This window comes from Liolophura sinensis, chromosome 1 (genome assembly GCF_032854445.1).
Source record: "Liolophura sinensis isolate JHLJ2023 chromosome 1, CUHK_Ljap_v2, whole genome shotgun sequence".
Classification (NCBI taxonomy): Eukaryota; Metazoa; Mollusca; class Polyplacophora; order Chitonida; family Chitonidae; genus Liolophura; species Liolophura sinensis.
The window spans coordinates 43,222,951-43,337,955 of record NC_088295.1 but is presented as its reverse complement, the minus strand read 5'-3'; the positions used below and the strand labels follow the sequence as shown (position 1 = coordinate 43,337,955).

General features: G+C 37.9%; 1 protein-coding gene across 6 annotated transcripts; it reads right to left on the bottom strand.

Annotated features, from left to right (window-relative positions):
- Positions 1-911: 911 nt before the first annotated feature.
- LOC135481790 (cell adhesion molecule-related/down-regulated by oncogenes-like) lies at positions 912-101,894 on the bottom strand. Of its 6 annotated transcripts, none has more exons than XM_064761496.1 (21): positions 101,798-101,894; positions 79,973-80,115; positions 63,749-63,819; positions 46,589-46,688; positions 28,969-29,091; positions 19,277-19,555; positions 18,875-19,018; positions 13,471-13,614; positions 12,855-13,022; positions 12,317-12,424; positions 9,776-9,931; positions 8,964-9,137; positions 8,453-8,590; positions 7,518-7,730; positions 6,922-7,100; positions 5,812-6,046; positions 5,022-5,291; positions 4,213-4,442; positions 3,622-3,739; positions 2,965-3,321; positions 912-2,625 (listed from the first exon to the last, which is right to left on the bottom strand). In XM_064761496.1, exons 5-21 carry the CDS (start codon positions 29,057-29,059, stop codon positions 2,435-2,437), a joined length of 3,195 nt encoding a protein of 1,064 aa, XP_064617566.1. In that variant the 5' UTR covers positions 29,060-29,091; positions 46,589-46,688; positions 63,749-63,819; positions 79,973-80,115; positions 101,798-101,894; the 3' UTR covers positions 912-2,434. The 6 variants fall into 6 exon arrangements, with proteins under 6 accessions (XP_064617566.1, XP_064617569.1, XP_064617570.1 ...); XM_064761499.1 differs by having other exon boundaries at positions 3,622-3,736; XM_064761500.1 differs by having other exon boundaries at positions 3,622-3,733.
- Between the last annotated feature and the right edge of the window lie 13,111 nt (positions 101,895-115,005).

Sequence of the window (115,005 nt, the reverse complement as noted above, 5' to 3'; positions counted from 1 at the left end):
TAGTTGTTTAAACTAAAAAGACACAAAGATCCCACAAATCCAAGGACTGGATTCAAACACGAATATGTTTTGAGTTGTACTAAAAAAAAAAAGGGAGGAAAACCACCAAATGTTCACTCTCAACTGGAAAGATTTGACTGGAGAAGTTCTCATGATGTTAAGGTTTATCAAGGTGCCAACAGTGAAGCAACCAGCAGGTAAGTATAGTTCAATGTGGTGAAAGTCAGCTGGGGAACATTCCTTTACAGTTCATCCAGCCAGAAAGAATTTCACATGACAGACTTAAAGTTGAAAACAATGTCGCTTGTATGTTCCTTGAGAAAAGACCAGCCAGTCTTGCAAAACCAGTTGGGAAGGGTTTTCTCAGGCTGGAGTCTGAGTGTGTGCTAGAAACACATTTTGATTTCACACATAACCAAAGTATTTCCTAAATAAACGTGAAATATAAAATATAAACTTGGTAAAGTTCATGTTATTATACATTATCTTTTAGAAGGAAATCTCTTTGACTTTCAGCCCTATAACTGTAAAAAGAAAAGAAATACAAGACAGAGTTGATTTATGGACGTTGAGGCTGGACAGTTTTATTGCAGTTCTGGAATTATGATAATAACAGCACCAAGTCTGGCTACAGAGCCTGGTACATCCATCCTTGGTCTCCCTAACAAAACCCTGACATTAGAGGGCAGTGCAGCGAGGATACTTAAATAGGAGCCACCAGTCCTGGGAACACATAAACATACATACATACAGACAGACAGACAGATTACACACTGATTGTGATAAACCACTTGTAAACATTTCCCTTCAGGTATGCTAATTATGTAGACAAGTAAAACAATAAATATGGCATATTCATAAGTATGAAATCCATGAATTCCACATCAACAGCCAGGCAGGTCACAAATAGATGTAGGCAGATGGAATTTGGTAACGTAACATTTTTTCTAATCTTTACCGAATCAGTTATGATTACATTGAGGTCAGAGTTTAAGAGATGCTGATCAGTTGATAAGGTTAATCCTTTCAGTTCTTTGGTAACAACTGTAATGTATAGGGACATTTTATGTCTAAGTTTTTCCCCAGATGTGACCAGTGGTCTGGGGATGTACATTTCTAACTTCTGGTCCATTAACATATGTACAACACAAATGGGCAAATTGTGAATTTCACATACTCACGATCCAAAAAAAAAAGAAAAAAAATCAAAATACTGATAACTGGATAAAAAAACTCCCCATATATGCATGCAGCAGACACATGTCTAGAAAACCTGTCTCGCTGTTTGTCGATGAGGAAATGTACGTACAATTAAATACAGTTATATAAACCTCATTTTTCTACCTGGGGCATTTTAAGCATGACATCCCATTTGTGGATTAAATGGGAGTTCCATTTGGCTTATTCACAAGTAAAACGTTTTGAATGACAATATGACTACTAGCACCAGACCCGTATTTTACTGCACCAGCCACAACATAACAAACCACGCAGGGTTTCATCATCCGTCCTTTATGCAAGACTGTCTGACTGGACTGTTTTCATGTCATTGGCAGGAAGACAGAAGGAAACAGTCAAATCAGTGACCACATGGACGGAGGTCTTGTCTCCTGGCTATTTTAATGCTTTATTAATCTTTCAGTTGAATTTTCACTTCACCTTCCTGCTGGAGTAGGCAGGAGACCTATTTGTACTCTATAACCAAGAGAGTTTCCAGGATATAATATAATATCATGCATTTTTAAAACACCTGGCAGTTTTCAGCAAAATGCCAATATATACAAAATGTTGATATATTTATATATAATATTTATACATATATCATATGTAAATGTCAAGAGTATCCACATTCAGCTTAAAAGTAAGTCCTTTGGCTGTTATTCTGATGACCACCAATGTAAGAATTGTGTCACAGATGTCTGTCTTGATATGATACATGCCTATTAGTATCGTGTATCACGTTGCAGAAATACTTCGGGGTCAAGACCGGATCCCAGCTCCTAGCTTCAGCCAGTCACAATCTCACATGATTATGTACACAAACAATGGCAGCATAAGCCCAGTCCACAGGCCTGCTTCAGCCAGTCTGTTTTCTGACCACACTGGCAGTCTTTTATCAGTACCTGCACAGAAAACACACATATTATGCCTTGTCCTGCATACCTCTGAACTGTTTGGTTACACACAGAATTGGGCACGGCATTTTTCTGAAAAATGCCCAAATTTCCCACATTGCAGACTATCACACTGGGTATGTAAAAGTTTCACGGATAAGCAATCTCCTTGGTTTATGGCTGCATAAAGCAATGCCCTATATGCGAGTTTTTCATGCGCTCTCTTTCCGCATGCTGGAGTCTGAGCAGACCTTTGATGAATCAGCAGGTAGTTTTAAATACAGAACATTATCACAGTGTCATAATGGGCACAGTGGTTATCACGTGTCATGAGAATTGTCTGTTAAGTGATGACTGGGTGAAGCATCTCTCTCCCCAACCCCATGGGGGCTAGGGCTTCTCTGCCTCTCCATCGCTGTCCCCTCCACGCAACTCTCCGCCATATCACCTAATGAGGAGGGCGGCCGATCTTTGGTCAGCTCAGGTATACTGGATGAATCCATTGTACCTTCTGAAATCCAAAACCATGGGTACAGGATTAAAAAATTATTATTAAGACCTAGAAAAAAACACATTGGAAAACTGTCTAGAAAAAAGTCACTGGCAAAGTATTTTAGAAAAAGAACTGCTTCATTCCTTTCTACACTTCAAATGAATTATTTTAAGCCATTGGTCAATTCAATGGATGGACACATTTATACATTCACAGGTGAAATCTTCCTCAAGAAATCAGAATACTCAGAATGCTTACATACCTACTGCCAACTTTTTCCCATCTTATCAATTCTACATTATTTGTAATTCATTCCACTCTTATGTTTTTATTTGTGTCTACTCTATGACTCCATACCATTACTACTGAGGTCGGTGTTTGTGGCCTGATCGCGAGTGCTGTGCTCCTGACACGACCGGTGTTTCCGTCGCCGCCGGTGATGATGATGATGGCTGCCATTGGAGCTAGACCCAGAGGTAGGTCGCTGCGGATTGGCCGAGGGCTGAAGGCTGTTCTCTGGTCGGGACTGGTTGAGGCGGGAATGAGAACAGCTGCAGCAGTGCGGCGGGTTGTCTGGGTTAGAGTGCATGGCCAAGCAGTGGCGGTAGTCAGGCAGTGAGCTTGTACTAGACTGGCTCTCATTGGAACCAGATACAGAAGATCTTTGCTCGTCATCATCTGCGCAAGAGTTGCCTCCCATGTATCTTGAGGGATCTGAAATATTAAATTATTTTTCACAATAGTTAACTTGTACATAAAGCAGTCTTAGCACACATGGACAAAAACACGACACTGGACAAGCATATCTCAAAAAATCTGTAAACTTATAATGCAGTGACGATGGTCCTCAACATTTAACTGGTGGTATGAAATTTTGAAACCCAAAAGCTTTATTATGTTTTCAACCTTTTATGTTCATTTTATACACAACTCATGACCTAATTTCCTCCTAAACTTAAACACGTAAAAAGTTAGGAAATGTTAAAATGAAATGTGTTGAAGAGCCTATCTCACCTGTTCCACCGTTCTGTAAAGAGACATTCTTATTGTTGCTTCTGATACTGTTACAGTTATTATCACTGACTGCTGGAGAGGCTGGCATCCCAGGCTGCTGCTGCTGTTGCTGCTGCTGCTGAGAAAGGACATACCAAACATAGCATAGTTAACGTGTTGCCTTGTACCCTCAAGCAACAGTCATCTACAGGAAAGTACAGAAACATAAAGCCTAAAGAACTGCTTTTGAGGTGAATCTGCTCTTAATTCACCACAATTTATAGCAGCAAGAAGTACAATGGAACCTTAATTGCATTTCTGGGCAATTCCCAGGGCAATGAATGGTTTAATGAGTACAGACATTATTCCAAGCAAATCTGTTAACTCTATTTTATGCATAAGAGTACCATCAAACATGGCAAATAAGTTTTCCATTAAGTGTATTTTTTTAGCTGTGACAAGCAGTTCTCTCCAACTCCAATTTTGACATTTTATCCTTTTAACATTCACTTTAAGAGGGGCATGATTGTAAGGCAACACCAACACTTCTGGATGTGGCAGGTCCTGCAATTTTTTGTCTAGTTTTTAAAGCTGATGAAAAAAGAGACTTACCATGGCAGGGTTCTCTGCCTTGTGAGACAACTCCATGTCTGACAGCGGGTTAACACTAATGTTCATCTTCTGCCTGTCGCCATGGTAATAATGGGAGTGGCCATTGGGCATGGTGCCGTTGATACCGTTTAGGGCAAATCCTCCATTCATGTATTTCTTCCCCATGGAATCTACATAAATACGATGAGCAGGGTCTTGGTATTTAATGTGGATATTGTCAGGGTGGGCTGCTGCAAACAGGTCAAACAGCATGGTTGCCTTTACCTTTACAATGAGAATATATCACAAATATCTACATGTTTCAGCCATGCTACTAGGGCTCTTATTGGTTTTTGTTTTTCCCTCATCTATCCTACTGTTTTGTTTAAAAGTGGACTTTCCCATATCTTAATGGAGCATCAATTGTTTCACTGATACATTAAAAAACTCCAATATCAGCTGAACTGTCATTCACACTGCATTGGGGCAAACTGTTACCAACAGCCTAACTTTAAACTTCCAGGAGAAATTCTTAAACTGAGAGGAAATGCATAAAGAATGCAGTCACTTGAAATTTTATTTAAATTTTTCAAATAATTAAATCATTTACTCCATTGCTGTTTACTGCCGTTCTCAAATATTTTTCATTTATATGCCCGCATTCAGATTTATCAGCAGAGCAAACCTGAGTGAGCAACAACCCTTTGCCTGGTGCATGACAAAACTCTTACTTATAGCTGAAGCTGAACCAACCAGATTAGAACATGTAATCTCATTGGTCAAGGGCCCGACAGTCACAGTGAGCCATGAATATTTAGTGAGCAACTCACCCATCATGGGTCTCTGTTGTCGTTGTTTAATCCCGCACATGACCATGAAGACAATGAGAGCCAGCATCAGCACGCCTAGGACAATGCCAAGAACCATGTACAGCATTTCACTGCTCGACTCGGTTGTGTTGCTCGGCTTGTAGTGAGGGGTAGTCTGCCTCGCCATCACATGGTCAGGAGCACCAGCCTGCACCGTCGTGGCATTAGTCACCCATTTTGGCACCGGCTGGGGTGCATGGGTCCCAATGGAAGGGAAGATGGGATCTAATTCTGCAAAAGATTTGATGAGAATCCGGTGCAATATTTCTGAAGATCTGACGAACCACAATAGAGGTGAGACACATTTCTTGAGAATCTCTTCAAAATCTTGATACAGCAAACAGTTGTCAAAACTGATCTGATTTCAATGTAGATGTAACTGGTCTTAGTAAAACTCTAAAACTCTAAACAACCATGGAAATCACAGGAGACACCATGTGGTCAGAAATTACTGAAGTTACTAAAGGGAAAGAACTCATGAAGTTCAAATACTTCTCTGAAAATTTCAGAAGAGACTCTGACCCGAAGGGCCTTCATTTTGTTTCTACTGTTGGAAAGTAGCCAGCTACAGGTACATGCCTGGCAGAAATTTACATAAAGTAGAACTGAAACCTTTATATCAAAGTATGCGGCTAACTGCTAAATGTTTTTTCAAAAACATAGCAGGCTGCAGGTAGCTGGTATCCACCTTCCACTGAGCTCCGTGGATCTGCTCATTCATATCACACACAGCTGGGCTCTGGTTACTCACCTTTGCCAAGTGTGGACTTCACTGCAGAGAAGCTGTATTTGCCCTCCCCAGCCTCATTAAAACCCTTGATACGAATGTCATAGTCAGTACCAGACTTGAGGTTCTTGATGACATAGTGCCTGACTCGTGGCTCGGGCAGCAGGAGGCGTGTGTAATCCTTGTCTTTCATATCAGTCTTGTAAGGTGCATACTCCAGGTAAAACCCGCTGATTGGAATTCCGTCCTCACTGGTGTACTGGTAACAGAATGTGGAACAACATTTTACAAGTTTTGCAATAGTATTACACCTTATAAAAACTTGCAAGTGGGAAGGTCTGGATGGTTGTGGGTTTCCCCCGGGCTCTGCCCAGTTTCCTCCCACCATAATGCTGGCCACCGTGGTATAAGTGAAATATTCTTGAGTACGGTGTAAAACACCAATCAATAAATAAATAAATATAAAAACTTTGACATCATGTGATTTTCAAGTTTTGAGCTCTGCGGCCTTAACATCGTCCTCTTACTGCAGGGCTGATTCAACCCACCATGTGAAACATGGACCCCGATGTACCACACTGGAAATTATCTAAAACAATTATCTTACATTATGTCACTTTATAGGTGCTTTCAGGCTGTGAAAGACACAATTGCTAATATCATAAAATAAGATGCTAAAGGATGCGCAATTATCCCATTAAAATGTTCCATAAAAAGACAACTTCCATCAGGACACCTATAGTTTGAAAACAGCCATATTTCATTTTTCTTATAATTAAACAACTTGCAATTGTATTGCCAAAAGCATAGTATTCTGAAAAATGCTTCAATTTGACCAAACCTGCGGATGGTCGTGGGTTTCCCCCAGGCTCTGCCCGGTTTCTACCCACCATAATGCTGGCCGCCGCGGTATAAGTGAAATATTCTTGAGTACAGCGTAAAACACCAATCAAATACATAAATCAATCAATTTGATTAAAAATAATATTATTAGGAATACTAAGTGTGCAAAATGAAGCGTTCGTCCTTCAGAGTTATGTTACTTGTGTATGTATGCTTGGAATTTATCCATGAAAATTCTGGATTACCGCAAGAGCTGTCCTTTGAGATTGGCGAGTCACCTGTTAGACCTACCTGCCAGGTGACTTGAAGGGAGTAGTTGTTGTCAACTTTATATGGCTTCACCTCTGCGATGACGGGCTTGGCAGGTGGTACCAGGTTTCCCTTCTCCATCGTGAAGCGTTTGGAGTTTGGTCCAAATCTGTTGTCCTGATTGGTGTACACTGCTGTGATACGGAATTTGTATGTGTGACCTACAAGGAGAACAGTCAATTTTACAACTTGAACAAGTACACCCTTCAACAAAGTGTATATTTGTAGATAGATAGGTAATAGTTACTTGCTTTTTAAAACATCCTGTAGCAATGTTTTATTTTAGCTGCAACCAGGAGCTCCTTGGTTATATTCTGATAAGCGCACGTTGCAGCATGTGACTGCATGCTATATTTTAAATCTGTCCATAAAATTTTATGGTATTACCACCAGTTACTACAATTATAACACATCATACCACAATTAACTATCCCATTTCAATAATCAAACATCAGTCTCAAAGACATTTTGCCGTATAAATATTTTTTCACAACATGGATATGAACGTCCCTTCACTTACAAATCATGACTTACGCAGATCATAAATATCACTCAAAAAATCCCTTGTTTGCAGTTACCTGGCTTCAAACTTCTGACTTTATACGTCCGATTCTTCTTGGGGATGTCCTCTTCAATGGTCTGCCAGTCGCCCTTCTGGGGTTTGAGTTCCTTGTACTGTATTCTGAAGAAGGTGATCTTAAGTCCATCATTGACCGGCACCGTCCAGTTGATCATCACGGTACTGTTGCCCAACTGGGTCACCTCTGGTTTGGAGGGAGGCACCATCTTTACTGTTATAGTGAAAAAAGGAACAAGTTAGCAGATTTTATACACCTGTTCGGCAACACCATCCTAAATTAAGATCAACTGCCCTACTGCCCTCATTGAGATGATGATATTTACATCGCCATCTTGCTTCTCCTAATAAAGTTCCCACTGATGATGCTACTCACATCATATGCATAATAAATTCTCAAATTTGAATTGCATGACCCTGCATTGGATTGGTTTAGACCTGTATGCACAGACAACAAATCAAATGAAATGGATGTTCTGCTTTCTATTATTGTTCGTTCCTTTCCATCTACAGTATACTGTATATTTGTTTTTATGAGCTTGGATATTGCCATTGGATATTGCTAAAAGGTGTAGAAACATCTTGCACAGATGGCTACAAAAAAGAGTGCAAGTTTCAATCCATACCTGAATCTCACCTGAAGACACTCAGGGGTCACCAGTTAACCACAATGACATATACCCTTTTAAATGCACTACGGACTCTAAAACTTAATGAGATATAAAACTGGAGTTATCGGTTACCTGTCATGCTGTAACCTCATGATTAAGCCAAGAAGATAAGATACATAGAAACCTAGCCAAACTTTCAAATGGACTCAATAATACTTTCAGAATTCTGGCTTTTTTCTTATATCCTTTAATGTTAATATAAATGTCTGTGTTCGTCCCACATTGTTTTCTAACTGTCCTGTGACAAAATACTTTAAACAGGTACCTTTGCCCTCTCTGACTTTTGTCCCTCGATCTCTATTTGGTTTCCTGCCCTTCTTCTTCTTGCGATGTTTCTTCTTTTTCTTATGCCTGTGGCCACCAGCTCCCACACGCCTCCTGGAACCCCGGGACTTGGTTTTCTCTGCATGTAATTAATGGTATAGAAACCGTAGCAGTTTAGGACAAAAATTAACATTATAAAATTTCACTTTTTCTCAGCAACAATGTTCCCATGTCTTCTTGAGAATAGTTCATCAGAAGCATTTACATACTGGTATAATGATAATAATATACACAAGAGACTATTAGAGGACCATAATAAGATTCAAGGGGCATAACTCTGTGATGTACAATCAAAGAAAACAGCGATGAGGAGCTTTATTTAACAAACATAATTCTATATAGCAATGTACTGGGAAATCTTACAAGTCAACCTTCTTTGACTTGGCAAAAGTAACACAACAAAGCACCTGCAACATAAGCTGTATTCTATACTATTACAGTTCAATTCTCACCTGATCTGTTCCTCTTGGGTTGTCCCCCCTGACCTGTCAGTCCAGTGCGCTTCACCACAGCTGGTCTCACCTCTAGCCTGGCCACAGCAGATACCATACCAGACTTGCCAATAGCCACACACTGATACAGACCAGCATCAGACAACTCCAACTGCTCAATGTTCACCTTTGCACCTTGAACGCAGAGTTTGAGGAAGATGAATATTCTGAGATGTTAGTATGAACAGTGTTGTAACTGGTGTGACCTGGCGGATACATGGCTACATTACTTTAACAGGGGAAATAGAATTTTTCATTATTTTTTCTACATCTGACCTAAAATTTTGTCCATGCCCCGTCATCGCAGAGGTTAAGCCATATAAAACTGACAAAGTTACTCATTTTGAGAGTTCTATTCATCTCAGAACAGTGTTTTTACCGTTGTAAGTAAAATTCTAAACAAGAAAATGCACATCTGCTAGGGTGAATTTTCTGAGCATTGTGCTTAATTAATGTGTAACAATTTTACAGGAGAAACATGTTTATGAAAATTTCCTTGATGTAAAAGAAAAAATGTTCTCAAAATGTAATCTATTTGTTTATCTGATAGGTGCTTTACACTGTACTCAAAAATATTTCCATTATGACATTTGCCAGCATTGTGGTTGGAGGAAACTGGGCCGAGCCTGGGGGAAACAAAGCATAACATAAATATTCCTATGATTTGGCTACATTTTGTGACTAAAGTTAAACACTGCCCTTTGAGCTAGAAAAAACTTTGCAACATATTGTGTGACTAAAGATGACATGGAGCCCAAGGCTTCTGATCTTACCGTTGATTAGGGCAGGGGCAAGATCCTGGGAGTTGTGGAACCACTTGATGGCAGGCTTAACCTTGTTATACAGTGACTGCACCCGACACTCTATGGTCACAGCCTCACCTTCCTCCTTCACAATGTTGGGGTTAAGGATGTGCACCACAGGTGGAACTGAAGCACAAGTACACATTACATCTGTGTTAACGCAGTGACTATGATACAAGTATATATTTCTTTGATTGGAGTTCACCATTAATATTTTTTTTTTTTTAATTTTCATTTATATGAGGTGGGTCCGGTTTATGGGTGGCAAAAAAAACAGTATGCCCTCAGTAAGCCAATAGACACCTGACAATCCTCCTGAGTAAACACCACAGCGCAAGCAGTTAGAGCTGATTGAGGCGACCACGTGGTTTAACCATCTGAACTTCCGAGTAAGCTTATAGAGGCTCAGAGATAACTCCTAGTGTATTACTCAATGTGTTTGTACATGTATGGATAATATAGTTTCAAGCTTGACAGATAAAATGATCAATCCAGTGAATATCATTATTAATGTGTTGTGGAGGTGTATTAGTAATACTTGAAGTCATGGTATTTTTACCTGTTAAATTCATGCTATAAGCTCAACACTGGTGTAAGTGCACTGATCTGTGCTCTCAAGCCATGACAAAGACCTACATTTGCAAGCGTGTGCATGGTCTGCTCATGGCAAAAGAAAAGGCCTAAATATCAAGGTAAAAAAGTCTTTTTTTTTCTTACACTGCTAGTGTATTATGTATATGTATATAAACAATTTATTACAAACATAAATATGCAGGGAAAAAGTCACACAGTTTTCTTCAGTGCTTTGTACATGTATATACATATACAGAAAAGTAAGTACGGCACTGGAGGTTAAGCAAGCCCATTTCATACTGTTTTATCCCAGGGAGCACCTAAGCCGGTTACGGTCACAATGGTTCGTGCTGTAGCTGTTTATGTGACCAGTATCACTGTAGCTCCTATTCACTTATGGCATATAGGCACGCACAATGTATGTACATGTGTTTAAGTAGATTTGGGTCAGCCACTTTTGGCCTTCTAATCTCCTCAACCATCTCAGAGGCTCAAATTTCTGCGCTTTTAATCTTTCCCGGTTTTATCAGTTAATATTTTCTTGACAACTACAGTGGGACATCAACATTCAGACACCTTCTGTATTAAGATAGACGGCCTTTAAAAAGTAGCGCCTGCTGTTTCGTCTCAGTCTGAGCTAGGTATTACTGTCCCAGGCCACTGGAGAGTCACTGATACATGTATAGGCTGAGAAACTTTGAGCCTGTATCGGTCTCTCTCTGACTCTAGCAGAATAGGATCGGCTCAGCTTTCTGCCTGACAGGGTCACAGTTGAGCTGGGGTAACACAAGCCCCTGCAAATTTTACAGGATCTCTTGTCATTTGTGGCTGTCATCACCCCTCTGTCTACACCCATAGGGGGTCAGAGGTCAGGGGTCAGAGCCCCAGTCACAGTCAAGGCTGGTCCAATATACAGTTACCCCAGCCAGGTTCACTTTCTTCACATCAACATGTACAGCAAAATCAGTCCTACAACTACCCATTGCATGTTGGTGTGGTCTGAATCTGAATTTCCTTCACCGGCATATATTTCTCGGCCAAAATTTGATCTGATCAATAAAGATGATCTCTTCCCCTATCTATATCATAGTCAACCAAGAAACTTCAAATGTGGATGTAGAAACATGCAATAAATGCTCCCGACAAACTCAACCACAATGCCATAGGCACAACTTCAATAAAAAATTATAGACAGAACAGCTGAGCTCTTGATGGACCAATATCTGTACTCACAGAAATAAGATTTACATTGTAAACAAGGGGCAAGTTGTGTTATGTAAAACGATTAACATAAATCTTTACATGTACAAAACATGTACAAAACTTTCATTTTCTTCAGCTGAAAATTTCAGATAAAACTACCAACGCGACAACAGGTGAATGCTTCAGTTCATCTTAATCAACTGAGTTATCACTTTCATGCTTTCTGAAGCAGCCACTTCACAACCCATTACAGCCACAAGAGTTATCTCCCTTGATGCATGTTACCTCACTACATTGTTTCTAAGGATTTGCATAAGTGGGAAAGCCATGCATGATCTCCTCAAGATTTTGAACTTTAAACATATTAATACTCTGAGACAGTGTTAAGTGTGATTGTAAGGTAAAGCCAGTTAACAAAAACATTTTCACCGAGTTTACTGTATTTCACCTGGAGTATGATATGTAAAAATTCACTAGAGAAGCACATTAAAGTCTCAAAAAAATACTTTGAATGCCAAGAATTAGGTTTTTCTAATAAAAAAATTAAACAACGTTGAAAACTCTTTAAGTGGCTCTATATGGTGGATGAATCAATCACAATTAAGCTAGATGTATTACTTGAAAAATGCTTGAAAAATTTTAGGTGATATACAGTAAACAAGGTACACGCAGTTCTGTAAAATCAAAACACCTCAACATCTGAATGTAAGCACTGCAGGCCAAATCACAACATACCTTGTACATCAAGGGTGAAGATTTTCTGCACACTCTGGCTAGAGGAGTTCACAGAGCATATGTATGTCCCTGCATCCCGCACATCCACGTTTTGAATCAGCAAATTGCCTGAAAAAATAAATGCGGTCCATATTTTAAAACAACTTAACACTTATTTTCATTACGTGATGATAAGAGTTACACAGGGCAAAGGTAACATTCCTTATGTATATATTTCTTACAATGGGAAGACTGTTCCTGTGCTTTGATACTCAGAGACTGTACCTTAATGTTTAAAGCTGTCCATTTCAATAAGTGTTTAAACGCAAAAAAGTTATTGTATGTGTAGCTATTTAACCATTTCATAGGTGTTTTACCACAATACCATGCACATTTACCTGGCAACAGTTCTATATTACATTAGGTGCCAATTTACTGAGTACAACAGACCAAGGCAATGTAACTGTAGTTTGCGTCCTGCATTCACCTGTTTCGTATCTGTACCACACACAAAGCTGTACTGACATCTACAAGTCTGACAAAAGGTCAGCATACTTACCTAATATTTTCTTTGACCTACTGCTGATCACTCCCCCATATCTGTTCCAGTGTAGACTAGGCGTAGGGTTGCCAGATGCTGAACATTCGAAGAGAGCATCGGAGCCGACAGCAACAGTCAGGTTGGTCTGGCCTGTCTGTATTGAGGGTGCTAGCGGCATAGTGGGTGCTATGCAACAAAAAACATACAGTAGGTATTGGTGTGCAATAATGTATAACATTGCTCACTGACAACTCGATAACTTTCAACACCCTCTGTAAAGAAGTAAAGTGACATAAGTACAGTGTAAGCTCTTGAAATTCATTTGACATAACACAGGATGAACATGCACAAAAACTAGGAAATCATTGGAGCAGTTCTTGCCAATGAGAATCATGGAATATATTAAATATGTAAAACTTGTGCATAGATCATCATCTGTGTGTGTTTCAAACTTGATCCTGGGTTCCACAAAGTAAACCAGCACATACAATTTTATGAAAATCTGGCAATATTTAGTGGAGTTATTGCAAGGAAACAAAAGCATTACAGAAAGACAGACGAACAGACTAAAAATTAACATCCTTTGCTTTTCATCACAGCTTGGGATAATAAGACAGTGACATCTTGTACGTACCATTAACCTTGAGGTGGACCCTGTACGGTGATGTCCTGTTACGACCACTCACTGTGTTTACTGCCACACACCTGTACACTCCCTCGTCAGACATCGTCACCGAGGCGATGTTTAGGTTGCCCGACGACAGGATTCTATGGCGCTCTGAAAATACACAACAACAACAATTTATGTATTTATTTGACTGATTGGAGATTTACACCATATTCAAAAATATTTCGCTTACATGACATCTGCCAGCATTATGGTGGAAGGAAACCAAGCAGAGCCCGGGGGACACTCGAGGCCATCCGCAACTTGATGGCAGATCTTAGAACAAGTGTCTTTAAGCTACCTTCAGCTTTAACCTCTCGAGAAACTGAAAGACAAAAAATTCCATGCTGAGAATGATTAGTATTGGCTCCTGAACAAGAGGAATAATTTAAGTTTTCACCACACATGTATTGAAGAGACTGAATTGCAAATTTTCCTTCAGTTTAAAACTGTTTTTGTTTCAGTGATTTTGTCGTTGAATGATGTTTTTGCATTGCATACATGAATGTTACATTGTATGATAAAGTGATGGTGTTAAATGTTGTAAAAGTCCAGAATGGAACATAAAGCACCACATAAAACTATTAACAAAAATATTACCCATACTCCATTGCAGTGCAGTTTTATGATTTACAAGCACAACAATTCATACTTTCTTTCACCTAGATGACAGGAAAAATAGATATGTTAGTCAAGACTTAGTCAAATCCAGATAACTAAGCCCAAGACTAATGCAGCCAACTGCTCAGAAACACTGTTCACAACTGATGGCTATTTTCTTGCGTAACATTCTTGTAAGAGGCTGTTCCTTATGTGCTTCCCTCAGTAAACATCTGTCACTGCTTACAATCCCTGCTGCTTAACAGTAAAAGCTTTTTCATGGAAAACAAATGTTCCTACACAACAGTCAGTGGAATTCTCAACTGTCCTATATCATTTTAAGTAGGTTTAACCAGTGCAGTCATCATTGTCCAACTACATTTTCATTTCACAATGATCAAAAACAGAATATATTCTGTAATTTATTACTTACACCTGGCTGCATGGTTATGTTTTTTTTTTGTTGTTTTTGGTTTTTGTTTTTTTTTAAGTCACAGTTGTAACTTTTTGTCACACTTGATGAAAACTTTGTTGTGGTCTCATTTTTGATGCATACACGTACACACACTCTGCATTATGTACTTCTGCCCATAGACTCATTTTCTTGATTACCAACTATTAACTGGTTTTCAATTTAATAGGAATGAAAAAATACATATACATGAAGTTATAATCCACATACATGTAGCAGGAACTGATTAACGGTAATAACCACAGAATATTACATTGTTTATACTGAAAAGACAAGAAAATATTTAGACCACAAAGAAAAAAAAAAGACACTGCTGGTTACCATATGTACACATGACAAAAACATGGCACAGGTTCTGCTCACATTCCACAGTCCATCTTATACCCTGAAAACCGCATTTAATTTCCTAAGAGCACGCTTTGAGAGACTGATGTATATAAGTTATCTTCAACATTTAACTTTGAATGATTTCCACATTTTTGACATAAATCATCATTTGACAGAATGAAATATTCTTCTTGAACGAATGAAATGTCAAGCTCACTCAGCAATGCACTGTCAAACCAATTCAGCAGTTCTCGGTTTTTTATCCACTGATATCTCCTCTGATTTTTATAGCAAAAGTCACATTTTGTTTTGATGTTAGTGGTGCGGCAATTAACATTTCATACAAAAAGCTTCAGTTACTCATTGCTGACATGCTTAAAAGTACATCCAAGGACTACAGTCTTTGGATACTTTACATTCTATGAGCCATGTAGCAGTGGCTTGAGCAAAGCAAGGAAATGATGGTAAGAGCCTACACTGCTGATAAATATTTGTTGATTTTTTTTTTCTCCTGCTCTTGGCTCCCTTTCTCCTCTGAAAAAGCTCAGCTGTCAGGTTCAATCCTTTGGGTTGGCACTGCAGAGAATCTCTGCTGTACCGGGCCATGAATGTCATCTTCTCCAAACAGGATATTGCTATCACTGCGGAAATTTTACACCAGTCGCTCGATCCAGACAGAGATCCTGTCAACCTTATCAACTTTTATTAGCATCACTTAAAAGATCATTCAATCAGTCTGACCCCAGTCACTACATATTTATTTAATGCATAAAAAATGTAACTTGGCTTCAAGCATATCCCTAGAAGCTGGTATTCAGCACGTAGGCTTGGGGCTTCTTAAACGACTTTTAACTACCTGGAACATGGCAACTATACACTAGAATACACAACCCAGAACCAAAGCCAGGCCCACACCCCTCTGATCAATGTTCTCCAGACTCTGGGTTCTAATGAAATGGTGGAACCCTCAAGCATTTCTCTCCCCCTTGGTTTGTATTCCAAAACAGCCATGTGGTTTTCGTCCCCTTTTAAAGAGAGGCTGTTGATTTACTAGGGTACTTAAAAGAGTGCAGTAAAACCCATGCTGAACTCCCAATATTTTCCATCAAGTAACAATCAAATTATTTCACTGTTATGACACAGAAGAGGGAAAGAAGCATTTCTGAAAAGGTCTAAAGGCAGAATAGTCCATCTGGCCTATATCCAGCCTGTCACAACAATCCATTCAAAACTTCTGAACAAAATCTTGGATAAAAGCTCACAGAGAGAATGACATGGAAAGCCTAAGAAAACACTATCTGTTTTCCAGCCCAGGAATGTCTTCATTTTAAAGTTGACAGACAAGGCTGGGCTAAGATTTAGACTTCGACCAGCTAAGGGCAGTCAGGATCTGTGAGATTCCACCAGGATGGGGCAGCAGGGGAAAGGGGATAAGGGGCCTCTCAATGGAAGGCAGAGCTTGACAGACATTTGCCAGATGGGAGAGCATTTGGTGATGGTGGCACCAGAGCCCAAGATGTCATGTATAGCCAGTCACAGTACATGGCACATCCAGGACAGCCACCACCACCCCACCCCCACCAGGCTACTTCCAACTATTTATTATGACAGTAAACAAGGCTTTACTCAGCCCCCTTGCTTCCTCTACCCTACTGGAGGCTCATGACACATGGTGTCCCACTCTTGGGCAACAACACCATGCAGACAAAAAAACTAAACAATCACACTGAGATTCTCTCATTATGATTTATATATCAACAAATATCAACACCACAGTGGTCTTCTTTCCACTGGAAATAATCTATCTTCCAGTCTAACTTCATTGTTTATACATACACACAACTCTATATAGGACATGTTCATGTTTTATTCTTGTCTGGGCAGAGGGAATGAGGGTCTTGTCTCTTAGGCGGTGTACGGTGTACGTAGGGGGCACTGCCTCACTGGACTATGACAAACTGTTAAGATTGTTCTTCTTGTTTTGCCAAGGTTAAGCATTCATTCCAGCCACGTCAACCCAAGTCAAATTATTAACTGAAAAATCTGGCATCATTCACTAAATGTATATCCACCAATGCCAAAGATAAAACTTCATTCAGATTATTCCTGACACTGATTACTATGGACATATCATCAATTTTACAAATTCTCTAATATCCCCTGTCATTTGCTTGTATCTATCTGAATTACTGATTACTTATCATGGAATGAAATCTGTAAATGGTGTCATCAGCTAATTGGCACTCAAATCGCACTCTCTTGATACATCATTTTCACATTGGCAATGGCCTTAAACAAACACAAATTCATGATAGCCAAGAAATCATGGAAAAAATAAGTCGATGTTTTCTTGAATTTGATCGCCATGATATGGCTGAGATATTACCCATGTGGCGTTAAGCCATAATTGGTCATTCTTGTACTTGAACGGCCTTTGTTAAAAGATAGGATATAAAAAATTCTCAAGATTCGTACATTGCCAGTGAAATAAAATCTTCTTACATACAAAAGGGGACGTTTTCAAGTTGGCTTGTACACTGAAAATGACCAGACTTTTGAGAAAGAAAACCATCATGGTTGTTTGAAGTTCACAATTGTATGGAAATGATAATTTGATTAGTCTTGACTGCGAATGCTTCAAGATAACCTGACAAAGCTTACCAGGTGTGAATAATCCAGTTTGAAAAATGACAATACCCTTAATACCCTACGTTCATCCTTATCTACATCAGAATGTTCACTTTTTACCCTCCTTGAAAATTTACAAGTGTATCTCACACTGCAACCTTATCCACAAATCTTCCATCTACATACGTTCACATGTGCCTTTGGTTACTAGGGGACATAAAAAAAGTTGACTTCTTGGTTTATTAGCACCACAGAGAATGGGAGTATCTTTGGGAAAAATCTCAGAAGCTGGGCCAAAGTCATGAATTCCAGCCAGTAAGTAGGACTTGGTGTTGTGAGACAGGCTCAGAAATATGTCAGTTTTGTCAGAGTAAGAGCTGCTAGGGACGGCTGTAAAATACCAGCCTGGCAATCAAGACTGCGCCACAAGACCGATAAAACCTAACTAATGGAACAGACTGTTGATATGTAATAATTGATATGGATGGTTATTGTCAAGAGGTGTTGGTAATTGGAGGTAAACAGGATGGCTGAGCGGAGGGATAGGCATGTCACTGATAAGGGGGAGCTCAGGCTTTAACACACCCACCCCTACCCCCTACATTCTGATGTATGTAAAGGGGAGACACTGTTCTTCATTACAGAGTTGGTGGGAAGTCAGTTTCACATAAGCCAACTTAATTTGACTGCATCCATAATGCATTTAGAATGTATGTAATTAGGCAGCTGAAGAGGCACTGATCAAACATTCTTGTCAAACAGCCTTACTTGAAATAGGGTACTTTAAGATCTAGGGCGAAACCTTTATTAACATATAAGCAACATAAAAAAAGAATAATGGCAGTAGGAATTCTATGCCTTCAGGATTCAAATCATCTCTGTCCTAAACTTTAATGAAAAAAGTTGTCCAACAAAATGTTCAAAACAATAGCTTGTAGCACTGAATGGTGATTTGCATGTTGCCTAATTGATCATTTTGATTCATATACAGTTTAAAAATATATGTAAACACTGAACTTCAGTTGAGACTATAAAACATTTTTCTCATCAATATAAAACTATTTTATCTGAAAGAATCTAGCTTTCATTTCTGTGACAAATTATTAAGGAAAGAGTAACTTATGGTTTGTATCACCAGTGATTAAGTAGACAAACTGTAATGTCCAAGAGGATTGTTGGTAAATGTTACAATCTACAATCAAGTAGATTGTCAGTAAATTTTGCAAGGGCTTGAGTCACTGAATATGCTTTATGATGAAAGTATTGCATAATGCAAGAGTTATTTTGTAACAAGGTACGACATTTTACTTGTATTTACATCTGAAAATGTTGTCTTCTACTTACCATCTTCAGGTACAAAGCCACTTTTGAAGGCAAACATGATTTTTGCCTTTGGGTTACTCTTTGGAGGCAGGCACGGCAAAACTGCTGTGTTGCCAACGGTTACATTGACATGCACATCTGCTCCACTTGTGAACTCCCCAAGAGCTAAAAGGCAAACAACACAGCTGTCATTTTACAAATATTTCATAAACGCACAACTATCCATAGGGTTTTTACTGGAAAGTTATGTAACATTTTTCATTCTTCCATTAATTATGAGACATTTTTGAATTTCATAATGACAGGCTAATAAATTTCTACCTTAAGTCAGTCAAATTATGAAGGCTCACACATCAAAGAAAAAAGCGCGAGTAAAATGTGAAAAATGTTGAAGGGGAAAGGCAACAAAATCAATCAACTTACATGGAGCAGACAGCATTGCCGGGCTGCTTCGTATCTGACCGACTGACGTCACAGCTATGCAGTAATACAGCCCCTCATGACGTGACTTTTTAAACGCGTTTATTTGCATGGAATCTTGGTTAATGATGATTCCGCCAACAGGGTCTGTAGCCAGGACCTTCCCTTTGTGTAACCATCGGATGGTCGCTGTTGAGGGCGTCACTTTACATCGCAAGACAACGCTGTCCAGGCCTTTGACAACAACAGAGCTAGGCTCCTCCACAAACGATGGCACCAGTTCTGAAACAAACAACATCAGATTTTCAAATCTTTAGTCATGAACATTATGCCAACTGGCAGAATGAAGTTCACCCCACATTTTATGTTATACTAAATAGGTTAAGCATATTGGCTAACACCGTCTGACCCTGCAACAGACGGCAGTTTCTGGCACGACGAATAAAATGATCTTATCAGCTAATATGCACTTTATCCTGAAATCAAAATGACAAATTCTACATCCTGAGTTTCAAGTCATTAAACAAAAACATAAGACTTACTCACCGGTGAGTTTGGTTGTTTTTGGAAGTTTAGGTTATGCTGTAAAATGGTTTTTATGTGGTTTTATAACTAAAAACGTCTGCAGGAGTTTGTTGCAAGATACTACAATACAGTTATAAACAAGTCTAAAAGTTTCCTAATACAGAGAGAATTCATATTATAAAATCTAAAGTAAATACATGTTCTCTGCAGGTTTTCTTCTAATATTTCATTTTTTTTTTCTAGAAACTATGGCTTTGTACCTACAGTTAACAATAGGTACATGGTTGCATTGGAAAGAACACACCTCCTTATTGCAGGAGCTAATGGAATTTGACAATCTCATTCACTCAAAGATCTGAATAGTACTCTTACATCGCACCTTTTCTTAAGGCTTCAATTTTTCCCCTTGATCTGAATGTGTGAGGGCTTGTAACTCTTATTAAGTGACATGTATAGTCGAGAATTGTGCTAAAAGATTACAGGTAACTTCTTCGAGAAAGTTCTACAGATTAACTGGATGAAAAGTTCACTGTAACACGGGTTTGGTATAGAGAGGGTGTGGTCCATTATTCCAACCATAAGTAAATGAGGACTTAAAGATTGCACCTTAAAGCCCTAACATCTGAATGCCCTATTCATGTAGCTACCCTGCTGAGATATGGAACCAGTATCAAACAGTTCCTTAATGGTATGTTTCCTCAGGTTCAGTCAGACATTAAGCTGGACGCCCAGCAATAATTATGTAGCTCAACGACTAGCTCTGGGTCGGGTCTGTAATACCAGTGTCTATTAACAATTTGCAGGTATTCTCCACCACAACCAAACCATTGTAGCCAGTGAGCTCACCTTTTCAGCCTGTAGACACTCATCACATTAACTACACAACAAAACCCGAGGTATATTCTCACTCCATAAATTAGCCCTGGTGCGTAACCTTGGCAGGAGTGCTTTGTGCTGGAGCGCCGCCTGAGTTAAAGCGGACCTGGTGAAATCACCACGGAGCCACTTGGGGCGATGTTAGACTAGTGTATAAAGGAGAATGGGGAAATGTAAAGGAACAGTTCCACATGACTGGTTCAGGTAAAAAGACCCCTCTCTAAACACGGCCATTTTTCTATGGAGACTACCAGCAGCTCCACAGTATGCTTCAGCCTCTAAGCCCAATCGCTGTTCACCTACCCACCTGTTCTGACAGTCAGTTTGTTACCAGCCTGACACTTCTACTCTGCCCTATTACCTTACCCCCACAGCCCACAGATCCTCACACACACACTCCTATAAACCCATATTGTACCCTAAGTCTTCTAATATCTACCACACCACCTAGACAAACCATCTGACTGTTTGAAGGTAGAAATTAATCAACGGAAATTTGCATGAAAGTAGTGCTCAATGCTTCACTTTTTCAGCGATAAAAAAACTCACATCATATAGGATATCTGTACACATGAAGTTCATTTTTTCCCTCTTTTTTGCCATCAATCAAATTTCTAATCTTTCCTAAAGAGGGGTTATCAAATCCTAATCAGACAGTTACACCTCTAACGTTCAAATCGAAGAAAAAATATTGGTCTTAAAAGCCATATCTTAGGTTTGAAAATGTTATTTAAAACTTTTTTTATGTTTTAAAAATTTACCACATACAACATGGGGTATATCCTTCACAATACAGCCCTGATAACAGTCTACATTCACCATACGGCCCTGATGACACAGTGACATGTGCATGGATACACATGGCAACAATGGACACACAAAACATTTTTCAAGTTTCATTGCAAAATCGCACGCAATTTACAATCAACAGGCATGGCTGAAAATTAGAGGCCAAAGACACCTGATAGAAAGAATCCTTAAAGCGGGCCTTCATACCCTCTAATCCAGAATACCTGCACCAGACAGATTAGGATTAGGTATACATGTAGAATGTGAACTTTTGACTTTCTACACAACGACACAAAACAGGATCAATGCATTGTTCATATACATGGTTTACAAGCCTTTCATTGTGCAGAAGCTGTTATTGCTACCTTCAATGTAGCATACATCATTACAACTTATGTTCTCATGAATTTAGAACACTCACAAGTATTAAAAAACTTAACACTACAGTAAATATGACCTTCTCTCTGTGACTATCTGTGCTTTGTGTTCCACATCAACATCAACCACATGCCAAAGACAGTTGAGCCCTCGATCATTCATTTATTCAAACAATGAGATGAGAAGACAATCCAGAAATGAATCGCACAAAACTTCTCCATGACTGCTTTAACACCCAGAAAACTTATTATTCTTTTCAAAATCGAAATATTTGGGGGCAGGGTTGCCTGCACTCTAGTTGGTTTGTTCTTACCGATAACGCTCATGTTGTCATGTAGGTGACTAAGATGTCCATTAAGAGTTGGACGTCATTGTGCATAACATGTACTTAACTATATTAGCATGACGAGTTCAACACCAGGCATAGGAGAAATACTTGTACATGTAGGCTGCTGATACCAATAAGGTGGATTTACTAGTAAAAACTATTACCAAGACAATTCAGGACAAGTATTTTCACACTCCAACTCCAAAGCTCAACACAAATCATATTTCACATCATCAACAGCTTCGTTTGGTCCTGTAAACCTTTTGTTTTGGCAGATAAATCATGAAATTCATTATGGATGCTGGAATATAATAAATGTATTCAGGATGCTTATTTGTGTTTATCTACATACACGTATGATTTATAAGCCCTCCTCTTTGATGTAATCCGGCTCTCTTAAACCTCCAGACAACAGACAGCGTCTGCTTTTTGTGCATCTTTAACAGTTACAAGAAAATTTTTAGCTACAGAGAGTTCAGGATGCCGAGGCCCTCACCAATTCATCTTGAAACTTGAGTTTTATTCTTCCTCTGCTTGTCAGACGGCCTATTTGAGTGTCGTGAGATGAAAGCTACTCTTATAAAGTATGTACAGATGTAAGTTTGGAACAAGACTAGGTAAAAGCTCTCCCATGATTGATAAGCTCAGAGGAACTCTGGCCTGGAGACAATGGCCACATCTAACAAACAACAATGACAGGAGCTCTTAGCCTGACACTGAAGTGACAGCAGGCTACAAAAACACACCATCCACATCATCGCCTCAGGACATTATGCAAGAGGCTGGTGGGAGTTGTATCTAGTCACTTGCTTAGAACACTTTTCTTGGCCTGCATTAAAAAGCATCCAGAACGCAGCCAGCAAGGTAGCATTAGTAATGATACTGGAAAAATCATGATCAACCCAGACAAGAATGTGCATGTTTTTAATCCCAAGGCAACCAATGTATGTATATATTTGCAAATATGCCAATTCAAAGGTGTGAAGACAGTTTCCCTCAAGGATCTTGCTCAGAGAGTAGACAATTAGAAAAAGTCTGTACTTTCTCAGTTTTTAATACAAAGGCAATCATGTGTAGAGTGCTGCAAAACACTACTATTCCCCAGGTGTAAAGAAACTATCCCTTAAGGATGCTTCTCAATGAGTGGACAAGCATTTGTCACTAGGTTTTTAGGTAAAGAAAAAGTTTGTACTTGTGCGGGTAAAAAAGTCTGGATGCACTGTAGAACCCCCTAGATCCTGTAGCGCCGGCATTTAGTCTGTGCACATGGCAGGAAAAGATAACCACTCCTTTAACCCTACTTAATCTGTATGTTACACTTAAGCTCTCCAGACAGAGATGACAAAAATTAACACAGGCTACTCCAAAAGTGACAGGGACTGGTGGAGAAAGTGCAACGCTTATCTCGCTACAAATAAACAAACCCAGCCAGTGACACCAAACTGAAACAAATGGCTAATTATCTGTGAAGGTAATCTACCCACTCCCAAGATAAAATTAATACTTTCTATCATACTCTTATTTTTCTCCCGCTGGAATTAAGTAGGGGGAGAAGGTTGGTCCTGCCAGTTATCATTAGAGCCGAGACCCCCAAACTTACCCCCACCCCACCCACTTAAATACAACTTCTTCAACTAAAGTTCACTGAAACCAACTCAAACATCATATTTCTCCTCCATAATTCTTCAATTATCAGTGACCGACTGACCCTGGGACTCTAAGCTGAAGCACATTGTTGGTTGATACCCTGTGCCAGTCAGACTCCAACAAACTTCTAGGCTGGCCCAGCTGGGTCCCCATGGCGATCACAACTCTAACAGCACTCATGAGCTGCCCTTAAGGCCAGCAACTTGGGGCTGTCTGAACTTACTACACACACATCTCAAAACTATATGATTTTCAGTCAGTTTCCCCAGCATATGGAGTTCATCAACTGACAACACGCTTCCATCAATGTTTACGACTACAGAAAACACTATTGTCTGACCCATGTCTCTTAAACAATTATGTTTGATAAAATTTCACACCAAATGCAAAAATGCTTTCCAGATTTTCTAACCTGTATAATATATTAAAACCTACTTTTACACTTAAATTTTAATGCAAGCCCATCTCTAGAACAATTTTAGTTCCACAGAACCTTGCTCCCAAACTATTCAAACTGTTTTAAAACAAATACGTACATTGAACAAAAATATGATGGTTTACAAATGAAGTTTTCATACAAATGTCTTAAACACTCCCAGAATGCATCATTTGGGTTCCATTTTATAACATTTCTTTATGCACGTCACAATGTCACTGTTGTAGTTTGTGATCAGAGGCATTTTTTTTTTCCTAGGCATTTCTTAGCCTATTCAAAATAAAGTAAAGGATATTCCAGTTGGAGTTGATATTTCTCAAAAACATGCTTGGGTATATATGAAACACTCATTTATACAGAATATCCTCCACTATTTTAACAGTATACAATATAAATAAATAAACTCTCATTTCTAATGTATAAAATGTCAAGAAGTGGTTGACATGCTGGAAGTGAGGTGTCAAGTCTCCCTCATTCAGCCAACTATGACAGTCTGGCAGCTCTCAATTGTCAATCTTGACAGGTCATTGATCTTTCTAAATTTTTATCATTTTAACATGTGAATAAAGGATCATTTATTAGTTATTGGACACACTGTTTCAGAGAACATTAGCTGATTTTGAACAGTAACCAAGCTACAATGTAAATATAAACTAGCACTAGCATGTCTAAGGATGTTTTACACTCAATTTTCATTCAATAAATGACTGTGTGTCAGTACATACAGCACTTTTTCAGACTTTTAGAAATGGCAAAATGATACAGAAGGTAAGAATTTTCATCACCATTAAGTTTCAACCACTAAAATCCATGTAACACAACATCTCCACAGTGGCACTTTTTTCTTCCAAATAGCTGTATGTGAAAAGTCAGCAGCCAGATGAGTTTAGGAGGATTGTTTTTCACACCGGCATCAAACAGTATATAAACTGATTGAGCACTGTTTTTGGTGTTTATGTATAGAAACAATCTGGAAGCCGCAAAAAGTGTGGTGAGATTTGATACAGCAGAACATACGTATTAGGTCTATTCTTACTGCAATATAAGGTCCAATTCTGTAGTTTGTGCCACCAAAACGTTGTAAACCAGCAATTTTCAAAACTATTTCCCAACAAGTTGTTCAGTCAGAAAGCTGTATTGTACTAGTTCTATTTGCTCCATGACAAATTCAAAATGAAGTGGTGTATCTACTTTGGTGGTGTCACGGTTCTTCGCCAAAATGAGCTCAGCCAAGAAAAGCTATTGTTCCCATGATTTGGCAATAAAATTCTATTCCAAAGATGTCATTAAATCTAACAAGGAGACAATATTGATCCTCTTTTTATTTTGTTTTGTTGGGTAACAGTTGGATAATCACTGGGTGAAAAAAGTTAAGAACACTAATAATGCTGTCTTTGAGATATTCCCTTATTTTCTTGTCAGCTGAGATAAAAAATTACGATAATCAAAGTCTTCACTTTATAACCACTATATTTATACTAGGGATACAACTGACATTAATGTGCAGAACAACTTAAGTAATATGGTACATGTCATTTATCTCATTATACTCTAATGAGCACGTTTCTTTGTGTTGTTTTACTGTCATCACTTCAGCTCTGTTGAATGGGAAGCATGGATGGCTAGTTATTTTAATAATGGTAATATAAAACTTTCCTCATTGGTCATTAAATTCTGGCTGCCTCAAAAAAGAAAAGATGGTTGACTTGGTCAGTAGGGCTTATGCTAATGATGGCCAGCTTGGTGAATGACATGGGTTGGACAGCCTGTGAGTGATGTCTGTGTACTGAGTTGACTGACAGGGCACTGGAGGGTTCAGTGCTTTATATCAGGATGCTGGGCCATGCTCTATGGACTCTAAACAGCACAGACACACTGTTCCAACTAGCTTCCTTCCTGGACTTAATCAAAACCAATCTGCTGTTTCAGTCTTCCAAACTTGACTGCCAGCTGACCTCTAGCCTTCATTACAAGACAGAGGTAGTTGCCTTTGCTACATTTATGACCCCTCTGCGTCCCTGGACCCTGTGCACTTTGCTCCCAATGCATCTTAAGGTCCACCAGACAGCCCGTTTATATGCAGACAACTTGAACCATCAAAAACCCTTGTAAAAGCGACTCTCTACAAGTGAAGTGTGCACCGCTGTCAGGGATTTGTTTAACAGCACCGCACTGCAGTCACGTAAACACTGACATGACAAGTCTGAAAGGGAAAGGTTTTCGGAAGCAGTTGCTTCCAGTCCTGATAAAATACTGGCTTGCGCCTGACCACTTCTTCATGTACATGTATATGGCAACAAAGGTTCAAAGTGTTACACTGAATGTCCACACATCTGCAATAAGACCATAATGCAAATTAACTTGGGTAAAACTCAACTAAACATGGTAAACTTCGATTAAGGGTCCAAGAACACACACACTCAAAAACTAGGCAAGTGGACCAAATGCAACATTTCCTCTCCAGTATCATCAGTCAGGGAAAAAGTAATAAAGATCAGCCCTATGGGCATGTAATAAAGATCAACCCTATGGGCATGTAATAAAGATCAACCCTAAGGGCATGTAATAAAGATCAACCCTAAGGGCATGTAATAAAAATCAGCTTTAAGGGCATGTAATAAAGATCAGCCCTAAGGGCATGTAATAAAGATCAGCCCTAAGGGCATGTAATAAAGATCAGCCCTAAGGGCATGTAATGAAGATCAGCCCTAAGGGCATGTAATGAAGATCAGCCCTAAGGGCATGTTATAAAACTACACTAAAACCTAGTTATAGAAAGAAGCTTGGTCCATAAACACCAGATGACTGTCACGTGCCAGTGGTATTCCACCATTTCTGAAAAAACTCCCTGGAACCTAAGGCCTGCTTTTTGTTCACTCTTGAACAAATCTGGTTAACCATGATCTGATGTTGAAAACACAAGGGGCAGCAATCATAATCCCAGAATGACACTGAGAAACCCTTTACCATGCAATCCTTCACACCATCTGTGTCCATTTGTCGATACCATCAGAAAATAATCTGCATCACTAAACACTAACAACGGTAATAGATTGGAATTCTAATACAAGTATAATATCAACTGACAGTTCTTTCTGGCCAACAAATCTGATCCAATACTCAAAATATTACCTCCTCCTGAGGCAAAAATCTGGGAAATGCTGAGTGTATCAAATGCATTTTCAAGTCTTAGAGTTAAAAGAAGTCTATGATTACACATAATTTTCACCAACTAATCACCCACAACAGAAGGGACAATGCTAAACCCAAAGCATACAACAGAAGGGTGATAAGTTCACATGAAACATTCCATGAAATGATAGATGACAACATTGCACTGCACACTAACTATGCGTTTTCAACAACAACAAAGTTGGTTAAAACTTACTATTTATACATAATGTATATCTTTCTCTTTTAAACCATGAAGTTCTCTTAAATCTATTGCCTGGCCACAGAACTTAGATTCAGCTTCTGTGTTCTCTTTCTTCTTCTTCTTCAAATGCTGACCTGCTGCATGTTCTGAGACCATCAATCAGAGCAGGATAATCTAATTATGCTTTTTTTCCCATACAAAGTCCAGAGGTCAGCCAATCTTACCAAATCAGTTGCCTCCATGGCACAAATTTTCAGATAAATACATCTCTTGCATCTAAGTTTTCATGCTTCTAAAATAATTCTACAGATACGTATGTGGCTGCCTAGGAAGGATGTTGAAGCAAATATTTCAAACTGCGTTTTACGATATGCATACATGCAGCCTTCTCCAGGCTAGCCTATCTTGAAGACAAACAGTAGCCAGTTGTTGATGTCCCTCATACCTACCACCAGCTATCACTATGGAATTTGTCTGCATGGCATCTTCCAGCTCCAGACCAAATTAACTAAAGCCTTTTTTCTGCTGTACTTCTTACTACTGACAACACATCTTTGTGACCTCTGACGGCCTTATCCCCGCTTTGACAGAAATACACGCCCTAAAAACAGGAGCGCACTGCAATTTCGGTGAAATCACAAAGCATTGCTGATTTTCTGCCATCCGTTGGCTGTCACTTGTGAAATGTGTTTTTGCTTAAAAAAGATGGCATATCAACAAAAGACTTCCTTATACAAAAAACTTCTAGACACAAGTGAAAAAATGAAGACACATATTCAATTGGAACGATGACAGAACCAATCCACCAACATAGTTTGGCGGAAATATACATAACTAGGTGCACCCATTCAAATCAGTCCGTACAGCAAGGACATCTCATGTGCAACTGTTCGAGGTAAAGCTTCCTAAAACTGACAATTACATCTCATTTGTTTCCACCTTGAAATATTAAAATGAATGACATTTGCAAACAAGAGTTCTAGAAACTTAGGATATGCCCTTCATGGCAGAGTAAATATCAAACAATGCCATCTGGCCTAATGTTGATGATCAAAATACACAAGATCATCTTATTTTAAACTTTTATGTGCAACAGTTCTTCAAAAACAGTGTAGAAAACAGAACACAATAAAGGTGATAATTTTAAAATTTAACTTTTAATATGATATAATTTAATTTTGAAAAGCTTCTGATCTGAGGGTAGATATAAAAAGTGAAGAAATAATCAGAAACACAGTGCTAATGCCAAAAAGTTTACAGGCTGACAGGCACAGGGATCAACAACACCAAGTCATATAATATGGCCCATAATACCAGCGTATAAAGAGCTCAAAACTCACCTGAGGTGATGACATGGCAGGCAGTGAGGAGAAGCCACAACCCCAGCATCCTGTCTGGCCTGGTAACCTGGTGGAACCTTCCAACTGCCATTATACTATTGTGTTACCATCTCACAAGGATACCTAGAACATAAACCAAACAGAAAATATTTATTCATTTATCTGATTGGTCTTTTATGTCGCACTTATGCAGCGACAAAATCAGGTAGAGCCGGGGGGGGGAACCCATGACCATCCACGGGTGCAGGAAGACTTTCTTACATATGGCCAAACATAAACTTTACAAGAAAATTTTACTGAAAAAAAAAGTCAGCTTTGTTAGAAGCAGGATAATCAACTGTAAGATTAAATATATTTCTGTTACACCAACAATTTGCTTATTTGAATTTAGGCATTGGAACAGACATTTGCAGACTGTCACCCAGCTGGTCCATAACTATGAGACTAATTAGCAACACAAAGCTCAACACAAACCACCAAAGAAAAAAACGATGTATATTAAGTAAGAAAAAAAGACGATTTCATGGAAAGAGATACAGAATAATTTATAATGGCCACCAAGGCATAAATTATAAAGAGTGGACAGACTCCATAGCTAAATCAGTACATGCTTACATAATAAAATGAAATAAAATAATGATCACATCATTTATTCACACATTTGATAATACAAAATTATTCAGGACTATTAATGGTCATTAGATAAAAAATTTGACAGCTCTGAACAGTACACACTCCAAATGACCATAAATTTCGTCCATAATTAACTTGTTCACTTTTCCTTAATCTAACAGTTCCATTAAATTTATAACGATATTTTGAGGTTTGCTCAAAACATATTCTACTGGAAAATTGTAAGTCTGAGCACCAAAAATAATATTTTGTGACATTTAAGTGCCTCTAAACATGCACTTTTGTGGTCGAAATTTTAGCTCATTTAGGGTAATTCATTGTACAAATCCTTAAATCTGTACAAAAATGCATACATACACTTATGCAGTTCTATTTAGCCAGTGAAATCATCAGTAATTGCATGCTAGTTGATGAATTAATGAATGATTATGGCTTAATACCACTTGAGCAATATTGCATACACGTCATGGTGAAATGTCGATAGATTAAACTGTTAGATAGATATCTATTTGTTAGTGTAGTGAAAAAGATGAATACATGATGGATGGCAGATACATTCAGAGTGAGATTGAGCAAACCATCTGTTACGCATGCCTAGAAACACTTCACGCCAATGCAAGCACATCATTACTTACAGCTTACTTTCAACAATCTTTTTATGTCCACCCCCTCCCCCCCCCAAAAAAAATCAGTTGTACAATCAAAAAACCTCAGCACCTAGACAGTGGCATCCAAAAATTTCAAAGAAAAAAAAAATCTAGGTTTTTAAGTTATCATCCATCCACATAAGTTAATTAAGACACTTAGCAATTCTGTACTCAGTTGTAATTTAACTATTAAGAAGAGAGACTCTTCAGTAATGACAACAATACCAGGTGTTAATTTACTGTGTTAGTGTCTATACCATACACATACACCAAAAACTTACCCTATAATAGGTAAGCAAAAAAAAAAAAAAAAAAAACCATCCTGTACATCCACACAATGTAATACCTGTTATTAGAACGAGGCTAATCCCATAATAATTGAAAACACAAAAAATGAGCAGGGAGATGTAAAAAGATAACTACAGGTGTGTAACATACAACTCATTCATTCAGCTGTGAGAGTACTTGATGACACAGCAAAAATAATTTAATCGCACGGTTAAGTATGTGTGTACGCGCACGAAACCACTCATTTTTCTGATTACCTAACACTGATTGTCATCCGAGAGAAAGAGAGAAAATTAATTATCACGGGTTATAAAATAAATTGATGAAATTTAAATATGAAAACAATGTATATTCATGACAATTACAACCAATGATATATGTTTAAATCACACGCGACATACATTCCAACCTTATTAAAAATGTTGATGTGCTGACTTTCAAAATATAATTCCCGTCCACCCATGTCAAGAGGTCAAAATTCGGAAAATAAATGTCAACAATTTTATGAAGCCTCAGGACATAATACATTCATGAGGGATGATAGCATACATGCACACGCCTATCTGTTATACATAAATCTGACAATTTCAAGAGCTTACCAAACTCCTAAAGCAACTTGCAAACTTCTTATGCTTTCATCATAGGTTAAGCAAAGATACTTCTTGCACACAAGCGTTTCATAGGATAATCTCAAAACCTCACTTTATGATGGAGACGTGCATTTAGTTTTCTCACGTTTCAGGCACAAATTTGAGACTAAATTGTATGCCACTTGAGCAAGACATATAATGAATGACCAATGTTGTGCTGCAGGCACTATATAACTATGTTTACCTCTATATACTCACATGTGCACACATGAAGCCTATAAGTGTATAAATGATGGCATTTCTGTTGCCCGGCATCCCTATGTAAACTCTATTCTCCACCATACAGTGATAGCCAGCCGCATTATAAAAGGGAAGCAGAATAGCTAGAATACAGCCCTGCTAGGAGACTTAATCATCAACACCAAACACACCTCTGCCCTGACAGACTCTGTTGTTCAACAAACTATAGCAACAGTAGTCTAACCCCTTCTTCTGACTCAAAAAACAAACAGATGTATTAAAGACAGATGTATGTATAATACACAGTGATTATCTGGGGCACTCGTGGTATGCTCACATATCACCGTACATCCAGCACCTAGAGATGTTCAGCACCTAATAGACTGGCCCTGTTCAGAATAACTTCACACGTACTGCCTTAGCCAGAACCAGAGAGATTTTTTACTGAGAACTATCCTGATACCAGGAACAGGCAAGGTTGGCTAATCTCATCTTTGGTCTACAGTAATAAGACAAAAGCACTGCTGAACAACTAACAACTGCTTTATAATTAAGTCATGTCATCATCTCTCAAGGACTGAAGCCACACAAGAGCAAGAAATTATGTGGGTGAAGCGCATTTACATTTTACAAATGTCTTTATTCACCTGTCAAAATTACTTAACTTTTGCAAAAAGCAGGCTGGCACTTTAAAGCAAAACAATACATGAGAGCCATTAAAAGTTAAAGTTACTAAAAAGTTTTAAATTACATGTGAATGTATGGATTTCTAAGTACAATTTTCCCCTCCTGATGTATTTTACCTCTGCCTCGATTTCTTAATTGACCTAACCGCCTTACTTCACTTCAGTAAATGCAAGTCAGTAACTTAAGATATTTGTAATTCAGCATTCTTGTGAAAGTTAATTCTGTCTGGTTTCCTTGTGATATCCTTAGACAAAACAGTCTGTCACCTCCCATTACCATCCAGGTTAGGAATTTTAAACAACCCAGCCCATCAGAAGTTGATTTGAGGTGGGTCTAAGTGACTTTGGCAATTCTGACCCAAACCTCTGGGGGAAAAAATGAAGCAAAAGTCTTTAACAAAAGTAATAAGAATGTCACAGTAACTGAGGTGGAAAGAAACGCATGTGCACGAGCCTTTTACTTGACTGAGTAAAACTGTCAAGTCAAGCAGAAAGAATTCTCTTATACTTGTGTATAGGTTTTCATGAAGCAAACAACAGAGCTTATAATGACAGATACTTCATACAGTTAATGGTCCATTTCTAGTATCACTAAATGTAGAAAAGACTGATTCATCCAATAGAATGCATGTTCATGTAGCTGTCCACAGGTAAGCCATGTACACATATAGACAGTAGAATTTAGCATTATACAAATACTATCTCAAACAACATTCAGGAACTTAGGTTTTGGAAGATTTAAAATGAAACAGAGAACACCATACCCTTCCATTACTATAAAAAAATAATTTAAAAAACTGTTAAATAAATATGTCCATAGATAAATGGAAATACAATGTGACAGTGGGTAATCAGGAGTACTTAACCAAACAGTTAACAGATACATCCTAAAGAGACACCTTTTTGCTACACCATTAACACTCTCAAGCTGCACAGCTGCCAAAGCAAGCTCCCACAATATGGATGGTGCTGTAAAAATCTGCACATAAAACAGTCCAGTTTTTATCAGTACCTATCGGTAGTTATGAAGAACACGTCACATTTAATTCAGGAGCCTCTTTCGTCAAAAATATCAGCTTCAGCTTGTCCAAAATGATTAATCTGCCCAGATTGTCCCAGACAGAGCAAATTTAGCACTTAGCTCATGAATGAGTCATTTTCAGAATTTAAGGTGATGATATTACACCGTTCCGGATATAAAAGGTGATAGCATTTCACCATTTCCAATAATATCTTCTCACACAGAGAGTGAGAAGCCCCTTTTTGTCATTATTTTTTATGGTATCCGCAATCTACAAGGCCTTCACGTTGACAGGAATTGTCTGGCAAAAGTTCTCTGTATGTATACCTTCATTTGATAATAATGAGAAATGGATTAAAATCAACTATTTTTACACAAAATTCTGTATGTAGGTTTGGCCAATCACAGAGCATCATACAGACAACAAAATATACTAAACTCTTAAAACTCATCAAAATGTTCACATTTTTCATTGCTATCTTTTGCAGTCTGTAACATCTAAATTCTATGATCTCCTTTGATCGGATACCTATCATCCTAAAACCTTTTGAATCACTGGTGAACAGCCTCTGGTATTTCTGGTATTAAGACAAATCACACAGTCCATCAAAACGCCCCATTATGTAACGATAAAGAGGTTTTGTAAAATGGAGACCTTGAACACCTCAGAGTTTTGATGAGACACCCAGTAAGGGAAATAAGATCACAACTATCAACATTGCCCCCAAGTCCTGACTGAAGTCTCAAAGCCATAGATGAAACAGTGCTGAAATGAGGGAATGCATTGACAGACATATGTCAACTGTTGACTTCTACGCCCAATCTCTAGCAGCCTCAACCTCAACCCTGGATACATGAACAAGTACATGAAATACAGCTTTCCCCAGAGTGCGTTACACACATGCTCCAATTCGCCATGTAGAACGCTGTTGGAATTTTAACTGGAGTCTTTCACAAACAGAACAGAGGATGTGAATGGTTTTGAGGTTTCTGACACAAGGCGTTGGGGCCCAGATGACATGGGGTGAACGCCTTGGACATATTATCAACATATTGACCAAACTACCACGTGTGTTCACTATCACAAGAGATACTTTTGGAGAAAGAAAAACAGTCAACATGGAAGGAACACAGGTTGGATTTTCACCACGTAATATGGACAAATTTCTTGAAACATTCTGGTAGATACATAGATGAAAATGAAATTTCACTTCAAAAAGTTTAAAAATTTCTGCACAGTCACAACTGTTTGCCTGAACACAGATTTTTCATTCTGACAAATACTGTGTTAAAGATGAAGTTTTTCTTCACAACTACCTGAATGTTCCTAAATATTAAATTGGACACAAATTAATACAACAAAATATAAAACCACAATTGCTCCTAGAAAAAAAAAACAATATACCCTCAGGGTCAACTTATACATACACATGTATAGTACTGCCACATAACTATCCATATTGTCCACATCCAACATACTTACAGATCTGTGTACATCTTGCTCTGTTCACACACATCCCATAACCTTTACAAACACACGGAACCTATAAGCTGTGAACTAACAGGAGAGATGAAATGGGTTGATAAAACTTCCTCATCAGCTCGGTTGAATACCTCTGTCAGAAGCCCTTATTTGTTCTCCCCTCAAGCTGACATCAGTCTGATGAAGACTGACAGCAAGTCTGTTCTCCGTTACAATCCAACTTATAAATCTCATTCTTTTTGTAACTTCCACTCCCTTCTATACTGAGAGAAAAAAAAAATAGGTTGTCCAATACATACTTATACAGGATGTCCGATACCCTAAGTGATGTCGCTCCTAGATTAACAAATAATCTGAACCACAAGGTTTTACCGAAGAGACACATAAACCAACAATATCCATGCCAGGCTATGGGTGTATGGAACAAGACCATAGGTGTTGCTAGAAGCAGGCAGGCAAGCCATCAACCTTTCTACTGGATAACAAGTTTTTCTGAACGTTTTTCGGCAAATGAAGTAATAAGGCCAAACCCAGAAAGGCTTCCTAACAAAAGGCAAGCCAACAACAAACATCCTAGGTAATCAATATTTCAAGTATAAGTCTTACCAGAGGCTTACCAAAGGTTAGGCCAACAGCCCCTATGTCTTTTCTACTCTGCTGGTATAAGAAACCAAAGTTTTGCCAGAAGAAAACCGAACATCACATGAGATACAAGATGCCTGCTCTGGAATTCCTGTCTGGTCAAGCTCATTTAGTATTCCACAGTGGCTGTTTTACAGACAGAATGGATGTTTCCGTTTGATATTACAAGTAACCCTTTTGATTCCTTTGACCAGTGGTCAACTCAAACCAATCATCAGTATGTAGTAGATAAGGGAATGTCATCAGATTACCTGAACAATGTACACTTACCAAAACCAGTGAACCATGGCTAGGTTAGTCACACAGGTTCAGAATGGTATCCACAGTATCCAAACACTATAGCGTCCTCACCCAGCACATGTGCATGCGTGTGTACAACTGTTGTTGAACATGAGGACTAACATGAAAAAAAGCTTGCTCTTGCGTTGGAGCGCCCAACAAGCTCAGGCCGCTTAATGGAGTCAAACACTGCAGAGGTTAAGGCAAATGGTAACCCCCTGCCAGCCGAGAGAAACAAAATACCACGTTCTTCCCTATTATCTGCTCAGGCCTAAATGAGGGCCTTTTCTGCTCTTGTTTGAATGGTGTGTCTTGCTGTATCCTTGGTCTTGAACTTTAGAATGCATACCCCTCATAGAAACATCCCCCTTATAAACACCCTTAGGTTTTTTTCTTGGAAATTTTTTTTTTTTTTTTTTTTTGAAAAGCCTACGACATCCTAGTGATATCTTAACAGAATCAGACAAATGTTATTCTGTTACTATAGAAACCCAATCAGTGGCATCTTGGTGAAGTTCTCCTCTTGCGAATGTGTCACCAGCGTTGACTCGGGCCTCATGTGAACTCACCCAGACATATAGGGTCTCCGTTAACTTCAGCTGTTTCAAACCATCTCCAGCCAATAGCCCCCCAAAAAACGACAGTGATTAATGAACAACACCACCACCGCATATACAAGCTATTCTATGCCCAACAACAGACTATGTCACAAATCATTAAAGCAGAACAGCTACTGGTCACCCTTGATTAGTCCAACAAAAACACCTTCTAAAACGAGCTCTTTTTTTTTCTCACAGGGAAACAGATAAAAACTCTGCCGTCACCTTGACGACCTTATGTGGCAACAAACAGAAAATGGTTAAATATACGCACATCTGGCGTGATGTCTTCAGTACAGAACTTTAGTCAAACTTCAAAAACTACATGCAGCAACAAATTTGCAACAGAGTATCCAGTGACAGCACCAGGGCCCTAAATTTCTTAACCTGTCATTTTCAATCAAAATGCTTCCTCGCAGAGTGCCAAGGAACATTTGGCTGGTGGCCTCTACTCCTATAAAGAAGGATGCAGTGACGGTTTCACCTAGCCCCTATCCCATAATCTTAGCGGCACGGAAACAAGGCGCCACAAACAACTAAAACTGTGTTTCCCTAAAGTTTTCACATGCCAGTGCCGATGAAAGCCATGACACAAATTAAAACACTTTCCAAAAATAAAAAAGTTTCACAACATGCACTGAGCTATGCCACCATGAAAGACAGCCCTGAAAAGATTGCAATACTGCACGTTTTTCAATTTTTACATGCTCACAAAGGTAATATGCTTTGTATTTTCTCTTTACATTTTTTCTCAAATCTGTTAACATCTAAACCAAGACAAATTACACCAAACACAAATCCAATATTTTGTACTGTTAGAAAAATTCTTTCAGTTCTCTCAATACAAATGTATTCCAAATCTGGTATGTGGGATAATACATTCATATAAAACACATCCAACACATACAACTCTGTATTTCTAACATTTCTAAGCAGAAAGTCCGTAACCCAAAAAAACATTAAGTTCACACTTTCTGTACAACATGTTTCAGAAGAGAACCAATAGAGAAGAATCATCACCAACTCATGCAAAAGGCTGTAAAGTGGTTAGTCGCATGCCAAATAATAAACAAATAATAAACATGGAACAGGATTTATCCACAAAAGTAACCCCACTGTTGTGTGGGATAATAAACAAGATGAGGGGTTTTTTGTAGCAGCTGCAGTTGGTCTTGTGTTTCTCATAAGGCCCACAGGGAAAAGATGTGGAAAATGTGAACAAAACGAAAACTATATATGAAAGCAATGGTTGCATCAACAAGTATTCACACATTCGAACAATTACAGACTTGATTTGCAGAGACTGACTCAACATTATTGACAGCTTCCAGATTTGTGTTCCTGTAAATCACACAAGTGGTCCCTTAATACCTTTGAGGTTGGGTTGGGAAGGTGGGGGAGGGCTCAACCCTCTGAGCACAAGTGGCTGGTGTAAACTGAATGCTCCCTTATTTACCTCTGCAGCCCCACTGCCTCTTGGAGAGGCCTTTTTCTTGAGGACATGTCTGTAACCAGTTATTACACAGAGGTTTACATGTTCCTCTACCTGCTGGATAAACTGTATACAGATTGCATTACAGGAACATCCTACAGAATAAACCATTAATAAGTTGATGTTTCTATTCACTGTGCACATGTTTGTTTGGAGAGAGGCAAATCTGGGAGGAATCGCCACTTGGCTGCCACATTTCTCCCATACTTCAGACTGTCTAACCAGCCGGGACAGGAGCAACACTACAAGAATAGCCCGCTGTGCTACATCCCCTGAACAACCCTACACCAAGCACAGTCCCATTAAAAACAACTCATAGGTCTCCTTCTTAAACACACCAGACGATTTATTCTTTAGGTCTACACTACACAATTTATTATTTACATGTAACTCTCGACAACACAAAAAAGGATAGGCCTACCTTGTACGCAGGCTATAGCCAATGATATATGTGCACACAATGATTGGAACTATATCAACAAACTCACAAAGATATGGAACATATCTGTTGTACGGACTGTTAAGAAATAGATTTAAATTAAAAAGACATTTAACACTGTTCTTCTTAATTCTGACATATGCCATGATCAGCATCCATAATTACAATGAATGATGTGAAATTCCATCATCAAAAGTCTGCCAAAGCCAAACGGTTCCTTTGGAAGATGTGATAAATCTGAGAACTTCGCACTTGTTGGACAAATGTTTGAAGTAATGCGTTAATGAGCGCCAGGCTGAAACTTGTCAGGGTGAAGGGCGTAGAGAAATATCGTTTTACTGAGACACCAATCAGCTTTCTCCAATGACAGCCGTAATCTTAAGGAATGGTTTATCCTGCCAGTCTGGGAGAGGATGAGGTGAGCTCGTAGAACCTAACATGTCAGAGGCAGTTTCCTCCATGCCAAATGTTGTGGGTATAATGAAGTGATTTGATATGCTGGGGCCTGTTTAAGTTCCTTCTGTCTGGGTTGAGGAGAAGCAGGCCAAGCTGGAATGGCAGCCAGAGAGGGGAGACAGAAAGTTTAGCCAAGCCACTAGGGAGGTGTCTGAACAGAATGCCACTGCAACGAAACAGAGGCCCCTCCCTTCATTGTAGCGGATACAGGCTGTCTAAATACCAACAATGTTTAGAAGGAAAAATCCCCCCCCCACACACACTCCCCTGCATTCAACCTAAAAAAATATATATATATATATATTTCTTTCGCAATAGTTTTTCAAGCTTTCTCGCCTGAAGACAGTCCAGATAGCCCAAAGACAAGATTATTAAGGAGAAACAATTAGCAAAAACACTCAGGCAGATCTTTTTGCAAAATCTCATCATGCAACGTTTTTGCATAAAGCATGAAACCATATTTGTTTGACTAGTAGATTCAGTTGTCAATCATTTGGAGAGTAGAATGGCAGCTGTGTATCGTCAGTGTAAGATCAGCCTAAGGATCAAATTCTACAGCTCCCACAAATGTTTCCAGTTAGCTAGAGAGCTGAGAAGCACTATCAGAAAGAAAAACTGGCCAAGGGAAGAGGTATGGGGTCCAGAACTGGATTCCTCTGAGACTTGGTGCTGGGTTGTAAATCCAACTGATCTGAGGCTAGCTGACTCACTGACATCAGACAAGGCAGCTCCCACCCCCATTTTCCATCTCTCACCCCTCACCCCCACCACCAACCCACATCCCCACAGCTATCTCCTTCCTCTAAACTCCCTTCACACAATTCCAACCCTGTTACACGCCACACTATCAACACAACCATCTCTTAACCAGTGTATAATAGATCTAATTCCTGCTGGTGATCCCTGTTGCTCGAACATTTCCCCACCCTGCTTTTTCCATCCTGTCTGGAACTTTTATATTCTAGCACCCTTTTTGCCCATATCGAACTGCATCTCCAAAACAACAAGTAACAATTTACAACAAGCAAGTGTGACACAAATATAGATGTGTCCAAGTAACGATAGTTGAACAAGAAAGAAACTTTCCTGTTACCTCCATTTCTATGTGAATTCTTTGGTAAGTAACTTTCTATGGTGCAAGCTTACAAAAATAAAATTGATTGACTTAGGATGAAATCATTTGATTAGTTATGAATTAATTGTTTATTTCCTGCACAAATATGCAATAACAAATGCAAAAAACTGAATACATGGTTATCTTATTCAGTGGTTTGCAGTTCAAATAAATGAAATTCAAATGGCGATCGGCAATGAGAGAATACAACATTTCAACATGCCTGGTAATACATGTACGTGCACATCGATAAACAATTACTGAGCATCTGTTGTTTCTTATCAAAGTGAGAAGAAGCAAACCACAAGCAATTATTTCTGATTAAACTTGAATGAGCTGCATCCACTTTAACTGTTTGTTTTAAAATGAAGACATTTAAGTAATTAGGTAAACTACAGAGACTGCAAATAATAAGGTAATTACGGATCTACACCTGTAATAATTAGGAATCTTACAGGTGCTTTAAGTAAGGTGATTAGACAAACATCAGGTACCGCAGGTAATTGGTTACATTAGCAGATCAAAAAACAAAATCAAATGATCTAAAAATAAAATGGTATCATGATTAACACATTCAGTAATTAGGTGAACTATGCTTTAGCTGCATTGTGAAGTTTTATTCTTAACCCTTTAGAATTTCTTAAGAAGTTAAACGAAGCTTACATTAGACCTGATGATTTATGCTAACAATTATCAAAAGATCACTCAGATAGGAAAGCTTTTCCCTTGGGGGGCATGAACGGTTCTTTTATGTTTACAGGCTATTGTACGAGCCCAGCAAAGTACATCAAATAAATTTCTCTCCATAGTTTAAATTTAACAACAAAAGATTTACATGTATCCAGTACTCATGCTCTCTTAATGTTAGATACAGAAGTCCATGTACGTCTTGTGGAAACAATTGGAACCAAATGTCCTATTGTTCACCTAGGAAAAATTATACCAAAAATAAAAAAGTCTGCATAACTAGGCATAAGAAAACAAAGCCCCATTTTGTAAACATTTTATAGACATTCTGGTTTTATGCATCTGATTCTTCCATGCACTCCAAAACCTCGAATGTTTTTTTTCATATTTACGAGAAAATAAAAATTTCCTGTCAATATCAACACAAAACCTATCTTTTCAAGACTTAATGAAAATGAAAAATTATAAAAGTTTGAGTTCACAAAATATGTATATTGTGGCAGCATTAATAAAAAACATACACACTTAAAGTAAAGTTCTTTCACAGCAGTGCTTCAATTTAAAATGATGTATTGAGTGCACACATTTGATGTCTTACTGTTCAAATGTTTTCCTATGAAGTGTGATACACTTGTATGTTTTAATCCCTCTGTTATGTGCGAATTTATCAGCAAGAAAGAGCGCCCTGCTAAATCCTAGGATAATATCTGGTATGAATGAATGAATGAATGGGTTAATGCATAGCGATGATGATGGTAGTTCTCTAGCAGTCAGTCTAGTCAAGAGGAACTCTCAGTTACTGGTGTCCTGGGGATATGTACTTGTATGAATAAACTCAATGCCCTGTGTATGTGTGTATATATACATACATGTAAAAATACAGCTGCTTCTCAGCAGATCTCTGTGGCTAATGGACATGAAGATAAGTCACACCTCAGTAATTCTCTCTCAGACTACTAAATTAGACAGGTACAAAAAAATGGCAGACCATATACAAGTAAACCTGATTCTTGTATAGTAAATCCATAGCAATCTTCGCTGTTTTGCTCCTGTTTTCTTTACCCTTTTTGTTTATTTTTTGGGGCAAAAATATTTTTTCACTCCTTATTTGGATAAAATCAATCATGCAAAAAACAATCTCCATAAAAATGTTAGAAGACAATGTTGCCACATGTCTTAAGAAATCATTCCACCATACTGATAATTAACTAATTATAACATTTGGTCCACATACTGAAAAACAGTATGCTGTCTTTACCTTGTAACAATGTTATTAATGGATATGTCCTTCAAATTTTCAGAACACCATGCATCGCCAGATGGATGCCTATGTTGTCATGAAATTTGTAATAAAAGGTAGGCAAGAAGCAGCATTTTACATGTACTGAAACGTCTATATTTGTATGGTGAAATTTTGGCTATACACAAAATATCCTGAGTGAGTGAGTGCGTGCTTGGGGTTCAAAATGTCCTGAAACTACCACATACATGTGTATGTAAATGGCCATGGACCAATGAAAATGCTTACAATTGATATCTTAACCCAATCAATTACCTGCATATCAAAATTACATGAATTATTTCTTTCTAATGTGACTATGAGACAGCTAATAAAGAAATAGTTCGGTGCAGTTGCTAAATTTCACTTTAACCTAATGCTTATATATTTGGCACTTTCTAGAAAATAATCACCTTTAAAGTCTTTTTAAAATTGAAGAAAAAAAAAATTCCAAGTTAAACACCTGAGCCCTAAAAAGCAAAACCTGAGAAGCCAGACGGTTAAACACACAGCAAACATTTCCATTAATCTAATGCTCATGAATCAGTATCACTAAGAGCATAAGAGACATAAATTCTGACTGATCAACAGGTCACGGTTATATAAAGCCTGATCCATGAACGTGTTGACAGTAATCAGAGGGCTGTAAACTTGTAGCTTTGGACAGAACAAGTTTTCCAAATGGCTCCATGATCGCCATTAATCTCTGGTAAGTAGAGTGAAGTCACTCCATATCAAACACACCTTTCCAGCGTAGGTATTTTTTGCATCCCTGTTTTCCTTAATAAACAAAGCAGGGTCTTTTCCTCTAATAGGCCATAAACCTGAGCTGTGACCTAGTCAAGTCAAGCGCCTGTTTTTCTTGACAATGGTACATTCAGCCAGCTTGTCAAGAAGCTGCCATGAACGGACATGACACCAGGCTAAATTCCATTAATGGAGTACTTATCCTTCCAGAGCTGTCCACCATCGCACTACTTGTCACCTTTAGCAGGCTTTTAAGGCAACTTTATTGCAAATGAGAAAATAAAAAAAGATGTGAAGTAGCAGTTTGCTTTGTTTTCCTCATGCTATTTATTTTGTTATTTAGTTGATTGGAGTTAAGAGTAAACTCTCACCATCATATTTTGCATCTTAATATGTGTGAATTGCTACGATACCAGGCAACTCAAACAAGTCCTTCAAAAATAGTTATGTCACTGAACATATAAAAAGTACTTACATTCTTTGTCAATTATACCAAGACAAGAAAATTACACTCCTAAAACTATTAGTTGACTCAGATGGCATCTACCAAATTGTAGGAACTATAATTCACAGCTTGAATTATTAAAAACATGACAGTCTACATTAGTCGATACCCTGATACTATATCACAACTCTTTACCTGATATCAGCAAACTGCTGAGGTCTTTCAACCTTCAGAAAATAAAAGTTTTTAAGAAAAGAAAAAAAGACTTTTCACCTTTCCCCATATAGATGGAATGTCCTAAAATTACCTGAACGAATGATCAGCCTTCTGTTTATCGCCACCATACTGTTCATCAGCAGTATATGGTAGGCCATAAATCACAGCTGTACAAAGATCAGACAAACTATAATGGACAGTCCTAAATCAAAAGCTTCAGGGACCAGACAAACAATAATGGCTGATTTTGTTTCTCATGCTAATGACCAGAAAAAACAGACAAGGCAATCCTTTAACCCAGGCCTTCCTGCATGTACAGAGAGATCTGACCGGATGTAACAGGGGAGAAAGAGGAGAAAAACCCATGACACTGACAGACACAGGCAGAATAGAGAGGAGTCTCTGCATCACTCATAAAAACAAAACACTACATGATAATGAGCAGGGATACATATATATATATATATATATATATATATATATATATATTTATATATATATATATAGATAGATAGATAGATAGACGTATACTGGATGACATTTGATTTTAAATTTTACTCATATGAAAGAAAAAAATATGTATGTAATATACATCTCTTATGAGTAAAAAGAAATTCAACTCAAGCTTGCGTACGTTCTTCTCCGTTCTCTTCTACCAGTACACAAAATTGAGGACAAATACAACAATTATTTAAAAATATATAAAAAAAAAAGTAAAAACAAAATGGTTTTGTTTGTCAATTTTTTACCTCACTTGATAAATATTACTACTAATACATGCACTGACATACATGTAGATACATCTGTACAGTGTATATATGAAATTTAAAATACTGCTTGAATCATGAGAGAATATGTGACCTTCCCCTCCAGTTCTTTACAGGTTAATGCATTTGATCCTGCGATGTACACAATAAATGAGAGGTCATCCAGGGTTAGCGGCGCTCCATTCCTGTTAGCCTTTCACTACGATACATCACAAGAACAGGTCCTCTCAGCTAAGGATGGATGGATTGTGTATGGCTATGAGCCAGAAGAAAACACCAATTAATTACAGGTAACATCTTCACTATCTTGTCCTAGTTTAACCAATGATTATTGCGGAGGCAGCCTTAGCTCACTGCTTCAGGGTATCCACCCAGCAAATCCTTTTCATGTCATCTACTTCTAATGTAACAAATTGTTTGTGATTTGATAACTGCTGTGATACATTTTAAACAGAATTGCTTTCTACAGGTTTGTGTCCTTTTTCAAAGTAAACATTTACACATGTGTAGAATAATAAAATAAACTGTAAACAAAGAATTTGTAAATGTACAAAACCATAAGCTGCTGTTGACAAATTTATGTCGTGAACTTCATTGTTCTATTTTCACCAAGCATAATGCTGGTCGCCTTTGTACAAGTGAAATATTCTTAAGTACGGCGTAAAACACCAATCAAATAAATAAAAAAAATAAATCTTCATCGCTCTTAGTTCTGTAAGCACTGTTCAAATTTTAAAAATAAATTTTTTGAATTTTTGGCCTCCTATGAAATCTTGAATGACTAATATGTATTTTAGTATTCAACCAGTAATTTACATATTACATATCAATACACCTGTACTTTAAGATTTATTGCCCACTGTGGCAAAGTGCATACTATTATAGAGCCGTGTGGATTTCATTGAAACAAATCTACGCTATGTAACACACCCCTAGTAAATTTTTTCACATTCAGGAAAGAACTAAATAAGGGTACAGTGATGGCGAATCATCAGTACAGACCTTACTTAGAGGTACATGTACATAGCCCACAAGTCAGCCCATGTGTTTGGTTAGAGGCAATGCCTATCTCATAACATCTAACCTAACTAGTCTACCTTGAAGAAATGCCTTCACTTTCATGTACATACACACACACACACTCTATACTGTTTAATTAAATATATATTAAACCCGCATTCTCCCTTCACACACACACACACACACACAAAAAAGGAGCTGATAATTTGCAGGTTTAAGCTTAGTATCACATGTTAATTGAAAGCAATAAAGCTGGCTCAGGAACTAAGAGAAATCAGGGCACGTGTTAATGTATGCTAGGCATGCTCTGCTGAAGATAGTTAATCAAGATGGGGCCAAGTTACAAAAGCAGGTTACAAAGGCCAACTCCACAGGGCACCCCACTCCCACTGATGGACCCAAGGGTGGGCAGTTTATGGACACCAAGGTGAAGCCGGTCCATGGGAAACTTTGCGCAATTAAGAAGGTGCAGTACATGTAATTCTTCCAGGAATATTATACTGGTACAATTAACTATATGTATTAGTCAATCACCTGCTAAGGTAATTAATGTCAAACATCAATCTTTCATAAAAATTATCATTACATTACATCCTTGCCAACATCAATGTCCAAATCAATCATTAATCAAAGGTTTAAATATAAAATCATAAATTCTTGTAAACCAGTGATGTGCATATGAATATTAACTTTTGCTTCACGAATACCAGATCTTTATCAAATCTGCCAGAAAATAAACTTCATTTCTTACAAGTAAAATTCTAAAACTGAGAATTAGATGTAAAGGTGGAACATGGAAATTGCCCAATAAATTTTTTTTTCCATTGAAAACATAAATAAACCTGTCTACCATCGCATGAACTAAGGAAACCCTCTTTAAATGTTAAAACCTTACTAAATAAATATAAAAAAATTTAAATCCACCTTCATGATTAGTTTTATTATTTTGAATAATATCTGGACCCCTCCCCCCCCCCCACCTCCAACCCAGGGAAATCTCTTGAAAATGGTGCTAGCCAACAATCTAAGAAATAAATAAATATAATAATCATCAACCTCAATATTGTTTAATCGCTGAATATTGTTTACATCTGGTTGGTACTTATTATGTTGTGCTATTAAGTGAAGATACAATAACTGATCTTGAGAGATTATTACTGCGGGACATGTGCTAAATGTCTCCTATAGGCACCATTTACAGACAGAAAATTAATTTAAACCAATACAGTGACATAATTAAGGCCTGTGTATAAACATCTAAACCATCAAAACTTTTGACAACAAGATGATAATAATTTAGGGTTCAGGTGAATTAGAAGGTGAATAATACTGCTTAAGGATTTTTATTTTGGGTCATAAAAACGATCATTTTGTCACTGGGTATGAGTGGATAAAGCAGTAATAAAACGATCATTTTGTCAGTGGGTATGAGTGGATAAAGCAGTAATAAAACGATCATTTTGTCACTGGGTATGAGTGGATAAAGCAGTAATAAAACGATCATTTTGTCACTGGGTATGAGTGGATAAAGCAGTAATAAAACGATCATTTTGTCAGTGGGTATGAGTGGATAAAGCAGTAATAAAACGATCATTTTGTCACTGGGTATGAGTGGATAAAGCAGTAATAAAACAATCATTTTGTCAGTGGGTATGAGTGGATAAAGCAGTAACAAATAAACGAGTGGCAAGAAAAGGCCTGAGAAGACGAACAGCTTGAGGACTATCTGGTGACAGCAGTTATCATCGTAATTAGTACTGCAGTCACAGGCGGTGATCTCTAGATAGCGCACTCATGAAAATACCTAATGATTTTCTACTGATAAAACATCCCAGGCTGTAAACACTTACGCATCGGCTGTAGGGGAAAACGGATTCTTCACACGGAATGTGGTTCTGCCTTAATTCCTTTGCTCACAACAACAAATGCAGATTCCTTTGGTAGAGCATCCTGAAGAAAACACAGAAGGAAAAAGATGAAGAAAACTAGCAACCTTACAAAACTGCCATACTGAATCTGTAAATTAATGATGTATATACAAACAAATAACATAATAATTAACACTGAAAAAAAGATACTTACTGTAGGAGAGCACAAGCTCTCATGTTATAGTATGTGTAGTCCTCGTGAATATCCTACACAGTGCTAGCATGTTACGGTACATGTCCTGTAAGTGGTATCTCCAGACTATGAATGCGTACATAGCATATCTGTACAGTCCCTGGGCACAAATCTAAAGCCCAGTGGGCAGTGGAGTACGACTCAAATCAGCCTCGGCCAGTCAGCTTGGCTCACCTGGAGTGTGTGGTGAACAGGTATAATGCCCTGCAGGCCTAATGGTGTGAACCGGGTTAGCTCTCCTAACCAACCATCACTAGCGAAACAGCTAGATCACAGGTAAAACCCCTCCATTATACACTATGATAAACCAGTGTAATTCGTCCTCGTCTCACCACATCCAACAGCTAACTACTGGTATCAACAAGTTTCAATGGAAATAGAAACTGCACTAGAGCATACAACTAGCCTTTAAGCTGGGCCATGTAGTCTAAGCTTGAGTCCTGTGCTCCCCATGAGAATGCCCCTCTCTGCCAGTATACCCAGCGCACATGTACACCCTGGTTTGGCTCTGACTGGTACAGTTACTAGTCCATTAGAGAGGTAATGAATCCAGAGAGCCTCATGGATCAGCCTGGTCAAGGAGAAGACTGAAACCTGAGACTGAGTAGCTCACCTATCAGAGCATCCCCTAGCACCACATCTGCCCTGGCTCTGTTCATTGTTCAATGACACCATCCCAGCCACAGACAGCTTGTCCCCTGCTTCACTCCCTTCAGTAGGCTATCAGAACAGGGTCTACCGGAGAGGTATCAATCCCAGCTATGAGGCCGGGATACCATAACACAATCAGCTGTGGGGTTAGCTAGAGAGAGACTCTACACTAGACCCCATGGCCAGCCAGCCATGCCCAAGCCCAAGATCTTGTACCCCAAACACTCCTCAGGTCGTTTCACCCCAGGGGTTAGTGGGTTGTGACTAAGGCTCTTGGTTCATACCCAGGTCTCGGGACAATCTTTAGCAGCATCAATGTCCAGTGGGTCAGTGCTGGGCCAGTTTTGTCTCCACCCAGAGACTCATTAAAGAGATAAGGTTGGAGACAGTCGCTGTGCAGTCTGGGGTTAGGATATTCTGCCTTTTAACACCTTATCAAAACCTAGCTTCCAGACATATAGATCTCTCAGACCAATTAGTGAAATTCTCAAGTAAACTAGTCAGGGTTTCCTTAACACTTGTCTGGTCTTGAAAAAAGCCACAAGAATGTCCAGGAATAAGAATGGTATGCCTGGTGAACATGAATAAAACATAGCAAAACTATATTACACCTACGTGTATGCGCTGTCTTGACAAACTGCAAACTGATCCCTTGAGGATGGGGTTAAAGACCAGGTTTGGTGATTTGGTGGTGGTGGTTGGTAGGGGGTTTGGGTGAGGGAATTGCCGGTCATGCTTGACTGAGGAAGTTTTCATGTTACCAGGGGTCCCAGCACCTGCGGGGTGAGTGTCTATTGTGTGACAGGTAGACAAAATCACCTTCCAACACCAATCTCTCCTTTGTCCACCAATGACATACATGTTCACAGGGTATACTGACAGGAAAACATAGCTTGACACAGTCCCTGTGTGTGCTCCACAGCTACATGTACTATTCGTTTGGTCTTTTGTGATATTACGTTGATTAAATTCATCAAACAACTTCTCATATATCTTAATTTTCATAAAGTTTCAGAAATTGTTCTGGCTAAACTGTTGAGGAAAAAAAAAGGCTGTAAAAAAAAAAGTGCAGTGTAATAATAGTAAATCAGCACAAGTCCAGATGATATACCACAGCAAAGGTGAAAAACCTGATGTACAAATTATGCAACGGTAAATCTCATATTCACACATATTTCTGACGCATATTTTATGTTAAAATTTCTCCCCAGTAGAAAGTGAATACTGTAATTGTTTCTCAAAGTTTTCTCAACAAGGAAAACACTCATGTGGAGAGTGATCACAAGTGCGACAGGTACAACCATGAATATTCATAACTGAGCCAAGCTGGTTAGAGAACATTAGAGATCACTTGGACAGATCATGTCTGTGACGACAACCATCAATTGAATGGCATAAATCACTGCATCCAGTGAACCGTGATTGACAGAGCAGGCCAAAAGAAGAACTTCAAATAGCAGAGCTGGTGACGAGTTGAGGCGAGGTGATAAGACAGTGCAGGATCCTTCGTGGATAAACTCTGCATACATTAACACTGATTATGGGCAATAAAATCGAGAGGTAAATGGAAATGAGTACACATGATGACAGGCTGCATTATTAACATGGATGAAAAAAAAATATATATATATAAAAACGATAAGAAGAGGGAAAAAAAATCAGGAAGACACGTCTTTGACCCTTTTGGTCGGTCGTAAACATCTTTAAGATGACAGAGTAAGAGAGTGATTGTATATCACTGGGCATGAGCAGGCATAATGAAGACTGATCATACGAGTCTCACCTGGTCAGAGTACATGTACCCTTGGTCAGGTTTTTAAAGTACAGCAGAACATAGGTAATCAGCCTAAAAAGACAATACTCCTAAATTTTCCCAACATTTGATAGCTGCAAAAGTGGGCTTAAAGTAATATAAGTACTTTTAGCCTGGCAAAATAGTCAAAATGGATGACAATGGCCTAACACTACATCATCCATATCATAGCGATGCAATATACATGAAGTGTGATACAGAAAATAAATTTTGTCTATCTCTACAATAATCCAAACTCATTTAAGAGATTTTCAATGAAACGTGAAACCAAATCAGACTAAAAAAAAATCCCAGAAGATTTTAATGTGAAGATTGTTTGATATATAGAGTTTAATCTGTAGATCTTAATTTATAACCACAGCTATAAAATCTGCAATTATGTTGTAATAAATAATGAGTCTCGTCGAGATTAATTTTGGAACATTGGTTCTTAATCAAAAGAGTAATTCAGCCAACTTATCCTAGGTAGAGATTAAGTTACCTAAAGAACATTATTTGTAAAACTGCATGGACTGACTCGTACAAACATAATTACACTGAATTTTAACATTTTAATCAATAGATTAAATAAAACCAAGAATTTTTAGCTCAAATATACCCAGTGAAGAAAAGGTTTTTCTATAAAATGGTATTTAATTACTTTTCACAAATGTTGTTTAATAAAAACATTGCCTGTGAATTCTTATTTTACCTATATAGAATGAAGTTCAACAATAAAATATTCTTACTGTTTTCACGATTAAACCTTCACTCATATTTATGACCAAATTCCAACAAAAATGTTATTTCATGTATGAACTAAGTGTCTAATTTACATAAACAGTGCCATAAACACAGCCATACACTTATTACAAAAATATTCCACAAAGTATGAAGTAAATTGTGAAATTCACAAGGACAATGGCATGCATAGCTATCATAACTCCAACTATATGACCAACTTTGCATTATTCTTCACGCTTACCACATATAAACAGCTCTGTTTCAGGAAATGGACATAAGGTACAAGTAGGCTGATGGACAGTTTAAGTGCTCTATGGGGATTTATTGGGATTCCCAAGCTTAAGAGGATTAATGACCCCAATCCCATTAGGCTGAGATGTAAGCTGTTGGCCCAGTAGCAGGTGGGTGTGAATTTGAGTGTAATACTAGTCTGGACGAGGATTAGCTCTATAACAAACATTCCCATTCACTTACATTGCTATGTTTTGGGATGTGAGAAGGGGGGGGGGGGGGGGGGCTATAGCACACAGGATATCCTTAAATTTTTTTTTTAACTCACTGAACAGGCATAGTTTAAAAGTTACAAAAACAAAATTATCGAATATCTATTAAGCTATGCTGTCCATGAAATCCCTCATTAAAAGAAACTTCATTTTCGATAGAATTTATCAACTAATTAACACAGTTTTCAGAGTTTCTCAAGAAGGTGGGATGAATCATAATCCAATGTTTAAGAGGAAGAAATTAAATACATGCTTTTTTTCTCTCTAAGTGATATGTATCAAAACTGGATCCAACTGATAAATATTTAAACATGCAGAAAAAATAGATTAATCTGATTTAGCCTGAAACCTTACTACCTGAAATTTTACCTTCGCATGGTTGCGTGTAGCTTAGCTGCATCTGCTGGTGTATACTTAGAGTACATCAACAGCTTACTTAAGCTGAAATAATCCACAAAAGTAAACTGACGAAAACATACTGAAGTGGTTTTACCTCTTTATGAGGACAGGGCACAGTGTGTTAACCAACAGCAAACAAACAAATGATTTATCTTGCGTACAATAACAGATACAAAGTTTCTATTAGAAACGCCAGAGAAACAGTTTAGCTTAGAAATTGCAGGTTGATAGCGGCCCTTTTACTTACCTCTGAGGGTAGCATGGACTGACAAGCAGATTGAGGCGGCTGTCCGTCAGAGAGCCCTAGGGAGGTATTAACTGAAGAAAAGGAAGTCTACAGCCCTACAGGTGTGAGTAACGCAATACCTGAGGGTGTCAGCCACTCAGGGGCTAGGGGAGGGAGCCCGCGGTCCACGCACTACATCCCTTACTTCCATTTATAACCAAACCCTGCGCTACAACTACGCATAACCATGAACCTGTAACTGTTACAAAACATCTGAAACATTCACCACTTTGGATGAGTTCAGCAATGGCACTTTAGCATTTTCATCAATTTTAATTTTGACTGTTGGCGTTGAGTAGTTAGGCTGGTTCGTATTCATCAACATTTTTTGCTAACTTGATCCAAATACATGTACATCTATACAGATGGTACACAGGACAAAAAATGTCAACTTTCCTTTATCGTCTATGAAATACAAAACCCAGTGAGTTTGCCTTCTGCAAAGTGAATATAGTGCTCGACATTCAATGAAATCAAGATTATGTTAAATAGCAAGTCCTTAACAGAATCGTCCATATGCATCAGTGATCCCACATTTTTGAATGATTTGACATTGAAGTTAAAACCCATATGTAGAGAAACATTTTTGTACAAAACGCCTACAGTATCAATTATTGATACAGACAAAACTGATACAATATACTGATTTCACCATCCAATTTAAACCAATTACATGTATCACCTACCTTAAGAAGCTTAGCATATACACCTGACACAGTGTGTTGTCACCACACAAGGAACAGAACACACACCTTGAACTAGTAGGCTGATACCAGCTGGTCCTTGAGCCAGGAAGGAAGTACAAAGGTCACAAATTTAATTCCTTGTCAGGACTCAACTTGTAATTTAGACACTGGCTGCTTATGCCCATGCAAGCATCGAACAGATGTGTCCTACCCTTTCTTGTCTTTTGAGTTAACCTCCGTTTTATGTCTTTGGCAAGACCATGTACATGCACAAATACAGTCCAGTACTTGTACAAACATGGAAATGCATCAGCAATGTACTCCTATACTTAAGAGCTTCTAACTTCTGTCAGGCAAGTTATGTTCATATCTTTGAAAATTGCATCTAACTGCTGAACACCAAGTTTCCTATCTTGAAACATTCACAAAAACTTATTATTTTCAAAGCAAATCAGATTTAACCAAACAAATAGCTCACTCATTTTATGACTGTAGATCATGGTCAAAATGACTTCCGATGGAAACTAGGCATAGATGTAGTTTGAGGGGAAACTGAACATAATTTCTTAATTATTAGGAAATGAGAGGAATTAGCAAATGCCAGCTTCAAACATGTCAACCTAATTACTTAGAAGCTGAAGTCAATTTAATGCATGTATTGGTCCACACGACCACCCAAAGCCCACAGATTCATTAGTGAAGGATGGAGTAATGTTAAAACAAAATCTCTGTATTAGTGGTCCATTCATTTACGCCATGGAAATAAATGGCCCAAGAGTGTCAGTAAAAGGCTTAAACATCATCAATTTTGGTTAGAGCCATGTAAAACACCCTGCACAAGCATATAAACATGTTAATCTGTTGCAGAACACAGTACTTTGATAGTTTTAAAACCAGATAAACATTCCAGTCTCCATTGATCACTGTTCTCTTGGGGCAAGAGACTCAAGAGTACATGTTAGACACTGGGTCAAACTGGGGCTGTAAGGCTTCTGGGATCACCTGGGCCATTTATCTTGATTTTGCCTACAAGTTTACACCCAAGGACCTTAGGGTACAGCTGGAAGAGTCATCATCAAGACTTGTGCTCTTGATCAGAGGGAATACAGGCTGTTGGAGAGAGGAGCTTTCTGCCTAGCCCAACCCCCTCAACCACTAGTCCCTCTTTGTTCTTTGGGAACAGCAAGCTTACTGTGTTACCAGGCTGGTCCAGAAAACCCAGTAGACCAGGATTCAACCCAGAAGAAGAACGTCAACAGTTCCCTGATTACTGCCCATGGACTTGCTGGCATATTAACTCCACCGATCAACAAATCAAGTACACCAAAACATGGCAGCCATCTTGAATCCATCTCTGACAGCGATGCAGATGCAGGGAAACAAATGAAGTTACTCTTGGACATTCTAAGAAATAGTTTACTTTATTTTATGTTTTACATATTGGAGCATTTAAGTGATACATATGAGGGGGAAAAATGATCAAACCAGCAAGGTCCCTAAGAAAGTGCCTAAGTACTGGGACAAAACCAAATACCCTGCTACCAAAAAATATTGACCCCAATTAGGCTGCGGCAAAAGAAAAATATTCAACATATTCAGGTGTCCTTTTTAGAGGACTAAAGAAATGGGCAAATTCAAGCGAAACACTCTTCATGGAGATTGTAATCTCTTCAACTCAAACTTTATGTAAGCAATCACCAAGAGGTCAACAGTTCCAGAGGAAACCATGAAACCAAATATGGTCACCCCTGCTGGAGAGTGGCTCCTAAACTTCAGGCAGCACCACCATGGAAAATATGACCTATGAGCCAGAGATACCATTGTAGATTTTCAGCTTTCTTTCCAAGGGTAGCAAAAGGTTGAGGGCTTGATAAAGTTGATGTGTATGGGCTAAGTAAACTGTAAAACGGCTAAGTGATTATCAGCAGTTATATGGAGGTTGGCTGGAGATGGCGCCCCTACTGTGCTGATCATGGGATAAAAGTCAACTGGAGCCCGGTCGTTCTCCTGACTGACATCCTGTCTGACATGAAACCACATGGAACACCTATCTGAATCAGCTTTCTACCCAATCTCATGTTATTCAAACCTTTTCCTGTTTGTTTAAACTCTCATCAGTTATATCATTTGGATTTAGAACCTAACTATACCCAAAGGACAGCACTCTCCAGTGTGCAGGACCACGCCAAAAGAGCGATGGGCTAAGAAAAACACGACAAAATTTGTTTTCTTAGATGGAAAGACGGTTCTCTCTGTCTGTCAAGGAAGACCAGTTAACTATTACATCTGTATAATTGCATTACACATTTATAGCACCACCCTGCTGTTCCAAAGACAAATCTTATGTACAGTAATTATCTAACCTCATCACATGACAGTTTTGTAATTTGATGACATGGGTTCGGTGAAGTCACTTTGTACAAAGAATATTTCGATAATCTTACTGTCATAACAATCAAGCGATGTCATTTGTCATGAGAAATTTTCTGTCTACTTTCGTAATAAGGAAAAACTTTAAACCATTTTCGTACTAACAATATAGAACTTGCAAACGTAAGACTTCTGGCCTCATGCTTGGTATCCTTCCCTGTCCTCTCTTCATTCTGAACACTGTGTCTTGAACAAGGGTGACAGTGAGGCATTTTGGAGGGAAAGTTGCAGAGCGTTGGCTCTGCTATTTTCCTAGCAGAGCCCACGGAATCTGTGATACTTAGATCAGCCTTGCAATTCACAGCTTCAGAGCGGGTGAAGGCTGTTACAAGGTGTTTACACATGTTGGACCAGCATGTTTCTATAGCCCTATGGCTGACCAGCATCCTAACCTCCAACCACACACCTCCCCTCTTCCCCAAACACATCCCCTCTACTGACAAAAACACCAGCTTTAACACCTCTCTCACATTTGAAAACAATCAGGAACGAAACTGGGTGTGCCAATGTCTCCCGTAACTCTCTATGAACAAGCCACTGAGTGCACTTTTATTCACATGCACATGTGTGCACATTTCTATGATACAAATTACATTTCCGCAAAGGTTGAATCTCTAATTACATACACCTGGATTTACATATGGAAACAAGACTAAGCCCAAAACTCAGAAACAAGTTCTGCCAAAGCAGGTAGAAGTGTGTTACTTAGTTGACACATGACATGAAATCGCTAAAAAACAGAAAGGTCTGTTTTTATCAGGTGCTCATCATTCTACTTAGCCAGTGCTGTGTGCCAGGAACAGCAGACAGATGCAGCTATTCGCATATAAAGTGAAAATTTACAGCAGTCGCTGCACTTTCAAAACTGGCAGAATCGAGTCTTAATAATATGGGTAAACAAGTTGACAAACCATCTTAACTTGATCCTTCTATGAATGCTGGTATTTCAACCAATGCATTTTAAGCCTAATTTCCAAATTTTTAGTTTTTTGTCTGTTTTAGTGTTTTGTTCAGATTCTTATCTGTCTGATGGAAAGGTCAAGCGAAATCGCCATTTTTCATGAAAAGCACAAGATAGTAATAGCTGCAATATCCACTAAAAAGTCAATGCCATCTTGTTCTCTAGCACCCTTATTAAGTGCCTAGCCCATGCTAAAAAAAAAAAAACAGCATGTCAAAAATTGACTGACCGATCGACACATGCACTGTTTGACACAGCTACAATCAATCCTGGTGAACAGCTGTGATACAAAGATTTAGTAACACATGTACAATTCCTTCATTTCAAATTGAATCCCATCAGTTGTAGACATTCAAATATATGTACCTACCTGCCTCGTCTGTTGTTGTTGTTGTTGCTAACATGTATAGAATGCCTTTGTAACTTTGTGTAGGCCCGTCTACAGCAAGTCTAAAGGAGTCTAAAGTAATGAAAAAGGACAGCCCAGTATCACTGTCGAATGCCTAGTACATCTCCCCTTTATCACCATGGTTTAGAGTCATGTCTTTCAAGTGTGACTGAAACCATGTCAGTCAGATTCTACAGAATGTGTCAGGCTTTGGATAATAGGCTGTGAGAAGATAAAAATTTTGATCTCTTAGGACTGGGCCATGCAGATCAGGTTTTCAAAAGATCTGCCAATGGATGGATGACTGCTGTAAAAACTGGATACATTGGCCAGGAGAGATCACACAGGTCAATGCCACAAAAGTCTGAGGGCCAATGAGTGAGTGGCAAATGTGGCAGCATCTCTCAACACGCTACAGTTGTGGGAGAAACAGCTGGGCAAGGTTGTGGACAGATTTCCTCTTGCAAACTCTGAACTGCCACAGAAGAAAATTCAACATCAACATCGTGTGTATGTATCCAATGTCAAAGAGTCCTGACGCCTCACCATGACAACCTAAAATGGAGCTTGGGTTGCTAAGGGCCAGCAAAAGTAGATGGAGTCAGATTTTGACCTCAGACTGCGAAATTCAGAAATGTGCTTCGATATATTTATTGTACATTTTTCATTATTTTGTACAGACATTTTTATCACAAGACATTTGACACAGAGATATGAAAACCCTGGTGAAGTGAAAATGCAAAGTGTGTGGCAGTTGTTCAATTGTTACTGATCAACTGTCTTCACTTGAACGTCAACATGCAATCTATCTGCATAAATTTATATCAATATATCAAAAAAGAAATCGCAATCCTCAGAAAAAAATGAGTACAGGTACCTATATTATGTAAACTACTAAAATGCAATCCAATAACTGTAATTATTACATGAAATGCATGTAATTTAAAGGACACTACAGTTTACTTATAAATGACATGTTCATTTTCCCATCAGTTGCCAAATACTTAAGCAAGTTAGCCCGCCCCCCCCCCCCCCCCCCCCCAAAAAAACACAAACAACTATGGTATTCAACAATGCTAACCACATAAAAACATCAAACAGGAAACTACTTCCCCCAAAAAACAACTTGTAAAGAAAAGTGTGTAAATAATGGACAGCAGGGGAGGGTAGAAGTCAAATAATGCATTTTAGACGGGATAGTTAATTCTCGCATGTTACAGATTCATGTTCTTTACCACAAAGGCGAGATAAAAAATGTTCAAGAAGTTAAAGGTGATGGCCAAATTAGCCACGTACAGTTTGAAATTGGACACAACTGCAGCTATAAAAACTGTTTAAAAGGCAACTTTCGGAAAGTTACTTAATGAACTGTCTGGAATTTCTGCCACTAAGTTATGACACCAAAAAGGAAAAGAGTCTAATCAGTATAAACCCCTTGTCCCAACCATCTACTGATCCAATCTTGCCTGAGGAGTGTCAGCTGCCAATCAGAAATTATAGCCTAACAAATAACTATGAAGAAAAAAAAAATATCACATACAAACAACCCCTCCCATAGTAGCTCCACTTGAAGTTTACAACTCTAGTCTCTTGACAAACCCTGTAACAGTGTGAGCTGTGGGGACTGGGGTAATTTAATAGGGGCCCAGGAGAGGGTAATTGCAAGCCCTTCGCCACCAGTCTGACAGCGCCACTGTCTGCTTCACTGAACCTCAAAAGCAAACGGAATTGGACTGAAAATTGGAACCCCTTTACTATTGGCAAGAAATAGAGCAAGAGGAGAAATAAACTTGATGCCTTTGAAACAAATTGTAGGGTATAGGAAGGAACAGGTCTAGCCAATGTCACCTCTACAAACGGCTTTGTGCAAAGAAAAATGGGCTGAGGACGGGATGAAGAAAAGAGGTAAAATTAGAAAAATGTCCGTGCTCAGCGTACCTTGGAGAAGGTGTGAAATTAAAAAGCAGAAGATCAAAGCCTTACAGAGTGTAGATAGAAGTGCAATCCTGATGATAGGGTTAGGCCTGTGAAGCCATTGTTCAGGTGCACAAAGTATACTACAGGTATCATCATAGAGTACACTGATTTACCACAACATCAAAATCAACTGTACCTGCCACCAGCAAATACTGATTACAGGTCAAAGTCGTCTTCTCCTTTTGTTAATAAGGGTTAGCTAATAAAATCCCTGACCAACAGCTTTATGGGGGGAACTAACTTACCTGTGAATTGAACGCTAACACCTCAAGTTCTTTAAGGTGAGGCGGCATAGAATTATAGAAGTATCAAATTATTTTTTACGAGGTGTTACAAAACAGATTCTTTCGCTTTAAGTACAAAAAAATACTTTGATTCCAAGCTTTCCTTATTAATGGCCTCTATGAACTTGATTAACCCACTGCCAAAAGCTTGTTTAATACTTTTTTGTATCTCGAGTTCCTTCGTTATACCAATCAGTGAGGCATGGGAAAAAACAGATTACCCATGTCTAGATGGTTCAGGCGTTTCAGGCAAAAAGTCTCGAGTCATTTTTGAGATGGAAAGAAAAAGCATATGAAAATGTAACAACTATTTTAAACACAAAATCAATGTTCCTTCAAACAATCTGAATGAAAACAACGCTAACATGTGGAAATACAGTAGATGTGGTAGAAGTTCTAACCTATATGTTAATGGCCTGCAGACGGGAGGGGAGGGGGGTGCCTTCAGAACGATGGGGGACATGTAAGTGCAGTTTTGGATGGCTGTATCCCCAGGCTCGTAGACATACCTCACTCAAACACCCCAGCACCATTGAGTGCTTACAGAAGGAGGGGTGGTGGAGGGGTACATGTACTAACTCAGCACCCAGTTACTTAAGCCAGTGATACAATACTACTGTTTTGTGTTTTAATGATCCATATATAATATGCTTTTTCACAGCCCATTTCTTCAAAAATCCTTAAAAATATGACAAATTAAAAAATATTGTAATAAATTTTTGAACCGTTTACGATTTGAACTTCCAAAATTAAATTTTACTTAAAATTTTATTACAAAGGTATTTAATGAGCAACAGTCGATCAGTTTAGTTTCTAATCAGATCTTACACCCTGAACTAAAAGAAAAATAAGCATCCATAGATGTAATGGTTTTGAAATCTATTTCTATTCCACAAATAAAACAAAAAACCACAAAAAGCCACTTTCTGCAACAATTGCATGCAGCTCACATGACAATGATTTAATCATTAACTCTACTGCGAGATATTGTTCCATCTGACTGCGTTTAGTATCCTTAAAAGTGTTTTCAATACAGTTATAATACACAACAATGTGAAACAAAATACTAACTTGTGTGAACAACAAGAAACATTCATTGACAACATCTGCCAATCTTCATTACTGAAATGTTGAACAAAAATAACCAGCTCATTTGCATATAATGTAACAGCTTATGCTCTGATAGGACAAGTGGTGTGCTATTATATCCTTAATTCTGACCTGCATAGGGACATCGCACAATAGGCTAGCATGTGAAATGCCTCCACAAACAGGCATAGATTTACCTGGCTAAACAGCTCCAAATTCACAAGAATTCCTGTCAACAAACCGAGGTCTTAAGTAGACAGAGAAAAGGTTTAGTTTTGACATGATAATGGGCCATGTTTCATTGTGAGTGTACACGGTCTTCACATAGTCTAACACAGCCTCTGACAATAGTCACCGGGCACTGCTCAATGGACTGCAAACCAATTATCGTGTGCAGACAAGATTACGTATCCATACAGCCGTCATTGCCCCCTCAAGACAAGATTGCATGTTAAAAGCTCACCTGAGTTTAAGCACATCTGGCAATCGAAGTACAGTATATCTTTCAAATTCTCAATTCCACACACGCTACCATTGGTCTACTACCTGCTTAACCGAAACATTCCAGCGGTGAATGCGTGAGTGGCCTCAGAACAGCATACTAAGATAACAAATTGACCAATGGAATCTTGTAACTTCAGAGCCTGTCACCAGTTTGCTTTGGCAATGAGAAGCCATCAACCAAGTGACAACAAGCTATGGAATGAAATAATGACTGGGACCAAGGTATTTGATTCACTCATTTCAATCCCAAGATATCAACCTATTTTTTCATGAACCATTACAGGATCACAATAACATTGTGTTAGACACTAGCTGATCGTGCTAATACCTCAAATCACACATCAATTGGTACATCCTTTGAGATGTGACTTCATGACTTGTGTTTACTGAAGCTTATATATATATATATATATATATATATATATATATATATATATATACATATACATAGTTAAATACCAGTGGGACTCGGCCCTTTCTGTAAAGGGTGACTATAAAGGGTTGAAGATCTATAATTTTCACTGCCTCAAAATGATGTAATTTCATGACACTGTGAAAATAAATAAATTGACAAGACACAGAAATGTAATCATTTCAGTAGAAACATGTGTAATGTGCAAAAAAAAAAAGCAATTCAGCCAACAAGCAATAGGCATATTGGACTTCTGCAGAAATCTCAAAATTTCTAAATGGACGTTTACATATACACAAGATTTATGCAGAATACCGCACGACTGAATTACTTGAGATATTTAAGTTTTACGAGAAGGCACAGGTTCAATGCATGGTAAAACAGCTACAGCACTATGATGTAAAATGAGATGCAATATGCACCTGAATGTTCTTTTCAAATCTTTAATCATGTCCATATCACTAAAATTAGTTAAAGACATAAAATCAATTTGGTCATGATTAAACTGGTATATGTCAATTAAAATACAACTGACACATAATAAACTTAAGTTTCATGCACAAGTTTGGTAAGGACAAATTTCACTCTTGCATGTACACTTTTACTTATAAGTACAAAGCTTTCTTTCTTCTACATGGAAATATTAAAGAGTCAAAACATTTTTTGCATCTGGACTAAATATCAGTTCACAAATGATGTCTGATTTCTAAATTGAAACATCCGGCTTTCAGATCAATTACGAAGGTTCCCTGGCAGCAATTAGATGGAGAAGCAAGTTTAAATGCAGGGTCATAAATACTGAGTGCAATAAAAGTATGTAAGCAAATCCTATCATAGATCTGAACTGATTCACACCAGCTTTAGGAACGCCCCTTAACAACAAATTAGGTTCAAATGTCTCACAAATGTGTCAAAATGTAACGGACTGGTCCGCTGAAATGAGATTATGAGCATAAAAGATAGGCCGGCACAGACATAATTTACACAGCTATCCATCAAAAAGCTTCCTCACTCCACAATGAAGATAAACGAAAACAAATGCATCTTGATGACACAATTAACAGGTCATGCCATAATCAATTCATCTCAACCTGTATACTTTAAAAAAAAACCTCCAACCGTCTTAACTTATCAAAGAACACTGCAAGTTAATTGTTAAATTTTTTCTGATCTGCGGGTAATTTAGCCGACATCATTCATGCGGTATGGCAAAGGTTTTGAATGTGATTACCTGTACATGCCAGCTCTGTATTGTCTGTTCTCTGAGTTATTAGTGAAAACTACAAAACTCAATTAGAAACTTAAGAGACTGCCAGAAAATAACCCTGAAAATGCACAGAATTGCCATGAACACATAATGTCAATGTTCCTGGTAATATCTTCTTCACTTCCAATTAATTTCACTGTTGTTGTCATAGATTTATTGAAGACAGAAGAAAATGAGCAAAAGGAAAACAAAAAACAGTCATTGTATGATGTCTGAAAATTATGCACATCATCCATTCAACATGAAGAAAAGAAAAGAATACAGTTATTTACCTCAAGACCTCTGACTGAAATGAACTTTCTCAGATGATCCCTTCTTTTTGAGCTCTAACATACAAGTCCTTCAGTGAAAATAGCTGACAGTGAACACGTAAAGAACGAACACAACAATGCAACAGAGACAGCTATCTCCAGAGTCTCCAGTCTGAAACAAACTTTTTCACCTTCACCACAGAAGAGTGTCTATGTTTGTCAGGGATGAAATCAGAAGACATCAGGGTTCTAATAGTACTGTTGTCAAGGAACAGTGGAAAGGACAAATATCCCAAGACGCCTTTGTTACAGGTGGAATATCAAACAGTATGGCTGAGCTATCCCGAACACACTACTGTCACAGCAAGAATAATCGCCATTCTTCAGTTTAGAGGATAATAGAGCAAAGCAAGCCTTCCAAAGAATGGATGGGGGAAAAAAATAATCAAAGTACAAACAGTGTGGATGACAGGCTAACAGCTATTATTAAGGTAATGGATGGTGATGGGGAAGACACATCCCATTGCTGTGCTACCAGACAATCTGGTTTAGCAACTTCACTCCAAAAGTTTCTTTTTATTGAGCGTTAAGTTCTGACATCCGATCTTAAAATCATCCCTGATCTGCCAGACATTCCGTGATTCACTGACAATGCAGCCACTCCAGAAATAATCGGAAAAGCTTGCTCCAAAAAAAAAAAAAAAAAAAGAAAGAAAAGATGTCATCAGCGCGCCTGAACCAACAAGCACCTGTTCCTGTGTTGTGTTAATGGGTTGATATTAACAAGGACGATTTGCAAGCTGACATCTAATTATTATCTTTTAATCTCAGCGTAATTACAGGAGCAGGCTTCCTTAAACGATGGCAATAAAGAAACCAAAAGGAACACAGACTGCTCTGTTTGACTGTAATGTTCACTTTTGTAAGCCGTCATCACCTCAACCTGGACGAAGGCTGTAATTGTTGACGATTTATTATGACAGAGCATATAAGCAAATAACCATAGGCAAGCACAAACACCAGTTATTAGCCTATTTCTTTCAACATTCCTTCCACAAAAACTTTCAAAAGAAACTTTCTGCACTCAAAGACATTTAGCTTAGACATGAAACTAAGTCTAGGTTGGACAAGATTAGATTCAGGAAATTTATAAATCACTAGGCTAGACAACATTCTTTGAACAGCTGTCAAAACATAAGCTTTAAACACATAAATAAATGAAAAAGTTGACAAATATACTTCTTTAATTAATTCTTCTTAACTTCAGGAGAAAATTTTAACATTTATATAATCTTACTGAATCAAGAAAATGTGCCACATATTATGTAAAATTGTCCAAAAGTCACAATTTATTTATTTTATTTGATTAGTGTTTTAAACCGTACTCAAGAATATTTCACTTACACGACAGCAGTCAGCATTATGGTTGGAGAAAACTGGGCTGGAAACCCACAACCGTCTGCAGGCTGCTGTCAGGCCTTCCCACTTACAGCCAGAGAGGAAGCCAGAATGAGCTGGACTTGAACTCATAGCGACCACATTGGTAGGCGGTTCCTGGGTCACTGTACCACACTGGCAGGCTAAAACCTCAGCCACAGCCAGTCATAGAATGGAAAGTCCAATTGTATATCATGTAACTGTATATGTCTGTAAACTTTGAATAAAAAATTATTTATTTATTTATTTATTTGATTGGTGTTTTACGCTGTACTTAAGAATAGTTCACTTATACGACGGCAGCCAACATCATGGTGGGAGGAAACCCGGGGGGGGAAGCCCACAACCATCCTCAGGTTGAATAAAAAATTAGATTAGCATATGTTTTAACATCAGACACATTTGATGTCTGGTTATAAAATGGACGGCAAACATACTGCTCAAAAATCAAAAAGATGTTCATACTAGAAAGCTTTACAACTTTTCAAAGGATTATGAAATATGTCTGTCTGAGGTGAACTGCTATCAGTTAATTCCAGACTGAACAACTCATCATTAAAGCACCTGTTCTACATCATATCAGGTCACCCCACAAAAGTTTCTTAAAACTAAACACGTAGCTTTATTGACCACATGATCCAATGTTAACCAACTGGTAATTAAAGATCAGGTTCTGCATCAGATCAGGTCACCAAACAAAAGTCTGTTATATGTGAACAAGTACCTTTACATATCAGCTGATACAATGTTAACCAACTGAACACCAAATCACCTGTTATGCATGATATCAGCTCACCAGGCAAATGTCTGTTATCTGTGAACACATACCTTTACTTATCAACAGATCCTCGAATCCCCATCAAAGCACCTGCTCCCAGGAATATCAACTCGCCAAATATCTTGAAAGAGAAATGAAAAATTAATGATTTTACTTCCAAAAATGTGTCATTATTTTTTTATTCAACTATTGGGCAGACAACAGCTCAACCTGAAAATATGCAGAAATTGACAACTGTCACATTTCTCAAACAGATAAAAAAAATATACATATTACTGTAAATTTTCTCCATGAGCTGAAATGTTTTTCACAACATGCAGCTGTCAAAAAAGAGAAATTATTTTGACCTGCCTAGGAGATTTATCCATGTGCAAGCAGCAAACTGGCTTCACAACGGATTACACCAGCAAGCCTTGCATAATGTTTACATGCATGCCCATGCAACAAAGACACATGGCTCTTCAGATAGAACGAATTGACTCCACTAGCTTTGCCTCCCAGCTGCAGCTTGTGTTGCGAATTTGTGAGTGAGAAGCAGTAATCTATAGGTCTTTACTGTGGACACAGTAACAAATCTTGTAACAATTAAACTCTCTCCACAAAGACAGGAATGGGTGGGGCAAAGTACGTACTCCATTATTATTCCTCACTCACAAACATTCTCTTATTCACTAATCATTACAATATGTTGCATTCCTCAAGCAAACAATGGTCCTCATATGGCTGAAAAACTGTCTGGCGCTGTGGTAAATGTCCAACAATCAATAAATCAAATAAATACATACATACATATAAATAAACAAAACAGGTTTTAATGATTGCGTTGCCCTGTAGCCAGAGAAAGCAACACCGGTAATAAAATCCTCAGTTTGTCTATTAATATGTTGCAAACTGAACATGTAATAGGTATGCATGCACTTGTATTAAGAGTGCAAAAACAAAAAGACTTCCACAAGTTTTGAAACTCACACAATAATAGCAAATGCATCATTTTAAAGTCACTGGTAAGTATTCTAAATTACTCAGTAAGTACTTCATCTTACATGCAAGTGTAACTTTTGATCATGAGGAGCACTGACTGCTCTATACTCACTTAAAACAACAACATTAATAGCAATATATTAATTAAGGAAATATACTGCTTGCTGTTGGCAATGAGCTTGCATAAGAGCTAAACCTAACTAATTATTCAAAACCTTGTCTATATTTTTGTTCATTGACACTCCAAATCTTTTCTACGCATAATTTTAGGTGTGCACATATCTATATGGTTTTAAAACTTTCATTTGTGACCACGATTGGCATAGCTAACTCAGATCAGTGGGCACACTAAAACTGCCCTACATGGGTATCATTCTCATCAAGTGATACAAAAAATGCCCTTCTGTATGGCAGGGGTTCTGTTGTTTCCCTAGTGTTCGAGGTTTCTCAAGTGAAGAAAACATGTGCCAGGACTGTAAGTCAATAAGAACAGCTGTGAATTGTTAGTCTCAGCACCGCTGGAAACCAGAAAGGTATCCCAATCAGGGACAAACAAGTTTTTAAGCCAACTCTGAGTCTATGACACTTGTTATTTTTTAGCCCAGCCTCAACGCCCTGATACTTGCCCCCACCTGGGTAACAGCACAGCCCAATCCCAGATCAACATTCCACCGATCAACCGCTATCAATGATCAAGGTAATGTGAACACAATCATACAGGCACAGCCAAGTGCATACGTGCCAGAAACCATTGAACAGTACTGAACTGTTTGAAAAAGAAAAAAAGCTGATAGAACTTTAAACATCATGGGCTTTGATAGCCGAAGACCTTATCGGTCTTCATTGCTGGTTAAATTCTAGATAAGGTCGTTCGCACTTTTTTTCACGGGGGAAACAGCAGACGATGGCAAGGTGTCAGCGTGTATTTGCAGAAAAGCATTGAATGTGGGATGTTAAACATTGATACAGTACCTGGGGTCCTTAATAGTACCTGTGGGCAAGCATCTGTAACATCCTGTAGGTGGGGCAATATACTTATAACCCAGGGGACTCTATCTTGCAAGCAAACACTATCTCCATACAGAGCCTGCCCGATAGGTCGCGCCTAGTCAATCACAATGCTATCTGTAGCTAAGTGGAGAAAGGTTTCCTTTCAGTGTTAGGGGATGAGCCAAACTCCTCAACATTCGTGGCTGGGAGGATTATAAAAGATACTCCAGCCCTCCCCCACCTGCCCTCAGCTGTGAAAATACACCAGGCAACACCTTTCTTAACACTAACTCCAGGTAAGAATGTGTCATATATGCCTATAAACCGGTAAAGAACCTTGTAAGTTGTGTCTGCGGAAGACCAGGGTCTGCAAGAGACTGGATAGGATCTGGACCACGAAGTCTTGATGACAATTATACTGACAGTGCTGTGACGAGCTCCTAACACGATCTGTTCTCTATGAGGGACAAAAGAAGAACAAATTCAAGCCCAATAGATGGGCTGCTCCCAGGCTAACCTCTGTGCCCCATGTGTGTGCCTATGTATACGGCTAACATGATACATACTGATCAAGCAGCAAAAGTCTTTTAGGACAAGCGGTGCGACACAAAGGGTCGACAACAGCAGATACCTGAGACATGATCATCTGAGACTAGTTTTGACTAGTGCCCGTTTCATACCAGCCTTGTTACATTGTTGACACTGGCAGCCCCGGACAAATGGCTCCTGTATAGGCCGAATACAGTTAAGCCCCCTCTGATTGTACAGTGGCTACACCAGAAAGACAGTCCTCTGCGGAGTGCCGGGACTGCCTCGCATAGCCCCTCTAATCCCATCAGCACATTGCTCCATTGACTCTCCCAAATCACTGTTCAAATGTTGACACAGAAATCAGAGATGGTCTAGGGCAGCAAAGGACCAGGCTCTTCCCCTATCTAATCACAGACATGAGTGAAACCTTCAAAAGAACTTGCTGATCACCCCTATTTTCCATTTAGATGTGTTAGAACCGCTCAGAAACTTTGTTGACAGTCCTTCGTCAAGTTTCACCTCCACAAATAAGTACATCATGTTAACCACTATAGGACAAATCCTGATCTGTGTAACTTCTTCCTTTTAAATCTTTATACTCTAGTGAAGACGCCCTGTCTGAAGTAAATCCATAAATTTAGTTGGCCAAATACTGTTATTTCATTCGTCAACCAGCAAACATCATGTTTAAAGCTCCCAAAATGGGAATTCCCTCACTTTGAATTCTACTTTAAAAATTGATTTTCTTTAACAGGCAAACCAAAATCCTAACTCATAAGTTCGACTTAAGACGTTTGTTAAACCAAACAAACATATTTTCATTTAACTGACTTCATGTCAGAATGTGTGAGCAGCAAAACAAAAGTCTTTGCAATTAGAGTACCAAATGTATATACCTACGACATACACTCGCACATGTTCAGAATGTGCTATTGATACATTGTTTAATGACACAAACCCTTCAGAACATATCTTCATGATGCTAACATGTGCAACACATGTCTACACAAAAAAATCTTCGTCACACAATTGCCAACATGAACCCACAACATGTGTTGAATAAAATATCTACAAACAATTTTTTTCTGGACTGTCTCAAACAAAATGTGCCGCAATCGACTACAAGAGTTAAGCCAGCTGAGTTTGGTATTAACCAACAATCTACTGTTCTGGACTACTGTTCTAAAAGACAACTTTCTTAGCACAAGTAAAACTCAAGAAAATCGGTACTCCAAGAGGACCAGAAAGTTTTCAACAGATACAATACTTTTGAGATAATTCACCTATAACTTTGAAAGAACACTTTGGTACCATTACCAGGTATTACTGTTTAAAAAGTAAATATACTTTCTTTCAAGAGACAAGTTTTACCTAACGTTACACTTATTTTGAGGACTTCACATTTTACTTTAAGCACAGAAGTGATAATTAGATTACATCTTTATCATTATTAAAGTATTTTTAGTTTACCTGTGCAAGCATGTTAATTAGCAAATTTTTGGAATCAGTCTGCAACTGATCTTATTTGACACAGCAAAAAAATATTTTAATTTCCAGCAAATGGTTCTGGGTCTGGATTAACTAAGGGAGAGAGAAAGATGCCCAAGATTAAAGATTAGCTGTTAGCTAAGAGCTTAAGAGGCAGATTAGGGGCATGTATGAGCTGAAGCCAGGGCTTAATGACTCGGGGAAACAATTAATGTCAACAAGATTGTGCAGATGGTGCAGTAGTGGCCCTTAAGACTTGTTTATCCAACGCCTTCTCTATCTCTGCTACAACACGATGGTGTAGACAAAGGGCCACTAATCCTCGCCTTACAACAGGGCTTGAAGCACTTAGAGGACTCGACACTGTTTTCTTACCCTGTTGATTTGTGTTTCCACAACCTTTCTGCGAAGGTAGTCTCAACAGGAGAATTCCTCCAGAAGCCCTCCACATGTAACAATCATCTGAGAAGCCTGCCGCTCCCTTCTTCCTCTCTAACACTTCCAGCCCGCTCTAGCTGCCACAGTATCCATTGCTGACCCTAAAAAGCCGCTCGGCCCAACATGTCTGATATTTGGTTGTTTGTTGCCTTTGAAAACAGCTCAGTTGTAGGAATGACAGAGTTTCCTGCCCTCCCTCTTATTGTCTGTTCGGGCTTTTCTCCTGCCAGGAGACACCAGTATCACACAGTGATACAACAAGAGGGGATGCTATCAAATGGGGGGTGGGGTTTGATATACCGCTTACTCAGCCCTAATGAACAAACTTTGGCATTTTGCAATTGTGTTCCTCACCAAACCAGCCAGGCCTCTTAAGACTTCTCATGTGTCAAGTACTTAATGGGTATACATGACTACAGATACTGGTACCGAGGGAAAAAGTCCATAATGTTTGAAAGAATTTTCTGGTTCGGCAGTGATTAAAATGATTGAAACCAAAGTCAACATACTCCTACACTGTACCTGGTAAAATAAGCCCCTAACATCTACACTTTTTTGCCTACAAATATTCCGCATAATAAAAATGATATTCTTAAAAAAAAAGATAATTTATGGAATGGAGAGTTGATAACTTTGGAAAACCAAAAGTTATGACTGAACTATGAAACAAAACCAAAATTCAGACTACTATTTCTAATTGATAATATATGGCTGTGTATTCTTACAATCACATGTACGGATTTAGTCTATGGATCGAATCCTTGAATGGATTTTAATGGACTGAACTGATTGTATGCAACCCAGTATTCTTTTCAAGAAAAAAAGAAATATTTACATAACAAAAGCAGCATTTCCGATGAAGTTTCATCTAGATGTACTTCTGGCTTATAAGATTGAAAGTTGTTTTTTTTTGTTTTTTTTTAATGTTTATCTTGAATGGAAGTGACCCCAACTTGTTAACTAGGTGTACCTAAGAGGTGAAAATGAAGCTGCACCTATCTGGCCTACTGACCAGATCATTAGGGAGCTATTACCCATGGTGTCAGGCAGAACATAACTCATCCGTCTATCAGCCTGAAAAACTCTTACATCTGGCAAAACTGTTTTCTATGTACATGTAACTCACATACACACAGCCTAATTCTTCTACCTCTTTCTTTTGGTAGGCTGTATATAAAAAAAGGAAACTTATCACACAATCTACCAGTTTTTAGCAAAATACATACTACTTCATTTTTTTTTTTTGCTTGAAGTGCATTGTCTGGGTTTCTGGGAATAAATTTGGAAGAGCACTTGAACACTAAGTAGTCTACAGCACCCCTAGACGGTATTAGGATATGTGCGGTACTGATGCCCTCGTAAACATTATTGTTGCATAAAAACTACAAATGGTAAAATCATCACTGAGAAATAATGGGAGGTACAGTGTATCAAACAATGTGGCTACCTCAAAACCACATAATTTATCAACCACTTTGTCTGCGTGTCTGCGTGTGTGTGTGTGTCAGTACAAATGTTCTTCAGCCTTCGATTCAAGTAATGTCATTCTCTCCTCACCCTCCATTTTCTTGGCCAGGATACTAGAGCATAATATTCACAACATGCAAGGACAATGCAGGAACAATGCAATGCATCACAAATATAAAATCCCGTCCCAAATTATTGGAAAAACAATACTTGAATCAAAACTACAAGATCTTATATATTGAAATATGTACATATAAGTTTAAATGAATACAGCAGAAATGATTAAAGCATTGAGACTCAATCTATGCCATTAATTAGTACCCAGATTTGGAAAAATTGATGAAGATACCCAGATTCCAGCCTTAGCAAATGTATGGTATGTCAACAATGTTATGGCAAATTAATAAAATTTTAAAATCAATTTGATCATTGAAAGTTTCTCTATTCTTTTGATTAGACAGTATCATTATGTACATTTCAAAAGTGTTACATATGGTACAAGTGCCAGCTACTAAAAGTACCTTCAAATTCAACTCATGTACATGTATGATATACGGTACCAATTAGTTAAATTATGAAGGCTATCCAAAGTCTCATATGACATAATAAAAACACAATATCTCAGTCATAACTGTTGATGTTTCAATGTGTCAAACGTGATGGTCAAAAATATTATTAGGTCAGATATATTAGTACACTAACATGGCAATATATAATTGATTATCCCGATCTATACGACAAATTGGAAGTCTCTAGACGATGTGCATCAATAAATAGAACTGGATATAAATAACTATGTTCTTCAAACTTTTTGTAGCAGTGAGCTACTGAGTGCAAAAGCATTGATTAATTTTCATTAGGTAATCATAAAGTACCCCGTCGGCATGCATTTGTAGTTGTGTTGTAGATGTGAAAGTTTGCTCCATATATGCCAATAGAGAGCTGGTACCACTTCACATCCTATCATTAATTGCTGGTGTGAATTTTTTCACTGTAAACTTTTTAATGATTTGAATTATTTTTCGCTCATGACAACTTTTCACTTGCGACAATATTTGCTTAGTGGAAGAGCCTTATGTTATCCTCCATAAAAAAGGCATCTTAACTGGAGGAACTGGCAGTGAAGAGGCTGGGTTAGTTGGTTATAAGGCTCTGATAAACGCACGCATATTGACACACAGGGTCCTTACACAAACACTGCTAGCCAGCCCATCAGTGCTCCCTAAACACATCTGCTCTGCATATGTGCAACTTGACTCGCCGCCGCGTTATAAAGCATAAAGAAAATTATCATCAAAATATTTGGCGCTGAACCTGGGCAAGCTGAACCGCTCACCGACTCGCCTGAGACATCAGTCAGGCCTTTTTTCCGCGAACATGGCAGTGAACTGTTGGAAGCCTTTGGGGAAACTACACAGATGGGTCGAAAATAAAGTAGGGGCATGTGGAGACTAACTGATGGTGTTGTGTTAGGAGGTGTATACGAGTGTCAATCACTAACGTACCACAGCGCTGCACTCAACCCGCACTTACCTGTACCATCAGAAATAAACCATGAAGACCACATAACAAACCTTCGTATGTCAGCTTAGTGAGGCCATATTTTAAACATTAACACTTCTGACAACTTCTTTCCTTTCATTTTTTCCCCCCTTTTCTTTCTCTTTTTTCTTCTTTTTCTTTTTTATTTTTGGCGAAAGGTATGTGCCAACTAACAAGTCCTTATTCGTGTACATGTATCAGGAAATAAACCATTAAATGGATACTGATTGCTCTATCTTAATCAAGGGATGCATGTATATATTTCAAGGAAAAAATACACACCAAACTATCTTTGGAGAGGAATTAAATGAACCCAGAATGCTGCACCAAATCGGATGTCAGCACCACACAAATGCAGATAGAGAGAACTTATTTATGTCTCCAATGGCAGCTGAGTTAAATGTGTAACTTCAAGGGAAGATTTATTGTAGTTGATATCAAAAGGAAATCTGTAATTAGCGGAGGTGGTAAGCTACATTTGATGCACACAGGAAAGCAGAAGGCTAGCACAGCCTGCCGGTTAACATTTGGTAGGAGATTTCCACTTCCGCCTGGTCCGCCAGAGTTTCTGCACTAATCATCTCTAATGAAAACGCTCTGCTGCGGGGGATAAGGCCATAGAGTCCCCAGTGTTTTCTCACACAAAATTTATGTACACCCTTCATACAGGACACAATCTGCTTGATTTAAGACTTTGTTGTCTTATGTATCATTTTTTTTTTCTTCAACAAAAATTAAAGTCACATCCTGGCGAAAGTGTATCTGCCTCACCTGCACTGCCACGCCAACCCAGCCTCCACAACTAAGACCAAAATTAGACTGACAAATGGACAGACGGACAGTCACAGCTGTTCAATTAAGTAGAGACAGACAACATCTTTTCTTACTTCTGAGAAGCAAAAAAGTTCAATTACCGCACAAAATTAATATCCACTTTCAGAACATATGAAAGACATATGCCTATGGAATTATTAATAACTTGATGGATGATGGAGACAATCTATAGAGTCTGACAGGCATCTTACTAGAAATGAATGGTACACAGAGGCAAACAGGATACTGTAAGTGTGTGGCAAACAGGATAATGTAAATGTGTGACAAACAGAATAATGTAAATGTGTGACAAACAGGATAATGTAAACGTGGGGCAAACAGGATAATGTAAATGTGTGGCACACAGGATAATGTAAATGTGTGGCACACAGGATAATGTAAATGTGGAGTAAACAGGATACTGTAAATCTATGGCAAACCGGATAATGTAAATGTGCTGCAAACCAAATAATGTAAATGTGCTGCAAACAGGATACAGTTTATATGTGGCAAACAGAATACTGTAAATGTATGGCAAACAGGATACTGTAAATATGTTACAAACAAGATACTGTAAATCTGTGGCAAACAGGCAAGCATCTTTGCCGTCTTGTTGTGCATCCTTCAGTACCAACTGTACCATTACTGGAGCCATGCAGGAACCGGCACTAATTCTTGGGATGTCAACAAGGTTTATTCTCAAAAGGGACAGGACAGACAATGGCTGGAGGTGTAGCTGGGCACCCATTACTGCCAATGATCTATGATGTCAGGGTTGTTAGTGTTGATGAGGGCCTCCATTAATTATGGGGTAAGAGACAGGCGGTCTATGAGGACTAGTCTGAGCTGACAGCCCAAAACCCAATTTACAGCTTCCACCCAACACAGTCACCTTTCTGTACCCTCATAAATAGTAATTCTACTCTGACGCTGTACATTCAGGGTAAATCCCAGTTCACCCCACCCCTTTGTAGTTGTTAATGGCATAGAGGGTGTGCGAGCTTAGTCATTTTTTTTTTAAATGGTTTTCAAAAATTCAAAGCAGGACAGTGCTTCCAACAAACATATCAGTTAGCAGCCTCACCAAGTTTTCGTAAATATAAAATGAACTCTTTAGGTCAAAAAAAAAAAATAATAAACTATTGGATGACATAAGCGCTTCCTTGAAGACATCCTGGCTGAGAATGTGCAAGGTTTGGCAGGTTTTCACACAGACCTTATATCTTTCAGGCTTCAATGGTTTCAAAGATTTGTTAAATGAAATAGTTAAAAATCTGGACAAGTTAAAAAAAGGTGATAAATGATGCACCATTATGTAGCAGATGAAAAACGGTGGCTTTCATCCCACTGCACAATAACTAAAGGTCTTAACAACAAGTTTGCCTACTGACTCATTCCATCAAGAAGGTAGATTTCCTCAACACAGGAAGACTGCCGTTGTGACAATTGAGAATGCCACCTACAAGGGTCTTCTTCAGAACTACTCATTCATTAAACTGATTTTAACAGTCTAAAAGTTAACAGCTTTTCAAATATTCAAATCTTGTGTCAACTGAAGAACATAGCCATTTAATCTGATATGTCGTATACCTCTGAGGTCCATTTCAAAAAGCATTTGTAACTTACTCCTGGTGTAAGCTTCATGACTCTATATTGTGGATACCTCACCATAGTGAATGCACTTGATTCACTGCTGTGATAGTTTTGTGAAACCAGGTTCCTGAGGCTTCAGGCAACGTCAAATAGTGAAGAAAAATTTTATTTCTGAGAAGGTACATGTGAGTGGTTGGGTTTAACGTACATAACAATTTTTCATTCATATGACGACGAAGGAATCATCACAGTGCATGTAATGTGCCTCGTTGTTTCCTCTGCTCTTTTATCTATTGCTGCTTCACTTACCGAAGGCAAGTAAGCCGCCCCGCCCGAGCCATTTTACTGATATGGGTCAACCAGTCATTGCACTTTCCCCTTCATGCTGAACACCCGGCGAGGAAGTAACAACTTCCTCTTTTAAAGTCTTAGGTGTGACTCGACCCAGGATTGAGAAGGTACATGTGTGTCATTTAACTAAATGTTAGTTCAAGATGATACTTGTTAATAAAGTTACCCCATTGAGTGTGTATGTGGGTGAGGGGTGGGAGCATTTATGGCAAAACAGTTATGCTGTAGTTTTTACACTTTTTACAATTTTTTTTATTTTTTTTTTTTTTATTTTGAAAATATTATCCCATGATAATCTGTTGGATTCTGTGTTAGTTAGGATAATAATGCTTGTACACTCCTATATAGTTACATTCATCACAGGCCTCATGCCAGTCCATCTGTAATATGAATGGGCCTTCTACAAGAAACACAGTTTGCTGGATACATTCATACATAATGTAGTCCTGGTGAACCATAACTTCTTCTCTTTAACAAATTCAAGCAGAAGAAAAAAAAAAGAAAGAAAGAAAACCTTAAACTGTATTTTACCTGAAGTATGGCATTTTTCAAGTAACACATATTTTGCTAGATTCTTACTGATACATTAACCCTGTAGGGCCACTTAAGAATTTTTTGTGAAGTTTGATTACTTCCTTACCTGAAAAACTTAAGTGTTGGGATCAGTTGTAAGCCTTTACGTGTTGCTGAAAACATATTTTTTACATCACAAACTTTTGGGGAAATACAGTAAAATAAAAAATACCCTACTTCTAAGACTTTCGGAGGCCATCATTTTCTTCTTCAGCAACATTTCACAAACGCAGCTCTGCTTTAACACTGCAGAGTTGCAAGTCATAGCAAAAAGCTGCATTTGACCTTAGATAGATAGCGGTACGTTTTTCAACTGTTTCTGTTGCTTTTGGGGTAAGTCACAGCAGACTCAGGATACATTCGAGTTATCTTAGGCTTAATCGGTGTCCCCCTACTGTGGATTTCATTAAACTTTCTGCTGCTAATTAACAACTCACCAAGATATGCTCAACTTAGCATGTTCTGAATCTAAATTTAACAAAATGGTACATTTCACTGATTCACACAAATGACCTATTCACCATTTTCTCCTAATGAAGCTTGTATGTTTTACAGATAAATATAAATGTCATTTCCTAATACCTATATACAACCCAATTTGTCACTTACTGTCATGATTGCTGATAGCACTTTTGGATGTTCGCCATCAAAATAAAAGTACATCCCACCATCATTATAAGTGGCAAAAAGGAAAAAAAAATGTCCTTCTGAATTTCTGTTTCTATTTATATACGCATCTGATTGGGATTTAATGCCATACTCAAGAACATGTTACTTACATGGCAACAGTCGATGGGTGGAGAAAACCAACGCCCATCCTGGTAGTGCACATACAGGTACACGCCTCCTGATTACATCATACATACACGTGCATCAGCAACCTAACTAGTGGGGACTGGATTCTACCCTTAAAACATGCAGTATATCGTAACTACCATTATTTCCCCAAACATTGTAGCATTTAATTCCTCCAGACAACTTCACCTAGTGTTGTGAAATTATAAATACATTTCAGATAATTATCAAGAGCAAATTTTGGAAATCTCATAATAATATATATAAAAAAAAACATATACCCTAATTCTTCAACCAATATTTTGAAACAGGGGGGTAGAGAAATAATTTGCACAGTTTTATGAAGCTTGCGTCTTTAATGACACAAACAACCCATTTTTAGTATCTTTTTCATAATAACTGTATGCATATATTTAACTGAAAAAAAGTGTGCTATAGTGGTCAAGACTAAAGATTTATAGTAAACTTAAAAACAAAAATATGCCATTGGCACGCAAAGTGCTTATTTTACAAAACATCTAGACACAACTACATGTATAATTTAATCCTCAAAATAATACGTTAACTGCTTTTTCATAATTTTACAAGATCTACATCATGATTATGTTAGAATATCTTGAAGCAATATCCATCTTTTCCAGCTGGCCCACGAATAATTACATTCTAACCACACTCACTGCAGTGTTATTTTCACACTGGGCGTGCTGTACGAAAAAGCATGGGTAATTAATCAACAGACAAGAAATACAGCCTTATTTAAACAAATCTACTGATATTTACTCTGCATTTATGTACAGTATCCATGTACGTTCAATTGCCTGTAAAGTTTGTCTACAAAATAGGGGCTATGTACTCAAGAAGGATTAATTGTGGGTGCAAATATTTTTGTTTTTTTTCTGTCAAAAAAAAAATGTTGTCATATAAAAACAGGTAAAAAACAGAAACTGTGTGTAATAAAACAGTACTGTATGACAGAGTGCATTTAATAAAACAAATTCTTGACACAGAGGCTAAGACAAGCCCAACAGTCTGATGTTGCCGAACTCCTGAATCAGGGGACATAACTATTGTCATCATGCATGGGCCCAACAAGTCTACAGTCCAAAGAGTCCAGTAGAATTGTACCATAGTGATTTGAAAGAAAATCTGGTCCAAAGCCCTGCCCTACAGTAGAACTGAAAAACACACATCAGCAAACTATAAGCCTTGAAATAATTACTAACAACTAAACAATAAGCTAACTTCAGACTTGATTAAAATGAGATGGGACCTAGTATATGTAGTAAAGTGTTAAAAGCACAACATCTGGCAAACTTGGAGGGGGATGGTTTTCAAATAACAAATCACAGTTTACAGCTTAATAAACCTTACAACAAAGTACATGTAATTCACATCAACAAGGAGAAGTGTTGAAACGTTTTCACCATCCCCTATTACATGTACATGTGTTTTGAGTCACTATAAGATCCTACATAAGAATGCTTTTCCATTTCTAACTTCTCCTTAAGCTGGAACATCATACTACATGCATATGAAAAATAAAATCATGCCTTCAGAAAGAGGGATAACGCAGTTAAGAGTTAGTATGATAGCAGGAAAAGATTGCTGGTACAGAAAATGGTGCGACTTTTGAGGAATTCACGGTTTCCTAAGCATGCCACACAGTGAAGAGCTAATTACTAGAAGCCACTTTGGAAACTAAGAGGCAAAAATGGGGCAATGCCAAACCAACAAAAGCAGAACTCTCAGTAAATTAAAACCTGTTGTTTAACAAACGAAGGAATGCTGTTTCAGAACTCCAACCTGAACATATCTATTACATCAGCATTTGTGTCGTATGGAAACTAAGTGAGAGAAGCGGAGCTTTGCCAAAGTTGTAAAAGCGAAATTCTCAGCAAATTAAAAACCATCATTTAAGAAACGAAGGAATGCAGGTCCATAACTCATATACTGTTAAATACCACAACGGAATACATCTACTACATCAGTATTTGTGATGTACAGGAATGTTCATTATACAATACACACTAATTTCTACAGTACACATGTTTGGTTTTTCAACATTTACTACAGTGTGCAGAACTAGTATCTTAATATAATAATAATACAATTATGTAGCTTTCTGATTAAATTGAAATTTTACAGACTACACTATGCTGACATTCTTGACCAGCTCAAAGGCTTCAAAGAAAGTCGAACTCTTCACCAACATATTCCCAATGTCATGCACCTGTGATCATGTATCCAAAGCAACTTTCTTAACCACTTATGATGGGGGTTAATTAACAGTGGCCCAGGTGAATTCCTTAATGAGCAGATTTTGTCTGGATTGCGAACATGACCACCGGAACGTAGACGCCATGCTCTGATGTTGTTATGGATACCCAGTCGGGTGGTACCTGTCAGGAAGCTCCTATTAATGCTAGATCTGCAACCTGTACCCAGAGGTTTCCAAAAGCCTCTCCCCACTGGCCTCATAGACCACCCAGACTTGATTGAAAGCATCCCTTATTGTTTAAGTGTGACTAAAGGTGGGGGCTTACTTTAGCGATAAATAAATGGCTGTTTACACACTGGTCATGACACTACTAACAAGTTACACTTCCCAATAGGTCTGTGCTCATTCGTAGGCTTATAGCATGGTTCCGATCTCCATCAAATCCAGCTCTTCCAGACTGAGCTCTGTCATGTGTTAACTAACATGATTAAACGTATTAAAAACCCCTACAGGGGTTCTATGACATACCCTAATTCAACCATTTCGCATATGAAAGAGCAACTTTCAGTGCAATTTATGCACATTTTTTAATTTGATTTTGAATACAAAACTACATTGGTTGGGTTGGCCAATTTCATGGCTTCGCAAAAAGTGTAATTTTATCAGCCTACACAGAATAATGCCCCCAGAACATGCTTGAATAAACACCTTGCAAACATACGAAAAGGTTGAATGGTTAGAGTACATGTACTTCAATCCATTATTCCAGCAAACACAAGAAAAACACCTACATGTACATGTATAATATCTTAAAAAAGAATTGTTCTGTCTTCTTTTTAACGGCCACTGTTCTGTTTAAAGTATTATTATTTTTCTGTCCCAAATATTACCGCTGTTCTGTTCCCAATATTACTATTCTTGTATGCACACTATCATACCTGTATCGCTGCTCTGTCCAAACTATTACCACGCTCTGCACACAGTATTACGATCGTTCTGTCCATAAAGTGTCTACACCTCTGGTTATTCCTCTGTTTCTATTTTTATTACACATTTCAACAATTGTTACCATTTTGCTGCTCCCACTGTTGACTTGCTCTTATCCACACTCAGCATTATATTTACTGTGCATGTCAATACTGTTTTGTCTACTCCATAATTACTAATTAATGTGTTTTGAAATAAGAGAATAAGTTGATCATGGGGATTTTTCCATATTAGATGCTAAAACAAGGTTCTATTTTTATACAAATCTAACAGCACCATAAAAAAATCCAAAAACCTAAAAAATTTCCAAACAGAAGATTTCACAGACAAAACAAGTTAATAAAACTTCAGACATATACCTGCACTGGATATATTAAAAGTTTTTTTCTAACATTCACTTCAAAATTATCATAAACTGCAAATTATATCACATGCTTATTGCCCTTGGCCATATTTCTTTCATCCTGCTAGTCCTAAAATATACACGTATAAATATTGATACACGAACAAGTACTAGTGAAAATAAAACAAGCCATTTCTCTCAAATTAAGACACATGTACATTAATTAAGAATTATTTAACTTCAGCTTTATATTTACATAATTCTGTCAGGATGACAAGGTGCTTGAGGCATTATATAAACATTAATAATTTTACATCACCAATCTTTTTTCGCCTTCCTGCTCTTGCAGTTACAGCATTAAAATAAACAGATGCATTACACATGGTCTTTAATTTGCTAATTTACAAGCGTTCAAAACATTCAGAGCTTTATTATAAATTGCCAGTCAAAATGTTCCTGCTTTATCTGTAACTAATGGTAATGTGTTCAAGTTAATATGTGGAGGAAACCAGTCGCCTCAATAACCACTGCCCATTATCATCATTTAAGTCTGCAATAAATACAATATACAACACTAAATACATATGTGCGCATTAGTCATATAAGTGCATAAGTACAAGTCTCCCGGATCACAAAGTGATCTCAGACTTAAGTCAAAGTTGTAAATCACCTTAAATTTTTTATTCTTATTATTATTTTTTTAATGTAACAAGGTCAAAATACTGCTTGATAACATAAATTCTGTATATATTATTGCACTACAAATTTCAGCTAAAACAATGGAAAGGAACATACCAAATTTAATGATTAAAATTTTGACTTAAGTCTAAGATCTCTTCATGATCCCTGGGCCACACCAACAATGTGTCTTACTTAATTTCCATGTGTATTAGCTACATTTAATTGTCTTAATCAAGATTATGACCCTACCTTAGGACATGTATGTGCCTGACAGTGAACTTGATCAGACTTCTGAAACAGTTGCCTTTTATTACTTCCTTTCAGTTCCAGAATTTCTGTTACTGTCTGAAACATCTGCCACCACTGAGGAAATGTCACAACCAAGTGAACGTAAACTTGATGTTGACTTCCTTGTTTTCACATTTTTATAACATTCGCACGTACATGTAAAGCTGGCAGTGTATATCTATACATAAATCTTACCTGCTGAGCTTGATTCTCTAAGCATTCAATGCAGACACAGACATATCTACCATGGACTGTGAGGTCTACACACACATGTACATGTACCAGGAATTTTCATCTTCTATCAATTTCATCAAGTCCCTGAGACAAAATCAACACCTCTGAAATAAGAAAAAATCCACATGTACACAAACCAACAGAGTATGGAGAGTTGGGAGAGACTGTTACAAAAAACCTTTTTAAATAGACATGGTCAGAACACTCAGAGTTTTTGCATTTCAAACTCCTTTATCTAAAGATGAAAAAAAAAGTCCTACTTTAACATGTGACCTGTCAAAAATGTTGCACAACTATGACTGTATCACATTTATCATAACATGGGTGTCTGAAAAAAGTTTTGCAAAAAGTTATTTAGAGTATAGAAACGATGGAGAAAATGGAGGAGCTAATTGTTCGTGAACTTGAAAAGTTTCTATTAAAAGGACAGAGGTTTCATTTGTTATTTAGAGTATAGAAACGATGGAGAAAATGGAGGAGCTAATTGTTTGTGAACTTGAAAAGTTTCTATTAAAAGGACAGAGGTTTCATTTGTTATTTAGAGTATAGAAACGATGGAGAAAATGGAGGAGCTAATTGTTCGTGAACTTGAAAAGTTTCTATTAAAAGGACAGAGGTTTCATTTGTTATTTAGAGTATAGAAACGATGGAGAAAATGGAGGAGCTAATTGTTCGTGAACTTGAAAAGTTTCTATTAAAAGGATAGAGGTTTCATTTGTTATTTAGAGTATAGAAACGATGGAGAAAATGGAGGAGCTAGTTGTTCGTGAACTTGAAAAGTTTCTATTAAAAGGATAGAGGTTTCATTTGTTATTTAGAGTATAGAAACGATGGAGAAAATGGAGGAGCTAATTGTTCGTGAGCTTGAAAAGTTTCTATTAAAAGGATAGAGGTTTCATTTGTGCCTTTGGAACACAGTGAGACAAGTGATAAGTAAATTAACGTCTACAAAAGTTGCATAACTTTTTTCACAAGTTACAGTATACAGGACTGTTTTTATCTTCAATGACAAAAGAGGTTGAATTTGAAACTCCCCTACTAGAAAACAAAGCTTCCTAACAAAGAAGAATATAGCTAACTAACATTTCTGGGATCCAATCTCAGATGTATGATAGAATGTTATGAAACAATCCGAAATTCCGACTATTTTGCCTGAAATATACTTGAAAATCCATCTGTGCATTTCTGGAAAACTCCCTTTTCAAATTTCTAAAATCTGAAATCTGTCATGAATAAACATATTAACCTCTTTTACTGTATCTACCGGTACTTGTTATTCAACCAATATTCACAGCACACTCCTCTGAACACCCCAAACCAGCTTACACTAGGCCTACATGTGTAGTATAAGTTACTTGTAACTGGCTCTTATCAAATGTAGTACATTTCATTTTAGTGTCAATACTAATTTAACTGGGTTATTTATGAACTAATAACTTAATAAATATATAACTCAGCTGACAAATTATCCCAGTGAAGTGCCCAGCAAATAAAAAGTAGAACACAGTAATGCTAATTGGACTTGATTGAGTTGAGTGCTGCTGTATTTCTTCAAACACAATTAAGCAGGTTTTTCTGTGGTAGTATAAAATGAACATTGGTCATTTGTTCACTTTTTTCTAATGGGCTTACTTCCTAAATCTTTCCGACTTATGGTATGATAACAACATTTCTAGACGCTAATAATAAATTTTTTGTTAAAATTAGATTTTAACTACAAGGTTAAATTTGTTGAAGAAGAAAACAGTTACGGCGCAAAAGAATGTCTTTACCCCTTTGTTGAAGATGTCTGATACATTACAAGATAAAATTTTCCGTTAATGAAACTGTCAAACCGAAGCTTTCTAGTTTTCTTTATGGTCACTTCACATTTGCAATTTTCTGAATGCTCTAACATAAGAATGTTTAGAGTAATTTATCAAGCATGGGTTGTTCTACGGTGAAAGAAATTTAACTTAAACAAGGGTAAAATACTGTCTGTATACAGGACAATTAATGCCTTTAGTTTACACATTTCATTAGCATCATGACTGTGTTCCAGAAATGTAATCTTTATTAAGCCCAATAAAAAACTTTTGGGTAGAACCCTTTTTGACTGGATTGGTCAGTTGGGTTACCACGTACAATGAACAAACATATTTTTAATGATGGCCTGAGAGGAATAGTGTGGAGTTCAGAGAACACAAAATACTAACTACAGTCATTCATAATGTGTAGTAAAATCAATAACACTTTTCCCTTATATAACATGCACTGTTCATGAAACTACCATGATTACAAAATGTCTTCCACGTAAACTGGCCCTATTCAATGCATAATGAACACATTTATAGAAATTATGAACAGTACCACTGACAGTACAGGACTACTTCCAAGTAAAATAAACCTACTTTGATTAACTTTATTAATTATTCATTCCAATGCGAAATGATGTACATGTAGGTGTAAATACCCAAACACTATAATGATACCAAAACAGAGGATTGCTGAAGAATCGTCTATGCATTTTGACAAGAATAACCACGCTATTTCACCTAAAGTTTAGCATTTTTCAACAAATCACACTGCTTCATTTTGATTAATCCTCCAATATACGGTTATTTTAGAGTTGATTAATTTCTTATCAGAAAAACAAAAGTGTTGGCATCAAAAGTATCATTTTTCCAAAGTGTATTTTACAGGCTGAATTTTAGGTAAAATACACAAAATCACATACATGTACATGTTTATTCAGTACCTCAGTGTGTGCAAATGTACACAAAACACTACAGGCCCACATCTCATTAAGCATATTTGTACGTGTATATGTAATTTGCCTCAACATAAAGCTTGATCTTGCCATCGATAACATTTAAAAATAAATATTTAACATAAAGACACATTTATGCATAAATTAAATATATCTTAGGCTAGCCCATGGCTTGCTATCGCTAATATCAAAAACCACATGCATTTATGCTATTTTGCCTGGCTTCCTGAAGCTGTGGTAATTTGCAGATGCCTTCAGAACAAATGGGTTTGGGTCAAGAGGATGACACAAGCATTGTCTAGGTTATGCCTCACGCAGTGCCAATGATATTCAGAAGGAGGAGTGGAAAACATAACCTGGAGAAAGTCTCATTAAGTCTGAAAGACTTTTACTTTTGCCTACAGCTAGGTGCTCTCCATCACTCATAAATTTTAAGCACGTCATTTTTATTCAAAAATATTATATACACATCTAGATCCGCATATGTCTGAATAAAATACAGTATATTAAATTACTAGTAATTCACGCATCAACAACACTGTTGACAGTTTTATACAATTATTTTAAAGCCATAATGTCCTGCTTCTGTATTGCTTTGAAACCTAAACTATTATATGCCATTTTTCAATAAACCTACTTTAAGCAGGAAAAAATATTAAAGGCATGCTTTTATTCAAAATATACATACATTAATTGGTGCTAGCATGATTAATACAGATGGTATAGCCATGTGAGTGAACATGAGGAAGGCCCCGGGGATGATCAACAAACTGTTCACTGAGCTTTTCAAACATCAGAAAATAAAGACACGAGCCAAATCAACACAGATATATGGCCTCTATACATCATAGATGAAGTTTATATTTCATTGACAAAGTTTTTTGAATGAATGTTTCAGTCAGATCGTGGCAAGAACCTGTTTAAACAGGCGGCACTGAATGGTTCCATATGACAGGAACATTCAACATAAAACAAAAATAGATGAACATGCTTGAAACAGGCGAAAAAGAACCAAACCTTGGTTAAACAAGGTCTTTGACAACGCAAGACAGTTTTAATTTGCCATGGTACTGGTAGTCTCAAATAGTTGGGTTAGAAATTTTACAGAAATGATAGATTTGAAATATGATTTGAATTTCATGTCTAGAATATCTGTAAGCACAATTCAAAACAAAAGACTTTCTTGTTTTGAGTTTAACAAACCTTTTTTTTTGTGCACATTCTGATGGACTGATTATTGTTGAACGCCATATACAAAGTGCTTTTCAGAAAAATGCTTTAAAATGTGGAGGACACTAGACAAACCACCAACCATTTTCTGGAAGACAAATAATCTAAACCAATACAGACTGTTCTAATGACCGTACAAGCGCGGTCGACTGTTTATTGTCATCAAAGCCTCACAAACAGTGAGAGCAAGGGAATCTACTTTGCCGTTTTAAACGACCTTTTCTAGAGGGATAATCAGGGGTATACAAGTATGCGATTCTGCGATTTAACAATTAGAATCCAAACCTTTGATTTAAGAATAACTCTGAAACTTCTCACTGCCAGTGACTGCCATCCCTGACTCCTCAGAGATAAACTGAAGATTCGCATACCAGCCATCCTCCATCCCACCTGCCCTTGTCCCTCACCCTCTGTTACCTACACAACCTTTGCTTATAAATCAATGCCAGGCCGCAGCCCAGCTACACAATGACATACTTCTTCCTGGGGGTGAGTCCGGAAATGACATGTCAAAACTACATCTACCTTCTCATGTATGATACATGTACACTTTACCTATGACCTTATCAATATTAGTGAACACTGAGATGTTCCACAAAGATGGGTTCAGCAAAATGAACAGTAGTTGAACCTACCTACATGTATCAATGTATGTATATAGATAAACTGAAAGCTTGAGCATCACAACTACAAACGGTTCTCTTTTTCTGTGTCTGTTACACTCTTTTCTTCATCAATTTGACATATATGTAGATGTACTTTTGTCTATTTCACACGAAAACAAAATGTACAAAATGAAAACATGTACAGTGTATGTTTTGTGAGTAGAAAATGTTACTGTTTACAGGTGGAAGTATCAAAAAGTGCACTGATATAAATTTATTGTTCATTTTGTCTGAGCAATACACTGAATCTGGGGATTTAACCACATAATCTAACTATCAACAGGTTGGTCAGTTTGTATGGAAGTTCTACACTGCAGGATGTCTCTCTTACATCCTTTCTCTGTCTTTCTCCCATGATAATTTCGTGCGAATACTGCATCTCCAGGACAGAGGGAGACACCTTTCAGGCTAATTATTTGCAGACTCAATGAGGTAGATCACTTAATGTCTGTCCACAACACTACATCACAAAGCACAAGATTACACTGAGAAAAACTATACCTAAACCATAATTTCAATCCTATCAAAGATACATGTACATGCGCCATCTTTTTCATCATGAAACTGTGACAAGAACTGAACAGAAAGGGCGACGAAAACCCTACCAGTTGTGTTAAGAGGAAACAACTGCATTCCTAAGGTAAGGTAATAGGCAGGTTGTCACCCGATTTCCCTGATAGAAACTGACATCCCGTCCACATAACCATCACTCATAACAGGTGGACTGACAGTTACCATGGCGACCAAGATATTTAAAACTCTGGCTAATCACATTCAATTTAGAGCCATGGACTGTAAGGATTCTAAAAAGAAAGCCATCTTCTGACCTGCATTTTCCAGAGCAGGGAAAGCTCCATGGGCCGCCAGTTATACTATTGCTGATTCTCTCTGGTGTACACATGCAAGTGTGAAGACAACCTTTCTAGTTTACAGCCTGTCTGCTTTTTCCCTGGCTCTGCTAAACCTGTCCACCTTCAACCAAAACTTTTACTTATGTACATACAAGCTTTTCACCCACTTCAATGCACCTGTTCTGAAAGTTAATACTTAAAGAAGCAAGCTTGTGAAGTCAGCCATTTTTTCCTCATATTTTCCTTTTTTTTTCACAGAGAGTTTTTTTTTTTTTTCACTGTACTTCACAGGGAAGGTGGGAGAGGGGAGGGGGGCTATATAGTAAGTTTTGGTGCTCACTTTTAATGTAGGTTAAAAAAAGATCAGTTTTTACATGCTGGGGCAGCTGTTACAAAATATGGGACAACACCTCCACCTCCTGGAAACAGGAATTGGGCAAAATGTTGGCATCCAGGGAACCCCAGGCTTCCCTCAAAACATTTCTCAAATACCAGAACTGTATTATTAACTACCAATAAATGCTCACACATGTATCAAGCAGGTTTTTCTTTTAGTATGCAACTTATGGTAAGTGTGTGTGAAATTTATTTCAATATAGAAAATTTCTTTACTTAATTATGTGATTGTTAACTAATACTGTATGAGGTTTTTTCACTTTCACCACTTTGAAAGGTGTTTTTAATGAACAGTTTCATACTTCATTGATTTATTTATTTGATTGATATTTTATGAAGTACTGTAGAATATTTCACTTGTACGTATTGTATTTCAATAACGGCCTTATTTCATTGAAGCTTAATTCTAGTTTGTAGACATGGACACAGATCAATACAAGTTCAAACCTTGCCTCTTCATTTTGTTTTATCCAAAATCACCTAAATCATCTCAACAATTACACCACAGAAGAGAGAAAAAAAAATTCATCAAGGTATCAACACTGTGGATCAATCTACATGTATATCATTCAATCAATTGAACTTATGAAGTTGTATAATATCATGAAGTTCTTGTTTTCTCAGTTGTAAACAGAGGAACTAAACACTGTTGTTCCAATAGCTACAGATTTACTTCCCTTTGCCCATGAAGTATATTGGAGGACAACAACATTTGCTCTAAAACTCCCTTCACTGCTTAGCTATTGCTTTGATACACATAAAATTCAGCAGGCTGAATTCTGCTAGATAAGCACTAAAATTTGAATAATACAATACATAAATATCATTTACATTTGTATATATATTCAGCAATTGCATACCATCTACTTTTTACATATTCTCTGGCAGCTACCTCATCAAAGAAATATTAGAGACAGACGACTTTTCAAGCAAGGAACAACACAGCTTCTGTGGTAATATCACCACTTTTACAATGATCTACCGTACATTCTACAGTCTGTGTGAGAATGGGATAAAATCCCACACAACACACTCATGTCCTGAAAGTAGTGACTGTGAGAAAAAAAGAGAAATTGGGATACAATAGGCAGAGTTCATGTCTGGTGAATAGCTAGGAATGTTGTGTTTGCATGTCCTCAATGCCCTTCACCAGGTGGACATGGATCTGGAGAAATGGCTCACAATATGTACAGGTATAATGTGCCTACCTGGACAACAATGTCTGCTGACAAGTTTGCGACTGCTTAAATTACATGTAATCAAAACTGTTTTATATAGGAAAAAAAAAAAACAGTTTCCAAGCAAAGTTTTTCAAACCTGGTAATATTACTTAATAATGCTTTCCTACATTATTTCTTGTAATCAAATAAAAAATGTTTTGAATTTTTTTCGCTTTTTCCCAAAATTTAATAGTTCATCTGAAAACTCTACTGTATTATTCATATAAACAATAACAAAATGTTAACATCCTTTCAAAAAATGCATGTAAGCTGATTATTTTTCCTAGTTTGTTTATGATTTATGCCCAAAGCCAAAAAAAAAACAGCAATCACATTTGAGTGAGTGAGTGCTTGGGGTTTAACATCGTACTTAACAATTTTAATATGACATATGTCATATGACGATGACCACTTACGTTTGAAGGGAAAGAAAACCTTGTTGGTACATGTAATCTATGACCAGGTTTGCCACATTCTACCTGTAACTGACTGAAACATTCAAACATTTTGGACTGCCTGAGATTTTAGCCCACTTGTAAATTAATACAACAAACAAATGAATGGTTCAATCAGTCAGTCAGTTGTAACCTATAATACTGACAGATTTCTTCCTAAACATTTGCTTGCAACAATGAAATTATCCCCACAATTCTACATCATTTTTTTTTCTCTGGATCTACTTTCTCCGCTTTTCAACAATGAACCCATCAACCTGTGCACCTCACATGTTAGAGGTCAGAAAACTCTAAAGCTTCTAGTTAAGTTATTTTTGCCCAACTTTCTAAAACTTCCCCTAGCGTGAAGCCCGTGTATAATGGCCGGGCTTGAGGGACAGGCTCCGATATCAGAGCTGGGAAGGAGGAATGTGACAGATCTTGGTGAATCCTGCATAAGGAGATGAGCTTTAGTTGATGCTGTGAGCATGAGCTGGCATACAGGGAGCCGTCACCAGCCTTTGTTCCCGTCTCTAGGTACACAGTGCACATACAGCCTGTGACAGCCAGGAAACGAGCTCCCTTACAAAATTTAAGACGCCTTTTACTTCTTGCTATAGTCACAGGACATGTTCCCTATTGACGGTAGAGACAAAGGGTGCGGTGGATATAGACGGAGGGATTAGGCCTATACGGATCTCATTGGTACATTGATACTCGCTGATTCACTGGTCATCAACAGTTACACTGTCTGACATGTAAACTAAGGAACTGAAGACGGGCTTGGGACCACAATTTAGAAACTCAATTTCGAAATTCAACCGTCATAAATTTAGTGCAATGCCAAGAAGTTCTGTCCTGGGAAAGTGTGTCATCAGCAGATGCCTGAAAGAACATGGACGCATGTTTAACCCAATCAGTAATTATAAAGTTTGAAAATGTTTCTGACGGCTATAAAGGAATAGTGTGCAATTTATGATTTTTACCTAGACTTTCACAAGAGCAAAAAAGGTCTATAAATGCTGAGAGAAAAAACTGGAATCTGCAACAAAATGCAATAGTTCCCTACACTCCACATGCCAGTTAAGAACCCAATGTACAATGTAATTGGGTCAATGTTTTTCATTTCATTATTGCAGATTCAAACTCAAATCCTGCTTCAAAGTTTTCTAGTTTTTCCTTCATCAAACCTTCAGCGAGTGTTAATACAAAATGTCAGGGGCAAAATTTCAACTACAGCATAGCCATGATTTCAGCAGGTGCTATTATTCCTTACCATGATATCTGTAGACAAACTTGGACTCCAAGACAGAATCTCTGCTCTCCCCGGGCCAGACTTACCGCTATATGTACATCTACAACCACTCTGCTCAATGCCTGTCACATTCATACACGTGCACATTTATCAAGTTACACAAAATAAATGCATATAATTTTTCAGCAAAAGAACACCTCCTGGTACAAACAGGAAATATCTTTGTAAGTGAATGACAGACATCATGTGGGTTGAGCCAGTGTTTTCAAATGATCAAAGACAGCTCCCATATTCGCAATTCTTGTAGGTTAAATTGCACCACCTTTACATCTGGAAACCAACATGGGCCGGATGTCTACAAACAATAGAGCTCTGATGTCAAAGAATTTTGTTTCATTCATACTTCATACTGTATGCACATAATGTTTGCAACAACTTGTACATTTCATCCTTAATGTACAATATCTACAGGTACAGTATTTTCATTTATTTTACTCCAGTGGTGTACACAGAACCTTCATGTGCCTTAAACATCAACCAATATCAATGCATATAAAAAACAACAACATCCTTTCCAAAACTTGAATAAAACAACATTACAAAGAAGATGAAAATGTTTTCATGTACATCTGTAGGCCCTTCTACCATCCATGTTGCCTACAGCTAGTAAGAAATCTAAGCCTTTATGATGATCTCTTTTCAGGTGTTACATGGACTTGGAGACATTTAGTCAAGATCATGAAGATAATGGTGTGTGTATATATATATATATATATATATATATATATATATATATATATATATACACACATATATAGATATATATACTTTTGAAACATTACATGTATCTGTTTGTATCAATCACTAGGCACTCTGGTATGTACATGTACATGTCCTGATTCATGTGATATTTTCTTTGTTTTTTGTTTTTTTTTTAATTTAACAATATTCGGAGTTGAAATAACTGTTAAAGAAAAACAGCCATGGATACACTGAAGTATCCTGTCTTCAGCTGAACGATCAGTAAATTCGCTGGATGAATGTGTCACTTTTCAGCATTGCTTACTGTATATAAATAGGCTTGTATGTACATGTAAGTATATTTAATTGTATACCAATGGCTAACTGTATTTGCACCCAAATGCATCGTACAAGATTGGGGTACAGTTAATTTAGGATCTCCTCTTTCTAGACGTCAAAAAACACTTCAGAAACATTCATTAATATACAGCTTAATGTTGCCGTACATCCAGAAATGTAATAACTATTAATTGTGTCAATTATACTGGTCCCACAAAAAATCTCCTCTCTAGTACATGTACCAATTAAGAACCTTGCTCACCAACTTGTCAGACTCACATGGACATGTGCACGGACATCTGTGCCCGACTCAATCAAACATGGCTAATAAATTTCCAATTAAGTCTACACAGAAAAACTATTACTATTGCTAATTTAATAACCTGTGGCTGTTTGGGGCAAGGCGGGCCTGAGAAGTGATCTACATAGTGACTGTAACTGGCACAAACTATGTTCACTAGCAGCCAAAAACATACAAAAAGTATTTTGGAAAAAGTCATCCGTTCAAAGTCTAGGTTCTTGTCAGCATTAAGGACATCCCTTTTAGAAATATAGGCAGATGTACATGTAGGAAATTTAAAGCTGGAAATAAATGTCAAAAGTGAAATTATACATTCTCTTTCCTTCCACATTATTACGACAAACCATAGGTGTAAATGGTTTTATGCAACTCATCTTTCTGGTTTGGGAGATTTTTTACAAGAAATTTTCAGATGGAAAATATTTTGTTACAGGCATAAATATAGGGTTGGTGAGATCCATGACACTGTAAGCAGTACACGTACATGGGTTAAAAAGCTGGTAAATGTTTAGTGTAATTAACACCACACATCACACCTTAATTTATGGGATTAGTGTTGTCAGCCTCATACTTCTCAATTACTGAATGAACACCGATAAGGAAACATTCTATATTTGCTTTCACCGTAAGAATATGGGACGAGACCACTTCATTACGTAACTGAGATCATAATTCAACAATTGAAGATAATGAAACTCGTAATATTTTCATGAATGGCACAGAACATGTACAGAGAGAAAAAAAATGTGGTGTCGTGGAATGATGTCATAGCAACATCAAACTGCTAATGGCGACGTGCAATATGACATACATGCTGCACAATCGCCAAAATGTTAAAAGGTAGGCAAACACTGAAGGTGACCATGTATAATAGTTAAGAATATTTCACTGATATTACAACGGTCAGGTTAATGGGAGGAGGAAAATGTTTTGAGGAAACTGCTCCAGCTCATCAGCAGAGATTTGAGCAAGTCACAACATAGGGTGAATCCATGAGGCCAAATGGCCAGAAAAAAGACCTTAATATGGAATAAGTGACTTGTTGAGTGCTACAAATGGTAAGAAACAAACACAGCAACAACATACTGTACTCATACAGTATTGATTGTCCCACATTCACAAGGCAATCAACACTCACAATGATCTCAGCCATGCATTTATTTTACTACAGTTATCCCCCTTTACTGCTTTCTTTTGTCTGCTTGTCTCCAAAATAAACATTTGGATGATGGCTTACTCATAACAAGCAACACAGAAGTTTAGCAATTAACAGTATCAATTTTCTTTCATTTCTTATGCAAAAAATGTTTTTGCATTATAATAAAACATAAACTGCATACTATCAGATGGGAAATTAAGGGTTGTCAGCCATCAAAATGCAAATGTTTAACTCTTGCTCCACACTCATCAAGCATCACTTGTCTCAAGCTGACAATTCCTTATACTGTAATCAGTATGCAATCCCACGGAATGCACTAAATGTACAAGTATCTGGATAATGTATGAATAGTGTGGCAATCAACTGATGGAGTACATGGAACAATCAAGATGCATGTGCAAGTATGTGATTGAAGTTTAACTTGTGTACTGTTTAATATTTTACACATACTGTACACATGCATATCCAAATGTACATACATTAAGCTGATCAGAGTGAGTTGTGTATAATACAGTCTATGACCTGTAAAGTTTACGTGATGTTTATCAGTCAGGCAGAACTTACAGACACAGATGGAGTGTGGGAGAGAGAGCTGGCCTTTCCTGTAGTCCTCCCTTGGCGCTAGCTCTAGGGGGTGAGTGGGGCTGAGAGAGCCTATCAGTTACTATAGTGGAGAAAAGAGGTAAAGGCAGAGCTTAACCAGCACTGGAGCCACAGCAGACTGCCAACTAACTTTTGGCCTGTTTTCACAGCATGTTCACATCAACCCCTGAGAATTTCACACCACAAACAATGTGTCTCTACCCAAAACTTGTGATCGACAATCAAATAAACAGGGTAGGAAATAACAGCTCTGCTCCTCTCCTCTGTTTCTCATGTAATCAAACAACATGGGGCAAACACTGTATACCAAAGCAATCACCTTGCACACTGGAACAAGTTGCACATCTCCATATGAGTTGCCTGTATATGAGGCATCAGCAGCCGGCCAACATTTCTGCTTCGCTGCAAATTCCGTGGAAATTTCAGATATCCAAACGACAAAGCCATATGTGATTCTCAAGAGGTTACTTTGTTTAAAATGTGCCACAGAAAAATGTATCTGGTATCATCACACATGGGACCTGTCCCGCCAGCAACTGTTCTAACCATAGACACACAAACAGCAGCCATGATAGCAGACGACATTATAAATCAGCAGGGTAGCACGGAAAATAACCAATGAGTGCCCTAAAATGTCAGCTTTTCTTTGATCAAAGCTAAGAACAAGGAATAAACCAGCTCTCATGAACTTTTTTTTAGATAATAAGCCCTGCATAACTCTTCTTCACTCTAAGCCGCTCCCCCCCTCCCCCCCCCCCCCCACTCCCACCACATTCACACCATCCTGGATCTAATACTTTCATGTTATGTTTATAGTCTACACAATAAACATTTATTTATTTCACGTGCCACCATTTCCACAGGGTCTCCTATTTACCTTACCCCCTGAATTTATTCACTCCTTCGCCTGAATCAATGATTATAAAAAAATGTTATTACAGTTTGGTGTAACTTCGGATTCATGGAGAATTGAAGCATTTCCCAACGCTGCCTTTTGAGTGAGTGAGTGAGTGCTTGGGGTTTAACGTCGTACTTAACAATTTTTTAGTCCTATGACGATGAAGGAATCCTTAGGGTGCTTGTAATGTACCTCATTTTTGCAGGACAGATTTCCACCAGATTTTTATCTAGTGCTGCTTCAATGAGATGCCTTACAGAGGGCAAGTAAGCCACTCTGCTCGAGCCATTATACTGATACCGGTCTACCAGCTGTATAAATGCTCAAAGTGTAGGATGGGTGATAAAAAATTCCGTCATTGTTTGACTTTTCGTTTAGATACACTTTCTGCATGAGCTGGTCCAGATTTCTTAGTTCATAAACTTTCTCAACTCTTCGTTGGATTGTGTTGATGCTGTTTTGGAAATTGGTCTTTGACCTGGAACATCCATTATGGTTGACAATAACTGTATGAATGTTGTTGTTTTTTTTTCCTAGAATAAATAAAGGGCTGATTCAAACACACAACTTACTCCATTGACCAAAGTCTAGTTGTCTGTGCCCTATAGCAAGAAACACATTACAGCAATTTGCTGACATATAGGCCTGTTAAAGTTTGCATGTATGGATAAACAAAATTAAACAAGAGCTTGGGAAGGATAAAACAATGCAAACAGACCATCTGCCTTTAATGACAGCATCTTTTCATCGCCGCATGCATTATGGGATAAAAATTTACTAGGGCAAGATTAAAGAGAAAGACTAGGGGTTGATTACAAGATGTCAAACAGTATTATATGTAAATGGAATTGAACTATGTGAAAAATATACATGTTCATACAAAGGTCTATATTGTGCTGCATTATAAAGTTAACAATAGGCAGCACTTTTCTATTTTCCTCTGAGTTTTAGACATTGATATTGCCTTAAGCTATATGTACATGTACATACATGCACTTGAACATGTATCATAAGGGTTCTGCAATATGCAGGTCAAAGTTCTGAGACAATGCGGTACATAAGAATTGATCTTAGTTGTATCCAGCTGAGCTAATCATTGGTCAAACAATTCCCTTGTAAATGAATATGGCAGTCTTTATCGCAAATCCCACATCAAACTGTTCGTCATGGATGTGACATTGCTAACATTCACAGTGAAATACAGTGAGCCAATAAATTCTGAGTCTGGATGATAGCAAGACCTTTATGCCGATCCGGTTTTATACAGCCCGGTTGTTAAAAACTGGTTGAAGACTTAATACCAGATTTAACTTTAAGCCAAGTGTTGAATTTTGTATTTACCCTGACACAGTCGTCTAAGATTATATTAAATATGAGCTAAAACTACTGCAGATATTTGATTTGAAGAACTGCAATGGCTGCTGAGTTTACTTTTGAGTCTACTAAAAATTTAATTATAAAATATGACTTAATACCAGCATTAGCTTATACATTTTTGAACAACTGGGCAATGATGATGTATATGTAGTCTGAGATGTATTGCAAAGAAACATGTAGTAAATTGCTTTCCTACTCATTACTGTTTTACATCACACATTACACATATTTATTTGATTGGTGTTCTACGCTGTACTCCCTTATACGATGGCAGCAGGCTTAATGCTGGGAGGAAACTGTGTTGGAAACCTCAGGTTTCTGGCAGACCTTTCCACCTTCACCTGTCGAGGAAGCCAGCTTCAGATGGACTTGAACTCACAGTGACTGCATTGGTGAGTGGTTTCCTAGTCATCATGCTGCACTAGCATGATAATCACTCAGTGACAGAGGCCCCTACATATTACATTTTAGATGAGAGTATGCATATTACGTGTAGCTGTGATCATGGAATCCAATTTATTTATTTATTTATTTGATTGGTGGCTTATGCCGTACTCAAGAAAGAATATTTCACTTATACTACGGCGACCAGCATTATGGTGGGAGGAAACCGGGAAGAGCGCGGGGAAAACCCACAACCATCCGCAGGTTGCTGGCAGACCTTCCCACATACGGCCAGAGAGGAAGCTAGCATGAGCTGGACTTGAACTCACAGCGGCCCCATTGGTGAGAGGCTCCTCGGTCATTACGCTGCGCTAGCGCGCTCCCCAACTGAGCCACGGAGGCAACTCATGGAATCCAAATTATGGGCACCTGTACTTTACATTATGAGCAGTTTTTCTTATTTCATGTTGATGTGCTTATATACATATACATATACATACATGTACATGTGTGTACACCTGTTGTTGTACATGTATTTATACATGTAAAACTGTGAATTCAATAATGGTGTAATGGAGGGCTAATTACCCACTTAGGGCAATCAACAGCGGACTCACAGATGAATGGATAAACATGATGGTTGTTCATACAGATATAACACCCTTTAATTGTACATGTAATTGACAACAATTTACCCGCTTGTGCTGAACTGATGGCACAACAGAGTTAATTTTATTAAGATAAAATGTTATTCAGATAAGCGTGTAAAGACAGATTCTAATAGCACCTGTCCCAAAATCAATACTTCTTCCTTTATAAATTATAATGCTATTATTTTTAAGGAAAGGCAGTGAAATCTTTACAGAGATTTTTCAGGAATTTACAAATATCTGACTTTCCTGGAACAGAACAATATATCAATATTCTAAGACATGTTTCAACACTGTTAACATAATATACTTCAGCATGTGGACTCCATGTATATGTTCTAAAATGCATTAGAAAACTCATTAGAACATTTACATGTAAGAATTGAGTCTGAAAGTCCAGACTGCATCTTACTGATTCACACTGGAAACGTCTATCGTTTACAATTACTTTAAGCCAAGATACATGTATGTCACAATGTGCTGATTACAAGATGATGTCAAAATTAAATATATTTTTTACTTGATTTATTTCATGGTTATTTAACGCCATGTTCGAGAATTTCTCACTTCTTTGATGGCAGCCCATTTTATAAGAAGAGCAAACTGCTATGCCCTGAGTAAATTACACAACTTTCACAAGTTCCTGTAAAATACATCATTTTGGTGGCTGGAATGCAAATCTACACAAAACTTCATGTAACACTACACAGGAGAGCGTTGTCAAATACTTCTTGACAAGGGAGCTTGAAGAACAATGGAAGCAGACAGCAGTAACCAGGAACATGTAACCAATGATAGGTAAACGCTTCATCACTTCAATCATGTTGCCGTAATTTGTTTCACATTAAAACATTTATATAGACTCTAAGAAGAAATATAATTTTGTGTCTGGAAGACCTACAAGTGCATCCTCCAACATGGCAGATTACATGCATCTCTTCAGAAAAATCTATTGACAGGAACATTCATATTTGCCTTTACCAAATCCATAACCACTGAAAGAGACCTATTAATCAACATTATGATTTCCTATTTTATAGGTAGAAAAGTAAGCCAGGGAAGACCCACATTAACTACTTCATCCATAAGTAAAACACTTGAGTGTTGACAGCATAACATTTTTAGCATGTATCACAATCTAGGATCTATCAATGTGCAAATGTACCACAAAAAATGGGTGGGGCAGTGTGTACCTTTGTGATTAGCACCTGAAGATTGTCACATTGAGTCAGAGAAGCCTTGGTGTGACAGGGATCACTGGTAATCCTATCTAATGTCATAACGACCCAGCCTGTCATTTCTGAGACCTGTGACACTGTCAAAGTACTCCAAGTATGTGTACATATATCTTGAGACACAGTACATGTACCTAATGACCAAAATCATACATAGGCAAAACGACTAACACACAAGAAAATGCTGATGTTCAGGCTACTGACACTTGATTTCTTGTTTCCCATCCAGCTATATTGGACAACTGGTATGAGTGGCAGAACAATTTTATTATCATTATTTTATGTTAATGTTACCTATGAAACCAATGCCTCCGAAATAGGGAGGCCTCCATGGCCGAGTGAGTTAGCACATGGGAAGGTCTACCAACAACCAGCAGATGGTCATGGCTCTGCACGATTTCCTTCCCCATAATGCTGCACACACCACTGTATAGGATGGTTTGCAATGGCAGCCATCTTTGAAGTAAGTTTAGTGTATACTGCCCATTGTATGCCCTCTCCACAGCCTCTAAAAATAGACACCTCAGTGGCTAATACACAAACCTTACTTCAAAGATGGCTGCCATTGCAACCACCTATACTTGAAATATTCGGCGTAAGAACACCAACCAAATAAATGAACAAATGTAATGAAATAATGAGTCCCAATGCTGGAGATAAAATGACATGGGTACATACAGTGTGCAGGCGGTGGCAGTGGCGGTGATCAGAAAAAAACAAATCATGCGTGATAGGCCTTACACATGCATAAATATACTCCAATGCCAGTCTACATGTATGTCATTTCATATTATTTAGAAATTGGGTATGGCATTTGAAGGTGAGGGAAATTAAGGTTCTGAAACTTTCTTGTAATTAAAATGTCAAATTTAACTGATCGCTCTTCTTCATCCAATAAACCATTTGCCTTTGAGTGGGGTCAGAGGGGGGCGGGAGCTTCTGACCAATGGTTTTGTGAATTTACTTTGTTACTGCGGGGCCTTCTGGCTCAGATGATTAACACACTGGCTTGTAGTGACTATCCCGCCCTTGACCAATGAGGCCATGTGTCCGAATTCAGTTTCCCCTTTTTTGGCTGCGCCCTAAAGTTAAGAGGTTTGTCAGGTAACTTGTGAAGTTTGATGGTTTCCTCAGGGCACTCTTCTATAAACCTGATCGCCATCACATACATGTAAGTGAAAAAGACATTAAATATCAATCTATTGCTCTGTCAGTGGTGGCCTATGTGGCTCAGTTAATTAGCCCTTTAGCTCTACATAATGACCCAGGAGCCTCTCACCAATGCAGTCGCTGTGAGTTCAAATCCAGCTTATGTTCGCTCCCTCTCAATGCAGGAAGGTCGGGCAGCATCCTGCGGATGGTTCTGGGTTTCCCCCAGGTTCTGGCTGCTTTCCTCCCATGATAATGCTGGCTGCTGTTGTATAAGTGAAACAGTCTTGAGTACGCTATTAAGCTCCAATCACATAAATAAAGAAATAATTAAATTAGTAGCCTTTGGCTTCATTTGGAAGAAAGACATTTTGTTTAAAACATAGATCTACTGGGGTATTGATCACACAACATTTTTCTTATCTGCATATTTGAGTCACACTTATTTAGGCGGAGATAAGAGCAGAGGGTTAAGATGCTAGTCTTCCAATCGCTAGATATGCAAGGTACAGGTTCAGTCTGACTTGTACATTGACCTCTCCATATACACTGTTTGTGGGTGGACGACAGTAAGTGCTTGACGGCAATCATGTGGCCTGTCTAACATTTGTTGAATACCACTTGTCTTCCACCAATACATGTACTATGGTGTGCATATTTGTATCGAACATTTCCATTTCCACTGATAAGCTTCATCAAGTCGAGTCCATTGGTCCATTCAGACCAAACATACATTCACGTATAACATCAAGTACACAGGATGCAAAAATCATGAATTTCCTACAATATCCTCATCCAAAGGGGTAACCATATGATTTACATGTATGTACTTGATGATTGTTTAATCACCATCTTACTATATATAAACCCACGTACCAAATCCTTACATTGTCAATTGTATTCCAAATCAAATCCATAAACAGTCCACCTGACGCCTGTAACACTGGGAACTTCCAGCACATGACAAGTATATTGAGTACCTTTTAGGTGTTTTATCCGTGCAAAAGACACGATGTCTGAATCAAGAGTAAACACACTGCCTGTAATTTCAACACTTTAAGCAGTGAACAATTGGAGAGAACCGTTTTCCATTGATGGGAGGTGATGATGTGTAGAGTATACATCCTTGGATGAGGACATAAGTCAGGAGAACAATAGGATGAAGGCGACGACTGGAGCCTGGGGTAATGGCGTTACCATATGTACACCATTACAGAGATGTTTTAGGGCGAAGTGCAACATGCTACCAACATCGTGCATCAGGATCACGTATCTGAACAGATGTCAAGCTAACATCTGTATGACTGTTTCACACCCTATTCTGACACAATTAACATGGGAAAAGATAGGGAAAATAGGACAAAACTGGAAATGAGACAACCTGATTTGAAATTATGGCTAAATCTATGAGGGCAGCAAAACTGATTTATCTAGGTTGTTCAAAAGTGTATTAGCTAAATACCCATTTTAAGTCAGTTATATAGTTAAGATTTTGGTAAAACTGTTAACCCAGCAACTAACCCAGTTGTCCAAAACCCAAGTATGGCATGAGGAGATATGACTATGAATGAATGGTTGAGGTTTAAGGGCATACTTAACAATTTTGCAGTCATATCATGACTAGGACCATTAGGAGTGTGTACATATACCATGTCTTCTTGTGGCAAGGTGAGTGCTGCCGCCATTAAAGTATCATGGCAAAAATAACAGACATGACACCCCATCCAGTCACATTATACCGACACCGACCCAACCAGTCCTGTTTCCTTGCTCTAACCTCTCAGAGCTGAGCGCCAAGTTAGGCAGCAAAAAGTACCATTTTTAAAGTCTTTGGTGTGACCCAAAGCGGGTTTGATCTCTGGGTCTCCCTACTTCGAGGCGGCCATTAGATAACCAAAGCAGTCATGGATGAGCATGGAATTGAAGTGTTGGCTTCAAAAAATTCAAACTGTCCTTGTCTTAAGACAGTTTTGAACAATCAGGCTCTGAACACAACGTGTTTGGTGTTTTACGCCGTACTCAAGAATATTTCCCTTATACAATGGCAGGAAGCATTTTTTTCTCCTTCTATGCAGCATACACATGCTCAATGGAGATCTATTTATTTGACTGTTATATGATGGTGGCTAGTTCTGAGTGCAGGAAACAACAATGCCCTGAGTAAACTACCAACCTTTGGTGAGAAACGAGTGAATTCTTCTGTGTGCATCATATTTAATGAGGCAGGACAAATGGTCCTGAAAGTCAAACTGCCCCAAGGAAACATAAACCTTATCAACCAGTAAAACCAGTAAAACCATTGCCATTTATACAGGTTGGGAATAAGTCAAAGTTTTGACTGTTAGGAGTAACTGATATCTGATCACACAGGATACGGCATCAGATTTGAACTGACTGCTTCAACCGTCCTTACACATCCTAGAAAAGTTAAGAAGCCTATCCTTGTCCAAAACTGAACCATTAAATTTTTGAATGGTTAGCCTAGCAATCTTTTAGGCAACATGCAGGGAATCCAAATTTGTGCAATAACGTCAGGACTATGGCTTAAAATTATTTCATTAATTTATTCGACTGGTGTTTTCGTCGTAGCCTGAAATATTTCACTTATATGATGGCATCCAGCTCTACGGCCAAGGGAACGATGCTGAAACCAGCAGCAGTTGGCTGACAGACCTTCCCACCTCACGTACGACTGGAGACATAGCCAGTACGAGCTGGACTTGAACTCACAAGGAATGAGAGGCTAAAGAATCCCTGTACTGCACTAGCATGCGAATTTAATTCAAACAAGTAAGATGTTAAAGAATAAGTATCTCTCTGTTCCTCTGTCAATTTTTGCCACATTCTGTAGCCTTTACGGCCGGTAAATTCAAGATAATTCACAGCTGTGACTTACACTCACATGCTGTGTCAACAATGTGACCTAATAAATCGGGTTGTTGTTCGACGTGCTTGTGTGTTTGATCTTTCATACGTCTCTATGTTTTGATCAGCTGGCTGTCAGTTTTGACAGACAGAAAGCCATGTTACTGCGGAGGTGCGAATTTGGAATTGTCTGAAGGCTATGGAGGAGAATGACGGACCCCACAATTTGTGCGAACTGTCAAAATTAAGTTTGCAGTAAAATAGGGGGCTTGTCTTTGGCAACCGTTCTATTCCTAAATTTCACCGAAAAGTCAACCGCTGCTGCACACGCGAGCCTCGTTGAACCAGTGTTTAAAAATGTTCAAATTTAAAACATTTTAAATATGAGCCCATTTTCGACTTCGGCTAAGATTTAAAGGACAATGGTGATGTAAAGGCAAGTCGTGATTGCGGCAAAATGTGCGTAAACATTTTAGCTTTCAGAATTGCCGTGCTATATATGTAGTCAGGACAAATCGAATGAGCATGCAACGGAAATGAACGAGAGTAGCTCTTTGTAAGAATTATACCTGAATTGGGTCCACATAACTCTCGGGCTAAGGGTGCCAAGCAGTCCCCACATTTCGGTACATACAAGCAACCCTTAGGCCGAGGTCTCCGGCTATATCCATATCCTAAATGGCAGAATCAAAGATTTAACTATTATTACTCTTCCAGTAAGAATTTTGAGTACATCTATGTGTTCATCGCGTTTTGCCTCCTTTTTTTCTTGGGGCACCGTGTTAAAAAAAATGTAAACAAAGGCTATTATATTCCATTGACAGCATCATAATATTTATTAAACTGTTCTGACATGCAACACTTCGATCAAATTTCTATCCACCCTATGCCCAAGTCATAATTCCGGCACGGAAGCCTCATACCAACAGTTCTGCTGTGGAATTCATACACTCATTCAACATCAACACAGGGTTATCATTGTTGTGCTAACGACATCCCCAACGTTTTAACGCGTTTTTCTAACTTCAGTGAAACGAAAGAGTCGTAGTGGTAATCTGAGAGGAAGTAGTCGTTGATAACGATGAAATGTGGAGGCTGCAAGGTCAGAGTGGAGCGAGTTAGATACAAAAACTTGGCCCTTTCTTCGCAGACTGCGGTTTTGGTCGGCCATTTTTGTTTCCTATGCGGTGTTGCGGTCCAAACACAAAAACGTCTCTTGAGCTTCAACGACCCGCTTCTAGGTTGCTGAAACAATTAAAAAGGCCAGTATCGAAAGAATACTTACCCTGATCTCTTGCCACTACTTTGGTACCTATCCTTACGCCTTATCTCGGATAAACAGAGTTTCAATAAACTGTCACTGTTTCATAGAAAGTTTGCTTGAGCCACAGAACACTGTACTACACGCTTTCTTGGATGTCAAAGTTCACGGCTCATGAATATGTTAAGAAGACCTCCTGACCCCATTTTGATACCATCAGCAATAACATGATAGTTTATTTCCTCTATGACCCTTGAATGACTTCTACAAGCACCACATAAGAACTTTCGGAAAAGCATGAGACATTGTGACGGGAACTTTTCTCATTGATTGCACAAGGAGACTTTTAAGTTCTCGTTTCTTTGTCCAGAATAATATCCTCAAACACGTGTTCAGGGCGTAAGACGTTGTGCCCATATTTTGCCAGAGGCTCTTGTTGCCCTATATAGATGCAACAGCCACATGTGCATATGCGTCTCAAGATGTTAAAATGATTTATAATTTAACAAATAAATAACCACTAAGGAATATAAGTACACTCTACATTGCTTATAGTATTTTAATGCGTTTAAAGACAATCATAATTTTTATTCAATGTTGCATTAAACATACTTCTTAATTTTATCTTAAACCCTTATGTATTTAAATTTCGACCTTTGTATTTAAAAAAGGAAAGGGGGTGTCATTGATTGAAAACCATTTTATACGGAGTTTTTGTGCCTTAATTTTTGGAGATACATTTACATGAAACGTATGATGTGCACACACGCACATCTGCCGGTACACGTTGATGGAAGGGAGACAACCTTTATAGCTATAGAGCGCAACGAAATCGCTTCTTCCTCATCGAGTAGCCCACATTTTTGACTATTCTTTATGATTGTTTATATGTTTATCAGTTGTTTGTCTGCTTGCTTTTTATTCCACACGGCAGAGTATTGCACTTGCACAACGGTGGTCAGGTTGAGAAAACTGGTTGCATGGGCCCATGGAGCATGCATAGATCTTTCCTCGATCTTACGAAGTAGTCTACAGGTATGGACCTGCAGCTAATGTTTTTGCAAGAAGCAGAAATGCTTAAGCTGAATAAAGTCTTACGATTTTAATGCACCTAAAATAGCCTAACATTGTAATCTAAACTAAAGCATTAAATGCACGTGTCAAATATAGGTAAAATTTTAAAACTGAATGCAGATTCTATATGCTGTGCATGACACATGCGTAGAACAATATCAACCAAATTTGAACACCCAGTTTCAAATGTTTTGCTTTGGCAAGAAGATTGAACGTTTGGACTTCAGTACAAAATGACTTTGGGAAACAGATCCCAGGGCTGCATGGTCAATTGCGTATAAAATAGCAGCTGAGCCGAAGAGTCCAGCACGTGTCGCCATTGATAAAGGGTTGGTATAGGCCTCGTCCTCTTTGGGGAAGCCCATAGCCGCTTGCTCAGTAACGGCCCTAAATATACCGGTACATGCTTCAATGCCTGCACAATCGCATGATCAGCATTATTACATAATACGCTCAAAGGCATGCTATTCATGTGTTGGAGTGTGTCAAGTGTTAATTGCTTCACTAATTATACGCAATGACTGCTGATTGGTCCATGTGTGGACTGTTGAAGATGGAGATCATAGATGTAACACTTGCAACAAAGTGTCATAGAGGCGACCCTTTTCATTAGGGCGACCACTGCCAAAATGTTTGTCCTTATGATTTGTAAAGCCAGGTCCAATTCTGAATGATTTAGAAGACTGTCAGTGTTGGTCAGCTTAAGATGCCACCCTTTCACGTCTTACCTTCTGTTTGCATCCAGTTTTATTCACTTCTAAAATGAGTGGTGTATATCTGGCCTATGGTAAGAAGATGACATTTAGACGACCACTAAAACTTCTTGTCTTTCACTGGACTTCTCATGTATATGTGGACAATAACATGCCTGGTTATGCCATTTTTTATGCTCCATACTGTTACTGGCTTTTAGCCGAGAAAGTCCCTTGCCTAAGTTTTTATTAACGTATATACGTTATGGGGGGTAAAACACGGCACCGTACAAAGATGATTGGCAATGCTGTCACGAGGCTGTCTCGTAGGTTGCAACAGCCAGGTTTAATGACGCGGTGCACAATATACGAGTCTGTCTTAGAGTTGCGGAAGAGTTTGGATCGAGAAAGAATGATCTTAGGTAAGCCTTAAGTGTTACTCTGTATAACTACTTAAAATTGTTTGAAAACCGAGTGATTGTAAAGCTTTTTACAAATTGGGAACAAGTGTACTTGTTTTAATATAGACAGTTAAGCGGTTAATTGCTTCACAATCAGCGAATCGCATTCCCGCGACGTCACAACAACAACAAGCTAAAAGTCGCCGAGAGTGCTTGGTAAAACTAGCACATGGGAGTTTGTAGGAAAATAGTTGCTGTCTCCGCATTTCATTCATGCGATGCCATTGTCTTTCGGTTCCCTAGCATGAAAATTCGTTATATAAGGTTACTCAATCAATTAATCAATTTCTGGGGAACTATTCCATTTGTGGGTTGCCAACCTAGCAATCGCATTTTCAGTGCTAGGCATGAAAAGACAATGACATGAATGAATTATAGAGACAGCAACCTGTTCCCTACAACCATTAACAGCCACATGAAAGTCGAAGTAATTCTGCCAACAGAAAAAGAAACAAGCCAATAGGGGTAAATGATTCTACAAAATGATGCATATTCACCACTGTTGTCCCCAGCCACCTAACCTCTTTTAGTACAATGTTTTTTTTAGGGTGTTTTGTTTAGTGTACATATTTCCAGAAATGGCAGCAGATATGACTTATAATGTTGACTGAAAATTAATGGTGGATGATGGTTTGACTTTCATGTATTTGCTGCACATGAAAATCATTAATACAATGGCAGGGAATCCTGCATAAATTTGTTGTCATTTCTGGTCTAGAATGAAAAGAACTTTTTGTTTGTAGATTGAAAGATGTTCAGCAGATGGAAAAAATGGTAAATATTTGCAAACCACACTATTAATGTTACACATAATGAACATTTCATTAGTCATTTCAAGATCTCAGTTGAGGAGTGGGCCCTGGCTGCTTGGTTAAGGTGCTAGTCTTTTAGTTGGTCACATGAGTTGTGGCTTCAATCCCATTCTCGGACACAGAACTTCAGAGGTTCCCCCGTTTCCATTGTTTGTGGGGTCGTGGTGGCAATAGGTGATAAGCCTAGGGGGCGCTCTCTCATGTGTAGTATTACAGGAAGATCGACTGTTTCACATATCGAGCCTTCCACCACTGACATATTAGTACGTTCGTATCGGGAGGAGTTATATGATTCTTTATACAAGGTTATATCTCTTGTGGGTAAGTTCACCAATAACTCGCCAAACTGTGGTGGTTTACCCCAGCTTTCCTCCACCAGTAAAATCCGGCCATCATCATATAAGTGGAATGTTCTTGAGTATGACATTAGGACACAATCAAAATCAAATGAAATGAAGATCCAGATTGTGCTCTGTTTATATATATTAAAGTTTAATATGCCTTTTTGTCGCATGAAGTACTTATTCTAAAATATGTTTTAAATGACGACATGTTTAAAACATATTTTTTCTTTGTTTTTTTGTTGGTTTTTTTTTTTTTTGTCATGTTTGATTGCAGTTATGCTTTCAGACTTGGAGCATCACTTAAGTGTGATAAATTACAAAACATGAGTGAGTTTTGTGATGTTCTGGTCATTGTACTTGTTGAAGATTTTACCTACATCTATGTAGATGTATTGTTGTTACGAGCTAGATTTCGAGGAAATACATTGGTTGATGATTGTTATCAATAGTGCAACCTTTTCAAGCCTGCTGAAAATCTATCCTGAACATAGGGTTATTTCAGTGGTGATTAAAATTAGGCTTCATATTTGATGAACTAATTTGAGACCTTGTTACATTGCTAAATCAATGTAAAAACTCTTAAAACATATAATTCTTATCAGTGTTTTGGAATTTCTTATTTTACCGTACTTTGGTTTCCTGTTACGTAGTTATTATAACCATGTGTATTATTAAAAACTTAGTACATACCAAGGGTACTTCATATAATTTATTAATTTTTATTTCAAACAGTGACTGAGCAGGAGGAGGAAGGCAAATCCAATGGAGGATTGTATTTTTTATATAAATTATGTCCTTGATAAAGATGGACTGGAAGTCAAATTTATCAATCAGTTTAAAGGTGAGTTGTGCTTTGTTTTTATTTTTAATATTATGTTACAGTGTGTTTGTTTTATTTACGATTAAATAATAAAAATGGAGGAAAATGTCATTTAAGTTTTCACAGTATGTAAATTGGTTTCCACCTTCACAGCTTTTATCCGATTACAGATGTCATATGGCTGAAGTCATGCTTAATGTGGTGTTAAGCAAAAATTATTCATTGATGGCCAGATTTTATACTTGGACGTCTCAGCTAATTTAGAGGGAGGTAATGTTGTTTTGTCTGTAACACCTGTTGTGCATATGGGCATGATTTGTATCCCAGATATATACCAGATGGGCAAGGTGATGAAGTGTGTTGAATTTTGACCAGGTTTTACAAATATATTGACATTGATCTTTAGTGAGCAAGTGTGATGTATGTGTTTGCCTGGGCAGGATATGGTGACCTCAGCATAACATCCAATCTGAACTGGTCATTGAAGATTTTTAAGTCATGTTTTGCATTAACAATACTCAGAAATATTTGTACATGATATAAGTGAATACAATTTTAGGTATTCAAAGCCAACACATGTAAGAGATACTACACTGGTGTAAGTGAAACATTCTTAGGTAGAGCAAGCCACATTGTACAAGAATCAAATAAAAAGATCATCCAGAGAAAAAAGGTTAGCAGATCTGAAGCAGTGTAATCTTATTCAGTGACATACTGTGAATGTTTGAAATAAGTTATAAAGATTTACATCAGGTTTGGCTTCTGTGTTTTCTGAAGGTCTTTGTTTAATATTTCAGGCAATGGAGGAGTGTTCACATCAATTGAATTCTGCAAAGGAGATTTCCTTTTGTAGTATGTGTTTGAAAGGCTGACAGAAAGGGACGCTGTGGAAAGGGAAAACTGTATTCCACAGACAAGAATGTGGGGTCCTAGCTGTATTTTTTTACTTTCAGTGGAAAAGCGGAATGGTAAGTTCGGCAACTAAAAGCAGTGCATTTCCTCATGTCATTCTGTTAATGCTGTGGTTAATGCTGTTAAGTGCAGAGAATATCTTCTAAAGTACATGTTGGACCCCTAGCTGGGAATTAAATAGCTTTATAAACAATGCTAATAAACTAATAGGGTTTACATAGCATTGAGTTATGCACAGGTCACCACTATGTTGAATATTACATCACAGAGGTGATAGCAAGTGTCTAAGGTAAGCTAATACAGTTCCCTCTGACTTCATGTGCCATTGGACAACTGTCACTGAATGACCAGTAGTCTCTCATACGTTACTCCCCATGAAATAAAGCTGCTATAAATGAGTCTCAAACTAAAAGAAGGTACATTTTATATTTTGACTGATAAATTTCATGGAAGCATTTGGCCTTCCTTACATCCTGTACCTGTTTCAGTGGACATTCATCAGTTTTATTGGATTCCTTATTTACCTGTGAGACACTTATACTAAAACTTATGGTCCTAAGAAGATCAGTGTTTTACTTTTCTGTATTTTCCCTCTTACTCTCCAAAACAACGATATACAAATGTACACATCCACAGACTTGTGTACTTTCAACTTTAAAATTGTGTGGCACTGATAAACAAAATAATGTGGATGTACATATGTGACACACTAGTGTGTACCACTGGTACACAGTTGTATTTTCAGAGTATGTGAAATAATAGACATTGAAAAACTTGCTTCTAAGCTTAAGGAATTAACTCAGTATCAAATGCAAAGATTAAAATGACACTGTATTATTTTTCATTCAGAAGACAACTGCAATATGGAGACAAGGAAACATTTGGATGCATCCCATCAACGTCAGAAAGGTGAGTGTTTTTATATTAGCATGTATTCCTAGATATTGCTGAGGATACACGTACATTACTTTAATCTGCACTTTTCATTACATTCAGTTACAGGGGAATGTACAACAATGCAATTACTTTTCTGTTCTGTTTCTTTTCTGTCCCTTTGAAGCAGATAAACTCCCTCAGGAATTTATCAGTAAAACAGTGAACAGTTTGGCTGTATGTAAAAGATCAGAATTATATTTTGTCTACAGGTTTCTACTTTCCCATGCTTTTCCCACGCTGTGTACCAAATTTTCATGTTTTTGTAGAGGTCAGAGACCTTACAGAGAAGACTGCATAAGCAACAAGTGGAAGAGTCTTAACCTGCTGAATCTAGTGATAGTGGTAAGTACACCAATGGGTACATGTACTCCACAAGTGAAATCTGGCAATTACTGTGTATCCATGATCGTGTGGTGAACATACATCTGGCCGTTATCTATGACAGCACAATGTAGTTGTTTCCACATTCATGTTTGCTTTATGTAAAGGTAGTGGTTTAAGGAGTGCTTTAATATTTGTTCTGAACATTGTGTGGGTCATAGTTAAACATGGAACATTTTTGGAAATGTTGTTTCTGACCATTGCCGGTACCAAATTCACAAGTGAGATTATTATTGAGGCTTGTAGTCCATGTGCTGACAGTAAAGAAGACAGAAATGTGACTGTCCACAGGTTTCAGGTGATGAAAGAACAGTTTGTTTCAAAGCATTCATGGTGATAGCATATGTATGTTGTACTCTGTACAAATTGTATTTATTTTATAGTGCAGCTGTAATGTTACCCAACTGCATGTACCTAGATGAGTTTTGTTTGCAACTTTTATATAATTAAGAACTAAAAACACCATCATTGAGTTACAGACCTACATTTTGAAGGGGGTGGGGTTGGGGCATTTTTCTGAAGCTACCTCTCAGACAGCTGTAGACACAGCTTAACAGCTAATAACACCATATATTTTCATATACTTTCCCTGAGCAACCCTGTAACTAATATTCTATTTAAGTCTCAAAGCAAAAATATGCAGTTCACTTTAAGATTAAGAAAATGTTTCTTTTTTCATTGCCTCTTTATCTCATTGGCACGAATGTCTGTCCGTCAGTTTGTCCATCTATTCAGGTTGCAATAGCGAAACCGCTCAAGCCAGGCACATCAAATTTTAGATATGCGTTCTATTTGGGTGATCCAACACCTCCTTTTTAATAGTACAGATATCATAACCTGTGAGTGTTATTTTAAAAGAGGAATTGCAGTTAAGGTTATGCACAACAGCAACTGTGTATAACATGCTTCTGAGGTCTTTAGGGGATATATTAATTTTAAATTCCTATGAGTATATGGTATACGCCAAATTAAAGAAATCAGAAGTACAGTTTCGTGTCATGCGAGCACTCTGTTGGGCTTGACTGAAGGCACACATTGATCGGGTGACTTCACATTTGACAGATGCATATATACACTGGCCTACTGTTTTCTGTTCTTATAGATTGGGGTATTTTCGATTAAATTTCTGGTTTCTATGGCAACTAACTCTATAGTAGCCATATGACGTACTTCCTCACCATAGAAGCAAAAGTATTTGAGATAGGCACTTCAGATTTTGGATATGTGTTCAGTTGGGAGTGAACCAACACCCTATTTAAATGGAGTTTGTATTGATTAAATTTCTTGTTTTTATGGCATCCTGTATATCCATTATATAACTGCTTGAACATTTATCTTTTAGGCGATAGAATAAAATCTGTAATTTTTTTTTGTGTGTCTCCTGAAGACTTGACCGAAGCACTAGACATGTAGCGTTTGTAGGGTTTGCACACAGCTGTATTACTTAATTAATTTATTTATTTATCTATCTGATTGGTGTTTTACGCCGTACTCAAGAATATTTCACTTATACAACAGCGGCCAGCATTATTGGTGGGAGGAAACCAGGCAGAACCCGGGGGAAGCCCACGACCATCCGCAGGTTGCTGTTCGCCCTATTACTTAATGCTGATGGGATTAAGTGTGGCCACTCAATTCTGGTTCTAGCATGTCTGGTTTTAATAGGAAAGCTTTGTGCTTGAAACTGAAACTTGTTTTATAGATAGCTTACAGTAGCAGATATTATATGAGCCCACTTAACTTTTCACTTTTATTTTGTGTGTATGTTTTGTAATAGTTAAGTTGATTTCTTTTTGTCCAACAGACCGAGCTTATCATCCAAGAGACTGAGCTTATCATAGATGGAAGGAAAGTGAAGAAGGGATTGTGAAGGCTCACTTGAGTGTTATATGGGTGACAATTATAAAGAAGAGAGAAATAGAGGCCTTTCTGTAGGATAATCCAAGTTTGTCTCATATTTCCTGTCAAACCATCAAGCCAATGTTATGAATGAGAAATATAAGCACAGAGCAAAGGCAAAGAGGAGGTTAAGAAGTGTAAACTTTTAACATGTGTTAGACTGAATCCAAAGAAAGTGCAGAAGAGTCCACATGAACATTAACAGTAACATTTTGAGAAATTGTGATTTTAGAATTTTTCAACTCTGGATACCACTTACTCCTCCCCTGGAGCCTACAGTGATAGTTGTCATCAGCATTCCTATCATAGGTCCTATTATTAGCTTCAAAGGGCCATGTTAATTTTTGACAACTTTAAACAGTTCTACCAGGAAAACTGTTTGTTATAATTCAACTGTGTCAGTGAGTGAAATTAAGTTGTAACAGTTGTTCATAATTTGGTGTAAATTTAAATCATGTCAGATTAAAACTTATCCAAGATATAGTCTGAAGAGTTGAGGTCCCAGTGACGGGTGATTTGAATCACATTAAGGGAAAAAGTTATCATTTCTTTTAAAAACTGAGGTCAAATTTAAAGATATAACTTTTTGTAAAAACTAAGATCAAAAATTTAGAATGAATGTCGCAAATTACATACCCCTAGGAGGTTTAATTTCTAAATTTGATCTCCATAAAGCCAGTATAGCAATAGAGAAAAACTGTTTTCAAACAAAAACTCAATGCTAAGAATTTTCGAAATTCACAGATCTGCTTCCAGGGTCTTTTTGTATCAGGTCTGTAGTGTCTGTGTTTTAAATTTGAGCAAAATCAGGTAAGAAGTTAAAAGTAGGGTACACTTAAAGGTTTTAAATAAAATCCAATACGGTCTCCATATCACCTGACTGAAGTCACCATAAAATACTTCTGTTTAAATATAACTTTTTGTAGTTAACCCAGTCATTAAGTTCACAAAGCTTCACTATACTGGCCTTTCTGACTTGTACAAACAAGCTGCGCATTTTTGGTTAAAATTTAGAATTTGCTTGGCTCATCTCACATCATGGTGGCAGTACTTAAGACTTTCTGGGAGTGTGTGTGTTCACTTAATTTGAACTTCGATGTCTCAGTTATTTCTCATAAATACAAAGAGATATGGTTTTTTAACTCAGGTTTTGAAACTTTATGATCACGTTTATACCACAGCCTGTTTTTGTTTGTTCTTGTCATTAATTTATCATTAAATTCATTAATTCATTAAAATTTTATGAATTATAATAAATTAAGTAGATGCTCTCTGTAACATTGTGAACTGTGGTCTGATTTAAATAGGTTATTTCTTTTGTTTGCTGTGTGGTATGTCATTTAGTTGCCACTGCATGTATGTGGCAGAATAATATGTAGTCTCATTCTGTGATTCTAAATCACAATATGAAATATCTTTCTGAATGAATATTTATATTATAATAATATTATTATAGTAAATCAAGGAAACTGATTATTTGACGAGTAATGTTGATGAGATTAAGAAGAGATTACAGAGTAGTTGTGTATAGTGAAAATAGAGACCCATTGCCATAGTCCAGTCTTTACATGTATTTCGTGACAGCTGGGCACAATTTTTAAAGAAACAAGACAAATATCAGTCATTTTCATTCAGAGGTTATGTAGAGTTTGAGCTTGCGTAGTGGGACTTCCATTTCTACTCTGTTTCTGCACGAGGTTGAAAATAAAGGTCAGCGAAGCATGTAGGAGATTATGCAGGTCGTTATGGATTTACAGCTTGGTGTCCGCAGACAAAAATAAATTGTGTGGCTGGTTGAAAAATGTTTTGCAGTAATGTGTGTAGAAGTGTAATTAAATTTTATGTAAAAATGCTGAGTAGAATGTGTTAATTAATAGCAGATTGTTGAATTAGTTGATGGTTTAGATGAGAGTCCTATAACATAACCAGGTTTAGCTCCAGATGTTGTGCTGTATTCCACAACATTACTTAGTCTTTTCAATTCATAATTTTAACCATTGACTGCACTAAAGTGAAATACACTAAATGTGGCACAGACACCATTAAAAAACCTCACATGTCACATGAAAATTACCATGAATTGTGAGCATTTAAGATAGGATGAACTTTGTACACACTCCGTGCCTGTGTTGTTTTTTTTTGGGTAATGGTCCGAATCGTGATTTTTCACCATTAATATAAGTCTTCCGTATTCTTGTTCAGTCATAGGTTACACCAGACGTGGGTTCAATCCCACTCTCGAACAGGAAACTTTCAATGTTACCCTTGTTCAGTTGTTTGTGGGGCCTTGGTGTCAACAGGAAATAGTTGTATATGGTGTTACAGGAAGAGCTCACTGCACGCCTCCAGCCTTCCACCACTGTGAGATACACTCATATCGGGAGAAGTTACAAGTTTCCTCCTATGAGTATATGTCAGATGTGGGAGAGTTTGCCAGTTACTAGGTTGATGGTTTACTGTGGCCACTCTGCTTTCCTTCGCCAATAAAATCTGGCCGCCATCTAATAATTGAAGTATTCTTGAGTTTGATGTTTTAACAGCAATCAAAAATCAAAATCCACTGCCCATGGAGCTGGGAGGCCATTAGTAATAGGCGCCCCTATCTTGTGTATGGTCTTACAACTAGTTAGCCTGCCTTCCAGAACTGTGACATGTCAGTTACTAGCAAAAGGTTGATTTTTTTTAAATATTATGAAATTTCCTTTAATATGACGTAAACTAACCATCAAAAAAATTATTATTAATAAATACAAAAAATTATAGATTTCTCTGGATCAGAGGATTGCACCCTCACCCTCATTCTGTTATATGCGGTCGTCTGAATGACGCCGTGTAAACACAGGTTGACCAAAGGCAGACATATGTGACATAATCTTATATATGGTCGTCTGAGTGACGGTGTGTAAACACTGGTCAACCAAATGTAGTCATACACGACATTCTTTTATATATGGTCGTATGAATGACTGTGTATAAAGTGTATATTGTGTACTTGGGCGACCATTCTTGGTGTTTATGGGAATCCTATATTTCTAACAACCTTGATATATAAAACATTGTCTTAAAATGTGTGAAAATTGGCATAGTTGGGAATACATCTTTACAAGAAGGGTAGATTACCACTCCAAATAAGTGGTGGCTTCAGAAAATCTACATGGGTCTTTTAAAAAGGTACACATTTCTCTCCAAAGGTTCTTCGTGTTTATGGGAATCCTATATTTCTAACAACTTTGATATATACAACATTGTCTTAAAATGTATGAAAATTTGTCATTTGGGCGACATTACAACCTAAATACAAGGTCTTGTAATAGCTAAAATATCACATGAAAATTTATTATTTGGGCGACATATACAGATGTGGTCGCCTAAATGCACAAAATGTTTGTGCACAAGGTAATGTGTCATTTGGGCGACATATATGCGGTCGCCTAAATGACGCATTGACTTTTGGGTGACCAGATATATACCAGTAGCTCAAAGACTATACGTGCGAATTTCGGCTTGACAAGAGGCTATGTTTTGTACCAAAAACACCATGTGCGGGCTATGTATGATTTGAAGACAAAATACAATGATCGGCTGCACAAAAAACGTGCGAACGGTGGCTTTAAGATGAGATGTACAGTTCGGTAGTACAAAGGCGATACATGTGGCCTTTGGCTTGAGGACAAAATGGACTGGCCTGGTCGGTAGAGCGGAAAACATGCGGAATTTGGCATGGAGACAAGATGCACTGTTCTGTACCACAAAAACAACGTGCGGACTTTGCCTTGAACACTAAATGCATTTTTGGGTAGCACAAAGATTATACGTGCGGACTTTGGCTTGAAGACTAGATATGCAGTTTTCGGTAGCACAAAGACTATACACGTGCGGACTTTCACTTAAAGACAAGATGCAGTGTTCGGTAGCACAAAGACTATACGTGCGGACTCACTTGAAGACAAGATACAGTGTTCGGTAGCACAAAGACTAAGTATACGTGCGGACTTTCACTTGATAAGATGCAGCGTTCGGTAGCACATAGACAATACGTGCGGACTTTCACTGGACTAGAAATGCAGTGTTCGGTAGCACAAAGACTATAAGTGCGGACTTTAAGTTGAAGATTAGATGCAGTGTTCGGTAGCACAAAAAGCGTGCAGGCTTTGACTTGAAGACGAGATGCAATGTCTTGTACAACACCAGGACAACGCGCTGACTGGCTTGAAGAACAAGGTGCAGTTTGGCTTTCAAGAAACATGCACGGCCCGTGGGAACAAAATGGCCTTCCATTTTCAGCTTTATATTATCAAATTCGATTTCTACCATTTTCATGTTTTCTTGATCGTGTCTCTAATGACAGGTTTCTTTCTAAAGACAGATTTCTTTTTGACCTCAGGTGGAAATTTGATATGGACTGTTAGATCTCGCAAAGGTCAGAGATTTGCGCTGCGCCCTCCAGTTTCCTCCACCCATAAACTTCACCGTATTATAAGAGAAAATTCTTTAGCACGGCGTCAAACGCCAATAAATTAAATAAATAAAACCGTTCCGAAAATGCAGGACTGCAAGGTGGGAGGGTTATTCCCGGCACTCAAAATTTCCTTCACCCATAAACCTAAACACCCTTATATTAGTGAAAAATTCTTGAGCACGGCGTTAAACAGCAATTGAATAAATAAAACCATTCGGAAAATGCAATTAGTATACTGAGACCGTGTCGACCGGTATTTACTCTCTCTCGTTCTGTTGCGCGAGCCCCAATCAGTAAGTCAAGGAAATGCCAAAGTGAAGCCGATTTTAAAATCTTGTATATAGACATGAACTGGCTCTGAATTTTACCCGTGCTCCGGCTTACGTGCCCTCAGCCACAGTTTATAGCACGTTGTGACTTGACGGACAGAAATCTTTGAGAT

Excerpts from the sequence above, each read along its gene's own strand:
- LOC135481790 (XM_064761496.1), bottom strand. The coding sequence starts at position 29,059 with ATGGCAGTTGGAAGGTTCCACCAGGTTACCAGGCCAGACAGGATGCTG. Across the intron at positions 9,932-12,316 it reads CTTCACCCTTGATGTACAAG|TTCCACCTGTGGTGCACATC; the intron begins GTATGTTGTGAT and ends CTTGTGCTTCAG. Across the intron at positions 6,047-6,921 it reads CCCTTCAAGTCACCTGGCAG|TACACCAGTGAGGACGGAAT; the intron begins GTAGGTCTAACA and ends TTCTGTTACCAG.